Here is a 134,498-nt window from a genome sequence, read left to right on the forward strand (position 1 = left end):
AGGTCGTAGTATAGAAATTTATAATTGCTCTTACCTTACCATGACCTGGCCCGCGAATAATATCACCACTGGAACTAAAGTTTGGCTGATGTTTGGCAACTCCGTGCCAAGGTTCGCAGAAGACACTCACTTTTGCTATAGTTATGACACTTGGTATAGAGAACTCCGCGCAGAAAGATGTCTTACGAAGAATTTTCAGAAAACGCGTGTTCACGCGATGACACACGGACTATTGTCAGTCGTCGCGTAAAGCACGTACTGCGCTGACGACTGCCAGTTGTCACTCTCCGTTTGCCCGTGAAAACGTCGCGACACGAAGTGGCGTAGCGAATCACGGAGAAAGATGGAAAAAGAGAAAGACATAAATGCACACTAGGGGGCACCGTGATGGCGGCGGACGACCCGTGTTCCGTTGCGGACGGTGGCGCAAAGCGATTAAGCGATTTTGTTGTGGACCCCGATTCTTCCCTTCGTCGGCTCACTCTTCCCGGCTTTCCACTTCTCCCGCGTCGCCTTTCGCCTCTCCCGCCGGCTGCGCTACGCCGCCGTAAACGCGCCCCTGAACGGAAATCTGCCTTTCTCCCCACTACCTTCACGCAAACCCCTTCCACCACCACGAATTGCTATAATGTTCAACCGGCAAAAATCAGGATTGTATCAACTTTCTTCTTTACAACTTGTCAATTTCTTTATCCTAACTCTAATCATTATTTTTTGAAAATCGTTTATCTAATAGAAAATGATGATCACTGCGTCAAATCTCAACGCGTATCGTATATTGTAACGTTGCAAACGGTTGTTACTACAGGACTTCGCTGTTCCTATACGTTTGTATATCATATCTATGGAAAATTTCCGCATAGAGCATGTATTTTCAAATTTATTCTTCTATAAAAAAAGAATCAACAATTATTTGATCGATAAGCTTTTTCGCTTATATTTATCAATCTTTTTTTGTACGAAAGTGATCACAAGGTTCTAAGAGTCTTTCGACGGTCCTGTGTTAACCGGCCGTTCTCTTTACCCCACTATTCGTAGCTTGATGCGCACAACACTGAGTTGAATTCTCTGCGCCGCGTCTCCCCATAAGAAGCACACTGTTTCCGAGCATCCCGGCTATCCCCTCGCAGAGCGGGTCGATCGTTACGCGTAGAAGTACGGCCATTGTGTAAAAAGAAGCCACGGCGCTCGGATAGTGTACGCTGAGGACAAGACGTGTAGTTTTTTTCCAAGTTTTCCTCTTGTGATATTTAGATTGTGCCAATATAGGTGAGTAATTTGTATACATATCCGTTGATTTATGTTTCAATTGTATATTCAATTTCGGGCAAGTTTATCGTCCTAAAAAGTTGATAAAAAATCAGGTCGCGCTGTTAAACCGATGGGCAGTACCTAAGTATCTTCTTCATACACGCGTGATCTTGGAAGAGTGTGTGTGTGGTGTTTGGAATATCATGATGGGAATATTTCGTTTGCGATTTATATGAACTATCTGCTAATTCGAATGCAATCGCTATCATTTTTCATGTATTTTTGTACGGTTTTCGCCATTTTGCCTCGGTCAAGTGTATAAAGTCGGCCATTACGTTACGCGTGCTAGGTTGTGGTCCAGGGCCGGATGACGTACATACAAAATACTTTATGATTTTTATCATTCATTCATGAATTTTAATTACGCGTCATTCCTATCGTTCTAATGACGAATAAATCATTATACATGAATATATTAAGCAAATTTTCTAATTCAAACATCTCGTTCACGTCTCGTTTTCTATCGATCAGTCATTCGCAACTGACATATATTTCTTTCTTGCTGCTTTATATCAAATGATATAACTACATAATGTCATACATAAATTATGCATTGCAGATTTAAACAGTGTGTGTGATTTCCGTGATGTTTGTTTTAATATAAAACAATTTTGTTGTATTATTGTGTCAAACATTTTTCCATTGACTTTTCAAATAAAAAGGAACATGTCTGTCAGAACAGAATTGTAATCTGTGATATTTTTTCCTGGTAGCTTGAACATTATGTCAAACGTTTAATGTTTGTGTAAACTGTTAAGTGAAAATAAAAAAAGCAAGTATTTTGTCGGTTAGCGTCCTCTGGCTGTAGTTTCCAATCACGGCAAAGATCGTGATAGGTTGTAAGAGTAGAGCGCATGCTCGTTAGTTTCGTTCGCGTTTTTTCTTCTCTTGTTCCCTCTTCCGGAGAAGCCTGCGCTCTCTGACGGCCGGCATAGAGGCAACCAAGTAGGCAGTCGGCTACGCCATTGTTGTAAAGGGCAGCGCTTGAGGCGCACGCCGAGTTCGGACGCTTACGCAGTTTATTTTCACTTATCACCCATCCCGTTGCTGTGATATTAGATTGTTTTATATTCCATATTAGGTGAGTGTTATAACAAGTAGTCAATTATTTATTTTCGATTTCGGTGAAAATCTTTAGAAAATTTCGGGAAATCTTCTTGTGGGGTGACATGGCGCGGGCGGATCCTCTCCGTACTTTTAAGAAAACATCGTTTTTGCTTAGTTACCGGTCAAAACAAATTTCCCAGTGGAGCAAGTGTTTGCGATTTTGATGTTTTCGTCCAGACGATGCTTTAACGGGAAATTCGAATAGCGGATATCGATCTGAAATCTTGTTTCTTCTTGTGAACTTTTCCTCTATCGCCATTTTGTCCGGGCGCGACCTCGCGGGCGGCCATATTGCGAACCACGTTTTCTCTCCTCTCCTCTTCTAGTTTCTGGTGGCGGTATGAGGAAAGTGTATGGTTCATTTTCGCCGGTTGGTAGTCGATTCGCGATTGAAAAATTATCTGTCGCCAATTTGTTTTTGTTTCGCACATGTTGCTCGACGTCATCTGACGTAACATTCAATACGAGATAACAATATAAATAGATTACGCAATCGGACGTAAGCCGTGGTGAATGCACTTCCCTTTATTTCGTATTAATCTTTACGCGCAAGTATCTGTATACTTATGTTATGCATTATGTTATCCCCTCCATTGAGAGATTTACGCGTTGCGCATGTGAAGAGAGCAATCGATTTTCCATTTTATTGCGCGTTAGTGATGTAAACCTCGGGGATGTATATAAATTGTGTTACCCTTTTTACCTGAGAGATAAACTTTATCGTGGTTCTTTAGTGGTCCTATCAAACTTTGTGTGCTTTACTGTTCCAAGTGATGTTTATATATTTATATGGTATGCAATTTTGATACGCTGTCGCATGACGAATAAAGATAGAAAAATTACAAACCAGCGCCGCTCGCAAAATATTTTGATACTAATACTAGGGCATTTATGTATTTATATTGGGGATAATATAGCCTTTTTTATTTTCCAAGTTTTATTCTAACAGTATCTTCTGATATACAGTTTGTTATGTCGATCATCGTATCATTAGTTATTTTCATTACAACTGGCTTAATGCGGAGTTTTTTCGAAATTTGATATTATCGTTAGGGTACTGAATATCCAGCAGACGTCCCTGAATTCCAGGGGCCTCGAACTAGTGCGCAAGTTAAATGCGCAGGTCGGGCGCAGCTGCGCATGCGTAGTGCTTGCGCGTCCTTCTGCATCATCCCCACCAAATCGTCCATTACCGTTATGAGAACACGCACAAAGGAAAAGGCCAGAAGACCAATTCGACCGACGCGCTTGCACCGTACGGCCATTTTGGAAGCTTTGCTGCTTCCTCGCGGAGCTTTTATCGTGGTTACACATATCAACCGGAGTAATAGATATCATTGGTCTCGCCTTTTATTTCCAAATCATCGGCCTCGATGTTCGTGTTAATTCAACACAACATAATTAGATAGCATTAGCACGGTCGATCATCTTGAACGGACAAACGGATTTATTTGGTTCATCATTATCCTGAATATTTCCTTCCTTGTTCAGTAACGAGGGAACGAAGCCAGAAAGAATGGAAGACGACCAGCAGTTCTGCCTTAGATGGAATAATCATCAGAGTACATTGATCCAGAACTTCGACACGCTTCTCGAAAGCGGGACGCTTGTCGACTGCACATTGGCAGCTGAGGGGAAATACCTGAAAGCCCATAAGGTAGTTCTGTCTGCGTGCAGTCCTTATTTTGAGGTGAGTGAATCTTGCGAATATTTTACTTTCAATATCGTTTTTATCTCATTATTATTGCCATTACGCGATTAATTTTATTATTATTATTTAAATTGTTATTATTGTTTGTATTTTGTCAATTACATTGTATTACATCCAATACTCGTACTTGGTTAATAATAGGCTTGGTTGAATTGAAATTTAAGATTGTTTCATGGTCTTGAATTTTTTCTTGTTAAGAGATTGAACACCTTATGTATTGATTCTCATATACGAAGTATAACTGTTATTTAGTTCGCTGATAAATAGGAAAAAAATTCGATCGAGATCAGATCGAGAGTATCAAAGACATTGGTTATTTAAAATTTAGGCCTTTTTTTGGTATTGATGTATCTTTTTCATTTATTCATCGTACTTCGAATTGTAAAAAAATTTTGGAATTCAAGCTAAAAGGGGGGAACCTCAAATTGAAACAAGATGGCTGCTCTTGTTGAATGTGGCCTGGGCAGAAGCCAGAGAGGCAGGGAGACTGAAAGCCCAAACCCCCTCCTGGTTCCTCCTGGTAATCAATACAGAGAAAGCAAGATGGCTGATTTCCAGGGCACTTGCCCTGGGATTTTACCCTGATGTGGGAGGAGGGGTGTATAAAGGAGCAATACATCTTTGAATTAGGAAATTGAATTCTATTATTTAGTATTATTTGACTTTTCTACATTAATTTCGACTGTTAATTTCCTAATGTGACATCTACTTGTTTATTATTATTATCTATTAATATTTAAGTCAAAGTATTTGATAAAATTTGTGCAATTCAGAGGTTTAATGGAAATATTTCCGTTGTAGGGGCTCCTCAGTGAACATTATGACAAGCATCCTGTCTTTATACTCAAAGATGTTAAGTTTAAAGAATTAAAAGCAATGATGGACTATATGTACAGGGGAGAAGTAAATATCTCCCAAGACCAATTGGCAGCACTCCTTAAAGCTGCCGAGTCTCTGCAAATTAAAGGTCTATCGGAAAGTAAAACAAGTGGTAGCAGTAAGACGGATTCTAGGCAACAAAAGGTCGTTCCGCAAACATCACAGCCCGACATTCCAATTTCGTCTTCCGGTCTTACGATAGAAAAGAACAAAGTTCCTAGGCAGGGTGTGTCGCAAGGTCCCCTGGGGGATTTACCTGAAGACTCTGCCAGTCCTCAAATACCGAAGGGTTTGTCCTCTAGGTAAGAATTTGGAATTTTTCATTCGTCATTCGTTGAGAATATAAAATTATTATTCTCGTTATTTTTACAGGGAAGGTTCCCAAAGTCCCACATCAAGGAAAAGAAAAAGATTTAGACGAAAAAGTATAGGTGATGATAATTCAGTAGAAAATCACGAAGCTTCGAATTCAAGTGACATGCCTCAACAAATGGGCGTCCCTGCGCTTGGAATTGCACCCGTAGCAGATGAAAAATCACATGCAGACCCCACAGATTCCATTGGCAGGTCAGCCTTAATGACGCAGCTGACGAAACCTGCCGATGAAATGTTACAGGTGAGCCTTGTGAAATTCGACGTTGAATTTTTATCGTATGAGATCGTATATTAATTGTTCACCAACGTCTAATGGAAGCTGTTGTCTACTGATACTGTTTCTTTCGCTTGTTGGTAGAGCAAATGATATCGTACTTAATCCTACTATTTGATGTCATATCTACTTGATCTTATAGAGTGGAAACGGTGCGATACATGATTCTAATAATTCACATAATGTTTTATATATTTTGACAATACTTAAATAGATAAATGATACAAAGAGAAATACTGTTTCTTATAAAATGATTTTTTCCCTTAGTTGCCGCTAGAAAAGCCCGAACCAAGTGATAATCTCATTGAACCAAAGTCTGAATATCTCGAAGATCCAGAAGAAAGCGTCGAAGATCTGACGCTGGATGACGACATGAATGATTTGAACGAGATGGAACAAGATAACAATAGAGCCGGCCCATCCCACGACCCCTCCCAGCATCCTGGTAAGTTGAACAATCGTATTATTTTTATATTTTATTTATTCTTCTTTCGTTATAACGTAGTAGCGAAATACAGGGTATTTTGACGAATTTACGCGATATGCGAGTCGATTTCAAATTTTGTGCGCATACGTTTCGAATTCTCGTTTGTTGTCCAGATATATACTTACATAGTTTCACGTACGGCGAGTTCCCCATACGAAATTATGCGAGAAATGATACCATGTTGTGCAGACGTTATGCATGTATGTAGTCCAGCAGCAAAACTTCGATTCAAAGAAACTTTGAATCGAAGCATAGCTGCTCTCTCCATCTGAGTGAAATAAGCTTGATAAAAGGATAGGATTTATTTATATATATATATATATATATGTCGGAGATGAAAGGACACCGGAACCTTCGGATAGCCCCGCAACATTGCAATCTAAAGTCTACTATAACTGTAACTAAACTATTGTAGTTATTCAATCCAATTGTAATTGTTCGAGAGTCGTGATAATGAGCTTGGGCTCGAGGCGACAGTCAGTCGCCGAACGTAGCCGCGGTCAAGGGATGGACGCCTTGTCTAACAAAGGCATGGAGTAATTCTATAGCTCTCCTTAAAAAGGAAATAGTTGTAACACTCGACAGTAAACATTCCAACGGTCTCTGTCCCGTAGCTCGCCACACGCAGACCCTATTCTTCGAGTAAGATGATTGCCAGATGTCGATGCGTCTCCGCAGTACACGTTCAGCTAGCCCGAGGACCCCTTATAAATCTTAAGATTTAGCTAGCTAAAGTCCTTCAAATAGACAAACAGTCTTTGTCCCAACTACGGGAAAATAAGGGAGATCCATTTTCAACGAGCGGCGTCTCCCACTAGCAACTTTCCCTCGAGGGCGGTTAGCATCTTTTTCTAACCACCGATATGGAGATTGACCAATTAGCAGCAACGCCAATTTCCCTTACTTTCTAAACGAAAGCTTTTCTTGACGAATCCGACGATCTCGTGTCCTTAGACACACCCCATTATAGTTTTCCTCTGTGGCATCATCGGGACGGGAAATTCATTCTCGCTCGCGATCTCATCGATGAAAAGAGTAACCCCTTACGACCGGTGAATATTACGCGTCCGACTTAGATTTTGTGAGTACGTTCATCTATCATCCCGTCGACCGCGGATTCGTTATCGAACCTGAGACCATTGTCACTAGTGTCGCGGACGTCTAACCGCCGTGGTAGATTGTCGAACGTGTGTTATCCATACTTGTGTCAATAAATCGTATCTTCGTCACACCGCAACGATGGCTACTTTCAATGAAGACTCATCAAACACCGACAACCCTATCCTCAACGCCATTCCGACATATATATATGTAAATGTATCACACTAACATGGGTTTAAGAATTTAAAATATAAAATTAAATTAGAGGAAGGGACTCGTTCATTAATGACTTGAAATTCAGTTATGCGAACGTTTCGTTTTTTGTTTGTTAAATGTTAAACGGGTCGTGTAATGATCGGCCGACACTAGCTTGGGTTTCCTCGTTGCAGGTGGGGGGGCGGGAGCGCGGTCTCGGTCGAGAGGGAATTTGATGGGTGGTGATGGCGGTGCCCTCTGGGCGTCTCATTTCCTCGAATGTAAAAAAGGGCCGAATATGAGGCGGCCGCGCACAGATGTTGACGTAGGCGCGTTGCTTAAATCGCTGGAAAAAAAACAGGGCAGAAAGTATAGTTTAGACTCGGTTAAAATGTCCCTGGATGCAATATTACAACAGGGAGTTAGCACCACTCAGGCATCAGAGATGTACGGCATTAATCGTTCAACCCTGCAATTCTATTTGAAAAAGTTGAACGTCGTCAGAAGGAGATGGAGACAACAACCTAGTAACCTGATCCAGCCTAGACAGCCTTAGTGTGGTGTATGCTTTTACGTGTGTAGTTTATATAATGTCCGATAGCATCGAGATTTGTCAGTGAATAATAATATGCCATTGATCGACAGTGAACCGTTCGATTCTATTCTGCTCTGTTTTCTTGTATTTTCATTTCCGTGTCTGATTATAAATATATATATATATATATATTTATTTTAGATTATATATACACATATAAACACATACACACACATTATATTAAAAATTGGATAAGTGCCCGAAACGAACTACAAGTGCTCGCTAGTCATCCTTACCATTCGGGGGAGGGTTCCCTTCGATATACTGCGAAGCTCGATAGTGGAGTGGCGTAACCTTTGATCCGATTGTAAATGTCAATGAGGCAATTACTAATTCAATGGTAACACATTTTTATTTTTTTACTTCTTTTCAATTAAACTTCTATCGCATTTTTGAAATTATTTTGATTAACACGTTGACGCTATCGCCGATATGCATTGTTTTCTCTGTGAGCCGGAGCCCGAATGCACGGTTTGCTTCGTTGGGCGGCGCAGGATCGCATTAGACACGACTGCAATTTTTCAACTTTGACCTCAATTTATAGCAAAATTACAAAAGCTATACGATTCCGTGGACTTCAACTAATGCACTGATATACGATAGTTTGGCAATATCTGTTTGCATATATCTATAAATGTTAACACGTTGACGCCGGCGCCGATATTCATGGTTTTCATTCATTCAGAATTCAATGTCTGCTTCGTGGGGCGGCGCCCGAATTCACTGTCTGCTTCGTGGGGCAGCGCTGGGTCACTATCTATTTTGTGAAATACATGTGTGACCCATCGGCCGCCCCTCTGGACAGACACGTGTGACCTGCCAATGGGGCACGCCGCCTCACGGAACAGACACGCGTGACCCGCCGATGGATCGCGCCGGCGTCAACGTGTTAAGTAAGGCTGACGAGACCAGCTTTGACCCTAATTTTGTACTCCTTTCAATTTTTCTGAAAAAGTAGAGGTCTGACGCGAATTCTGACCATCGCACGCAATTCTGTGAACATTTTTCTATAAGAAACGTTCATAGCGCGAATCAAAAAATTTTTCAATTCTGCACAGGAAAAAGGAATAGTCATGCATGTTCGTTGGAGAACAACGGCGCGCGTAAGGAACATGCACGACGAAAATAGTGTTAGGTTACGTTAAATGTTTAAAATGGACTGACAAAAGGCCAGTATGTGTGGTAGCTACTTCCAAAAATTACAGGTGCGTTATTGTTCAGGGGAAAAATAGTAAATTAAAGCCAGCCACTTTTTTTATAATGATGCTAAAAAGGGGGTTGATCTATTCGATCAGATGCCATCCTATTATAGTTGTTTGCGCAGAACCGTAAAATAGTATAAAAAAATTGTAATAGAATTAATATGCTGGGCTTACCTCGTAAATGCGTGGTGTGTACATAGAAAATGGGGCACTAAAAGTATTAAAATCTTAAAATTTCGCGAAGAAATTATTGATCACCTTTTAGGTACAGTGAATCTCAACAGAGAAGAAATGCCAAGTGAAAATGAAGTACTGTCCAAAAAACAGTTACATTTTCTGCAGTCGTACCAAGGGCCCGCGAGCAAAACGAGACGGCGGTGTAAACAATGTTATAAACGCATTTCTAAAATAAAAGGTAGTGCGTATGCCGCGAAAAGAGCCAAAAAAGTAACAACATATTGTGATCTTTGTAAGGGCCAGCCGACACTCTGTCTAACATGTTTTAAAAAATTGCATGAAAGAAGGAAATGATTATGTTAAGTTTATAATATTGAATTGTTATGTTTTTACTATTGTATGCTGCTTATAATGTTGAGATAAAATAATATAAACCTATTTTGTACTATATATTTTGTGAAATACATGTGTGACTCATCGCGATGCACGCCGCCCCACGGGACAGATACGTGTGACCCGCCGATGGTGCACGTCGGCGTCAACGTGTTAAAATAAGGTCAAATACGATATACTTTAATTTACATTTACCTATTTAACGTATTTGTTATTCTTTTAATCAAAGGAACTTCAGAATTACATTGGTGAAAGTTTCACCGAACAAAATTGAAAAATGAAGTTCAATCGTTGCATTAGTATCGTCTCATCGATGTCTTCTTTCATTCGCACTGTTCTTTTCTTCGTTTGGCAAAATCTTGAATCGTATTTATTATTTTGTTTAATAACTTGACTGAATAAGTGTGCGGCTTGTATTCAGATTTTTGGGCACTTATTCAATGTTCTTTCATTTTTCTATAAAGACTGTTCATTTTTATTCTAATACACCACCATAAATGATTTTTTATTTTCTTATGTTTTTCATTGATAGTACTTATGCGTGTTTTCTTGCAATTTCTTGGAATTATCAGAGAGAGCGAGAGAGAGAGAGAGAGACAGGCAGAATTATTGTTAGAAAACGTCCTTACACATATCGCAGGTTTTTTCAAAATAACACAAATGTATGGGATGCTTCATGTCGCGTGAGCAAAAATGTTTAATTTTTTCAAATTATTGTCTCTTTGGTATTTAATCAATTTTGTGAGATAAGAAAATATGGCCTTTACATTTCATTTATTTGACTCTGGATTTTCTATTACTGCCTTCTTAAAAATATCGTCATGTACTGAAAGAATCACGTGCTTAGTTCTTTCATTATTGTTGTATATTATGCATATTAGAATGGCATATGTATGTACGTTTAGACGTAATTCCTTTTCTTTATCGGTACATTTAAACAATTTTCAAAAACTGAGCTTCGTTGTGAGGATATCAAGGGTACCGATAATATCTAAGCAGTATATTGAAATCTCGTTAATTGTTCATTACATTTTGTAGTCGTGTTATCTTTGTTATAGAGTAGTCATTAAAATTTATATTAATCACTATTACTGTGGGAACTGAAGTACGATAAGGAGTGTACAAAATGCCAGACTGTGAAATAGCTTAAAAACGATCAGTATTACTTTGTCCTAAGTGTTATCGTAGTCGTTTAACCCTTTAACCTACGATTTACGTTGGAGAATTTTGGGCCGAAAAAGTAAACAAGTTCGCGCAGCCTTCCAGCCATTCGCACGTCTTGTGTAGTACGATGGTCGGGCCAATCGTAAATATTATGGGCATCGCTCGTGGTATGACGGTCGCGGTTTGTAATTTGCCCCACCATAAATAGCACAGACAAGGCTCGTGATATATTCTTATTATCTCTTCGTATCGTGATCAGTTTCAAGTTATTTTTGGTCACATCGAAATTTATTTTCATAAATTCTAGAGGAGCATCCCTACAAGATGTTTTCAAGAGAAAGATTTTGTGATGAGATCATGCCAGAGAGACTGCACGCGAGGCATTGGGCTCATTTTCCAAAACACATTGACCCAACATCATCAAAATTAAGACCGTCAAAACCTTGTAGAGTTTGCCAAAAATATAAAAAACGTAGAGAGACAACGTGGGAGTGTAAGAAGTGCAAAGTTCCCTTACATATACTAGAATGTTTCGAAGTGTATCACACCATTGCAGATTATTAATTTTGTATTACTTGTATAAATAAACTTTTTGTAGTATTTGTATCTACCATAATTATTGCATCAGTTTGTAATTATTTATCAAATATTTCACAAATATTTATACCTTTATGAGGGCGCCGCCGCTATTATTTATATTTGACCCGATCATCTACATGTTATGCCCGTAATATTTACGTTTGGTCCGATCATCTACATGTTATGCCCGTAATATTTACGTTTGGTCCGATCATCTACATGTTATGCCCGTAATATTTACGTTTGGTCCGATCATCTACTACAGGCTATGCCCATAATATTTACGTTTAACCCGATCATCGTACTACGGGCTATGCTCGTGGTTGTGGGTTAAGGGGTTAATTATGGAAGAAGTATTTGAGATATATCAAGAATTCGTCGTACATTCTCGTATGTATGTATGCACGCGTGTGTGCGTGCGTGCGTGCGTGTGTGTGTGTGTGAGTGTGCGTGCATGAGCACAACGACCGCAATGAGTTTAACACGTTGGTCGTCCAGCGTAATTTGTTTAAGTTTCCCGCGGGGCTCAAATCCGACCGTCGGTATGCAGAACGTAAATACGAATTCATTGCTTATCGCCTTCGATCCATTGTAAAGAAAAGATTTAGTTCCGAAATGGAGAAAACGATAAGCTTTCCGGCTAGAGTATTCCGAGGGATCTTATGGCAGATTTCCCAGATTTTTCATTTAGTCGAGAAGCATACTTCTTGTGAGACGCACATCAGTGATTTTTTCATCCTCAAAATGTTCAGTAGACAACGTGAAAATATATTTGAAAGTGAGGAGAATAGTGTACAATAATGAAAAAACTGGTATCGACAGAAGTGACCTGATGGTCTTATATGCCACTACGGTACGGAAAAGCATCGAGTGGTAGCGGAAATTAGCACTAAATTTACTCTTAGGAACAACTATAGTAAATGCTCGTATTGTGTACCAAACAGCTACAAACAAAAAAAATAAAGATAAGAAAATTTCGGGAAATTCTCGTTTCCCAATGGTCCGATGTGTCCTCAGAAAATACTGTGCCAGACAACCATCAACAACAACCATGGAACAAGGTGTTCCACCATTTGGAGATTCGTAAAAATCAGCAGGGCAAGCCTATAAGAAGGATGTGCGCCCTATGTTACGAGAAGAAGAGGCAAACTGTCGGACGCCAAGAAGCGAGAAAAAACGTAAAAAAAACTACAACATATTGTTCGAAGTGTTCAAAATCGCCCCAAATGTGTTTGGAATGTTTTAACGAATATCATGCGACATAGCATAATATATTTTATCAAGAATATAAATTAATGAAGAATATGGTATAATATGTTTTTAATATTTTTATGTTGTATATGCTATACATAATATTATATATTTAATTAACCCGAACAAGAAGAGCGTCACCCAGATATGGGTGATGTGGCGACCAACGTGTTAATACGAATGTAAAATGTTATTTGCGCAACATCATTCTCGCAACAATAGAGGGAAACTGGGAGTGTTAGGGGGTTTGTTGTGCTACTTTACACTATATGTGACACTGCCGAGTGTACTTATTCTATAAGAGGATGTGTATGAGATTTCTGATATCACTGATACCCTGTATTTCACTACTTCGGATAATTCCAGAAGTATTTTCAATGTTCTTGTTTGAATATGAGAAAAAGCTAAGAATAATAAAGTTATCCTTTGTTCCTAGTATTTTGTTGATTTTTCGATGTGATAACGCACAATCCATAGCGATTATATAGTTATCCTTTTTGTCTCCGTACTTAATTTCATCTCGTGTTTTATATATAAAAAGTATTTGGTGTGTACTATTGACATGATGAAAAAAGATTTTATGAGTACGGTTGTTTTGTTTCGTTAGCAGGTATAGGTGCGTGGCACGTTACCGGTGACCGAAGTAACGCGGGAGGAGTTGTGGGCTCGGTGGCAGGAGCTCCCGGAACGACAGATGAAGTCTTTCTAGCAGCACAGGAGGCCGCGCAGGCCCATCGCGACTCTCAAGGTAGGCTCACCCATATCATTTTTTTTAGATCCTGCCCGCTGTAACAATAGGCACTCGCGTTTGACGCAACTTTCTCTTACTTACGCGTTGATATTGATGGAAAACTAAACCTTTGCATTTGTAAAATATAATGGAAATCATATGTAGGAACAAATGAGTAAATGGATATTTTGTCAATGTATTTACGAATTATTCGTAATTTGCTTGTACAGTTTCGTTGATTATTGGACAAACCATGAATCGAAAATGGTTTCGTATAAAAACATATTTTGGATTTGGATAGATTTTTCTATAGAATAAAAATGATACGAGTTATGTTAGGCGTTCAATTGCAAAAAGTGCCTATTGCGCAGGTATGACAGGACTTACATTTTTTTTCACTGTCGAATAACGTGGTTCAACCTAGCAGCCGGGGTCCGTTCAAGAGTAGCACGGTCTCTGAAAGAGCTTTTTCATTTCCTATACAGGGCATGTAGCTCCTTGTTAATTTCAAAGTTCCTTGTATCTTTTTCAACCTTTTTTATTTTTATCGCGATACCACGTTACGAGGTTAACATAGGATTCGCCACCATCGTTTTACTTCTATTGCATCTTCTGTCGTTTCGAACTATCTTATGGTTTGGTCGGTGGTGCAAGATATGCTGGCACACATTCATGTTTATAACAGTTTCCGTTACATCTTTTCCTTGTTCCCCTCATTTTATTCTGCGGCTAGTCTTTATCGTTGGCCTCGCAACGCGATATTGCACGACCTCTCTCTCCTCTGCGAGGAAAACTTGGAACGTACGGAGGAACTCTCCTCCGCGACCACCGACCAAAGGAAATACGAAACTCCTCGCTTCTTTCAAACCGCGCGCGTAACGAACGGGTAGTTGCTATTTATATACATACAGGTATGTATGTATATATACCCTCTCTAATATGATCGGTACTGTGCCTTACTTTCTCGTTAGTAAATTATCGTGGTTACGTATATTCTATACGAGAAAATAATACTATCAAAGGAATAGGTTAGGAAAAGGGTACGTGTGTGCGCGTGTATGTGTGTGTGCGCGCGCGCGCGCGTATGTGTGAGATAACAATAGGTAAAAGATCCGCGTAATAAAGGTGTTTGCGTGCCCTAGTTCAGAAAGTAATAAAAGTGATATTTATATTCAGAAGTTAGGTGTGTTCTCGTTTTTAAGTATCTATCTATTGAAAATCGTATAGAATTACGCGCGGAATTCGATGCGTATAGGCAGTCTCTCCAAAGTATCTCTTCAAAGTCTTAAATTTGGTGTACCTTTTCCGTACCGGTTAAGTATGAGAATATAAATGTATCCTTTGCACTTTGCATAAAAGTATTATTTCTACATTTGATCGTATTTATTTTAAGATGGGCATTATATAACTATATATGGTCTTAACCATTTTATTGTTCGATTAGATCAGCTCTTTTCATATCGTTGCATCTTTGGTTCGGACACATGTGAATATTCGTATAACGCAATCAAGTTAGACGTCAACCAACCTCTTCTGTATTAAGTACTAAGAAACGTGTTGTGCGGATCAACCACAAGGGGTTTCCATGAATTTGAAGCAGCATCGTCTTCAAAAAAATTCAAAGTTCAGGGACAAAAAGATTCCACCAGAGATATCATGCAGATTTCATAAAGTATGTAGAAAACGCAAGAGTACTATACACTTTGCCGAATCGAGCGTTCTAAATGCTATCATACCAAGGGACAATACTAAATTTTTGTTGTGCGGTTTTCTATCTATTTTTTATTTAAAGCTCCATTGTTAAAACTCGTAACTTGTGGATGGTGTTCTAGGATCAAAAATTGACTTGTAATTTCATTCAGTTGAAACGAAGTTCGTATAATATGACAATTCTATTATATCTCAGTTGATGTAAGATGATGAAATTATAAATTTTGAGCGCAATAACTAGAATTTTTGTAGCTAATCAAACTGTCTAATTAAAGAAGAATTTATTATATCGCGACAATTCATCTTAAAACTTTAGAGCACATGTACTGGTCGAAATGGCTACTGAAGTGGTCACATCGAAACCGAGTGGTGTAGGGCGATAACGATGCTGGAACTTCAAAGTATTGGCTTGATGTTAATCATTATTACGTATAACATACGTTCCCTTTTACAATATATTCAGAAAAACTATGTTCCATATACATAGATAACTTGGCGAGGTTCTTCTAGCAAAGATCAATTTAAACACAATCTCGTATAAATTGTTCATAATTAATATCCTAAGTGAAAGGATTAATTTGAATTTCATATTGTTATAACTTAGGAGATTTTTAGTACACTTATTCGCGAATACGTATCGTATGTGCAGTTTCATATATTCATTATAATGGTTGGAATTACATATTACTCCGATAAATACGAACCTTTCACGACTGTCTAAGCTTGTATTGCGGTCAGAGTATACGTGAGAACTTGTGGAGTAAGCCTTTGATACAGCGAGTGGAAAAAATACTCTTACATTTCTTACGAACGACGCCCAATATGTATATATGTGTATTTAGTGCACTTTTTTTGTTTTAAGAATTAGTACATAATAAGATACGTCAAAAGTGTACACCATATTTTCGTGAATAGAATTTGAGTATCATATATAAATTATTTAACAAGTCTTAAAATAAATAAAATAAATACGTATTTTCTGAAAGTATCAATTGCAAGTTCGTATCGTTTCTGTATAATATAGCATAACATTGTAATAATAGAACAGGCAATAGACCTGATTCTTAGAATGGTCGAAGTATGTTAGGTCGATTGTCTGCGCGGTATAACGTTTATTATGTTGCCGTAGCTTCTTCGTGGAAGTAAAATATGTACTCGGATTCTCACGATGATAGGTTACTTCGGAGCTCAATAAATCTACAGGAGTATATAGTCGTGATGTTAAGAATTTATACAATCCCGATTTATTAGAAGATTTAGATTTATTAGAAGCTGTACGAATTACAGACATATGACGATAACTTCTATTGTTTGAGATCGACAAAGCACAGCTCGTTAGATAATTTTCGAATATGTATACGAGAGTAGGAAAGAGAAAGGGACAGGAGGGAAAAAAGTTGAGTAGAAAAAGAGGGAAAGGGAAAGAAAAAGATACGTGCAGCTGTTATTTCCTCCGGCTGGTGCATCTGCTGTAGTAACTATGCAGCTGCTGGTGGCAGATGCAGCGCAAAGCTGCTTCGTATATAAAGATGGGCGCATAGTATGATGACATTGAGAAATGAGAAAATTAAACTGGCGGACCCTTTGGTGCGAAAACTTCTTTCGCCATTTCTTGTTGAACAAATTTTTCGGGATACGAGCCGTAGTTTCAGTATGAAAGAAACTTTTTTTAGAACAGAATGAAACGAAAAAGGAGAGATATTTTTGGAGAGATCATTGAGGATTTCGATTAGTGGTAACAAATTTCGATATACGTAGCAGAAAAAGAACAGAAAGGGCAACGTTTTTCACGCGAACACGGTAAGGATTTCCTCTTGCCGCTTTTTTTTTTTATTATTATTATCGTCGAAGGAGGCGTTAGGTGAGAAGCGTACATGGTCGCCTAGAAAGGTGATCCTACGCGGGAAGCAAGGTAACTTCGGAGAGAGAGGAGCGGCCTCTCTGTCAATGCTAGTTCTTGATTTCGAAAAAACTTGGCATTCGTTTTCTATTAGTTTGAAATCAATCGTTCTTACGACATGACAGGATTGTTTGTCAAATGGAATACGACTCGCACATTCTTTATATGTTCTCGCGTACGGAAAGTTAATTGGTGAAAAAAGATTTGAGAAGTACTCGCATTGATGGGGAAGGTCGTTGGTTTTGTCGTCAGAGACTTGTTACCTTGAATCGATTGTTCGCGTCGAATCGTATTAAAATTTTGAAGGAGCTTTTAGTTGAATATAAGTTTCACATTTTCTACTGTGTTTTAACACGTTCCGTGATTGACTCATGCTGTTTTACAATTTCTGTTTGCGCCGTTCAATATTTCCTTTATCTGGAAAAGTATAAACAATATCGTACAAGAGGTTTTAACGAAATATTAGTTAACGCAGTAGCTGTTGCCTTAAAGGTTGCCGGTGACTTATAAGATTCATCGTATTTAACATATTCTTGAAACAACACTGGCCTTACACGAATAGAAATTTTTTACAGTTACAAGATATAAAAAGTCATATTGTAAGGTCGGAAATAAATTAAAGTGAAAGGTAGGAAGTACTCAAAGTAAGACATTGTTTTTTTTTTGGAAGATTTTATCACAAAAATGTGAAGGCTTTCGGTGGTCAGAATGTATAAAATTCTTCTAGTTCTCTTTAATGATATTCTCTTTTTCTTACAAATATTCTCTTCGCAAACCTCCTATCTATTTTTTTTTAATAAAATTATTTCCTTTTAAAGATCGTATTTTGTACATGAGGGATCTGCTATTATCAACCAATTTTAACAGTAGTTTAGCACAATATATATTTATGGGGATATATATTTATACAGAAGAGCAAGGATAAAAGCTAAGAATAGGTATGAGTGAATAGAATGAGTGAGTGAGTGGATAATAGGGATAATGATGGTGGGTGGAAGGTTCTTGGGAGCAGATGCAAACGGCGCAAACAGATATGTTATTCATAATAATTATATATAAATATATATTGATGTAAATTGCGCATAGCATGGAACGTGTTTTTTGCACCCGATATTGCGTTCGATTCTACCCTAACCAAATAGCACGCCATTATATTTAATTTGACCTAGATGGTTCAACCATCTGTCGCAACACGTACCTTTGTGTACTTGGACTGCCGGTATTTTTTGGGAAATACGAAACGAGCTATCACAGTTTGATCGTTTCAAGCTGCTATCTTGGCTCAATGATATATTCCATTCTCCACGTTAACGCGTGCGTAGGTAAAGCGAAAAGTAGAGCCGGCGTTGCGCCACGTTATTTGCAGTGCGTAGAGTATCTTTTCTGTAAATGTTGTGGAAACAAATATATATATATATTTCGGTAGAGAGGGTAAAGGTAAACACGCAATGTTGACTGGCCCAGTGACACTAGCTTCGTTTCTATTTTGCTTTATTTTGTAATATAGGACGCAAACGTACGAAAGCTATCGAGAGGCGTTTTTTCGCACAAGAGATATCGCGTGTTTACCTCTGCTGTCGAAACCGAAATCAAACCCTCGTATCCTAAAGGAAAAGAAAATACCCATTTGTAGTTGTTTACGTGTTTTTTTTGTTGGCCGTAAGATAAAAAAAAGTCCACGGAGATATGTGGTAGTATAATGTGTAAGGAAAAACAATCGGACGAAAGAAGGAATTGATGCGTATTCGTGTATCCACCGCGCGTAATAATGATGCACACGAGATGAAGTCAAATTGCGTTTCTCTCGTGTACATTTCTTCACTGCGACGTAAAGTCAATCGTTGTGCGCGTGTGTATTAAAATTTCTTTAATTTTGCGGTTAACCGGATACGTCGGGAGAAATGAGTACGTAATTAGCAGTATCGAAGAATCTCAACATTATTTTTCTTTTTTTTTTTCACTTGCATGAACGGAAGGACCCGATATATGCACATCTCACTCATTTTTTACTATCATTGTCGTGTTTTTTTTGTCGCGTTATTATACACACACGGTTGCTTCTACATCGTATTTTTAACGGCACAATGAGCGCACCGGTTGGCAGTGCGTCGTCGATTGGCGGACGTGTTCTCCGGTTGCACGATCCTCGCATTGGAAGCGCACGGCGTATGTTTGGAAGGTTATCGAATATAAAGTTACTCGTTCTCGTGACGAAGATAAACGTCTCGTGAATACGGCGATGGGATATGTTTTTCCTTCTATTGGAACACGATATACGTGTGTTCTTTCCGCATATTCAAATCTGTAGGTCACTGTAACATCAACGATCTAAAAATCAAAACAAAAAAAGCACGTGTTCTTTTGGTAGCCGTGGCACGCGTGATACGCGCTGCGCACGTATTCGCATAAAAGCATGTGATACACATGCAGCGTTGAAGTCACGTGTCGTGTGAACGCGCGTTTCACGCGTGTCCAATCTTTTCCACGCGTATCGATAGTGTGTGCGTATTTGTATGTGTCTGCTGTATGCATTTGTATGCTGCGTGCGTATACATGTGTATATGTATATGTATACACGTAGCGTACATAAAACATGCATGCATACACAGGTATACGTACAATACATATAATACGATGTGTGACTCAACGTACTTTTTCTTTATCCATCCGTGTATGCGTACACTCGATAGTTCTCAATCCATTGCGTTGTGCCATTTTTTGCGTAATTCGTCTTGCATGCTACGCTTCCTTCGGTAGTGTAATTACGACTCTTTAACTTTACGGAGGTGAGCGAGCGCGATGCGTACTCGTTGCGTGAAAAATCTTGTGATTTGCCTGCAGATCAACGTATTTTTCTCGTGGGTAGTTATGTATATATACACACACGTATAAACGGTGGTGGTGCTCATTTTGCGAACATATGTCTTCCTTTCTTGCATTTCTACGATAATATGCGAGGTATACTATAGTACGAGGCGTACGCGCTTGCACACGTTCCATTACATTTTGATTTTTTTTTAAACTAACCCATGTGTACATAACTTGCTTCTTTGTTCGTAACGCATATAAACATCAAGTATTTAATTAACCTGATTTAAAATGCATATTTTACATGTGCGCATGTATGTTGTGTATGTACATGATACGAACGTATATCGTGTATTTACTTGCGTGCGTTATATGTATATACAGATGTGAGTTTATATATACATATAAATACGTAGCAGGTACATACGCGTGTATGTCTGCATGTACGTGCATACGTACATTCACACATACCTACATGTATACGTAACATTTAAACATACATCTATTACACAATGTTTTCCACTCGATATATGTACTATTATCATATATCTATACTGCGTATGGGAACATTTATTTGTATACAATTGTTAATACTTTTTATGATGTTATATTTTATGGCATTCGAATTTCGTTGTACTATGCCATGTGATTTTACGATGTACGTTGTTGCTATCGTTTTACCTTCCAAGTGTTTAGGCCATTTTGCGAAGAGAATAAATAAATTAAAAGGAAGATCGAAGCAGCGAGAGACGAGAAGTTTTTTTGGTCACGATCGAGCGATTTCTCGATCGAGACGGTAAACGCTCGTTCAAATTCTGATAGTGCTAATGCTACGGAAGAAGAGGAAAGAAAAACCAATGTACTCTTCTTGTGCATTGGTCGGCTTCATGAAATGTATTTTCGTTTGGCCTTTTGCTACGAAAATGCTTCGGTTCTTAAAATTTCGACGAAATTGACGGTATTGCTTCATTGCATTTTATAATGAGCGATACTTCGCGGAAATACGCGTGAAAAACGAATTTAGTGCATGGTAAAATTTGGCTCGTAACAAGTCGGCTTTATTTTCCCGATTTGTGCGTTGACCATTGCCGCCATGCCGTGTGTTGTGTTTCCACAAACGAATCTAACGAAGACGAATAAAGAAACACCAGAGGAAAATATTGTATAGGTTGAACAGGTAATGTTATGGTAAAGGTATTAATGTCTAGTCATATGATAGCACGATAATATAAAGAAGGTAATATTTCATTGATATTAGTACGTATATTTCTATGTCATGTGACAATTACTGTTTCTGTATTTATATCTTCGTGCATACCGCTCATACATTTCAATTGTTTATGATATAAAATTTCTACATACGTATAATTTTTATACGTAACAAGGTTTTCATTTTGCTGTTGCTCGATTCAATTTAATTTGTGGTAAGAAGACTAAAGCCTATATCTCAGTACCATCATGAGTTGGTATAATCTACTATTGTACTATATCGTAATGATGCGAGATAAAAATTTACGTTTCTGATGTGATGTACACATAGTTACAGCATTTTGTAGCGATGTGTTAGTTATTTTATGACAGTTCCTTTGATGGGTATGCTTATTTGATATATTCAAAAGATATACCCGCAATTCAATTTTTCACATAATATTATTTTGTTGTCTCTGATATATTGAATAACTGTATCTGTCTTAATGAATCAATTTAATCATTCCTTTTAATTATTCCTATACATGTGATCAGAAATTTGTATGAGATCATTTTTCTGACTCTTTTTATTTATTCAGCTGTGATATGTGTTGGTGCTGTGCTCATGTTTTTCGACTCAAGAAGAGGAGGCGAGGTCAAGGAGTAGTTTAATGAAAGGTTTATTCGATGTAAGAAGACGAAAAAACGTTTTGCTGTTTGCTTTTATTTCCGAAAATTTTCCATTTGAAATTTTTTGGAAATAGAAACAGCTAAGCAAGTAGAATTAATTTTACTTGCGAAACTTGATATTGTAGAAGTTTTGGGTTTAGAAGTAATTTTTCTTTTTTAATTAACCGAGTTGCAATTTCAGTTGCGCGGTGTTCAATTCAGCTGTGCGCTGTTTTAAAAAGCAGTTACAGTTTCATGATCATTGAAAGATATCGAATTTGATATCTTTCTCGGCGAGAGAAAAGCGAATGAGACAAACGTGTCATCGAGTTTTCCAGTGTTCACGTTAAAGCATATCGGATGTTGAAATCACCGGAAAGATTTCTCAACTTCTTCGTGGGAAAATTGCTATGTGCATTGACAAAAAGGTGGTATGATAATTTTAATAATGTTTCCCTTTCCTCATTAAATTAAGTCTAACTGCAGTTAGATTCATATTTGTTATTTCATACTATATATTTATACATCGTGTTTCTTCCTTCCCCTATATATGGCTATATTTTTGCAATCAAGCTTTTATGTGATTCTTTTACTGCTCACATTATGTAAATGTCTTGTTCATAGCATTTTAGGTTATTTGATTATGTTCATTATTGTTCATGATATGACGATTTCATTCGCATTATTTTCGTTCAGAACACTAATGATCGTTGGCTTTGTATATCTTCTATTGTTTATGTATTCTCGATTGATGGCGATTTCTATTTATGCTAATTGATATTCATTACCACCGAGTTTAAGGTATTGAATATTTATAAGTACATTAATGTTGCTCTTTCAACTCTGAATAATTTGAAGTGTTGACGCAACGTATGTACCTTGTATAACGTGTGTGTGTGTGTGTAACTCGATCTATGCTTATCACTACAATAATTTTCTGTAGTGATTTCATCCCGTGATCTTGTTGCACCTTGTCGGTACAAACGCACTACACAGCCTTGATCTTATTCTTTATGACTGTAAATTTTCAGACTTTCGTTTGTCTGCTTGGTAATTTGGTATTCGAAGACGAAGTAAAAATTTGTAACAAGCACTTGACGGATTTGGAGCTGTGGAAAATTCGTGTCGTGTGAAAACAAGTGCAAGAGAAGAAATTAAGATGTGCAGTGTACGGTAAACGCGCGTGTGATGTGTTCAGAAGCGATCGATGAAAGTTCACACAGGTTAAGTATTTAATCTTGCGTGTTGTATCGTCACGCAAGATGCCTTACGTTTCAGTATGCTTTAATATAGTAGTACTTTTCGTAAAAATGATTGCTTGAATACTTATTACTTGAATTGTTAATTCCTGATCCGTTGTAAACAAGTGTATTCAAACAATCATTTTTATTGTAGTACTATTTATATATATATATATATATATATATATATATATATATATATATATATATATATACTTGCGATTATTATAACACTTGGTTACGTTATAAATTTATATTATCTTTTTTTGCAATTAATTATTATTCCGAGGATTACAATCAATATTTACGTCTTCGCTGGAGAAATTACATCTCGTTATCTGTTTTTAGTCCAGATAAAATTAGGATTTAGTAGGCTTTTAATTTGTCTTCTTTTATTTGTCATACCGTAATCGATCCTTCATTCTTTCATATATTGGTATGTTGCTTGCGACACATATGTAAGTGTGACGAATACTGTCTTTTCCTCGATACAAGAATAATATTGGTAAAGCTAAAGCGATAAGAAAAGGTGTTGGGGCAATACAAGTCGTTTCTCGTGGTCGCATTCGTATTCGCTTGTGGTGCAAGATGTTATCGTTTTTGCTCGTTCGATTTTCTGTGTGGTTGGAGTTATGGATGTGTTGTTTTGTGCGTCTGAGAAAACGTAAGAAAATTTAATAGGTATCGAAGCACTTAATCGTACGAAGAGAAATTTAGAAGAAAAATCACAAGATGGATGTGCGTTCAATCCTTTACCTTTTGTACTCTAAGGCGCCAGATGACGAAAGGCCGATCGATTGTACTTTCATCCATCCGTGATTCTTTTCTTTCATTCATCCGTGATATAAAACGTTGCACATTAATTCAACATATTCAGCGACATAGTTATGAACGAATTATTTATCGACTCTCGAACGATTTTGGTAGCCAGCTGTGTGGCTATATTAAAGAGCATGTTTTGTCCCGTAATGTACGTTATCTGTCAAGTATAATCATGAAATACGTAGGGATTTCCGACAAATTTAACGGAAAATAATCATTTACTAAGTTTTCTACTTGAGATACTTGAAGGAAACATTGTTGTTCAATTTGATTCGAATTTCTCGTTGCGGGTACCGCAGAGATATTGTTGTCATTTTGAACTTTAAATGTTAACAAGTATCTATCGGAAAAATTGCAAGTCAAAAAACGATATTCTATTTAAGATTTATCCGGAAATTTATTAGTCACGTACTACGACGTAAGCATTTGCGATTAAGGATTGAATACATTATTCGCACTGGTAAAAAAAGGAAGGGAAAGAGGGAGAGGATGGGAGACACGTTTGTTATAAATTATCGTTAATAGTGTAAGATTTGCTAGAATGTTGCAAATGTAAAAGTTCTATTAGATGATTAGTAGCAGGATAGTAAATTGTGTTTGCTGTTTTGCGCTCGTCTTTGATAAGACGACCTAATTTTTTTAGTCTAATTTTGGAATTAATCGTTTTTGTTCGTGATAGATTAATTATTGAAGAAGCGAGCGTTTCTTGATACGTCGGAATCGCATTTTAGAGTAGACAGTACCAGACTGCACGGAACAAAATGCGAGAAGCCGAGACGAAGCAGGGAAACGTCAATGTGTATCATGTTCATACTGTACAATCATTGTTCCTCTGATAATGTTTGCTGCGCAGTGATCATTATTGGAGTAGCGATGTATTGTAGAATGAAATGTAGAACGTGTCGTTTTATCGTTATGGACCTAGGACTTACGTATACAAGATGAGTTAGCTAAATGGGATCATCTCAATACCTGTTCATTGTACGAAAAAACTTGAGAATAAAATTACATTATTTCAAGGCACACGTGCAACGGTGGGAAGAATTCTTTTTAAGGTCATTTTGTTGCCTTTAGAAGATATCAAGGTCGTCGACATGTTTTTAAATAATACTGTCTTCATCTATCAATTGTCGCGGTTTTCTATTCCATGTACAAAAGTATTAAAGTATCTATTTACGTGGGAAAATGCATAATCTATAAGATTTTCATTTTAATTTCATCAAATTTAGTGTACGACAGATAAGGAAAACACGTATCAATATTACGTTGTTTTCTTGTTTTTCGTATGCGCAATTTTGCAAAATTAAGGATTAAATATCTTCTAAACTATGCATTTTTTCAGGTATAGCACCTTTGTATAGGAGATAAAAACGCATCAATTAGTGGATAAAAGTACAAGGTTTCATTGAAAAATGTACCGATGACCTTGAATTTCCGTAAGCAAAGAAAGAAACGAACTTGAGAGAAAAATTATTCCAGCGTTACATTTTACCCTTTGAAATAGTGCAACTTTATCTTGAGAATATTTTTCATACGATAAATAGAGCAGGTGATTTTTAGCTGAACCATTCTGTATGTGTTTTGACGGGACAGGACATCCAGACAGATGAGAGGGATAGTAGAGTGGTACGAGTGTTGGCGTGATTGTGGTAAGGACCACGGTGTTTCAGAGTCGATTCTTGGGTATTGTTGCTCGCGATGTGGTCGACGTTACGCCGTCCATTACTCTTTGGTCAGGCACCGGAAATATGAGTGTGGAGTAGAGAAGCAGTTTGCCTGCAGAACTTGCTGTCGTCGTTTCACTCGGCTGGACTCCATGCGGGTACATCAGAAGCGGACTGGTCATCATATGGTACCTTACTGCAGAAGAAGGTTTCCCATCTCGAATCAACAGTTCTCCGTTGTAATTTTCCGGGACTCTCAAGGAGAGACTAAGTGAAGGAGAATTGTTCCACAATACATTTCCCTTCTCTTGTTTCTTACTTATCTCGTTATGCACGTTTTATCAGAAACCAGAGAAATCAACTATGTTGCGATGCAGAATATGTTTTACGTTGCTCGTTCTCTCAATCACGCGGATCCGCGATTGTTTTAGAGATGATTATTTAATTCAATTCGAATACGTATACGTTATTGTTATATTTGTCGTAAATATAAATACGTCTATTTCCTGAGAAATAAACTTAATCGACGTGTCTGTTATCGAGTTTCTTGTACTTCCGATGTCGTGAAAGGTTATTTTGTATTTTTTTCAAGCTTTTTTGTTATGTTCTTTTCGTTGTAATATTTGCCGAGTTGATCACGTCGGTCAAGTTAGATAAAGTTCAAGCCATTTTGGCTCGTGACATGTTAAACGATGATTTGTAAGTCTCGATAACGTTACTTGAAAGACAGCAAGTAGGTCGCAGATAACAGGACGATGGCTATAAAGCAATGATTTAAACTTTAATTGCGGGATAAAATGTAATTTTATCTGATATTTCTAACCAATTAGAAATCATAAGACTAACTTTCTTTGTTACATTTGTGTATGAGGAAAAGGAGAACGATTCTAACCACTGTTATTGTAAATGAGACTAAAAACTGACAGCGCGTGTCATTTTCTTTTGGAAAGTAAATCGTGATTCTTGTCCCGCGAGCAATCGACGTAATAATTGTTAAGTAATTCTGTACGAAAGTAATTGCAGTAAGATATTGTACCAATTAATGTGTTCCGACAACACGTTTATCTGGTAGAATAAACTGTGTACTCGTTTGACAGTTCATGACTGTATAAAATACATTTAAATTTCAATGTTCGTGTTTGCTACTATAAATCGATATATTGATCGCGTGAAAAACGGAACTATATTGACGAAATACCAGCAGACAGGGATTGTATCGTTAAAATGGTTTTGAATAACGCATATCCGCGACGAGAACTCTTAATCGAAATGCGTCTACGATATAAATTACGATTACGATAAAAATATTGAAATACGAATATTCTAATGGATTCGTTCAATACTGTCGAGCTTTTCGAATTAACATTTAACGAAAAGGTGGTCGATTCGATTTTTCAAATTCTGTTTATTCAAACGTGTGTTCATAAGTGGTCAGAATATACGGCGTTTAGGAGGAATATTCTGCACAGTTCGCATTCTTCGATTGCACGTATTCCAGCTGTGTCGTCCAGTGAAGTGGAGCATAAGAAGATATGCAATAAATTATTTGTCATAAAGAATAATTGTTTTTCATCGCTTCTTTTCATTATCCTTCTCCTATCCTCTATTCTCTTTTTAACTTTAAAGTTATTTTACACTTTAAGCGTGATATTAAAAAGAGTTTCTAATCGGAAAACGTGGTTAAATTATCTTTCTTTCGAACTCGCGGGCCATTTTGTAAATATGTCATTATTTAACGATGATTTCGTTCAAAATTTTACGTAATGTTTTTCCATGTTTCTCTTTCTAATACATCACTCGTAACATTATTCAAAGTTTTCGTAAAGAATTAAGTATGGGATGCCTTCGTTTATCACCTCGCGTATATGTACAATTAGATTTTATTGAATAGCGTTACAAGTTTTTTTTTTTTTAATGTAACACACGAACGAGTATGACGAACGAGTTCAGACAAAATCTATTAGGGTTCCATCACGCAGTATATGATCACGAGATGTAACCAATTGATCTCTTCTGCAAGAGAGAGCTATCTTGGATGATTTATTGCCACGGTATTATATTCAAAGGTTGCCACGTAAGTTGTAACGTATCGATGCAGACACTGGACTACGTCGTCACATATTTTTCGCAAATGAAAAAAGAAGAGAAGGAAGGAGGAAGGATAAAATAGGAATCGAAGCTCTTCTACTATTCAAATGGAGTTGCAGATATCTACAAAACTCTGTATTGTACAACGAAATTTGCGAACTGTTATTTTTCGTCGTTAAGGCTGTACCAGGTGGGTTTCCTTCTGTTCGCAACAACGGTCTCTTCATTTGGATCTATGACTTAGATTTGAAAGCCGATGTTTCATTTCCTTAATTTTCTACTTCGTTAGTTTTGAAGTAATGATTAACTACATGTGTGTGCGTGTGTGTATACGTATGTATGTACATGTATGTACGTATGTATGGATGTGTATGTATGTACGCGTGTCGTGCGTGCGCGTGCGTACAGCTTAAATGCCAAGAAGAAAACTATCACCAGTTCATAGGAGTTTCTTATAGTGAGTTACCTGAGAATAGTTTTAAAGTAATTTGCACAGTGGTAGGAATAACAATACGGTCTTTTTTCACCAATATATTTGAAAATATTAATCTATATAATAGTCGTTCCAATGACTTAACTAACGAAAGAAACTTGAATTACTTAAGAGATTGTTACATTTATCGAAACGAATCGATTATTCTTTTGTATATTAACTGTTACAGAAATGTGTGTTGCTCGCACAAGTGTGTAATAAAAAATATGTTTTATAAAAGATCGATGTTACGCTTAATTGATAGAATTATGGAAGAAAACGTGTGTTCATTTACGATGATATCTGAAAATGTATACTGCATGCTGATTCATGGTCTGCCGCGAATTTAAGCTTTCATAATCATTATTGTGATGCGGAATAATACATCAATCGAATTGAGAAAAAGAACCGACCTGGCGAAATGCAATTACGATAGATTGTTTTAGGTTTAGGCATATACGTGTGTTGTTATGGGCATACGTTGGGTGAAACTATACAAGGAGGCATTTTTTACGTTGGGTTTAATTAATGAAGTATTACGGTTGTAAAAATGGAAACACACTAATAAATGCGATTCATTTTGGAGCAGCATGTAAATAACAACGGCTCAAAGTAAAGAAGACTGCATATAAACAGCAATTAAGCGCTTTGCGAGACCGTGGTTGCCTTTCTTTTTTTGTTTTTGCTTGATCTCGGTACTTCTCCAAATTTCTGAAGCAAAATTCCAGCAAACTTCTAATACCACGTTATCTAACTTCATATTATGCGTCGTTATTCTCCAAACAAACGTTCATTAATGTTTTGTTTCTCTTTGATTTGTTTCTTTTCGTTTATTGGTTACAATCATGAACCGACGCGGTAAATGCAGCTACTGCGTTGAGATACGATTACTATATTTCGCCAGTTGCGAATGATCGCAACTTCGGTATTTTACATCGTACTTCGAGTATCGAGTCACGTTACAGTGTGGTGATTTAACGTTCGATCAAAGTGGTAAGAAAGATTTTTGTAATAGAGCGCGCAGTCTTCTTTTTAGAGCGAGCTTCTTAAACCTTGGTCGTATATCGTCCACATGCTTAGCTCGAGCTTTCATTTTCCCCATTGTTCGTTGTCGAGAGACGAAACCCGCTTCGAAATAGCCATTGTCGTTCACTTTTTTGCACTACCATGCAGAGGGAAATCGGGAGAAACAAGACGAATGATTAAAGAGGGACGAAGGGTGAAAGTCCGAGAGAGCGAGAAGACGCGCGGGAGAGAGAGAGAGAGAGGAAGGAAGGGAGTGCAAAACGAGGTGTAATTCGTCAGGGATGAACGTGAATTTCGACTCCCCGTTAAAGATAGAGGAGGATAACCCATATGTAAAAAGCCTCCGTGTATGCTTACAGCAAGCCCTATGATGGAGGGTGTCTCTGCCAGCGAGCTGAGATTTCGGTGTGTCATGTGTGGACGTGAATATAGGTCACGATCCTCTCTGACGCGACACTCCAGGTACGAGTGCGGAAGACTCGGATCCAGGTATACTTTCACGTGCACTCTCTGCGGAAAATACTTCTGTCGACCGGATCACCTGAAGCAGCACATCCTCAATATTCATGGTGGATCGGTCACTAAGTAGCTTCCACTTTTCACCGACAATCTTACTTCAAAGATGCTCGATCGCACGGATTTACGCATCTATCGTAGTTCCAGTTATTCGACTTTCATCGTTTTCTTCGAGCAATCGATTCTCCGTATGTCGGTGTTTTTTTTTTTTTTTTTTTTAATTTATTCGTCTTTTACGATGCGAGTTCACGTTGCTAGACCACGTAAATATGTATTAAAGTTGGCGAACGGCGTCTACATTATTCTTACTCTTTTTTTCTAGTTTCTAGCTCCTGCTTTTCCATGTTTACCTCCGTTTTCAATCTATAGATTATTTGCTCTTAGTTCTTTGATTTAAAGCATAATGTATCAATTATCGTACGTTTTCTTTTTGTAATTATTATTTTGGAAATATCCTATTGTCCAAAGGCGAACCAAAGGTAACTTTTGTGATAAAGTTTAAATCGTATGTACAAAAATGTCAATTGTTAATAGCGAGAAGAGTTTTTACTAGTTTCGAGTGTATAATATTTATTGATGACAAAATTTCTCGTTGATCGATTAACGCAAGGAGATTGCGTCTCGCGTAATGTTATTAATACGCGAGATTAAATAAAATAACTGGTAATTATACTGTAATTAAGTATACATAAATATCAAGCCATTCGAATCCTAGGTCACGTCACCTTCTAATCTGCATCTATCGAAATAAATTTCGAATCGTTTGATTTCACTGAAAAAGTAAATTGGAGATGCACATAGTGCGTCTTAATTTTGTTGCTAGTTGATATTTCTGTTAATCTTAGTTAAGAACGTATAAGCTGGTGTACTTAGGTCAAACTGAATTTCATTCGAGAGAAATTTATGAAATTAACACATTCGCATCGTTTCATTTGCAGTCGAATGGGATGCAAGTGCCGGGGAAAAACTCGTAGAATTTTGCAAAATTAAATTATATCTAAAAGATGCTATAAATTTTTCGTCAATGGATGCTTTACAAAAAAACATTGTAAGCAGAGTCGTAAATTATTTCGCAGTGACCAAGCGTGTATTGAAATTTTAAACCCTCGTTCGACTAATACAGGGACATTTCGACTCATCGATTATCACGGCCCTATTCTAATGCTATTAATAAACGCAACACATCGAAGTGACATCGAACAATCAAACGATGTTGTTTTTCTTCAACGACATAGCCAGAATTATCTGCTGCCTGCAATTGCATTATGGAGCAAAGCCCAAGCATCGAATTCGGATCTTATCGCTATAACACAATGTACTTTTCTTAAAAGAACTTGTAAACATATTAAATATACATATAGCTTTTTTTTTTTATAATTCATCGAATTATTGTCTTGACACTTCTGGGGAGAATTTGAAGTGTTTATTACCTTTTATAACTCACACGTGCGTCATTCGGGTGCTAGTAAGAGAACCCAATTCAAATATGAGGCATCCGGTGCGAATGTGTTAACGAAGAATCGTTATTTAAACTGTACAAATTGATAAATTTATATAGCATGGGTGCGCGCATGTTATAAACTGCCAAATAATTTGATTACAAATAATGCCAAATAAATAATATTCCTATCTTTTGTTTGTTATTTTTTCTTTTTTTTTTTTTAGATATTTATCAGAACAATACATGTGTAAGTTACAAGTGCATGCAAGTGTGTACGTACGTAACCCACTTAAGTGGACGTTTCATATTTGTTGAATATCAGATCAAACGTATATCCAATAGTTGAAGAAGAAGTTATTAATTGCTGGCAATTTTACCGAACGTACTTCATACGGTATTGAATACATCTTGTGTGCACTGTTACTCTTGGATGTGACATACATATACATATAAGAATGTGGTACACGAACAATTCGACTAGAAAAATCAATCTCTTGTAGTGAGGTTAGTACAATACGTATTCAATTGATCGAAGATATACATATTTATGAAATGTTATATTTTCACTACTGGCATGGTGCACATTAGAAAGATATTTTTCATCGTGTACAAAGATTGTTTGAATAATACATAATTTTATTAGATATATATATATATATAATTATATATATATTAATGAAATATATAATTTTGAACATGGATTTATACAACGAGAGAATGAACAATATATTGTTATCGTTATCATTATTGCCAGCGTTATCATTACCATTAATGTTATCATTATCGTTACCGTTATCGTCATCATCGATGTCGCTGTCGTTGAGCATTAAATATAAATACATATTATTGCTCTGCGAATTTTACAAATTGTTATGAAATTTAAATAAAAAGAAATCTCTGAAAAAGTTTCCTTTGGATCTATATCCTTATGTATTTATTATATGTAACATATATATAATACTACGTAATATAAATGGAATAAAAGAGAGTAAAACGAAAAGAAAAGCGAGATATTTCCACGTAAATAATAAGATGAATTTAATTGTGCAAGTATGAAAATTGTTTAAACTTCGTGTAACGTTCATAGGCTTAACGGCCGTCGCTGTTTCCGCCTACTACTGCGCTTAATTTCACCTGGATTTTAATTGTCATCGAGAGCAAGAAATACTTATCTGCGAAAGGATATTTGGAGGGTTGGCTTCGCGAGCGTAATATTCTATTCCACAAGGGCACTGATATTAAAATCAACTGTGATCGTGATACAAACTGATCATGATCTTTAGACAGCAGAATTTCACTGTCCATATAGTAGCTTCAGGAAGAGATGTCCATCCACATAATATTGAGACAAAATGAAATCTAAGGCTATGCAAAGAGAATGCGAGACAGACTATACTGTATACCTGCCTCGTCTCTAAATTTTTGTAATGGTGAGGTTGCCTCGTGAGATATATACCGTATATCTGCCTCGTCCCTAAGCTTACATGAGGGCGAGGCTGCCTCGTTCCCAAACTTACCTGAGAGTGAGGCTACCTCGGGGTGAGCCATCGATTTTCGAATTCTTGGCGAGATAAAGGATGTCTCGCAAATCCCCATTTGCTTCGCCTGGACGCTTTGAATGACTTTCTTGAATGATTTCTTTCGAGAATGTAACTGAAGCTCACCCTACCTCGTGCATTCTATGTAACGGCGGGAAGCAACTTGAGCGAAGCAGCTATTGGATAAAGCAGTGTCATGGATCTGCCTCACACTGTCTATACATAGTTTTAGGCATAAAGACGAGGATTTAGGTATTCTTAATCAATTGTCAATCAAAATCAAATGCTAAATATTAGGTCTGTTTGTATATTATTTCATGGCTCTTCACCGGTTTTCATAATTTCTTATCAATATCGTTATATTTATTATTGTTTAGTCCGTCCCTTTCGGCTTTGGACGAACTTTCGGTTTTACATCTCTTACATCTAATTCTCTTCTTATATGTCTACCTCCCCTCTTTTCCACTCTATTCTATTGCACTACCTTGCTTATTCTACCCCTAAAAACTAAACATTAGGAACTATAAATTATCAACTAATGCCTAAAAAACTATTGCAACTTTGATCTCTGGCCTCTTTGCTATGCCTCCTTCTTGTCGTTTGCCCTTCCCGCCTCTATTATTGCTTTAAGTTCTGCTAAACCTTCTCCAGTCTCGTTTAACGTTTTTCCTATGTCCTTTGGTCCTCTCGTTATTTCACATTCTTCTATTACATGTCTTAGGTCTTCTTCTTTCCTTCTGCATAGTCTGCATCTTTTTCCCCCTCTTATTTCCATTATTCCCTTGCTTTGGTCTCGTTTCCGCATCTGAATCTTGCCCGTATTCTTCTGTCCTTCCACTTCATCCTCCCTTCTAAGTACTTTGGTAATTTCTCTTTGGCTATGTTTCTGTAGTGTATATTATACTTGGATTCCCTTATCCTTTCCCCCCTCTCTTCTGTTTCTCTCTTCCTTCTTTCTTCTATAATTTGTCATCCTTTCTTGCTCCTTTCCTGTTTCTATCTGCGTCCCTCCTTTTCTCACCTCTTCTAATCCCTTCTTTCTCTTTCTTGCTCTTTTCCCTTCCTGACCACTCCCCCATTCTCTCTCTCTCTTTCCTTTATGCACTCCTTTACTAATTCCTTTTTTGATTCTAGGGCTTTCTCTTCGTACCTTGCTGCTCTTTTTAATGCTTTCTCTTTCATTTCTATTAATTTCCATTCCTCTACCAGTATATAATTTAGTGTTGTCATATCTAAGCCTAATATCCATTTCACATATCCCCTTTGAACTCTGTCCAGTCTTTCTTCCATGTTCCAGCTCCATACCTCTGCTCCAAATAGCGCCACGCTCTCTACCAGTGCCCCAAACATCTTCATTCTCCTTTTGTAGTCCTGTTTGAATATTCTTTCTCCCACGTTCCATGTTTTCTTCATTGCAATTGTTGCTCTCTTTTTCCTATTTTGTATGTGCTTCTTATCACTTCCGTTTTTCTGCAGTATATACCCTAGGTATCTTGCTCTCCCCACTTCCATTTTCTTTGCCTCCTTTTGTTCCTTCTTTTTTTAAAGACTACTATTTTGGTCTTTTCCGTGGTCAGCTCCAATCGGCTTCCTTCAAAAATTTTTTGAGTCTCTTCAACATCTCCTTTAGCTCCTCTTCTCTATCCGCCACCAGCACAATATCGTCTGCATATGTCAATGACTTTCATTCATTCCCTCCACTTATTTTTCAAATGTCCCTTTTATTTCACTTATCATCGCCTCAAATCCTCTTTCCATCCTCTCTATTTTTTCCATTATTATCTCCATTCCTCTCTTCCTGGTTGGTGTCTCCTTTCCTGACAAGCTGTACCTATCCAATGTGTTTTTGAAGTCATCCTCATCTCCCACCTTACCCGCGTTCCTTGGTCTTCCTCTGTTTAACGTCATCTTTTGTTTCCTTGCCTTACTTTATTTGCCGCGCTTTTGCCTTCCTAAACTCTTCTCCTCTAGTTTCCTAATTCGTACCTCTCTCTCGTTCCAGACTTCTTTTCGCTTTTCTTTCACTTTCTCCTCGTATTCTCACCCTTTATTTTCCCTTCTTCGCGTCACTTTATATTTCCTTCTCCTTTTTCCCCAGAGCTCTCCGTCCGCGTGTTACCTTCGCCCCGAACCAAACCAAAAGTCCCCAATATCGTTATATAATTTGTCAGATATTTTGCAACATATTTAGACTTTCTGCCGGTATATATCATCTATTTTACAATTAACGCGTGTATACAGGGATTATAAGGTCGTATTTATCCCGAGACATTCCACGTATGATAAAGTCACACGATCAAGTTTTTCAAAAGGATTTATTGCAACGTATAGAGAATTTCTATGTTTGTGTTCCCATGTGAATATCAAAATGGATACCTATATTTGTGGCAACCGATCAATTTCATTCTCCTTATGCGATACTTTTTCTTCTTTGATGTAGTTGCTGCTACACCTGTAATTTTAAGCTATATTATCTACAATTATTCGTTTTATAGGCGTTCTTCTCGAATTAATTATAACGAAGACTTTTTAAAAACGACTTTATACAACATTGTTTTATGTTAGATAGCAAGCTGTGACGGTGCTCGCGATTTATTATTTTCAAAACGATTATTTTCGAAGCAGAAATTGTCACGGCGACGCTAAGGGTCGACCTGCTCACAATCAGTCGAAATATCGGATTATGCTTTCGATCGAGCGATACTGATCATAGATATCGCTATGATCGAAAGGCATGGAGAGGGGGAATTTCCCTACGCGTTAACCAGCTCGTCACTCGATTGAAGCCGGCAAGCGAGCAACGCACTTCTCTACGAGTGCGAACACGTACAACACGCGCTTCGTGATACCGAGATTTTGAATAGCTTCCTTTGTTCGTCATCTTGGTTCGTTCGATACACCCGTAGCTTCATTTATCCGTTTGAGCTTCAAGCAGTGCGATTGCACTGTTTAGATTGTGTGTCGGGAAGTCCCAGTACGTTTGAACGCTACGAATGATTGACGGTATTTTATATTTCATTGTTATCTTCTCAATAATTTGTATTGAACAAAATTTGAAATATTTATAAACTAATAGTACGCATATATAATAATATAGATGTGTTTTCAAAGATCCCTGGGACTCAAATGGTTATATTTTTATGTTCATATTTTCCGGTTAAGTGTGCGTTTTAGAGCGATCAGGAATGTGATGAAAATAATTACTACATCATGGAATTACTTGTTTGCAACGAGTTTTCTTAACCAAGGGTTTCTCTTGTGTTTTTGAGCAGCGGCCGAAGAGAACTTGTGGGAGAATTTTGACTTTCAACAAAGAGTAAAGAAAAAGTAGGGTATTTTATTTTCGATGACAAAGGGTCATTTTCCATGTTCCTCGCGTTCTTGTTTTCACTTCGCGCTTAGCTACAACTTTATATGTAGTGCGATATTCGTTGGATTATTCTTCCGGTAACGCGGTAGAATTATCCAGGACCTTTAAAAGTTGACGAATTATTATTGCTGTTTCGGTTAGATGAGGTCCGAATGAATTAAAAATCTTCTTTGACGTTCAATCCTTGTTACAAATTGGAAAGATAGTTTCTGTTCGTGTCGTCTTAGTCGACCATTTTCTTCTCGATGACACTTTTGACGCTTTACCGGACACTTGCTCGAGTATCATAACACATATCGTTATTTATTATTTTACCTATTAATTATCTATCGTTCGATGTTTGTCAAGTATATAGAGTCCACTTGTCGTTAATCCCTTGTCCTCCGAAATTCTCTCGTCGGATGTTTGACTATTATGTACTATTACGAACGTTGACAGCAGGTTTCGTTTTGCTTTCAACTGCCTCCGTACACAATGTTTACCTCGTTGTTCGAAATTTGATCACAGTGGTTAAAGGTAATCCATCCGGTTACTCTCTATCGTAATAATAGAGGAAATTTAGAATAATTCAAAGATTTCTAGACAATTCTGGTAACAGAAAAAAAAGCGGCACAAGAATACGAAAAATGAAGTTGTAGTGAAAGAAAGGAACGCGGTCGAACATTTCTAGGATAAAGTAGAAACGAGAGCTTTAGGAGAGGAGGGATTCTAATAAGGAAAGCGAAAAAATCACGAAGATCTGTGGCTAATAGAGACATCCGTGGCTTCCAGAAATGTCTTCCAAGGAGGCAGATATATCTGCGTGCGCGGATTTTATTCGAAACAAGGAATAATATCATCGCAGCCAAAGACAAAGCCACGTGTACTTCTACCGACACCGTAAACATTAGATGATTCCATAAATTCGTTCCGCTGTTATCGTGGTATTTAGAGAAAAGTTTGTCGTAATCATACTCTAGTTCTATAATTTCTTCCCATGTACTTGACAAAGTCATTTTTGAAGTTATTTTCACCACGTATCATTGCGATAATGCCAGGTTGTATGTGGCAGGGAACGTGAGAAAAATGACGAGAATAATTTGGTTGGGAAACTTTACCACACCCTTCGCATTCTCCGGATATAACCCCCTCAAATTAGCGCTTATTTCGTTCGTTACAACATATCTTGGCTTGTAAAAGATTTGACAGTTCTAACGTAAAAAATTACCTCGAGAAATATTTTAGCGAGAAGCTACAAAAGTTTTACGGCAACGGCGTAATAATGTGTTTAGCAAAAAGGTGGAGAGAAGGTACTTTATAGAAGATATTTTCACAGTATATTTACAGGTATGTTTCAAATTTTGTTCTAAATACCATAATAAAAAGACGGAAGGAATTTATGGGATGATCACATCCTCGAATCAGAACAGAAGTTTGAACGATAGACTGTCTTCATCGTTCGCTCCGCTATTAGCAAACACGATAGCTGCGACTACCGTAGCTTTTAAGTGTCATAGTTATAGTACTTAGATTAAGTTTTATTCAAATCTTACTAAGAGTCGCGTTTCTTTACTTTTACGTAATACACCCATCTAGGAGCATCTGAAATCTTTTGCGATTAAAAAACAGCAACGATATAACACACGTCGTGTGTTTCTATTGTTTTCTTTTTTATTTCATTTCCTATGCGTGCCTGATTCAGCAAGAATCGATGATTTTTCCTTTGATCTTGTGATTGTCGTAAACATCGAAATTGCAAGTTTCGTTTCATTCCTTTTCGTTTCATTACATTCGATCGTGATTTTAGTCAGGACATATTTTAATCTCGCACGTCCCTTCGAGTTTCATCTTCTTTCAGTTCGTCGATTTATTCGTCCGTGGGCCGATCATACGTGTAATCGCTATTTGTTAAGTATTTGTTAAGAATTTTATCGAATATTCGCTTGTACATGTAAACAAATAAAACAGTATTGGATGCGTCTTCTCTAATTCTTATCCTTGTTTAACAAGTTTCACAGATTCTTATCCTCTTAACACACATAGACACGTATACACGCACACCCTACTCTATCTCTCTTTCCCATCTCTCGCTACTATATTCTTTTTGATTCTTGAATGTATAAAAAAAAAAAAAAAAGAAAAAGAATATTGACAAATAAAAAGAATAAAAAAAGCAGCGGGTCGTTCCGGGATGTTTTTAGTTTTGTACTATCGATCGTTCATGACAGCAACGGGTGATGTTTGGGGCGGGAAATTTGATCGTTCGTAAAAAAATCCTTTATTGGAGAGTTGTTCTTTATTAGCGTTGACGGTTCTAGTTAAGAACGGTGCGCATTCGCTAGGAATTTCTGCAGTTTGAACTGCAGTTAATGAGAAAATACAACTGATTGATTATTAATAATGTTGCAGAGCTTTTCGCGGACTCGATATGTGGAGACGACTCGAAAAGAAAATACAATTGCAAATACTGCGGCAAGGGTTTCACTTTTTCCGGTCATTTGAGGAGTCATCAGAAGAGTTTCTGCTATTGGAATCCTATATCAACGTGTCATCAGTTGCAAAAGAGCCGGCCATTTTCCTGCGGCCAATGCGGTGCCTGTTACGCAAAACAATCTCATCTGATTTTCCACGTTAGGCACGACTGTGGTAGAACGCAGAAATGTCCCGTCTGCGGGAAAACCTTTCTTCATAGTAGCAGCTTGCGAAAACATCGTCAACGGCCTCCTTGCAATTTCCAAACCCGTTAATCGGCGTACGTAAAGCAAACATTGCCATCGCAGAAAAATTACGATTATATTGTATACTGTCTAGAAGCTGTTTGCCCGTATTCTCTCTTTGCGTACAGTGTAAACGATGCGAAATGTCGCGAACCTGTTCGTCTATAAATATTCGTTAAGAAGGGAAATACTATAAGAAAAAAGGAGACGAATCTGTATTAATCCATTAACACGACTCGTCTACATCTTCGTTACTTCGTTTCTTTTATTTGGATTATCTCTGCTCTGTCATGAGTTAGTGCGCGTCAGCTGATGCGCTGCTCGATATTTCAGGTGTTGTTCGAGATTTGGAGGGGTCGCCTGGTAATTACCGCTACGGTATGACCACCGGACGCGAGCCTCGGGCAGGACGACCGTCAAGGGTACCGTAATGCGGACCCATCATAAACAGTGGGCCTATTGTACAGTCCAGGTACTTTAGGACCTACCGTAAAATACCTATATTTTTATGCGATATCTCAGGAAGACGGGACACGCGGGTTTCCCCAAGTGTAAGGTCACCCGCGCGAACCGTCACTAAGGCAGCCAGCCCATTCAGAAACATACCCAAGGACCAGGTAGGAACAGACCTGGGACGCCCCCACGACGAACCTTCCGCTACAACAGCAACAGCCCCAAGACTCACTCTTGCAGCAGGATTCGAAGAGTCAGCACGTACCAGTGAACAGTATATTTAACAGTATATTCCGTAACTTACGGACAGGACAGACTCTTGCATCAGTATTCTAAGAGTCAACACTTACCAGTACTCACTCAATGAACAGTATATTTAACAGGATAATCAGTACACTTACGGACAGTGGATTCAGAGTAGAACGTGGAATATAGTAACTTAACCAGTGTAATCAGAGTATCGAGCGTAATAAATAAGGTGAACTAAACCTCGCTCTTTACCTTTATTGTACTCCTCCATCTTGGACGCTAACAACGTTCAAGGTTCGCGATAAACAACCGATCAGTTGCCATCCGACTGGTTGTTAGTAAGTTGTGCGTCGCAACAGATGTGTTCGTGTCGGAGTGCTTGGACAACGAGTTTCTACCATTCACCGAATCGCATCACCCTTGCTCCGAACATTGGAATTTCCTAGAAAGAAACGAAATACTCTACGAAGAAACGAAAGAAAAGAGGAAAAGATCGGAAGATTTTCGAGAATATTCACACGCGACTCGAAGGTCGTTTTTCTAGGTGTTCGAGTTTACTTTATGTTAATAAAGGGAAGTCGATAGAAAATGTAAAAGCGATCGTAACTTTTACTTTAGAAGCTTTCGCTAATTTTTGGAAATTGTATTATGCTAATAAAAAGAGAAACTTAAGTGATCGGTGGGACAGCGAACAGTCTGGCCAGTTTACTTCTTTCTCGTTTCTTTTCCCTTCCTGTTTTTTTCCTTTTCATTTACTTAACAACGTACACGACTACAATGGGTTTTTTCTGTTTTAGTTATCCTTTAGTTACCCCTTTAGTTGTCCTTTAGTTACCATTTAGTTACTTCGTTGTTTGATTTTCGTAGAAGCTTTAGTCGTTTTCAGGATCCAACGGGATAGAGATACTTATTTGATCGATTGTGTTACAGGGTGTGTCGAGAAGCGAGGAATTACCAGCAGTTTAACACGCCGGAAAGAGCAGCAACCTAGTGGAGTCATCGTAAAGTCTGAACGTAACGATAGTTGGGGCTCAGAGGACGACTTGATGCAAGTAGATCTGGATAAATGGGGCAATGATGGCGATAGTAGTACTGGCAGCGGACACGAAAGAAATGACGGTAACGATGGAAATGAAAATACTAGTAAAAGGAGTAAAACAGTCCCGTGCAATAAGGAAAACGACAGGAATCGTAATGACGAAAACTGTGAAGGAGATTCTAGCGAAACGAGTGGTTCGATTAATGATTTAAGTACTAATGAAGGATGGATGCAACCTTTAAATCAATTATCGTCGATACCGATAAATTGCAGGTATTGCGACAAGAAATTTATTCGCCCAGCAAATTTGGCAAGACACGAGAAAAATAATTGTCTTAAAAATAAGATTGCCAAGTGTCACACGGAAAGAGACGCGAATCCGTTTGTCTGTATGAAATGCGGTGCTCGTTTTAAACACAAAAAAGCTTTGAATTACCATGAGCGTCACATGTGCCAGAGAAGTGTTCAGTGTAGTATGTGCCATAAAAAATTAACAGGTACGGTTGTGCCGGCAAGACACCTAAGAACGTGTGCACAGAAACACGCGAAAAAAATTGTATGTGCCAACGATAATGAAGATCAAGAGGATTTGTTAAATTCTGAAATAGTTAGTGAAATTTCTGACAACGATTAATTTATTCTTTAGTATATACTTGTTTTATTTTCTTATTCTTACTTATTTATTTCTTGTTTATACAAAAGTGTCATGTAGTATACTTCATTTATATGACCGAACATTTCGAGAACAATAAAGCAACCGTTAAAAGTGCTAGATATCAAATTGCTACTCATACATTGTAGACACGACGTACCTTTTTACAATATTATTATAAAACTCTTATTTATTTGTTATTGTTGTTATTGCTACTAATTCCACTACAATTATTATAAATGTTATTATTATTATTATTTTATTATAAAATATTGAAGATTATTCCACGATTATATTAAATGAGATATAACAGTTTCATCGAATGTTTTTCTTATTATTATTGTTACTTTATAACAATATATGTTTCTTATCTTTGCGAAAATTTGAATATTTATTTGCATAAAATATTTGAATAAAATATAAAATATTTGAATATATTTGAATAAAATATTTTCGTTCGTATATTGTCTTAATCTCTTGATCTATTGTCGTATTTTATCATAATGTCGTTATTTATTAACTATCAATATAATTTGGTCGGTAGGTTACGGCTTGTCTCTTTGACGTTCGTGGAACGAATAACGTGGAATTTGTGCTCGAACGCGTGATTCTGTGTAAATTGATTTTAATAAATAAATCAAGTAACCGAACTCCTGCGATCCATCGTCGTAGAATAGCCCTCGTAACTTTAATGCAAAAGAATAGCTAGTCTAATAGAATACATATGCTTGATTTCTAGTTCTCGTTTTTCTTTCCATCGTCCTTTCCTATATATATTTCCTTCTGTTTCTGTAATTCACCGTTAACGATACATACGATACGAGGAGGGAAATAAAATACAAATTGCTCAGAATGTGTACAAAATTGACTGGTTCGATTAGAAAGGAAGTAGCTTGAAGGCGCACGCGTGCGCTTAGATGCTCAGAGCATGGATGAAAATGTGTTTCTCTGCGATGTCGTCAGTTCGTTGGTTCCGTTTTGTTTCTATTAACTTGCAACAAAAATTCGATTCTTTTTCTAGATCCGATGTACGGCCAGTTACACTCGTCGTTTATGCGGGCTGAAATGATAGCAAGGGGATCGATGCGGACCGAAGGTTATCAGCCAAGAAGAAATCTTGCCAACGACCCGAAGGATGAGTCGTTTCTCTACATGGAAAGTGGCTGTCGTCAAGAGCTGGTATCTTCGGTTTCCAGGACACACTGGCCTGACAGTGTCTCCGTTCAAAGTTCCTTACCAAGGAAAAAATTTTATTGTCCACGATGTAACAGTGGCTACACTAGACTTTCGGACATGAAAACACACTGTCACTTCCAATGTGGTAAGGAGCCGCGATATCAGTGTCCATATTGCACGAAGAAGGCGAAATTCTCTTCAAATATGTATGTTCACGTGCGACGAATGCATAAGGACGAAAAGCTACAAATTATCGACTTGTATAAGCAATTGTCGAGAGTCCGTTATTAACAACCGAATCGGGACGATTATAACTCAAGTAAAAAGAACGAAAACAAGAGACGGAGAAGAAAATTAAAAGAATAAGGAGTCGAAGCAAGGACACTACTAAACAGTTGATACATATCTCTGCAATTTATTTAGAAATGTTACTCTATCTCTACTCTAGTTACAGTTATTCCAAGTATTATTAACGCATTTTCCTCCGAACGCATAATTTTCTTCGAACGATAAGGGCGAGAATAAAGCTAACGCGATCATTTTTTCGTAGAGTCGTCTGAAACTGTTGGTTAAGATTAGAACGACGACGCCGCCGCCGCCGCCGCTGCCGAGGCCGAAAATGGCATTCATATTTTGATCTTTCATTGAAAGTCCCTGACGTGTTAACGCAGAATGCTTTTCAATGATTTTCACTATTGTTCAAAGACGGATCGCTGTTGTCGATTCAGCTTGTTTAATGTTTGTTACCGACTTACTCTGAATAAAGTACCTTTTCAAAATAACTGTCGCATCCCAACGAGTCTCATGTTATTTACGTTTTGTGGGATTTTTATTTGTTCGTTATTTTTCGTTAGCATGATTGTCGTTCAGAAATAGCAATGTCTTCGATTCTTTTTCCGCCGTTTGCGAAAACTCGAACGCGATACGCGCGGCGACGTATCGTTACTCGTCGCAATCCTCATTTTCCATTTACGAGAAAATATAAGGTACGCGCTTTCTTCCTCCAATTATCGAAAGTTTCGGCCCTCTAATTTTTAAACAGCAAAAACGCTTTTCGTGCTTTATCCATTGCCACATTGTACTGATACCGATCACTGAATTTTTCCAGGTTTCAGACAATTTGCCGCGTCAAGAATGTTATTGAGCGCAGGACAGCGCGGCAGACTTTACAGGAGTTTCGTACCGAACAGTAACCAGAGGTACCCTTGCGGCAATTGCACGAGCGTTTTCGGCCAGAAACGAAGTCTCCTTACACACTTGAGATACGAGTGCGGCCAACCACCGCGCTTCAAATGTCCGTACTGTGATTTGATCTCGAAGAAGACATCCAACGTACAGAAGCATATACGACGGAAGCACGAGGGCAACGCGGTCTATGTTCAGGATATTTATCGACTACCAAACCTGGCCGTTTGAGCGATTATCCAGCGATATAGTCTTTTTTTATTTACCAGCTTCGTTCGTACTCTTCTCAGCTATATCTTTCATTTCACGATCTTCTCCTCTGGTTACACTGCGATAGAACAATGTTACTAATATGTGCTGAAAGCTTTCGGTAAAAGTGACAACGTCGAGATTTTTCTACCGGTCGTTACATGGCCAAAACTTGGAAAGAATTCTTCATTCTTTCGTGGAAATATGGATCGTAACGATGCAACATAAGATATACGTTGAACCGAATACTTTTTATACAATATTACTTCTAATACTCTTCAGATTTCGTCCCTATTTCTTTTTACCTTTCTTCCTTTACCTCTCTTCTTCCCTCATTCTCGTTCTTTTTATTCTCGTTCTCCCATCTAGATATAGCAACTATAACAGTGAGAGAGAGAGAGAGAGAGAGAGAGAAAGAGAGAAAGGGAGAGAGAAAGGGAGAGAGAAAGGGAGAGAGAAAGGAAGAGAGAAAGGAAGAGAGAAAGGAAGTGTCGACGTAATCGCGGGGGAAATGCAAGTTTGATTAGTTTTGCGAACAAAGCAACAATTCAGCATTTTCGTTCGCCATGCGTGTGTCGTACTCGACGTCTACGTCGAGCGTTGAGAATGTATCGTCTACCACAGCGATTTTCAACTAGTTCGCCGCGAGTATTTTTAAAAGCTTCGATGCTCAACTACTTTCTTTTTATTTATTATTCATTCAGGGCTACTGACCTCTTATCCCTTACATCGTCAAACGAAGATATTATAACAGCCGAAAGAACAATAGCCACCCGATGCGAATTCCCTATCTTGAACCACATCTATCACATTTTTCGACACGTCGCAGAATTTTAGCAATTGCTTTACGTGTGCCGTGAGATGAAAAAGGTTGAAAATCGCTGGTCTACCGTGATCCACGTGCACGTTTCATCAATAAAGAAATTATTTGAACATTGAAAAATGTCACTTCTGTCGCCCGCTCGAAACTTGATATTAACCTGAAACGACGATCGCTTTAGGCATAGTGTTAATCTTAAACGAGAGACGTTTATTCGGCATAACGAGCATTTGTGCTTTCAGCTACCAAGCTGCCAAGGTATGGAAGCGAAAAGGTTCGGCTGCAGAATCGTACGAGTAACTTTCTCAGATGCAAAGCGTCCGGAATTGATTACGTTTCGCGTATGTGGTCGTTAAGATTCTATGAATAACCTGCCGTGTATAGTCATCGATCATAATGACGATCTCGATCACGTATAGAAACACGTGAACACATATGGTGGAAGTATCATGGCCAATCGATGTCGGCGTGCATCGATTTGAAAGCTCATTCGAAGAATCCGACTCTACGTTATTTCCTCGTTTAATGTTTCGTTTCGTTAAATCCGACGTTTCTCGATCGATTGACAAATCCACGGTACATTCGTTCGTGAATCGTTCAAGGTACATCAACCTACTTCTTTGCAATTTGTTTCTTCTGTTCGCAGACGAGCCGCTTACCTTTGAAGCTCTAATGGATGAACGAGATGCTTCCACGTCCTTCGCTGTGCAACACGTTCGCAACGTCAGGTTTCCCTGTCCAAATTGCAGCAGCGTTTTCAACCGGAAGAACAACTTGCAGAAGCATCTCAAGTACGAGTGCGGTCAGTTGCCGAGGTTCAAGTGTCCTCATTGCGAGTATCGTTCGAAGAAAACGTCCAACGTCCGCGCGCACATCCGGTCCATTCATTTTGGTTCTATCATTTACGTGATCGATCTTAAATCAAGTTGTGTGTAGTTGTTTGTAAGTTGCACTTGCAAGCTCGAGTTTTGAATATCGACACTCGTTAAGAGACGACAAGAGATCTGAGAAAATTAGAAAATAAGGATGAGAAAGGGACAGGGGGAGAGTTACAATATCCTTTCTACGTTTGAGTTCAATTTTTATATATTTTTGTATATAGTCGCAATAAAGTTGTCATTTACTGGAACATAACGCACGCGCGTAAAGAGAGAAGCTCGGAAACGATCGAGTAACATCGTTCAATTCCTGTATCGTACGATGCTTATTGGTGTTTTATTTTCAATCTATCCTTTCCTTGGTATCCTATCCATCGATATGAAATCAGGCGTCCATAAATGGAACGTGTTCGTTGCTCTAGAGCGGACTCTGACGAGTTCCAAACATTTTCTTGCAGATCTGGAACATCTGGGTGGCTTCAAGATACCGTGCAACGTGATGTCAAGACCAGCGGAATTTCAGGACCGCAAGAAAGACCGATTTCCTTGTCCAAAGTGTGGGAGCACTTTCAACCGGAAGAACAATTTATATTCACACTTAAAGTTCGAGTGTGGCCAATTACCAAGATTCGGTTGTCCGTATTGCGATTACGCGTCAAAGAAATCTTCGAATATACGTGCGCATGTACGTCGAAAGCATCAAGGATGCAAAGTCAACGTTATCAATTTGTCGCGTAACGCGACCCGTGGCACTGCAACGGAAGATGAAAACTCTGAAAAAATCGAGTAAACCATTTAACAAACGCGTTTTGAATTTGACTATTGCAAGACGTGCCATCTCTCGTCACGTTATTCTGCTACCATAATAGTCGAACCTGTCTTATAAGTCGTTGTACATACGTGCAAAAGTAGGTATATTAGGTGTTCTTTTGTGTAGCATTTTCGCGTCATTTCGCGATTATCGTCTACTATGTACCGTCAACTTTCCGCCCTTCTTCTTCTGCTATACACCACTTTCGAATAGCGCTGTTTCTGCGAGGGCGTAATAATTTCATTGTGTAAAAAATAAAATATCAAGCTGTTACGTAATTATGATCATATAGGAGCGGTCCTTTTTTTATTATTTCATCCTTTTCTTCATGGAAGATGTTGCATCGCGGAAATCGAACATCTCGCATCCTGGCGTGTCATTGACACCCTGGAGATCGACGACCGAAGAAGGTTTGACATCAGCTCCGATTCTTATTTTCCTCTAGTTCCTCTTTGTGTACGCAGAGCTCCTGATAGTATGAACTACTCTGACACGGGTGTCGCGTTCTTGTTTCTGTTCCAGGTATAAATTACTGTGTGTTCACGGACGCGGCAGTACACTCGCAAAACCTTCTTCTTCAACGACCAACCCACGGCTTCTCGAGGAACGCTACGATCGTTTCGCCCTCCGATTCCTCGAGAATGATCGCACGGAAGTTCCCTTGTGGCAATTGCACCAGCGTCTTCAGTAGAAAAGGCGGGCTGACCTATCATCAAAAATTCGAGTGCGGTCAGAAGCCACGATTCAATTGTCCGTATTGCAACTATTGCGCCAGGCACATCTCGAATGCTCGACGACACGTTCGCAAATGTCATCCAGGAAGAGAAGTGTACACCGTAGATCTTTGCCAGTTGCAACAGCACGTTGCTTGAGATTACGCTCGCCTAAGGTTCGAAAATTCGTGTGCGGAAGGATACGGAGAAAGGAAGAAGAAACTTGGCAAGAAGCCGGGAATCGTAAAATCTGAATCGATTAGACGCGATGAACGCGACGAACGAATGCATTCTCAAATGAAATTTTTTTTATGGTTTTATAACATCCTCGTTTTGGATATTGTCGTCGTCATCATCGGCATCGTCGTCGTTGTCTCGTAGAACGGTACTGATCCATGCTCCTTTAAAAGAAAAGTGTTCAAATCGTACGCCATAAATAAACTAGTATCGAATCGATTCGTTTCAACAGGCATTGCGTCAGCCTGTTCGGATTAATACCGAAAACAATTACGTTATTCACGATGGTTCCGAAAGAATTCGATTTACTTCTGACAAGGGGAAAAAAGGAAAGACGTGGGAACGCGTAAAGATGTCGCGTTTAGGAGTACGATTGGAACAGTCTTTTCCTATTTTAACGTCGCACTTTTGCTACGTTAGACTTGCGACGTTTCAGAATTGATCGCGATTTTCTTTCCTTTTTTTTTCTAGGAGTTCCAAGCACCTCGTCGCGCGTTACGCTTTGTCGGTAGAAGCTACCTTCTGGAAAGAAGAATCTTGGAAAGCAGATGATTGGAGCCGGATACGTACACGTACGCGAGAGTAGCCAGTATCGAATGAGAAATTTCGTCTTCGACAAAATATGAAAATTTGTCTCGATGAGTAATCGACCAAGAAGCGTACAGTATCGACCGATTCCATGAATGGAACGTTTAACTTATCGTGATACGGTTTAGAGGAACAGAAAGTGCCATGTACGTTCGACACATCGTATTTGCAACACACTTGCAAACACCGAGCAAGTTTTTCATAAATATATGAAATGGTATCTTATTTGTTACTTACGTTTATTGGCAGAGATATATGTATATTCACATATATTTGTAATAATATATATATCTCCAATTCCCATCTTTTCCTTTCGTGATTATCAACCGTACCTAGTTGATGACTGGTTTGGCGACGAACAAAACGTTCCCCGAGGTATGTCCCTGCAAGCAAACTTGAAATTACTTATCGAACCGCATTGAAAAACCGACCGTTGATCAGACGAACGCAATATTTGACGAGATTCTTGTGTTGTTTCTGTTTCAGAGTATCTCCAATCAGCAGATTTTACGTATGTTTTGCCTGACCGGAGAAGACGTCGACCTTATCAGAGAACCAGAATTTCGGTAAACCGATATGTGGAGAAGAAAAAGTTTCCTTGTCCGACTTGCCCAAGTGTTTTCAGCCATAAGAATAATCTCTACTATCATTCCAAATTCGAGTGCGGCCAGTTACCGCGATTTAACTGCCCTTATTGTGTATATAGAACGAAACACGTGTCTAATGTGCGTGCTCACGTGCGTAGAAAGCATCCTGGTCGTAACGTTTACGCTATCGACGTCTGTAAAATTTTGGGAGCATAAATATACTTACGCGGCACCAGTTTCAACATGCTTGCCTGTGTTCTCAGAGCATAAATACAATAGTGATGATTATGATGACCCAGACGACGATAACGACGATAATGACGACAATGACATGACGAGAATGGCAGCTTTTCGATAGTTGTCGGCAATGGATGCTTGGAAAACTCGTAGAATTCCTTACGTGTCCTTAGACGCATCTTACTATTATCGTTATCTGATTGTATAATCTAATACATTGCTTGTTCTTGCATCGTATTACGACATATACGAAACAGGTTGGTTTAATTTCCGAACATTTGCAAATTAAATGTTCAAATTGTTGAACTTGATTAAAGTATACACGAGTGCAAACTTGTACCATACCGATAGGATTACTTTTAATCCTATCGTATTAGATTTATATGTATTTATATCTATAAAAGTATTTTTAAATGTGCAATGTATTTCCAAATGAAACATGTACCACCAATGGAGTTACGAAGACGAATTTTATAAAGATCGGTTTTCAATTCTATCATCTTTAATAGAGATTCCGTTTGATCCGCACAATTTTGTACTTTTTCTTTGCCCGGAGCATTAACAGTCGTGTTCTGTTGTCCCTTTCTTCTTTCCCTTCTCATTTTATTGTTTTGCCTTCAGCTTGTGCCGTCATATCGAAAGGATGGATATTTTTGGATCTGGAGACGGTAGCGAAACGAAGTAAAGTCGTCTCGTCGATCCATGGATCTAAACTTATGCGCAGAATGTCATTCCAACATGTACGAAATGCCCTGTAATGAATGTGAAAGATAATAGTATGAAGCAGAAAATCGCAACCACTCGACTCATTCATACGTTGCATTTTTTTTCCAAATCTCCAACAAATTGCGTTCATTTAGTTGTTATATATTGTGATCTGTAGTAGTGCTTCGGTGAAGCAAGTATGTTCGTGAAACGGGAGCGATTCTCCGAGCGGCAAGCGTCGCGAGCGGCTTAGTTGTTAGATGTTTGGAATTGAAAAACGTTGAGCGTTTACGAGAATTAACCGTAAGAACGTCTGCATTTTCCAGAAGAGGTACCAAGTCCGATCGAGAATTATGGGTGGAATCGAGCGGTGGCAAATTGTAAGGCGACTACTCATCCTCGGGCTCGACACAAAGTGCTGCACATTTGCCCAAAATGTGGCAGGCCTTTCAACTGGCGATACAATCTGCAGCACCATTTGAAGTACGCGTGTGGACAATTACCGCGATTCAACTGTCCATATTGTGCTTACAGGACTAAACACACATCGAACGTTAGAGCTCATGTGCGTAGAAAGCATCCGGATAAAGAAGTCTACGTTGTCGATCTAATGAACGCGCAACATTAAACGATAGCGATAGCCGGACGAATCTTGAATAAAACAGCTCTCAGCCGAACACTCGTCCTTTGAAAACTCCTTATGTGCATGCTCCCTCGTCTGCCTATCGTGTATTATAATTAAACGTAATTGATGTGTATGTACATCGAAATTTATTGTTAGAGAAACGATGATCGAACCCGTCATTTTATACGAAAAGTGACTCGATACGACGAATATCGTTCCTGCTAATGTTTCATGCAGTTACGTGAACGTGATATCATAAACCGAGAATGAAAGAACGATATTTATGCTTTTTTCAGAGGCAAACTACTTAGTACCGCACCAGAGGCAGAAGAACGTTTCTTGGTCGTACTCGCCGACCAGAGGAGGCACGTTTTCGCGAACGAACGACCAGCACGGGCAAAAGTTTCCTTGCGGAAATTGTCACAGCGTATTCAGCAGAAAGCATAATCTTCAATATCATTTGAAGTTCGAGTGCGGACAATTGCCGCGTTTTAATTGCCCTTATTGCGTGTATAGAACGAAACATCCTTCGAATGTGCGAGCCCACGTGCGCAGAATTCACCCTGGCAACGAAGTTTACGTTGTAGATATAAGCAAAACTGGTCAACTTCTATGATTTTCGTAGCGCATACCCGTTCTCCTTATTTTCAGGGGTAAATATATTTATCTATCTGTATCTTTCGCTTCTTAACGATGCGAGTTCCTTAGCTTCAGAGGAATTACTCTTATGCGAATCAACTTGCCATTGATTCACATTTGACAAACATTTACGAACTAAGTTTTTACCATTTACAATGCTTGTTCCACTGTATTTTTGTGCTTGAGAAAAGCTAATATTTGCTGGAACCCCTTCTCTCTCTTTTTCTCTCTCTGTCTCTTTCTCCCTCTCTCTGTCTATCTGTCTGTCTGCCTCTCTCTCTTTCTCTCTCTCTCTCTCTCTTTCTCTCTTTCTTCTGTCATTTGTTTCGCTATGTTACGATTTAATTTGTCTTTTGTATATAATGATTTTTGTTAAAAGTAGTCAACTGTTTACAGTGATATTATTAATGTTACGGAATCGCGAAGCGAAAAGAATACATAGGTCGCGTCGATTGGAAAGTATGAAATTTTTTCTCGTTTAAGATGGAGACAAAAAGTCGACATAGTCGAAAGTCATTTGGTTGACCTTTTCTGTTCACAGGTGTTCAATGTCCGGTATCGAATTGTACGTGTTACCGTGATGGACCTCGTTGCATCTACGATCACTATCGAAACGAACGAAGCGAAAATTATCCTTGCCATAAGTGCGGTAACGTTTTCACGCGAAAAAATAATTTGTATAATCACCTAAAATTTCAGTGCGGCCAGTTGCCGAGATTCAATTGCCCTTATTGTCCGTATCGTACGAGGCATTCTTCGAACGTCAGGTCTCACATACGTAGAATGCATCCTGATCAGGCGGTGTACGTTCTGGATATTCGCGGTGACCAACAGAATAACGAAGCTAGTAACAACTGAATTTTCGAACGATCAACGAAACGAAGCTTGACAAACTGTCATCAGATTGACTCCGATGATCCAGTCGAATTCTTTCTACTCTTATTGTCAGCTCCTACTTCGTTTTCTTTTCTTTCTGTTTCTCTTCCCTGCGAAAACTGAAGAGACACAGTCCCGTAGAAAATAAATCGACTGCGTTGAGATTGCCCGTTGCGCAATGTGGCATAAACTTTTGTATTTTTCGATAGCATTTAAAGTAGCGCAAGTTGATCCGCTATGCGATCAAACGACAGCCAATTTTTCTGTATCGTACGACAAACTGAACGTTTGTTTTGGATGGTGGATCGCGCGTGGCAGCTTCTACCGGTTTGTAAGTTCGTTACACCAGACCTATTGTCATTTTCATCGTCTTCACGGATGATACATATGTTACTTACGATCTCTGTACTAGTCAATGATCGTCGATTGTCTAATTTTTGCAAATCTCCTGATTTTATCGTTCGGTTTTCGCGAAGAGATGGATTCTCTCAATGCGCACTCGTAGATCGTTTCCACGAACGAAACGCACGTATAAACTCGCAATCAGCCAGACCCGTTTCGTTCCAGATACTACGGGCCCGTTCAGCGTGTTCGGGATCAACGTTGGTATCGAAGACGACCAAGGCCAAAGTATCGGCAAACTCTGGTCCCGATCGTCGAACCAAACCGATTTAGACAATAACTTTAAGACGAAGAGGTTTCCCTGTCCGAACTGTACCTGTGCCTACAGCCAGAAATACTCGTTGAATCGGCACCTGACCTACGAGTGTGGCCAAGAACCCCGGTTTAAATGTCCCCACTGCGAATATCGATGCAAGAAATCGGCCAACATTTATGAGCACGTGAGAAGAAGACACAAAAACTGTCAGGTATACGCGATCGACGTTCTAAAGATCGCTCGTAAGGAAGAGACTTAACCACATTCGTTCCTCGTATATTCAACGACGCTTCACCGAAGTAGCAGCTGCCATTTTCTACTTTGCTCCTTATGCGCTACACTTGATTAGGGGAATTTCTAAATTCCCTTTTTATAACGCCACTCTATTTTTTTTTTTACCATTTACGAATTATACCAGTAACTATAAATAAAGACATACGTTGATCGAAAAACGGTTGGTCGTTTGTCGTCGTTTATTTCATCTCCTATCCTTTCCACGCGATATCGAGACGCAACGTGATTCTTTGCTCTTCCTCTTTGCTCTACTTTGCTTCGCCTCTGCTCTACGCTGCTTCTCTCCGCCCTGTTTCGCTTTACGCTCATTGTCAGTTCTGCCCTGCCCTGTCCTGCCCTTTTCTCTTCTCTGTCCCGCTCTGCTCTGCGGTCTTCGCGTTCTTTATATCCTTCATGGTTGTTATCTACGTTAGAGCGAGTTAACGAAAACACGCTTTACAAACGATAGCTGTTTACGTTCAGTGGTGAATCTTCTTTTCCAGGCGTCGTCTCGCGTTTGGTTTGCGCAACTTGGAGACAGCGCAAATCGACCGCCCAACGACTCTCCGCTGCTAATAAAAGGTTCTTCTGCTCTAACGCTTGCGGCAGTTCTTTCACTCACCGCGGCTCCCTAACCAGACATCTGCGTTACGAGTGCCGACAAAATCCACGTTTCAAATGTCCGTCTTGCGACTTTCGTTCTAGATGGACATCGGACGTCTATAGGCACGTACGTAGAAAACACGAAGGTAGCGTCGTACGTTGCATCGACATCGGTAGAAACTAACATTGCGCAAGATGCAAATAATTGTTTTCTTGTACTCGAAGAGTAAAAATGTCTCACAATAAAACTTTGTTCATTTATCATTGTCGCGTTATGCTGTCGACTTGGGAGGCGTGCGAGTTGCGACGCGGTGAGTCGCCTCATTCTTACAGCGTCGAACGAAGAACAGGCTGTTGTTGTAAACCTGTGGTGTATTCGATAGGAATCGAGGCTCGTCATCATGTTCGTTGAAGCGTCGTCAACCGTTCGAAGCATGCCGATCGGACGCGTTCGGGCACAGGCGCAAAAGAATCGAATCGGACAGAAACGCGTATTCACGAGGGGAAAGAGGCTATCTTCCACTAAGAGGACTAAGAGTATCTCAGCGAGTATAACGTTTGGAATTTCGTCTCACAATGTATGCGAATAGAGTAAAGGTGCAACGACGTGTGCGAAATTCACGCGACCTGTTTTCGCGCGTTGTTCCTCGCGCCTCGTAAAGAAGAAGGAGCGCGCGAGGATCGTCGAATACGCAGCGTGGACGTTGATCGACCGGACGTTTCGATCCAACTTAAACGAGTAAACGCGCAGCTCCTTCGCGTCGCTTCTCGGACTTTTAGCGATCCGGATAATTGACCGCGAGTATTTTGTTCTGCTTTCAGATTCTCGATATCACGCGAACGCTTGCTACAAGAAGCGACGAGTACGGTTCAACGACGCGACTTACAAGCAATTTCCCTGTCCTAATTGTCCGAGCGTTTTCGTTTGGAAATGCACGCTGAAGAGACATTTGCGTAACGAGTGTGGACAAGAACCGCGCTTCAAGTGTCCTTACTGCGTGTACCGTGGTAAATGGAAGGCCAACATATGCAGGCACATCAAGAGAGTTCACAAGGATTGCAGCATCTACGTTCTCAGCGCCTAGAATTTTTTTATTCGATCGATTCATTGCGATTCTATCGGTCGAACCGTGTTTTGTCATCTCGCATTAATTCTTCTTAATAAACTGAGTATATGACGAACCGAAAAGTTGCGTTCTTTCTGCGCACACTCCAAGTATCGAAACGATACTGACGATGAATCGAGGTAGCGAACGAGCCAACAACCGATTTATCGCAATGAGAAAATTTCGTCTGTTCGTTTGTTTCAGATTCCGAGCAAAGTTGGTGGCCGTACAGGGAAGTTGGTAGATCGACGAAATGCAGATCGACGAAACTGCGCAACGCGATTTACATTTGTCCGAGTCCTAATTGCGCCAAATCGTTTAATTGGAAGGGAAACTTGAACAGACATCTGAGATACGAGTGCGGCGTGCAGCCACGATTCAAGTGTCCGTATTGCGAGTATCGTTGCAAAGTTAAAGGAGACGTGAGCAAGCACATACCAAGAAGACATCACGGTTTGGTCGTCTACGTGGTCGACTTGCTCACCGCCTCGTCTTCCAACTAGTCGACCTCCACGCAAACCCGAAACCTGTATTTTCATTCGAATAAAGCATAATTCGCCTTTTCCAAGTTGCGTGCTAGTTTTTACGACTAAAACACGTTACGTAAATCGCACGGTTCCATCACGAGTATACGTTACTTTCCTATCGCTGTTTTCCCGCTGTCTCTCCCTTCTTTCATTGCAGGTAATAGCAGGTAATTATAGGCGCACACAACGATTATGCACATGCTTTTTTTCGCTCTTTCACGGACCATGAAATACGATCGCGATCCGATGGATGGTATCGGAACGGATTTATAGGGCCACGTTTTCATTGATTTTTCTCGCACGTTTATTACACATACTCGATGCCATCTTCCAAGAAGCGTTTGATCGCGGACGATTCGTTCTTTTTCAGGGCACAATGGATCTACGTCATTGAGGGGTGAGCAACGCACGAATTGCCTGGTGAAAGCCAGCAAGTACGCCTGCCCGAATCCCAACTGTCGAAGTGTGTTCGCTTGGAAGAGAAACTTGACCAGTCATTTGCGCTATCAATGCGGCCGACAACCGAGATTCAAATGTCCTTATTGCGACTACGTGTGCAAAGTTAAGGCTGATATACGCAAGCACATCAGGATCAAGCACAAGAACAACGACGTTTATGTGATCGATATTTGTCAAGCGTGGGAAATTGTTAGATGAATCGTTTTGCGACGAGCAGCGAACGTCAATGAGAGAAGCTAGGGCCGAGCTTGAGATTCGACGAGAAAAGAATGCGCGGCCGTGTTGTCGAACGATCCGATCCGATACCTTTTGTCGACTCGCGATTCCGACGAAACATCGTAAAATCATCCATGACGAGAATCGAGGTTCGCTCCTTGCCGACGCTTTGCATGCAATCGTGGCCTTTTCCCCTTGTTGCTTCAGGGTTTCGGCATTTATATCGGCTACACGCAGACACTAACAACGAATCGAAGTTTTTCATACGGTTCGGAATCATGTCCTTCCATGTTTATTTCTCGTTTTCCACCTGTTGTGGTTCCACGCCGAACCTTCCGCTATCGCGATACTTTCGGATCGCAACGGAGCCGACGAATTTGGGTTCAAACTGAAATTCAATTGTCTGTTTGAAATGGTTTGTCATAAAGTTAACGTATTTTGATAACTATGCGACTGAACGTTTTATCTCACTATCATCTGTCTCAAGGGTAGTTTCGCTCAGGTGCCTAGTACACGGTTTTCTCGAGAACCACAAGCGCTACACATGAGCGCAGATCGAAGTTACGTTCAATAAAGTAAATCAAAATTCAAAGTACTCGCGAGTCTTTATTTCAAGCAAAGTTCACCGTTCACTCCTTTATCCGAGCCAAAGGGCTCAAAACAAACTCAGATCGCTAATTCGCGAGATCGTGTGAAACACGTCCTCTCCTTCTTTTTTTTCTTTGTCTTCCCCTCCTTTTTCTTTCTTTCATCGTCTCTCGATGTTCAGGACATTTATATTCGTTCCCTTATTTTTCGATTCCTTTTCTCTTTCTATTATTGTGCTGGCATCCTTTATGCATTGTGTACGCTATTTATACTCTGATGGGAATTAGCCTTGCGTATACGCCATAAATAAATGGAATTAAATTAATGTGAAATTTTCCTCCTTCTAGGTATCCATGCTCGCGTCGTCGTTCAGACGAGAATGACAAGATCGGATCCGTTTACCAAGACAAAGAGGTTTCCATGTCCAAATTGCACGAGTGCCTTCACCCAGAAACCGAGTCTGACCAGACATTTGCGTTACGAATGTAGACAAGAGCCACGATTTCAGTGTCCCTACTGTCAACAGAGAAGTAAAAAGACGTCGGATATATACACGCACATCAGAAGAAAACATGCGAATTTGAAAGTTTTCGTCATCGATCTTCACGAATTGATGGCACACAACTCATACAACTCGTACAAAATGAGTCGGCTATGAAGCAAGTTGTAGCAGCTGCTTCGTTGGTTGCTTCGTTTCGCCAACATTTTTTCAAGACCGAGTTTCCCATTCTCTGATTTCTCCCCAATTATCTTCTTCTAACTTAAATACTATACACAGACTGACATACGTGTGAGCGAGCATGCGCTTGCCTTTGTGCATGCATAAGTACGTGATTACGAACATACTGGGAATGAAATTATCTTTGAAAATATCAAGCAGAAATTGATTTGAACAAATTTTATTCGTTTCCATCGTATCGCATATATATAGCGTTTATTTGAACCACGCGTTCCGACCCTTTGTCAGCGTCGTTTCGTGTTTCTACGATGCAAAGCGATTCGTTTCAGGTCACTTTGCCCAGCGATACGGCCAATGGAAATCGCAACGCGCGGTTAAAATCGTTCGCTGATTTTTCTGTGACGCGCGATTCGAACGTTTCCAGTATTCGATCGGTTATCGATCTTTCGGTACGTCGGCGTCGTTGTTTTCGTCGTTGTCGACCGTCTCTTCCTTCATCTGCCGCAGTTGTTGCATACGCGAATTCTGTCGTTGACGATCTATGCGACTCGAATTAGCTCGTAGACTGTGCGCGAGTATTTTGCTGCGTTTTTTGTTTCAGTCAGTCGTGATTTCGGCATCTGGCGGAACAAGTCGAAGAGATTCTGCTGTCCTAACTGTCCAAGCGGATTCACTAGGGAAACGAACCTCCGAAGACACGTGCGGTACGGATGTGGCCAAGGACCGAGGTTCAAGTGTCCCTACTGTGACATGCGTTCGAAAGAGGTCTCGAACGTGTATAGACACATTAGGACCAAACATCGAGGAATGTGCGTCTTTCTCATCGACATCGCTACCAATAGACAGTTTTACGCACGAAAAAATTAATCCATATGGAAATGTTCTTTCTGCATGCAAACGAACTGCCATCGAACGTACGCGATACAGAAAAGGAGACGTATTTTGCAAATCGCGCGATAAATAACGTTATTTCGAGCAATCCGATCGCAAAAAGAATTCGTCATCTCGTTTAGCGAGCCCGTCCATGCGCATTCTCGAAATTCCCACCAATTTCCGTGGAATATTGGAAACGAAGAATCTGTAAGCTCAAGTAGCATGTATACAATAAACGTTCATCCGTTGGAGAAATCGGGAGTTTTTCGATTTTCTAAAATTCCAATTGTGCCAACAGAAACAAAAGAAATATTGCTGTGAGTTTTCTGTCAATTATTTTTTTTCTGTCCGTCTCCTCCTCCTCTTCTTTCTCCTCCACCTTCTCCTCCTCCGTCTCTCCTCTTCTCATCGTCTCTCCGCCTTTCCCTCGTTCCTCTTTATATCCTTCACAATCGACGACAATGTTACGGCAACAAGAATAAACGCGTTACATCAGAATCCACTCTGCTTGTGATTTCAGGTGCGATGTATTTACCGGATCCATCGATCTTCCAGTATCACGTGGATCACTGTGTGCAGTTGGAACCGCAACAACAGCGTTGTCGTCGACTGGGAAAGAAGCACGGAAGCAATGATAGCAATAGGTTAGTCTGATTGCTTGTTTGGTCGCGATATCGCGTACATTTGCCGCGTTTCGATGACGATTCCCGGCATTCGAGTCGCGTGCAAACGCGATAATTCGCGATTTTTCTGTAACGTTACGATGATGCATCAGGTATAATTGTCCAAAGTGCGAGAGGACTTACCGGCACTTGCATCACATGTTGCGCCACTATAAGTTCGAGTGTGGCAGCCCACCGAGGTTTCAGTGTCCCTATTGCGAAATGAGGAGCAAGCAGTCCAACAACGTTTATAAACACATACGCCTGAAGCATCCAGGATCGAAGCTCGAAGTCGTTGTACTTCAATATGACCAGCAATAAACTTATTTCTTCCTCTTTCTTTAACTTTAAGACAATTTGCTAACAATAAAGAATTTGATTGTGATAAAGAAATAACTAGTGTTTTGCGTAGACCAACCATTATCCTTCGATTCCCACGTGAAAAATATATCTCATGCAGCGTGGACGAGGTGTAACGATTAAACACGCGTTCAATTACTTTACTTACGCTTTACAGGTTGGAAATCGACGAAATCGGTTAAGCACGTGGAAGAGAACGGCAAGGACAGTGTTTTGGCGGCTGTCGAATCGTCGACCGCGTGTTTTGCCAACTCCTCGATGAATTTTGTTCTCGTACATACAGCTTGAAGATGCCTGCAATCGCTTTATTTGTTGTGTGTCTATAACTCGACGAGATAGTTGAACGTTATCGTGAGGCGCGCGTGTATGTGTGTGAGCCTGCAAGCACAATTTCCGAGTTTTCCCCACATAGAAACCATTCAGTTTCATTCATCTTTACCTGTAAATCTTCTTGTTCACCGACGATCCTTCGCACACGCGGTTCTTCCGTAGCGGCTCGATCGTTCGATCGAACGACTACCATCGCGTGAAACGATTCGCGAGTTTTCACGAGAAATCGGACGCACGATCATACATCATTCGTCCGCGGACAAAAAGCGTGGAAAAGAAAAGCAAGCCTTGTTCGAATCGACGAGGAGCGTCTCGAGCGAGATTTTCACAAATCACAACTAACCGATCTATTCCGTTTTTGTTTTCAGCATTCCTACAAATGTTGCCGCTACCTTGGATCGAGGACAAGTACCCGGAACGAAGCTCGAGAAAAAGTAAAACCCGATTCCCTTGTCCACGTTGTCGAAAGAGTTACACGACCAAGAGCGCGGTGACGGCCCACTTCAAGTACGATTGCGGCAAACCGCCGCGCTTCGAGTGTCCTTATTGTGGCAAGTTGAGCAAGAAAAAGTTCAACATCCAGGATCACATACGGCACAAGCACCCATCCAAGCCGGTCATCTGTAACACGTTGTTTTAGGACCATTCTTCTACCGACGCGATGTATGACGCGTGTCGATGTGTTGGCCGCCGTTTCTCGAAACGATACCGATACGAACGTCGTTGATCAACGGTTACCTCTGTGCGTTACTTCTTCGTAAACGAAACGGTTCGCCTTCGAATCGTCCGAATGGAATCGCAACTTTCAAATCGCCAAATCGACCAGGATCGGTTCGCGACGTCGAAACGACGCGTAGTGATCCGGTTTCGTTCGTGGAATCGTTGATCGATAAAACCGTTAAATAAAAGAGCCCGTTAATCGAAAGACATCTGAAAGCTTGGAAGAATAAAGAAACTTTTGTGGGAAAAGCGAGAATAAACGTGTTCGGTTCTATATTCTGTATTCAGTTTGAAAGAGCGACATCGGCTTTGATATTGTTCGTATTGGTCGATGTGTACTCTACTCCTATATGCTATATCCTACTTTGCATGATCCCCTGTGTTTCCCTCTCGTTTGCGTGCCAATTGTAAGGCGATGTTGGAGAAAGCTGTTCGCGGGAATTAGGGCTAGCTTACGAACTTGACCGTGATACGATGTTTTGTAGGTGACCGACTCGACGATCTCCTCCGTGTCGCGCATTCGAGGAAGTACGCGAGGAAACGGGACAAGCTGTACAACGCGTTCACCGGGAAATTTCACTGTCCCAACTGTAACAACGGCTATGGCAGGCGAGACACTATGTTGGGTCACTTTAGGTACGAGTGTGGCAAGGCGCCGAGGTATAAGTGTCCTTACTGCACCATGTGCAGCAAGAAGACATCCAACGTTTATCAACATATCAGGTGTATGCATCCCGAAGAACCTGTCACCCTCGTTAAACTCTATTGAACCGTTGCTCGCGGCTTACCAAGCCAACCAACATCGGATACAGCAAAATGTATCCAAGCGTTAAAACCTCCTCTTCCTCTATATTTCTTTCGGACACGTGCTATCAAATGCACGATCCAGATCGTGTTGTTCGATTACGCGTCATAGACGGCCAATATTTTCCAATTGTCGTTCGAACGAATAAAATTGCTGAAGAAGAACAGACTCGTTTCTCCTACTTTGATCTCGTACAATGTTTCCTCTCGAATTTTTAGCAACGACGATCCAACAACAGCAACAACGTCCAACTTTTCGTTTCGTCTCGTCTCCTTTGGTTTTCTTTGCTTTCGCCGGTTACTCCAAGTTCCACGAACGTTCGTTCGATTAACGAGCCTTTCGGTTTGTTTCGTTTCAGATATAGCAGAATGGCGACCGAACGAGAGGTTCGTTCGTCAGGTTTGCGACAACGGACTCGATCACGAGAAATTCTTATCACGGAAAACGGAGCGAACGCTGATTTATCGACGCGCGAGAAGAATTCATCGTATCGGCTTCGAGGCCATGGCGAATCATCTGCATCGAATGGTTTCCAAAAAATCAACCACGCCGTACCAGGGATCGCGTTGTTCGTTCCAACGGAAGCAAACCTCGATTTTAAACAGTTCTTTTTTCATTTGGATGCCCTCGTCGATTATTGGACGCGTGCCCTGTCTCGCGCGAGTGGCAAACGATCGAACATATTCTCACTGCGATCGCACGAAGAAGATTGCAATCGGAACGCACGACTGCTAGCGTATGGGGCGAGTGCCAATGCTTCAAACGATGGACTCTATGTATTCCTGTCAATAAATGAAAACACGTAGGACACAACAAACACACAACCAAGCTTGTCTCTCCTTTGGAAAAATACGTGTGCGAGAACGTACGCAACGTATCATCCTTCCGATCCCTTTAAAGATCGCGAGACGAACGACGGCTCGTCGTGAAATTGAATTTTCGCTGGCCCGCAGTTATATTTAATTTTCGTCACCCGTTCCCAATTGGTCGAACGAGTCAGAGGAAATACGACTTGCTGCTTTCACTTCTCTCTAACGGTCCATTCTCGTCTCTTTTTCTGCTTACAGACTTCAGGCCAATTGTCTTGGGAAAGTTCCACGGTGTCGTTCGAAATTCTCGGCACATGCTGAGGCTACAGACGTCCCTTAACCGGCGCGGCTTTCCATGTCCAAGATGCGCCCGTACATTTCACACTTCCGGCGGCATGAGTCGTCACTACAGACTCGAATGCGTCGATCTGCCGCGTTTCAAGTGCCCGCACTGCGATATGCGCAGCAAGTATACTCAGGCTGTGTATAGGCACATTAGGGCCAAGCATCACAACATGGAGCTAAGATTCGTCAAGCTTTACTGAATCGTCCTGGCGACGCTGCGACCTATTGCTTCGATTTCCAATCGTCGATTCAACCTAATCACCTCCTATTTATACCGAATATATCGATTGCCGCAAACCGACCGTATACCATGTCCATTTCGTGTTGCACGCGCGTGCGCGCTTTTCCGGTTACGACGGCGGAACACGGTTCGAGCAGGCTGCAACGCGCGCATAATTCGATCGACCGAACCGGCCGAGTTGTTCGGCAAGAAGAGACGGAAGAAGAGGCATGGAAACGATCGGAGCGAGAGATGAGAACGAAACGTAGGAACCTGTTCGATTTTAACGAGCCCCGAACCACGTAGAATGCATGTACCGAGGTTTATTGAAATTCCGATCGAGCACAGATAATAAACCGCCGACGCGGTGAATAAAAACCAACGATGTATGCTTGCGAATTGCGAACAGAATCATATTGTTATTAATATTATTGCTATTGTTATTATCATCATCATCATCATCGTCGTTATCATCGTTGCTATTATAACAGCAAGATTTCGATGTCGGTACCAAACCGTGGCAATGTACCGTCGTTGTAATGTCCGACTAGATCTTGTATTGTACATTTGCGTGGCTGCACTTCGACGTAAAGCCTGTTTTTTGATAGTCTTTGTACAATTGCCCATAGTTTATTCTCAAGGAGCCTAGGAACGTTTTTACTTACTAAAGGACTGGCGCGAATAAGTTAGCGTAGGAATTGCGAATAATTACAGTGAGGAAGATTAGACGAAAAAAGGAAGAAGAGAAAAGATAAGAAAAGAAAGGGAAATGTCGCAAAGACAACTGTCGTTTTTTTTTTTATGTTTTATGTATGTCTTTTTCTTTTTTTGCATCTCTGTTTTCGTCCGTTTTCAATACTTTCTAAGCTCTTGTTCCGATTCCATCTTCACAGTATTCATTCTCCTTCCCTACGTAGTAGCACGGGTGCTCACGAACAAGTACAGTCTAATTGGAAATTTTGCCACTCGCTACATCTTGCAAGCTCGACCGAGTCACCGGCTTGCGATTTTCTGCGCTTGTGCTTTATTCGTTCGATTTTAACTGTGTACACACGGCTGGGTAGATCACGATACAGTCGATTTTCTGTTGTTAATAATCGAGTGATATTGAATTTTTTGGTGCTGAAATAAAACAAATGGCGCGCGAGCAAGGGTGAGGAAGAGAGAGAGAGAGAGAGAGAGAGAGAGAGAGCGAAAGGAGGGGAGAAATTTTGATATCCTTCGAATCGTTGATCGTGTGGCGAAATATTTGAATGTTGATATGAAATCCGTGCTTGCAGGTAGACAGCCGGCAAATCATCATGCTTGGTTCCACTGCCCTCGTTGCACACACAGTTTCCTGTCGAAAGACCGTATGATGCGTCACTACCGGTCCCATTGCAACCTCCACGAGACTCGTTTTCGGTGTACGTACTGCGATTACGGGTCAAAATATAGCTCGAACGTCTACAAACACGTACGAAGGGTCCACAAACAAATGCCTTTGTTTAAGCCACACCGGCTGCTTTTGCGTTGATCAACGAAGAGCAGATGTTGTTGTTTTCGAAGGACGACGATGATAAAAAGGGAAGAGGAAACGCGGAGACGTGGACGACAACGACTTTGCGCTGCGTCGTTTCAACGTGGAGATACGGACGCGCGGCACAGCACGTGCGTGCGTTGTTTTCAACGACTTGTGCTGCGACTTTTCACCAAAGATTGCTATCCTTCTCTGTCACCATAAGATCTCTGTAATCGATCAACTTTTTTCTTTCTTTAACCACCATCCGCCAATAAAATTCGTTTATTTCGTTCGATCACCGGAAGCGTGTTAATTATTTGACAGAATTTAACGATTGCGTCTACGTAGAAACACGCGTTCACCCGACAACGAAGAGACCTTTGAAAACGGTTGAAAGCGTCTCGCTGTCGCAGTTTCAGATCGAAATCGTATTCTCTGAAATTCGTCGCACGAACCGTAGACAAGCCTACTGACTCGGCCTGTGATTTGCTTGTCTTTTGCAGGGTACGTTGAGGAGTCGCGGCCGGGGCAAACCGATCAAGTTCAGAGATACTTTTGCCCGAGATGCTGCAGTTCGTTCAGTAAGAAGGCGAACATGCTGACACATTTTAGATACGAATGCGGCAAGGAACCACGCTTTCAGTGCCCGTACTGTGGCAAAAGGGACAGAAAATCCTCGAATACCTACAGGCATATCAGGACCTACCACAAGGGTAGTAGAATTCAAGCGTACAAGCTCTACTGAATCGATGTATCGATCCTTGGAAGAAAGCAGGAAGGAAGGAAGGAAGGAAGGAAGGAAGGAAGGAAGGAAGGAAGGAAGGACAGGAAAGAAAGGACAAAAGCATGGAAGCGTTCTTTCGTAGGCGTGTGATTCGGGATGAATTGGAATCGAGCGAAAAGCGCGAGCAGTTGTGTGTACAAGATTACGAAAATAGATGTGTTCCTTGTCCCGTGAGAATCACTGTTCTCGTTCTATCCCGTCTTTCAGCTATCTCATTTTACTCGATGCTACTCGTTTCAGCGACTGCTCGACATTTAACAACAGGATTAGACATTGGTTCGCGTATTGCAGCAAATCTTAGGGGTTTGTTTCTGTCGACCTACTAAGCGTATCGGTTAATTCGTTTCTCTGTTGTATTTATTTCCTTGTTCCTTTCCGTTCGGTACCGACACCGGTTTCGCTGCTTGCTAACCGTTGGCTCTGTTTTCTTGTTCGTAGGACGGCCCCTACCATCTTACGATAACACCGCCGTTCTGGATAATTTGAGAGCGGACATGGAGTACAGGGGGAGACGAGCTGCCATCAAGCACGAAGACGGTGTATTCTGGGACTCTGGCAAAATGTCCTATCATTGTCCTATATGTAACGCAGGTTACACCTATAAGAAAACATTGAAGACGCACATGAAATACGACTGCGGAAAGGAACCGAGATTCAAGTGTCCTTATTGTAACAAGAGGGACAAGTGTTCGTCGAATATTTACAAACACATCAGAATGCGACACGACGGAATGCCTGTGATCGTTCATCGAAATTAAAAACGATCTTTCCTTTTTCGTCAAATTTACGTTCGAGTTTATCTCGTCGATCTCGCGATTTCCATTTAATCCGCAGATTAAATTCGCGGTTGCCTTAGCTCGACAAAGGCGCTGATTCCCAGTCGTAATATAGCGATCTGTTCCGATCCAATCGGTGTCATTTGACCGCGTCAAGTTTGTCGATCTATCGGTCTATGCCGCGTTTGAAAACACAAGGATAACGGCGTAACGTCCGGCGCGATTCGCATCGAAGTAAACAACAAGTTTCCCTCGTGTCGCGTACAACTCTCCGCAGTTTCGGAGACTAGGCTACTGGCAACGCGTGCACGCGTATTCCGGTATTTTCGTAGGTGGCAAGTTTCTATGAACTTTCTATGATAGAAGAAGATGAAAAGGACGGAAGGAAGAGGGAGAGGGAACAGAGAAGAGAAAGAAGAAGGTGGAGAATAGGAAGGAGAGAAAGCAAGCGAAGCGGAAAATAAGAGAAAAGAGAGAAAAGAACAAAGATAGTAGAGATTTAGGATTATCGAGATCGATTAAAATTGCAAGTATTCAGATGGACGAACAGATCGAGTGTTTGCGTAGTAGATACGCGCGAGAGAATGATACACGATGTATCGTTTACCTCAATAAAATCGTCATATCTTTAACCCGTGGTATATGATATATACATTTGCGAGTATAATGTTAATTTCAATCATTCCAGACAGTCGTTGGTGTTCCGATCGCTGTCCCTCTTCCCTTTTCACAGATTCAAGTACATACAGAAACACACATACACACACATAAACAGCAGACGCGTGTTTGAACGCGTGATAAGGTTGGACGAGGTTCGCAACGCGATGGGTGTAAACTGTTGGTAAATCAAGGACGCGTGTTAAACGACGTCGAGACGACAGAAAGCCGAGAGAGGAGAGCAGTTTCGTTACAGCGCAGCGGCTCGACTTTTTCTTTCTTGTCCGTGTTACTTTGTTACGTTTATTCTAATCGCCATAGCGATTAGACACGCTTGTCGATAGCCACGTTAGATCTGTTCGCAGGGCCTATTCGAGACGATATTGCATATAGTTTTGGCAAACGGTAGCGAGTGACATGACGCAGGACTAATTGTCCTGATTCTTTTCAGATGTACGGATATTGGAGTGGCCAAACGCGAGGACGCAGGCCGCGGTCTCCAGTTACATCTGTTCAAAGTGCAACGCAGGATTCCGAAGGATGTGGGACCTGATTAGACACAAGTGTGGCCAGATTCCTAGATATGCGTGTCCTTATTGCCATAAGAAGGACAATTCATCCTCGAATGTTTACAGGCACATCAGACGATGGCATCCTAAATTGCCAGTCGGTGTGAATAAAATGTTTTGAACGGTGTGAAATGCTGCCGGTGAAGTATCATAGTTTAGAATCATTGGAATAGCAGATCAAATCGACACGAATCCAACTCCACTGCCAGATTTTTTTTTTGTCTCCACTACACGTATTTTATTCGAGATAGCGATACTATGCGTGATCAAGTCACACGGATGACGGTAGCAAGGCTCCATACGCGTATTCGAAGAGAGATGATTTCCGTCGATCTGATATTTCGTGTGCCTGTGTGCGCGTGTACGTGTGCGTGTGTGCGTGCGTGCGCGTATCGCGTATTCGCGTATTTGTGGTACGTGCGAGCGTCTATGGTACGTGCGTCGTGCTTATGCGGATGTGCATACGCGTGCATGTGCACTTGCGCGAGAAAGCAACTCGACGAAACTGTCGTTGGTATACGTTCGAGTCACGAAACGATTGGTCCCTATGATCAGGATCTATAGTCAGAATCTACGAGCATTATAATGTTTCCTTGATGCCCTACTTTCATTTACGCGTAACTATGTAACGCTTTGTAGATATGTATCTATCTACGCTTCCATGGAATGAATTTGAATTGCTGATTTTCTTAACGCGTACACGTCTACGTGGACGTGCACGTGTACGTATTTCGGCATAGAAATCGTGGATCTCCCTGCGCGCGGATGCGTTATAGCTCGAACTTGGCTATATATCGTATTTGTGTTTTAATTTTCAGAGTGGAACGACACGTCGTCCCGTTCGAAGACGAACGCGACAAAGTGTTCGCAGTGCGGCAAGATGTTTCCCAAGCAAAGGGACTTGGTCTTCCACTTGAAGCACGCGTGCGATCAGAAACGCAAGATTCGTAGCGTGAAAAGCGTCGCAGCTTTTCTCTATGGCACCAATTTGGACTGCAATCAATGTGGGAAGACGTTTAAAAGGCGGAAAGATCTGAATTACCACGTTCGTCATTTGTGCGGTATTCGAGGGATACAGTGTCCTTATTGCAACAAGTGTTACACGTATACATCTAACGTCAAATATCACATAAGTCGTTACCACGAAGGAAAGGAAGTTTATTACAATAAACTGTTTTGAGCGATTGATTGCCGCGAATATCAGTTGCCACGGTACATCGATTTCTAATCGGTATTTCCAAAATCGTACTTAATCCACGCGATACCTCACTTCGCACTATCGTATAGTTCGTCTTGTCTCGTCTCGTCTCGTCCCGTCTCGCCGCGTCGCGTCGCGTCGCGTCGTGGCGATGCCGTTTCTGAACGTCTTTTCAGAAAGAAATACTTTGTCCCTTTGCCCGAATAGGACATGGCACAAAAATTGGAGCCGTCATCCTCCTCTCTCTAGTCGTTCGAGCATTCGTTTCAAAGCTGAATGACATCGTCGGTGATAATTGTAAAGGATCTCGTAACCATCATGTATAAACGTGTTTGAAACGATTAAAAGCTCGATGAATTTTCAGTTTCCGTTGTTTTTCTCTTCTCCTACGTTTCCACCGTGCTACGCGTAATCGGTTATCTCGTAAGTTGCCCTTACCTTCGTCTCCTTTTTTTCGCCTTTTATATTCGTAACAATTACTTGGTATCCTCTGGAACCAAATTTCCACAAATTTCCACTTTCTCATCGTTCCAAACTCTCTTTCCTCTTTTTTTCCTTCTCTCTCTCTCTCTCTCTCCCTTGTTCTCCCCCTTCGTTCTCTGTCTCGCGCGCGCATTTCTTCAGGAACGTTGCCCATTGCACGGTATAAAGCTCATGGCTGCGTGGCTTTGACGTGGATTAACCATCGTGTATCTTGGTGTTTCCAGGTGACTATCAAAGGGAGCAGTTTTTCAAATGGAACAGCATGGACTTTGTTAACTATTCGTCGGGGATGAAAAGCTTCTTGGATAGGTATAAATATCATCCGAACGAGCGTAAAAGATTCGAATGTCTCAACTGTGGATGTCGTTTCACCCAGAAGACCACCATAACCAGACACCTGCGGTACTTTTGTGGCCAAGGACATCGCTATCAGTGTCCTTATTGTGAAATGAAAGCCTCGTGCTCGTCCAACATTTATAGACACGTCAGATCGAGACACGTCGGATACAAAGCTCACGCCATCAAACTCTTCTCTTCGATGAATCCTCGTAGAAACATGTAAAACCGATATTTCTTGTATTGGCTAAGGAACGAAGTGCATTCCAAAAAGCGATTGAAAACGTATGTTTCAAGGTAGATACGATAGACAATACTAAGACGGGACGAGACCAGACAAGACGAAATTTAAACCAATTAAAATAGAGGCACAAACAGAAACGAATCGAGGCTATATTAGTGACGTAAAATCGTGTACAATTTTTCACATGTTCTCCAATGTAAAAAAAAATATATATATATATATATGTCTTTCTGCATCAGTCTCTGGTCGCATTGTTCCTTCGGTACATCGTCCCATACTAGCCAGCTTTGCTTGATCGACGTTTCAACGAGGATTTTCCCCTATCTTTTTTTCTTTTTTCCAATCTCGACCATGAAGATCCTCGTTGAACGTCCTCTCTTGCCGATCCAGACGTAAAAATGGATTTTCCTTCGAGCCTTGATTTTCTTTTACTTTCTCTATGTCACGACGACACGGAACGATGCACTCGCACATGCTCCTGGACCGGAAAGTGCTTCGAAAACGGCTCGTACATCGTGCTGTTTCCTGCTAACACGTTTCTTCGATATTTCAGGTGTTTGGCAGCATATTCGTCCACGTCCGAGGAGGCGGCCGAAAGTGTACTCCGTGCACAAGAATCACTATTGTCCACGTTGCAATCGTGGTTTCACCCTAAAGAAAAACATGTCGCGGCATCTGCGTCACGAGTGTGGTATGGCGCCGAAATATCAGTGTCCCTACTGCGACAAGCTTTCCAAGTTTACCCAGAACATTTACGCCCACATCAGGAAATATCACCCTGACCAAGCGCTGTGCTTTAAACGGCTCTACTGAACTCACGATTGAGAGATTTCTTCTAATACGCGGCTCCGCTCCATCGATGTGTCACACCAAGCGAAATAAAGTTGTCAAGCCCAGTCTCTCGAGTCTTTTTATTTACATTCGAGAGTGTTAGACACAGCGAAGGGAGGAAAAGAGAAAACAGAGACATGAAATGCGCTCATGCGTCTGGCTAACCGTGTTGCTAAATTTGATTTCAGGTGTATCGCCGATCGCAGACGGAACCAGATCCTTTGTCGTCGAATCGTTTGCTTCTGGCGACGTCGAACGGTCATCCCGCAACGGTGGCAAACTTCGAGCAACCCCTTTTTCCACGCTGAATCGTTTCTTTTTTTAGCGAGAAAGATCTTTTTATCCAAACATCTTGCTTCTTTTTTTATACATTTGTCAAGAAGAATAAAGCGGAAAGCAACACTTCCGACCGTTTTTCCTACTTATCTTCTTCCAAAGAGCGGCAGACATGGGAAAGTGTGCGCGATATACAGTCAACTCGCCTGTAACACACGGTTAATACGTTCCGTGTTGCATCAAAATCGTGTTACAGGAGAGTTGTCGCAATTTTTGCACCGTGTTATATCGACACTGTATTTCCTACATCGATCCGCAACGGTTGCTTTTAAACGCCTAAGTTTTGCGTCTACTTTCTTATCGCAGACTAGAGTTGCCGCGATCGACATTTTTCGATGAACGGCCAACTCTTTGTCGCAGCATGAGAGAAAAGCGGGGGTGGGGTGGGAGGGGAGAAAATACTGCTGTTATATGTGTCGTCGAGCTAACGTTTGCCTGTTAATATCACTTACCGAGAAAACTACCGTGTAATTTCCAGTGATGTTCAACCTGTCGACATTGCCTTACGTGACCGTTCTGGCTCCGGATCGGAGACGAAGATGCTACAACACCGGTATGCTTCCAGCAGTGGACACCACATCCCGAGGTAACTTTGACTGTCCCAAGTGTCAGAAGACCTACAAATGGTATCGAGGACTTCACAGACATTTGAAATACGAATGTGGTAAGGCGCCGCGCTTCCAATGTCCGCATTGCATGTACACTGGCAAACACAGGTCGCACGTGTACTCGCATATTAAGAGCAATCACAGCGATCGGCCGATTTACGCTCTGGATACTCAGCAGGGCTGAAAGCCGTCCGATATTTGCCCGCGAAAATTCTCCTGATTATCGAAATGGGAAGGGCATCTCCTTCCTACGCTTTAGTAACCGAACATTGCCGATACGCTTCAAATCGTAGCGATACGCGACGGATGCGAATATAGCGAAGAATGCGCAACATCGATTCCGTAGCTGGAACCGATTTTCTCCATCATATTCTGTACATTTCTACTCGTAGTCACTCTGTATAGAAAATAAAGGATTCCATAGCGATAGCAACGGCTCGCTTTATCCACCTTCGATCGTCACGTTTCTGCGTTTCTGTATTGTACATTTCACTCGTTGATCGCACGACCATCATGTACGACGATGAAGGACGAAGAAGCGTAAAGGAAAGTGAAGTGAAGAGCGACATCTGCTGCTGCGGTCCACTCTTTCGTTTCCTTTCATATTAGCGTTAGAGTAACAGAACTTTTCATGTTATCCATTTCGCTCGACGTACGAACGTTCGAACCGTCGGAGAACTTCTCGTCGTTCTGCCCTTCCGTGTCTCTTTCACTGAGCAGAATTTCGATTTCGTCTTGTCTCGATGCTGAGTCCACCGTCAGCGGTATATCGAGCGTTGAACGTTATCGTTCGTCGATCTTTCGCAACTAACCGTTGGAAAATTTGTCCTCTTTTGCAGATTCCGGCAGACGTACGTGGAACATGAGACCTCGGACTTCTACTCAGCTCTACGAACGAAATCGACATCCGTGCCCGAATTGTTCTCGTACCTACAAACATCGGAGTCACATGATACGACATTATAAGTACGAATGCGGGACATCTCGGAGATTCGAGTGTCCTTACTGCAAGAATCATCTTCGTCAACGTACCAACGTGTGGACGCATATACGCACACTTCATCCGAAATACAAACTTTATTGCATCGATATCGCCACAAATGCAAGACTCTACCACCAGGAGCATCGAACCGATTAGCTCGCAGATCCTTCTTTCGTCGTTCCAACCAATCGTTCGATCAATTTCTCTCTCGTTTTCTTTAGCTTTCGATGTTATCTCGTCTCGTGTCGTCCTATCTCGCCTCGACACGTCTCGTTTCGTCTCGTCTTATCTCGTTTCGTCTCATCTCATCTAGTCTCATTTCGTCTCGTCCAATCCCATCCGTTTCCTCTTCATTTCCGATCATCCCTCCGAGATTGCGTTTTCCAATGTCTAGGTGCATGCGTGAACGTTAACTTGCTGTATTTTCTCGATATCGACTGTTTCTCCTCGCACGTGTGTGTGTCCGATGGTAAGAATTTTCACATTCTACTTCGGAGAGCTGCAATATGCGTTAAAACAGTTTTAACGTGAATAAATAATTGATGCCAATTTTGAACTTTGCTATTTTTCTATCGACTGCCATCGACTATGACGTACTTGTTATACCGTTCCATAGTCGTATGTAAGCGCGTTAACTTTCGTTCTCGCAAACTTGATTTGACTAGAAAACGTCGACAAGCAGCGGCCGACTGGACGGAGCCGGTATGAAACACAGGTTTGTGGAAAATGGTAGTAGAGTTTACGAGGATTGCGCTAGAAAGAAAAAGAAAGAAGAAAAGCCTAGAGAAGATTTAGATTCGGCAGTCGAATTGCACGAGATGTGCGGACTTTTCACTTGGGATTTCTTTCTACGCTGTTTCTATACAAAAAAAGTACGTTCAGGTAACGAATCGAAATAACGGTACACCGATAATAACGTTCTTTTTGTTTGCGTGCTTGTTTCAGAAAGAGAAAAAGGGAGCACGGAAATCGAGCGGTTCCACGGTCGTTCTGGCAGAGAATTTACGATCATCAGACGAGACGGAATGTACGAGTGTCCCAGTTGTCGCAATCTCTACAAATGGAAGAAATCGATGCTGTCGCACTTGCGGAACCAGTGCAGACAGCCTCCGCGCTTCGAATGTCCTCACTGCTCCATGAAAAACTACCAAAAGTCTCACATGATCCGTCACTTACGCGTACATCATCCTCAACTCGCGCAAACGTTCTGGGACCGAAAGTTCAGTGCTTTCTTTCGATTTTAACTTTAATATTTCCACTTCAATTGTCGTTCTTTCGATTGTTGCTCGCAATAAAGCATCGTGGTGAATCGAAGGAAGAAAAAAAAAGAGTGAAGAAAGAAAAGAAAAGAAAAGAAAAACAATATTTATTCCTCCCCTTGTACACGAGATCCATTGGTTCGATCGCCGTGCATCTTGGCGCGTGACAAACACCTACCGAGCTCCAATATTTCAATCGTCTGCTCGATATTCTTCAACTAACGAGCGATCTTTCTATGGCTGGTTGTAAAGTATGATGGATGCTTGGTGGGAAGATGGTTCCACGGGATCCATGTGCTAGCAGCGACCACGTGCACGCGAGGAGTCTCATTTGTTGTTGCATCGTGCGAACACCGATTTTGTCCGAACCTATCGAGAAAAGCGTATCTGTAAATTGTTACTTTGAATTGCGAGCGCGCTTCGCTAGGCGTTTCGAAGAGAGAATCGAGAAGAAGTGCGCGTGATGAAACGTAGGTTCCGTGGAATGCGTACCTTTCCCCCAATTGCGTGGCTGCTCGATGGCTGCTCATTCCGAGCAGAGTTCCGACGCAGCTCTGTGCTCGCGACGACAAAGTGGTCGATTTGCTGGTGGTGAAGAGGGTATATTATTTCTCGCGGCGAACACGGAGCTACCCGGAGCTAAATAGTATAAGGGTCGGTAGGGAGTTTGCCGTCGAGCGGAGCCCTTGAAGAGCGACGCATTCGAACGGAACGTCCGTTCGACGGGGTGGCCAAACTCCGTAAGCTGTACAGCCTCTTCTGTACAGCGGTCGAGAGTATGCTGTTCAGTATTTATGTCTCCGTGTTTCAGGATTCGCCCATATTCTACCGCCTGCGCTCGGACAAAACCTAGACTTGAAGAGCCGATTGGAAACTATCGGGAAACGTTGTTTGGAATCGAGCAAAACCGCGAAACGGAGGAGCGCAAAGATAAACGTTTCCGACAAGACGAAGCCGTTTCAGTGTCAAAAGTGCGGTCGCGGTTTCACCTTGAAGAGAAACAAAGATCGACACGTGAATTACGAGTGCGGCCACGAACCAAGATTTCAGTGTCCGTACTGTGGTCTTCGCAGTAAGCAAACATCGCCGGTCTACGCTCACATCAGAAAAAAGCATCCGGAAGAGGAAGTGTTTATCTTCGACATGAAGCTTTGAACTCGACGTTGAAGATTCGACGAAACCACTACTACCGACGATCCATCCATTTTGCGCCCGATCTCGTTCGATGTAATCGACACGTGTAGTCTTTCCACTTTATACTCGCTTTCTATGGAAACGTATTTCCTTACCGCGCGAAGGTATTCGCGGAGCAAAAATATTTCTCAAGCTATTGACGCGAAACATCGATTTGAAATATAGTCTTCGAACGACACTTGCGTGTAAATATTTCGGTTAAAATGCATGCAGATTTGCACACAAATGACAGATACGCACGAACGATCCTTTGTAGTTTAATATTTTTTTTTATGGTATATGCAAATTTATACGACAACGTACACGATTATCAAATGGCAACCCGTCGTCTGCATACTTTCGTGCACGAGAATGGCTAACCGAACCATCGGGGACGTGGCCATCGGCCGAAGATGGAATGGTACACAACGATTTCTATTCGATAGATTTAATTACCGTTAACCTAGCCTAAGATGCAATTTTCCCTAGTACGTATTAAATTAAACGATTGAAAATAATTAGAAATAATGTTCGTTAAAATCGTGTGATTTCCATTCGTCTGCTTTGATATTCGCAAAGAAAGACAAAAAAAAAAAAAAAAAAAAAGAACGAAAGAAAAGACTGAAAGAAAGAAAGAAAGGGGTGGGAGATAGAGAGAGGGGCGGGGGGTCTGGAAAATGCTCGAGACTGGCTCGACGTTTTCATCTAGAAGATCATCCGCAACTTTTTAAGGTATCCTTCTTTTATTTTTCCATTTCCAATGCTCAACGTCGTCGATACGAAGCATGTCGCAATTTAAATGAAAGCCAACCGAACCAAACCGATCCGATCCAACTACCCCCGGACCGATTTAGTTCGACCCGATCCAATACGATCGCTACATCTCTAAAGGAGAGTACGGCTCTAACCGACGGCGATCGATTCTCGGATCCAGCGATCCCGCTGTCTTCCCAAATCGTTCGTCCGATATTTCGCCGATTCCACTAACCAGCCGATCTTGAAGTTTCAGGTTTCTATGCCGCGGTCCCACAGTTGGATTTAAACTTCGTTTTACAATCTTGCAAAGCATTTGAGAACGAGGAAAGCAACAGGGAGATTGGTCAGACTGATTCCTGTGGTGCGACTGCGCCGAGATCATTGCCGAATTACTATTCTCAAGGGAGGGAGAAGAACACGTACACAAAGGGATCGCTGGCGGAATGCTTCACAAAGCCATTCGGCTGCCCCAAGTGCGGAAGATCCTTTACCATCAAAGGCAACATGACCAGGCATCTCAAGTTCGAGTGCGGCCAACCGCCGAGATTCCAGTGTCCTTACTGCGAATTCCGTAGCAAACAAACGTCCAACGTGATGTCCCACATTAGAACCAGGCACGTAGGTCAGCCCGTTTACGTGGTGCACCTGGAGAAATGAAGGATCAGCTGTGAAAAGGATCGTCCGAGGCTGTCGAGAAGACACGAATCGGGAGGTTTAGTACGTGTTCCTGTTGCTCGTTCGTTAACGAACGATGTCGTATAAAGTGAAGGCCGAGAGAAGGCGACGCGAGGTGCGAGTGTTCGATCCTAAGATAATCGACCGCTTTTCGCGTAATAGTTTCCCGTGTTTACGGCAGATCCGATCTCCGTCCCTTTCGAGATGTTTCTGTCGTCGGCGGACTGTCTCGAAAGCTTGCTGTTCGCATCGGAAACGTAGAAGGTAGTTCCGCGCGAACGCCGCCTTTTGCGATTGTCGCCTCTTATAATTAGAGAAATAACATACACGCATTTGCGTATACGTTACATGCATGTAATACATGTAATATACGCGTATATACCTACACATACACGTTGACACACAGCCACGTTCATTGATATACATCACGCGTATATGAATATTATACAGTACATACATTTAACATATGATACATATATTTTCCGTTGTTATCAAATTTTTAAATGTTTTATAAAATTAGGGAACGATCGTTTACGAGATTTAGTCGTGAAACGAGACGATGCTCAAACGAATCTCGAATTTTAGGATATCGAACGCGACCGTCGGTTAATTTGCCGCACGTTGAAATTGCTCGTGTTTTCTACGAATGGTTCACGTCGTTGACGACGTAATCATTAGCCGGTAACCGGTTTGCCCGAGAAGTCGAACGTAAACATGTTTCAAGTACAATTGCATTTAAAGTTCCACGATGCACACGAGCTGTCACACGAAAAGTTCTTCGATTTCTAGACGTCCTACTAGATAAAATTGTATGTTTTCTATGGAAAGAAGATTGAGAAAGAGTGTGTGTGTGTGTGTGTGTGTGAGAGTGAGTGAGAGAGAGGGAGAGAGAGAGAGAGAGAGAGCGAATGAGAAAGTGTGCGTGTGCGCGAGAAGAAAGGAGGAATGAGTCGATGGAAAAGATAGTAAGAATAACGATAATAACGGCATCCTTAACGTTCATAGCAGGAAAAAAATGGACTTTAACGTAACAGTTTCATCCGTTGGTGAAATCGAGCCAGCTATAAGGTGAAGAAATAACGAGGAAAAGCGAAAAAGAAAAGCAAAGAAACCGGAGCAACAGAAAACGCGCGTTCGTCAAATAACGTTTAAAAGTTGTTTCGGGTAATTGTGCGTCCGGCGTATCGTTGGATGTTCGAAGGGTGAAAAGGGGAGGAACAGAGGAAAGTGTACCTTTCGATTTGCCGGTACGCTTTCCGCTTTAAGACTGAATGGTACAGGGTGAAGCGGTCGGGGCAAACGTTGTGTTCTTTCACTTTTGTTTCTCGTTTATCGAACCGAATGAGAATCACGATGAAAGATAATGCCGAGCTTTTAAGCTTTTGAAATCGATGCGCGGAGACAGCAGGATACGAACGTTTGGTGCAACCACGTGCTTACGGCGAAAGCGTAGCCGTTCGCACCGCGACCGAAATGTTTTCTTTGATTCTCGTTTTCTTCTACCTACACCTAGACGTTAGTGGCCGACTGTTTTTGTTGCTGTGATATAATTAACGATGTTGTAGCGTTAAGTGCGTTTATTAATAACTATACACGCCCGATCAGAGCCGGGCTAGACGCGTTTCTCCATTCATCGTACGAACAAGTTGTCCTTTCCCCGTTTGATCGGTTTCGTACGACCGATCGTTTCCTTCGGGACTTGACTACGAATAAATGTTCGCGAATTACGTTCGATGTCGAAACAATTACTATTCCCCATTTTCCACGATGTTTTGTGATCATATATCGTCGTCACTGTGGAATTGTAAGATACGAATAATAAATCGATGTTCAAACACTCCAGCGATTCTGTCTGCGCTCGATTACCGAGCGTGCACTGTGTGATGTAATTCTTTGATCGTTTACCACCCGTGTTTGTTTGTCTCTCTCTTTTTTCATCTTTCGGTTTTTCTCTTCTCTGTTTTCTTTACTTCTTCCTTACTGTTTCTCTTTTTTTTTATGTTTGTCTTTCTTTCTCGTTTCTATCTCGCGTCGCTTTGCTAGATCAGGAGAATCCTTTGGTTCGGTGCTACGTATTTTGCTTTTTTTTTTTTCACGCGATACATATGTACTAACGAACTCATCGTAGGTCATGGATGCGTCTGTACATATTCCAGACCAGCTCCGAAAACGTCGTCGATCGTGTTCCCTCGTTCGGTCGACAGATCGATTCTTTCGATCGACGAACGCGAGGAGAAGAACGCGAATTGGCGCGCGAGTTGTATTATAGTCGCATGTCCACAGACTTTGAACGGACGTTCACCGTACTTTGTTTCTTCTTTGCAGATCTGAGCGTGTTGGACTCGCTGATGAGCATGGTAAAGCCGGGCAACAACGTGGGCAAAGATCGCTTGCTCTATTACTGTCCCAAGTGTTTGCACAGCTTCACGTTGAAAAGTAACCGTAATCGGCATTACAAGTACGAGTGCGGACACGAACCTAGATTCAAGTGCCCTTACTGCAAACTGAGGAGCAAACAAACGTCACAGATCTATAGTCACATCCGCAAGAAACATCCGGAGGAAAGGGTTTGCGTGATCGACCTTAAATTTTAATCGTCATGAGATATATTGTATTCATAAGTAAAGTAATAAACACTTTATTCAATTACAACTTTCCTTCCACGTCCTTCCGCACCATCCTTATCGTATATTTCTCTGGAAGAGAGAAACAGAGCATTTACGAGAATGGCGAATATTTAAATGGTAGCGGAGTGGTTCCCGAAGGAGGAGTGCACGGGATTAGCGGATTATGAGTTTCCGGTTCTCTTCTAATTGTCGCATCGCGATCGGTAGTCGCGACGATCGTTACGATCGTCGTGGGCGTCGCACCATCGATTCTCGTATAATTCTAATCGTAGCGCTTTTTTGCTTTCAGTGGATCGTTCGTTTCGACTATTGTACGGAAATTACGGAGCCGGTTCGTATGAGGAAGCGAGCAAGTTCCACGCGTCGGACGATGCCTACGGATCTCCTCGACGCAGAGGCAGCAAGAAAAAGAACTACGTGTGCCCAAAATGCGGGAATGGTTACACCGTGGTGAAAAGTCTGAATCGTCACCTTCGTTACGAGTGCGGCGTCGCGCCCAGATTCAAATGTCCGTACTGCGGTACTCGCAGCAAGCAAAGGGCACACGTGAACGAGCACATACGTAGAAAACACTCGGGTCAACGCATCTACATTATCGATTCGCCTTGATGACCAGCTCTTCGTAACAGCTGTTCCCCGTCCAGTCCATCATCGTCGTCGACGTTCTTCCGTTTCTCGTTCTCCCGAATGCCCACGTTTTCTTTTCGCATTCTAACCGACAACGAACGTCTTGTAACGAAGGTATAGCGTCGTCGTTGTCGCCTCGTCGTCACGATCTGCGTCATCGTTATATATACACACATATAACATCGAAGGACGGGAATACTGGCCGTCGTAACGTGTGTGTGTGTGTGTGTGTGCGGTTTTTCACGAATGTACATGTGAAATGCGAATAAAGCATTGTTACGGTGCTACTGGACTCGAACAAGTACCACCTGTTGGCGATCGTTCGCGAGAGAGTTTTTCCTTTCGCTTGGACGCGCGACGACCAACGTTCGCTTCTCTTTGCCGTGGAAATCGAATTCGCTAAAACGACGCAGCCACTTGCGGTCGCTTTGGTCGTTCTTTCAACTTTCCTCCGCTTCGCCGGTTAACGAGTTAATCGACGGTTAATCGACGGTTATTCTCGTCCCTGGGCCGAGAAGCTCCGAACACGGAAGCTCTGCCTTTGCGTGTTTGCTCGCTCAAAGACACTGATAAAAGGTCAGCTTGCGGTCTTCTCGGGGACAAGGTGGCGGGAAAAATAACTCGCGGTAACCCGATCCTCTTCGTAACGATAACCGCTTCCATCATTTTTGTTTTCTTCGTGTATCTGACCGGTCATGCGAACACGTCCCGAGACTGCGACTAATTGCGTTTCCTTTTTACTTTTCTTTTTTTAGACATCAAGAGGATCAAGATAGAAACCGATCTGGAGAATCTTTGCTCGGTGGTGATGGAAGAAGCGAAGGATTTCGATTACGAGGAAGAGAAGCCGCTCGGCTCGAGGAGGCGTAGGGCCACCGCTATTCGAGACATTGAGAGGCACACGTGCTCTAGATGCTCCAAGAGCTACATACACGCATGGCATTTAAAAAGGCACACCAAGTTCGAGTGCGGACAAGAGCCGAGAGTTCAGTGCCCTTACTGTGCAGCGCGAATGAAACAACGCGGTCACGTTTATAGACACATTCGTCAGTGTCATCGTGGTCAAAACGTATACGTGATCGATCTGAATTGAGATCGAACTCTGCCCCGATCAATTCCGATTTGCCAATCACGGGCAACAAGTTCCTTTTTCCGCGACTTTTGTACTCGTATTACTCGCCGGGCGAACGACGAGAAACAAACGAGACGACGAAACGATCGTCGAATATCGTTCCTCCTCTAACGCTAGTTCTTTCTGCCTTTTAGTCGCCAGCAGAAGAGAAATCGGTTCGAGTTTCGCGCGTAACGTTTCTAAGATAAGATTTCGCGCGACAAATGCAATTGTTCGCTTCTGCAGAGAATGCCGCAGGACCGTGCTCGCTCAACAAGCACGCGTCTAACCGAAGTTGCGTAGCGAATGTTTAGAACGTGTTTGAAAAGTAAGAGAAAGTGGACGGAGAGAGAATAGCGAGACAACGACGAGAAAGGATACACCTGGACCGTCGTCGATCGGTTTTCTAGCGAACGTGTTCTCTGTTGTCCCTTCGTTTCTGTCCACCCTCGACTATCGACTATCGACTAACCTTATTGTATCGTAAGAGCATAGAATCGAGGAAGAGTGTTAGAAACAATAAATCACACAGTACAATGTTTCAAGTTATTGCGTAAATAACGTACAAGATAACAGACAAACATTTGAATTAACGCTTTCGCGTTCCCGATACTTCGATTTCCCTCTAAATCGCCTTGATAGTAAGACGATAATCGTTGGACGATCGATCGTAGGTCGTTGACGAGACGATCGAAAGATACGAAAGAAGGAAAACACGGAAGGAAATTTCTAATTGGCACACGTTCGATTTCAGGTTCGCGTCGAAGCGCGTTGTTTAACATTGGGAAGGACGTGACGCGTCGACGCGGAAGGATCCACGCCGGACCGATGGAAAATCTCTACTCGAGAGTAAACGATCGTTCGTCATCGTTCCGGGACTCGAATTTCTGTCCAAAGTGTACCGTAAAGTTCGATCGTTTGACCGATCTTCGTACGCATATGATACGAGTATGTGGATTCGAGTCGAAGAAGATGTGTCCCTATTGCGATACCGTGGGCGATACCATCGACCAGATCCACCGGCACATCGAACATCGTCACCCGAGGCTCCGCCATGCGGTGCTCGAAGTGTATAACACGAGCGGAAATTGAATAGCCATTTTTCCTTTTCAAACTTCTACCGGCAATATTTTCGTACTTTTGTCTGTGTACTTGTCGATAGATAAAGGTCCCTTTCGTTGCTAGCTAATAAAACGGAAAATAAAGAACAATAACAAACACGTATTTCTCGTGCAATCTTAAACGTTTTGACTCGATGTAGTTTTGATGTTGATTGAAAACTATTGTGCCGTAATTAAACGAAACGCAATTAAACGAAATGTTCTTGATCGTAGTTGGATTTCTTATCTGACAAAGTATTTCCCAATTCGAAGAGTCGCTCGTTTATGCTCGCCAACTAACGCCCCTCGTTTTCTTCTTCCTGTGACTTGCAGACATACCGATCCCGTGCATGACTATGCCGAAGAACTTTCAAAGGAATTGCAACTACCCGATGATGCCTCTGATCAAGGACCTGGCGACCCTTTGGATGGCGAAGCGGGTCGAGTTTCCGTATCGGTGCGAGACGTGCGGCAAAGGGTATCAGCATCGCGCCACACTGGTCAGACACACCAGGCACGAGTGTGGCAAGGAGCCGCAATTCAAATGTCCCTATTGCGCCCACAGAACCAAACAGCGTGGCAATCTCTATCAACATATTCGAACCAATCATCCTGGCAAGAACGTGTTCTCGAGTAGCATCTAGGAGGCTTTCCTCTCTCCCTCCTTCCTCCACCTGTTTCTTGCACCCTCGTTTCTCGTTTCGTAAGCCTCGTACGCTTCGTACGCGTTTATATTTTCTCGTACGTTACCATTCCGTTCGGTGAACGCCAATGCATATAGGATAAAGAACGACGATCGTCCGTTCTCGCATAGAGTCGCGTGAATCGAATCTTGTAACGCGATAGAATAGAGAGCAGCTAGAGAGATGTTTCACATTGCGGAACCTTCGTTTGCAGATAGAATTACTCCTCTGCTATCGAGTGAAAATGAGACTTTACCCATCCTACGTACCATATTGTACGCCTAAGTGTCGTGATCCTGTATAAAGCCATGTGCCAAACGAATATAACGAAGAATAAAAAGCGACGTTTCTAAAATACTTGAACACGTTCTGTTCTAACAGCGATTTATCGCCACTGTCTTCTTCTTTTTAGTATTATTATCGACATACGAAAATACGCGGCCAGACGAGAATTCTTTCTAATAATAAAATACACCCGTTCTTTTTCCAGAGCCGTCCTGGTCCGGATACCGTTACCAAAGCAGAACTGTCGGCCATCACAAGCTGGTGCTATACTCGAATAACCCGAGCTTGAAGCTACCTCAGGAATCGAGCAGTTGCCTGGACAAGAAGCCAGGTTGCTTCAGGTGCCCAAACTGCAACAAAGGTTATCGTTGGCTGAGAAACATGAAGAATCACTTGAGAAAGGAGTGTGGCAAAGATCCAAAGGAATGTTGCCCGTATTGTCCGCACAGGACCAAGTATAAGGGCAGCTTACGAAAGCACATACTTCGAATACACTTTGGAGAACGATGAAATCACCGATTCGCCAACCACGATCGTCGTATTTATTCGCAATCGCTCCTGCAACCCGGCAAATTTGCATTTACCTGGTCAAAAAAATCTGCTGTATGAACAATAAATTGTTGGCAGATGGAGAAAGTGTTTCGTACGTTCGTTTCACGTGTATTCGATTCCAGTGTCTACGTTGATGAAACCGGGTGTGTCGCGACGTACTATCGTATCGCGTGGTGCTTTTGCAACGTGGATTTTCTACGTTGAAAAAGCTAGATTAGCGGACATCGAGGAAGAGGAGAAGAATGGAAAGTCGGTTGCGAACGGTCTTTGGGAAGCCCACGCCTTTGCCAATGCGCTGACTAAGATTTTTGTTTCAGGTAACATGATGCACACGTGCGAGTGGTGCGGTCGACCATTCTCTTGGCCCTCCAGCTTGAGACTGCATCAAAGAATGGCTTGCGGCAAGCCACCAAACTTCTGCTGCACTATCTGCGATTACAAGTCCAACTTTAAGGGAAATTTGAAGAGGCATTTACTTTGTAAACATCGGATACACATGCATTAGCGAATGGATTACTGTGCGACCGATCTGCTGGCCGATAATAAAGTGTACTTTTACTCCATGCGAAAACCTAACCCTTGACGCTAACATTCTCTCGATCGTTTTACAAATATTTTCAGGCAATGGCAGCCGAACGAAACGATCCGGCCCACGAAAACAGAACGTAAGTATATGCGCGTGCACGAGTACGAAAGTACAGGTGTGTTAGCATCGTCGTTTTTTAGCTGCTCGAAACCGGAAACATGCCCTTTTCGAGGAAATCCCGAAGCGACTATTCGTGCCGATCGCCGTCGAATAGAATCAGCTTCGCAGGTTTCTGCTCGAAGAGCGCGTACGATTATCGGCGACTAGACGGGACTGTCGTCGTATTCCGTTGTGTTCTATTAACCTGGCAAGGCATGCGCTTCGATGTCTAGAAGCTAGCCACTGCGATCCCCCATCTTTTCTTTCTTTTCTTTCTTCTGGAACCTGCCCTCCTAAATAATCCTTTTCGGTTTGCGCCACGTCGCATCGCATCGCATCGTATCGCATCGCGTCACGCCGTTCGCTCGTCGTTCTTTAATAACCGAGATTTCTTTCCAGATGCTCCTTTATTCCCGATCGTGAGGCCGCGGCTGCACGTTTGTCCGCGTTGCGGACAAATGTACTCCTGGGCGTCGAATCTACGGAAACATCTGAAGATGGGCTGCGGAATGGTTACGTTTGAGACTCACTTCTCCTGCCAGTATTGCCCTTACAGATCGAGGATCGAGGCCTCGTTTCTCAAGCACCTGCTCTCGGTGCACAACATCAAGTAGACAGCTGTTTCGCTGAACGTCATTTATCGTCTACGACTCTTTTCGTTCAGCGATATTTGTACGAAGCCAAAGTCTTTGGATTTTGCGATGGAACTCGTTTTCCACGCGGGAAACCATGCTGATCGGAACGATGTTTCTTTCGTACGGTTTCATTGGTGTTTGTAAATCCGTCACTACGCATACGTATTGGTTTGTCCTTGTCGAGTCGATATTTCAACACTCGAACGTTTGAACAACAATTTTCCTTTAACTCGTTGCATAACGTACACATTGTGGATCGGCCGAATTTTATGCGAAGCCAAAACATCTTCGAAATGTTATTGTCACCGACGATCAAATATTTGTAATCGTTAGAGAGTGTTGAAAGTTAGTGTCGTGTGTCGATTTGCGAAAAAGGATTATCCGTATATCGGTATGCAGTAGCGCGACTCACGAAATAACCGTAGCCGCTCTTTGATAAATCCAATCTAGTCTACAGGCTGTTTTTTTTCTTTTTTTTTTCTTTTTCTTCCACTTTGTCGTTTCTTTCATTACCTATTTTTCTCTCTCTCTTTTTTTCTACCTTCGTCGGTCGAATCTAGCGACATAGATTCGTCGGATCGTGCAATCTACAACTTTTCGTACGTATTGTCACGATTTTTACCATATCGAGAAAAGTAATGATAGCGCAGTAAATTCTAGCAACCGATTTCCTACCTATTTGATATCGAAGCGATCGTAGTATGGACAAGCATGCATTGGCAGCCGTCTTTTCCTATAAAAACCGTTCGAAACTTTGCGAGTATCGCGTTTCAAGTGGTAGAATTGTAATTACGACGTTGTACGCTCAATTTCCTCTCTCTGTGGCGTGTCTCGAACAAGAATTCACGGCTGCAACGATACGATGTTTGAACGTCGCGATTCCTTGTTCGAACGAACATGCTTCTACATCTCGAGAAATTAACTTTGACGCGTGTCGTACGAGAAATGCGCGGACGCGTTCGACGAATTCATCGTCTACGTAACATTTGCTCTGGAAGAGGGATGAAAGACGAAACACAGTACGATAATTTCTTTCTCTTTCTTATCCGTTTTTATTGAAATCCGAGTATTAAAGAGAGACAAAAGAGGGGGGAAGGTGAAGAACGAGAAGAAGAAAGAAGAGGAAGAAGAAGGAGGAGGAGGAGGAGGAGGAGGAGGAGGAGGAGGAGCAGGAAGAAACCGTTCGCTCTCGTGTGTGACAAGCTACGATCGATCGAGATCGTGTCGACGTAACGGATTCAATTCCATATAAGTATTCACGCTAATCAAGTAGTGAACGTCAGTCACCTTTCATCTCATTCTTTGTGTAATCGTATGAACGCGGAAGATGAATCGTACTTGTTATCGATAGTTTAGAAGGAATAATGTACGCGAATCGTTCGTTTACGATGCATGAACATCTAGCCTATCTTATCCATTCGATTCGATAGATCCGTAAATCTATTAGATCGAGCAAGAATGCTGCGCAGTGATGGTTAAGTGTTCCTGTGTAACGATGTCCGGCAGTCGATTGCTTTTTAAATAAATACCTGTGTACAGATCCAACCATCTGAAAAAATTCTTCGAAGATTCGTCCCGTTTCGTTATCTTTCACTTGTTATTTTTCTTTTCTTCTTTTCTTTTCTTTTCGTTTTAACGACGATTCAACTTTGACGATCGTTGAAAAAATGCTGGTGCCACAATCCGACCGAAATCAACCGACGTCGATGATTTGCTCGCAGTCGATCAACACTGGACAAACGATCGTAGAATCCTCGTTTGCTTTTTACCGAGTAACCAGTTTCTAACGATGTTTACATGTGTTTAAGGGATGAACGTTGATCGGTCGTTGAAGTAGACTCGTTTGTAACGAAAGTGCAAACGCAAATACCAACGGAAATTTCTGTAATACGACTGTTGATATAATATGCTTCTTTGATATATCCCTGTGTAGATTCTCATGTTGCGGAACGTACGGTTTCTTGTGTAAACGCAGTCCTGTGTAAACGCGCGTGATATTTTGTTTCAGATTCCGTGGCCGTTTTCGAGATCAGAGAAGGAATTGGCGAACGCATGGAGTTACTCGACGTGACCGACGTTTACGTCGCAACTGCACGGATTAATCTTGAAAACGAGAGTGTCAAGGGATATACAGACGATTGCGTGATAACGGAAGAAACCTGCGAGGACGAAGACGACGATGAGATAGAAAGTATGGAATACGCGACAGGCGGTTTGAAAGAAGATAGGCAAGAGTATAAATACTCTTGCTTCAAATGCTTGAAAAGCTACAAGAGGAAGGGTCATTTGGTGGAACATCAAAAAATATTTTGCGGCAAGGACAAACAGCAGTGTTGTCCATATTGCAGTTTTCGTACATACAAGAAATCTAACTTGAAAAAGCACGTCAATCGTATGCATTGCAACGACACCGACGCAGTCGTCTGAGTCGATCGTTCGAACGAAACACCGTCGAAAATCAAACGGAACGAAACGAAATGTTGCACGACGATTATGTTTTAGTTGTTCGATATCGATGTTAAATAGACGACAAATAAAGTGAATTGAGGAACAGATCTGCAAACTGATCGACGCAAAACGCTTTGTGTGTAAGCTTCTGTCATATTGTGATTTGTAAATGTCGTACTTGAACAGTAGAGGGAAAGAAAAGGAAAAGGAAGAGAGAAAATAAAGTTGATTCCGCTTGATATATTTATCCAATGTTTCCAGAGGAATTGTAATCTTAACCCTCTCATGTTTTTCATATTTGTCGCTTGGTCTCCTTATCCATTGACCGTCACTGTTTCCCCATTGAGCGAACGATTATTCGGCTACTCTTAGATTTTCGTTAGACGATCGTCGACGGTGCAAAGGCGGTAGAACCTGTCAGTGTCGAACGCTGTCAATGACAAATTGAATATTGTGTTTCAGGTGAACTGGTCCTTTGGGAGGAGTATCAGGTATTCGAGCCTACTACGGTAACCGAAGCGAGCGAATTACGATCGGAAAGGTGCTCTTACGAGGCTAATTATTTCGGGTCTGATCGCAAGCCTACCCGAATATGCAGGAACAAAAGCACGGATCCCCTCGGAGGCAGATACAAGTGCTCGAAATGTTCTAAATCGTATCGTTGGAAGCATCATTTGGTGGAACACGTAAAGGCGTCCTGCGGCCAGAAAAAGGCCGAGTGTTGCCCTTACTGTAGTTACAGGAGCAATCGAAAATGGAATCTCAAGTCTCACATGAAGAGAATACACGCGGATATATAGATGTTCGATTCGTTCGCGTGGTTCGTGGCTGTTTCACCATCTTTTCCTGTATACAATAAAACTAAGCTTATGGACGTTTTCTTTGTATCGGATCGTCTTGAAATCGCAATTTCCAACGTTTGTTTTCATCCTTGCCGCCGTAACAAGCACCGCCGATAGATCGAAATTTTACCAAAGGTACGTTACAGCCGATCGCGTTTTTCGGTATTGCGTTCTCCACGCGTCTTTCGATCGCTGCCATCGGTACGTTTATCACCGTTTTTCCTTCCTGCGTCTTCTCTTCTCCGATCCCTTCTATGGGAATCGAACGGCACAAGGACAAGCCAGATAATTCTCCGTGGATAAGATAATCACGGTGGAACGCGCTTTTGCGTTTCTGTTACAACTGCGATTAATTCGTGTTACAGGACGAGGCTATTACAGTGACAGAGGGACGAGATCTTTCGGAGGAAGATACACGAAATGCAAGTTTGAACTCGAACGAATCAGATCAGCTGTCGAAGCAGTGGCCAGTGGGTTGTCTCTCAGGAAGGCAGCTGACATGTACTGCATATCCAAGTCTGTTCTTCATCGTTACAGTAAACTGGGAATTCCAGTTTTAATGCAGAAATACACGCGAAACGATTCGAAATCCTGGAATTACCATACGCCTTGCAGCGACTAATTTTTTCACAACTCGTTCTCACATTGATTTCCTATATATATATATATATTAATTTATTTATTTGTACAAAAATAATAATAACAATAACAACACAACACTAATATAACAGATACAATGAAAAATATGTCTAATAGCAGTGAGTAACGTAATAAAGTATGACTGATTTATCACGTATCGATCATGTACCTGTAATTGACCTGCGTTGTAACTGTGGTAACTGAAAGTTAACCGTCTGCGTAAAATCCGATCGGTTTACGAAGGAATCGTGTCGTGGAACGCCAGAAGAAGAGAAACAGGAGAGAAAAAAGAGTTGGACCCAGTTACCATAGAAGTAACGTGATCGTATTGTTTCTTTTTAGGAAACGACTTGACAAAGACTGCATGAGACCCTGCCTCGTAGTCCCTCGCGGTACTTTAACCTGTCGTGCCTCTGCCAACGAATTCTCGAAAGCCAGTGTATAGTTTTTCCAGCAAAACGATCAAAGAGGCACGTGGCTCAAAATAGTCGTAGCTATTTTGCGCTACGTATTTTCCCGGATGAATTCTCGAACAACGATCGAAACCATTCGAACGAAACCACTCGCTCGCGAAATCTACGGATACGAGCTTCGATACTTGCAACGAAGCTCGCTACGACATGAATGGCACGGCTGCCGTATGAATATCGCGAAAGTGCCATCCTCACGAACGAATTCCTCGGTATTTTCGTCGACCGTTTCTAATATCCGTCTCTTCTGTCTTTCGAATTTTTCAGAGTCGCGTTCTGTGGGCTACCTGAACTGCCAGAAAGTCACCTATCCGTGCAAGAACTGTGGCAAGGTATACAATTACTACTCCAGCCTGGCGAGGCATTTGAAGCACGAATGTGGCGTGGAACCCAAGTTCCACTGTCCCCTCTGTCCTTACAGAACGAAGCACAAGTCCAGCCTGAACACCCACTTGAACGGCAGGCATATGAAACTTTTGAGCGAATTCTACGCGATGCCGAATGGGAATAAGCTGTCATCCTCCATGGACGCTGGAAACTAATCTACTTCGTCAACGACTATTTTGCTTTCTACTCGAGACACGTCGATCGACATCTCTTCAAGACTACGGTCGACGACGGTCGATCTTTTCCCGGTCTGCGCGATAGTCCCCTTTCCCCTCGAAACTCGTGTCTTTTAACTTTGCTGGTGAACTGCAGTGATCAAACTGAGAACGAGTTTTGCGTTAATTACCGGCCGAAGTGTAACGAGGATCGAAAAACCTTGCACGACCTTAAACGCGATTAGCGGCGAGACTTTTTTACTTTTCATAGTAGCTCTATTTTCATACCGTGTAACGACATGCGCACTATTACGCACTATTACGTATTTACAGTGTGTCGTTACTCGTAAGAATTTGTTCGTCGAGCGATTATGAGAAAGAAAAGAAGACGGTCGATTGAGTAGATCGCGTGCTCTTTGTGCGTCCATTTCTACAATGTACAGACAAATTCGTGCATCGGTGTAACGCGACGGAGGACATAATTTGATAAAATGTACGCGTACCTTTGAAACTCTACGGTTTATTCGCAACTTGCGGATGCAAGTTTGTGGATTTTGTGCAAACCGCGGAGAAAGTTGGCTGAGACGTCGATTGCCACGCGCAATGTATAAAATCTATATCGGTTTGTAAACGAAATTAGACAAGGATCAAGTAGGTTAACGGGCGCTGGTAAATCTTTTGTTGAGAAACGAACGATCGCTTACGTTTAATTCACTTACGCTTACTATACATATACGCGATCGACAATAAACGAACGAAATAGAGAAAATTCCACCGGTGTTATAGCTATGTACATTGCGTTCACGTTCTTTGAAAGTTCATCAACCCAATTAGACTGCAATTAGATATCGACTGTACCACTTACGCGCTCTACGTGCATACATAAATATTTCTTACCAATAAAAGAGAAAACTTTAAAATTCGGGTATTTCTTCGAAATTTCTTATTTTTCACCAAAGTCGATGTTCATCGTTAAAACAGGATGTTCCGTTCTTCGGTAAGGTGACGACGTTTCGTTCTTCCCGTTCTTATCGATCGACATACTCTCGAATCTGAATCGAAGGAATCTTTCCGTTGAAATTTCCATCAAATTTACGGATGAAAATCGAATCGTAGGAAATTCCGGCGCGAGGTAACTCGACATGACAGATACCTAATTTCTCTTGGCGAATCTTTGAATTCGTTTCCCTTCTGTCCTCTCGTTTCTTCCTTTTTAACTTTGCAAAATTTCTCAGCTGTTTTTCCCCCTTTTCTCTTCCTCTTTCGCCCATTTGCCTCGTATCTCGGTTACCCAATGCACGATTCTCCTTTAATTTGACGATCGACGATTCCAGAGTGCAGTTTCGTGTCGCGGAAAGGCGAGCGAAGCGAAAAGCGACGGCGAATCGGACGAGAAACCGTCAGGTTCAAAGATCCTCGAGACGTCGCTTCATGACCGAGCGTGGAAACCTGTGAAAATCAGAAGATACAAATGCCTATACCGACAACGTCGCAGCAAGTATAGGAGCAGTATATCGAAGCATATGATGCGTATTCGTTCGAGTCTCCTCTACTCGTGATCGAACGATGCGATGGTCGCGTTAGAAAAGACCTAGAAAAGTGTAACCCATACAAATACAAATATCAAGTTTACCGTACAAATATCGGCTCCGACAATAGCGATCGTTGTATCATTCGCCGCCACGGTCGTAGGTGAAATGTAATTTGAATTTTTCGAAAATATACTTCGCCTGACATACTTAACCTGATGGCTATTCGCAGTTGTTATGGATCGATTCGGGGATGCATCGTCGCAACGTTGCTCGATGCTCGCCGCTCGACACTCGAAAAATTGATTTCGAGGCTGTCGACGTGGCAGCACGTTCTCGTCCTCCTTTTTTTCTTTTTTTTTTGTTGTCAAGGATCTGCGATACAAAACTACGACGATTCGTCCAATCGTGTTCGATACCATCTGCATGTAACGAAAACGTATCCCGTTTCTCTTACATTTCGGACAAATTACAACGTTTAATTCTTTTCCTTAGCCCCTAGTCTCCTTTTCGTTTTGCTCGTAAGTACAGCTAGTGCGTACGCTTAGAGGCATATGTAACGTACGTACGTCATACTCGCGTTGATCGATGAAAGGACGTTCGTTCCATTCGCGCAAATAATCCGTTCAACGACGATCGAAGGAACGACGATCGCGATCTGTAACTTGGAATTTTAACCGAATGATTTCTTCCTGGTTGCAGATTACGCGAAAATGAGGTTCTACGTGAGTCGATTGCCCAAGGATCGAAGGAGGTCGCGCGGACAAGGGCGATTCGCCTGCGACAATTGCGATCGCCGTTATCACCAAATGAAGAACCTGCGCAGACACGTGATAAACGAATGCGGTAAACAACCAATGCATCAATGCACCTTCTGTCCCTATCGAGCTACCTACAGGTCGTATCTACAGGTGCACATGATGAAGCACGCCAGGTCTGGGTTTACGCCGCGAACAGCGAATATCAGGCAGCAGAGAAATCCCTGAACAACGACTAGCAGCGATTTCGCGATTACCCGTCGATCGATCAAACGTACGAATGGAACATCGCGTAAACAGCGCTGCATAATTCGCTGATAATTTCGTTAGAAACGAAAATGCTGGCGTATCTGTTCTTTCTTATATACATGCAGACACACGAGACAAGCAGTCACGCACGCACACAAATACAAACATATATGTGTATAATACATTCGATAATGTCCGAAAGCGATCGGTCCGTTCTCGATTCGTATGCTTCTCGATGTTGAGCGTGAATTAATAAAACGAGATGGAGAAAGAGGAAAGAATAAATAAACGGAGGAACGAGGAACAAATGACGAGGATACGAATTTTCACGCTACCGAACGTCGCAAGGTTTTCCGTTTAGCTGGACCAGCTTTGCGTGACTTTCGTCGTCGACCGTCGAGAGAAAAAGTGGCACGAATCAAATAAAAATCTGTCACGTTCTATACCAAAACGATTGTTGTCTGTGTTTGGTGCGTTAATCATCCCCTCCGAGAGACGCTATCTCCTATTCACGTTCCTTGTTTTCTTGTTTGTCGGATCGTTCGAGCAACAAGCCGTTTCAGATCGTCCGACGACTTAAGTTGGCCAACTGTTTCGCTCGGGAACCATCGATTTCGACTAATCGATGAAATTTCGTGTCTGTTTCAGTGGAGTCCCAGTATCCTGCGATTTCGGTATTCAAGCATACCTGTGCCACCTGCGGCAAAACGTACAAGCATAAGCATCATCTGAAGAGGCATCACGATTTCGAATGCGGCATCGACCCAAAGTTCAAATGCGCTTTCTGCCCACATAGAACACGATACAAGGATAGCCTGATGAAGCACATACTGGCCAGACATCAGCATTTTCTCGATCAGAATCCTCGTTATAGATTGCAACAGGTGGACGCCCTTGCCGATGTCGAGGGTAACGTGCACATTCAGGGAACCATGTTCGCCTCCTATCACGAGTTTCCACAAAATTTATAAGATCGTTTGTGTAGCGCGCGGCCAAATTTTCCTTCGCGTTCAACCGTATTTTAAATACGTGTGAAATTTATCGTTTATTTACATCATTGTAGACACCACATTGCACGATATCCTGTAAATAAAGATCCTCTGTATTTTACATTTGCAGAAGTTTCTGTCTTTTGAACGGAGCAACATATACTACGACATATACTAGGAAATTGTATTTGCCGATCTGAGATCTCAGATCGATAACGATAAAACGTGTGCGGATCTACGATCGCACGCCGCTCTCCGCTTATGCGTATCAACGAGAATGCTAAAAGTCTTTTATTTCGTTTTTTCGTTTCCAGACACACAGAAATACAGCTCCTCCAATTGGACGGTACTGGCGTTGCCGACATTGACACCGGTTAATACCGCCCTGTACACCAGGCACCTGCGGTCCATGACATTTAAGGGCGATCAAGACAAGATGCGCCGATATGGCCCGAGGAAATACCTGTGCACCGATTGCAATCGAAAGTTTGCGTTGATGGCCTCGTTGAAACGTCACAGAACCTTCGAGTGTAACAAACGAACGGCAATGAGCGAAAAGATCGTTAGGGAGAGATTGAACGAACAGGAGAGAAGAAGGAAGAAAAAGCACACTTGCCCCAACTGCAATCGTAGCTACAAGTTGTTCACGTCGCTCTGGAGGCATCAAAACTACGAGTGCGGTGTCGAACCCAAGTTTAGTTGTCCCATTTGCAAGAATAGATTTTCTCAAAAGGCCAACCTCGAACGACACGTTAGAACGAAGCATTGAACGTCGTCGTCCAACCTCGTTTCCTTTTCTTTTGTCGATAGATGAACGCTCGTACGAAAAACTCTGCTTTTCAAATAGGTGACCAGCTATCAAAGAAATATAGCGAAACGCTTGGTATCCATCAGTTTTCTTATTTAACATTAAAATTACAAATTCAAATTCGCGGTACGAAAAACGTAGCAATTTCGATTAATTCCGCAAGTTCACCTGCGCCGTTGAATCGCCTGTTTTCCGATTAGGGCCTGTATAAGTAAAATGTACTAGAAGCATACACGATCCTCTCACGAGAACCGATTCGTTGTTGATTAAGCCGTAGCTTCGTTAAAAGGTGTGCAACGCGTCCAAAGATGAAGTGTAATTATACGAATGGAATAAACGTGTACGATTTCTGAGTCGATGCGTTCCTCTACATTCAACGAAAACCAGTTTCTTTTATTTATGTTTATCGAACTGCTGCCGTCCAATCGACATTTCTCGATCGGTGTACACCGATTTTTCCTTACGATAACACGAGAGCCTTTCTTCGAAGGGAGTTTCTAAATGTGACAGTGAAATCATTCTTCTGTTTTGGTGTCCAATCCACGTAAATTGTGTACTCCGCGAAATATCGATTATTTCTCTCTAATAGGATCTCCCGTTTATTTCTAGGATTCAGACGGAGACTCGTGTTCCAGAGTAACGTCACACGCACGAGGTCCGTAAACGCGGCAGAGGCGCCTGTCAATTGTCCACGATGCGGAAGAACGTATAAGATGAAGAGAAATTTAACCACACACATGAAATTCGAATGCGGCGGACAGAGAAACTTCACGTGTCACGTTTGTCCGGCGAGGTACACGCAGAATATCGGGCTGCGTCGACACCTTTTGCAAAGACACAACATCTATCTTCCGCCAAAGTTTTCCGTTCCTAAACGAATATTTGCTCAGTGATAGAAATGGAATCGAATAGGCGCGAATCGATCATTGTCGAATAATATAACTAACGCGATTCTTTGCACGTCTATTCGTCGTTTCTAGAGGTTTCAACGAATGTCCGCGGGGGTATATATACAAAATTATAACGATAAGACGAGGTAAACAACCAAAGACAGATATACTGTAAGGTCCTTATTATACGAACGATATTAAAATAAACGTTGCGCACGAGACAGCTTGATTTTCTTTAATCGTCCAAGTAAGAGAGCCGTTTCTGGCGAGAGCAGCGACCGAGAGACAGGAGACTGCTAGCTACTTTGTAGAGAGAGAGAGAGAGAGAGAGGGCACCTTACGTTGACTGTTTTTTTTTAAAGTTCAAGGACTTCAAAAGCACCCCGATAGATCCTACTTGACGCTTTCTTTTCATTATTTTACAGAGACGCAAATCACCGCTTGGGGATCCAGAAACGGATGCTTGAGGAACGTGGAAGCGTTCACCTGTCACCAATGCGGCAGGTCGTATCAAATGAGGCACAATCTGGTGAAACATTTGAGATTCGAATGCGGTGGGCAGAAGCATTTTGCCTGTAACCTATGCCCGGCGAGATACACGCAGAATGGAAAGCTAAGACAACATATGCTAAACGCGCACAACATCTTTGTCCCGCCGCGCAAGACGTGGATGAGATCCGCGTACGGTTAAATGCCGTATATTTCTCAACGTCTTCGTTCGTTACCGTTACTTTCACAGTAAGATACCTTTTTGATACAAGCAATGCGATTCTTGTCAAGAATCTTAGTTCATGTAACGTTTGTCTGATTAAACGGCAAAAGAAAAACAATAAATCGGTTGAAAACAAGCGAACGTTCGCGAGAAGCTTCGTCTTTATCTACCATTGCTTCCCACGTATCGTGCACATTCGTCAACGACGTCACTCGTTCACGTGATTCGGCAACCACAGCCAGGCCGCATTCTTTCGTTCGGCTTCGAAGCAAAATTCATCGGACTTTGTGGGCCATGTAATAAAGTTCGAGCGTTTTCATAAAATTTCGAACGTTTTCTTTTTTTCAGGTCTCCACAATTAGGTCATTGTCACTGATACTTCATCGATTGGAAGATATCGTTTGCCGGTCATCAGTGAAGAACGCAGATCCTCGTTTCACTTCCCGAAGAAGAACTACTTTCAAGCTGCACAAATAAAACAGACGATAAACACGATCCACGAAGATTCACTCGAAGACGCGTTTCGCGCTCTCCTAACGTTTTCAGTGGCTCTCTCCATGTAGAATTAAATAAACGATTATCCACCAGTCGTGTTCGTTTGGTCGTTGATTCATTTGACACGTAGGAAAAGTGAAAACCGTAATCGTAACTATTCGTTTGAACTTAAACGCACGCGCGTCCCAACTAAAAAACCGTTTTACAATAACCGTTTCCCGGTTTCTGTATAGTTCACATTTCACGGACACAACGCGCCAACGAAAATTAATGCCAGTTTCACGATACAGATTTCTCTTGGTCTTCGAAGAACAGATGTAAACGATCGAATCGCGGTCGGCAAACTTTTTCCTCACCCTTTCTCTCCGTCTGTCTATCTTTTGACAGAGACTGGCAATTAATTTGGACGTTTCGTTGTAGTAATCGACGAACAAATGCTCCGCTTCTATCGATGGCTGGGAATTCACTCGAAGACGGAGCACTCGTGACACGTTTACTGGTCGATTAGAAACTTCCATCCATGTCAGAAAATCGATAGCTTCTCGATATACGAATTGTCCGGTTGCCCGCCTGTTCGATGAAACTTTCTGACGGTAGTATTTTTCTTTGCATTTGACAGATTTCGTGAGGTCTCCGTTCATCTGTCAGCAATGCGGTCGAGCATACACGATGCTGTGCAACTTGAGGAGGCACATGAAATGGGAATGCGGAGGAAAACGGCAGTTTCCCTGTTACTACTGCAGCTACAGTTTCACTCAGAAGACGAGCCTGCAACGACACGTGACCGCGATTCATAAGATCGACGTTGTCAAGGAGGCGAAACCTAAAAATTACATTATTCAAACCCTCGAACAGAGCACGTCGAAATTCAATCGCTAAATTGTACTTGCACGCTATCATGCAGTTCACTTTCAATGTCGCGAACCGCTAAATATTCGCGACGCAACAATCTGTACATGCTATAATACTAAAGATTCATTGTTTTCTGTTGTAGAGCAGCTACAACATTCGATTCTAGTTTTAAATGGCAGCCAATCTTACAATTTACGGGAGTGCCGTTCAAATCACTTAGAAAATTCTCGTCTCTTCCTTTCCATAGCAACAATCCCGCGTATCCACAAGATCCACCTCCATTCGAATCCTTCGGAACGTAGGTTGTTCCTTGTGTTTGCCTTTGCCCACGTTCCAAGAACGTCCGTTTCCTTCCATATCCTTTTGCTATAACTGCTAGAATTTTTTCGCGACAGCGGCATCAACGAGCAGGGAGTGAGAAACATTGTCCTTGGGAGGATCGATGGATCGATGAATCGATTCTTCCAAGTTAGCAATGAAACTCTGGTCCCCGATGGTGCTACGTTGATTGTTCCGATATTTCTGTTTCGCGATTAACACAACTTTACTCTTTATGTTCCTCTAGGTCTTGCGAAGCTAATCCATCCGTCGATTGTTCGCGTTCAACCATTCGGTTTCAGTCAGTCAGACAGAGGAAGAGAGAGAGAGAGAGGGAGAGAGAGAAAGAGAGAATGAGAGTGAGAGAGTGAGCAGCGAGTGAATTTGTTCGTCGATAGCAAAGTCGTCCTGCATTCGGAAGATGCCTTAATCCGTCAGTGAAGAAACCGTATTCACGCGAAGAAGATGGCATTATCGTGAATCTGGCTCAACATTACAATCGAAGATTGGCTCAAAGACCGACCTGGTGACGTTACATCATCGAAGAGACAACCATGACAAGTGGCCACCGAACTGCATCCTCGAATTCGAAGATATTGCGCTAAGGATTATCGAAATACGCATAAACGCCTGCAAATTGCACCGTGTTTGATGGTTCGAGTCTCTTAACAGATTTTGGCTGAACGCATTTAACGTAGTCGGTGTTGTTTGTTTTTAATGGTATATTATCAAAGTCCGTTTTAACTTGTCTCCTAGAACGTCGATAATAGTTTGATGTGACATCAAGTGTCTAACAGAGATAATAAATATAATAATACAATTTTCCGACAATTTTCAAGCATTTTTCGTAACAACCGCTCGTCTCCCACTCGAAGATTGCACGTGTAAACCACACGTACACGCACACAATAATTTAAAAAGAAAAAGTTCCCGTTTGCAAATTTAGCGTTCGCCTTCTATGTTTGTAGAATACCCTCGAGTTTATATTCTCCGATAATTTATTTTCTTTATGTAACACGGAAGAAATAGAAATCGATCACAATATGTTCTTGCTCGTCCTAATCGATGCCGACACCTATCGAGGATATTCGTCCTGCGTCTCATTTCGATGTACAAGTATGTATACAATAATTATTACCGATCAATCTCGTCTTGAAGATCTTTAATTGACCATTCGATCGTTACCGTTTCTCACCGTTGTTTGAAATGTACGTGCGAAAAGAATAAGCAAAATCGTTACTGGTCTCTTCTTTGTCTCTTCTTCCCTTCTCGTAGTTGCAGTGAAAGTGGGAGTGAGAGCGCGAGTGAAAGCAAGAGCGAGGGTGAAAATGAGCATAAGAAAGTCAAGGAAGAAACGCCATTCCCTAATTAATCTTCTTTTATTTTCCATAACACCTTTCATATCTGTAATTTTTGTATTCGGGACACGTACCTCTCTAATCGCGAAAAATGCTTAAACTTGTTTTCTTTCGGTACATTATTCTCTCACTGTCGACTACTCTTCGGTTCGATAAACTTTCTTCTCTCCTTCAAACTTTCACGTTTCCTCTCGCCTTAACGTGTGAAATTTATTTGTTTTTTTTTTTGTCAGAAGTACTGGGTGACGAAATGTATCTAAAGTGTCCGGCGCCGGTCGATGTCCACAACGATGCCGCCGATCCATTAAGCCTGAATTCGAAGGATATCTTCGAGGAGATTGGATACCGGGCTTCTCAACATTGGGTACCAGAAACGGACAAACCTTACATATGCTCGAACTGCGGCAAAGGATACACTCACATATTCACCCTTAATCGTCATCGTAGAACAGTTTGCGGTAAAAGAAGGAATAACGGGGGCAAATGGAAGTGCACGCGCTGCAAAAGATCCTACGCCACCAAAGGGAATCTCGATCGTCACATTCAATACGCGTGCGGCGTGAAAAGGAAATTTTGCTGTTTCGTTTGCCACAGCATGTTCACACAACGTTGCAGTCTGATCAGACATTTAAAAACCTTCCACGACAGTAACAACGATGATTAATTTCCCTAAGAGTGTCAACCGATGAACATGTGCCGTGCGGAAGCAAAAAAAGTCCGAAGATTCGGGAGTATGAAGACACCCGTTTCGGAAACAAGCATTAAATTATCGATTACGTTTAGGAGTATCAAATAGTCGGTAGATCATCGTTTTTCTGACAGAATATTTTGCCAACTGATTTTTTCAGACCGATGATCAGGTTCCTGAATGTGATATTTTCACGACAAGGCAACCCTAAGAAATCGCCTAAGAAAACATAAAACGTTTCGATCGGAAAGAAACTTTTTTTTTTGTTTTTTTTTCTTTTTTCTTTTTTTTTTGTCCAAGAAGAATGTTCTCTAAGAACTTGCTGGTTTTCAAGATCGCTTACGAATTACGATTTTTCATTGTGTTACGTAATTTAGTCTATAAAGTAGAATTTAAGTGAAAACAACATGTAGTCGTTGCTGTGATTTCAGTATTTGAAATTGTTCTGTGTACGTACATAAAAGAAAGAGAGAAACTCAGAAAATCTTCGTAGAAACTGTTCAACACGTCGCATGTCCGTTGTTTATGAATATAAGTATCTGTCCACGGCTTAAATAGTATACATCCTTTTGATAAACTATCGACTATTAAAAAAAAAATATATATATATACATGTATAATATATAAATGAGACGCAAAAAAAGATTTTTTCTAAAGGTTTGAGATCATAAGCATGCTATTATCACGATGTTCGCGATGGTTATGTACCTTTTCTTTGACAAATGTTTTATAGTTAGATCAATGATGTATCAAGGTACAAAACAGTGATACGCTTCGTTGTAATTTGGAAATGTTTTACGGGTACGAAAGCACAACTTGACACGAACACGATGTCTTCTCTTCATTGATTTTGATTTTCTTATAGTTATCAGTGTGTCATATGTAGCCTCGTTCAAAAGATTATCGAACTACCGGTTCGGTATTCGTACACTTGAGCTAGGGGAACGCCATGTATTCATTCTACGTACTTAGGTTCGTCAAGTGATACACGGACGAATATTGTGTATCTTTCTAAAGTGTAACTTTGGATTAGATACACTTTGATGGTGTTGAATTATTTTATTCTTTTTTACTATGATTATTTCTTTTATTATTATTATTATTATTATTATTATTATTATTGTTATTATTACTATTATCACTATTACTTCTACTATTGCTATAATTACTGCTACTGGTACTATTACTACGAATATTGCTTACAACACGATTATTATCATTATTATTATTATTATATTATCATATTATTATGTTAATACTAAATTTTTAAGACTGTGCTTCAAAAAAAAAGTTAGGGTATATATTCGAAATATATATTGAGGGAATTTTATAACGATATATAGCAGAATTGGAAGTTGAAACAGGAAATGGTGGTTTACACTAGGTTGTATCGTAATTGTCAAATTGTGTTAAATTAAAGCAGCTAAAAATTGTTAATTATTTCCGTTAACTCGTGTTTGGTAATGATTGGGCTGTGAGAATTGTTTGTCCCACGTTTGCTATTATTTTTCTCAGTAATGACGTTAAAGACGAGTAATAGTAAGTGGCAAAACGCTCATGTATCTAAAGTGATGTATCCAATGAGGTCCAAGTCTGCATCGACTTTTACTTTATCTCGACACCATGATATCGACAAACACAATCCGAAAAAGAAAAATTTGTTGTTGTATAAGGCGTTGCATGAGAATAATAAATATACACGGTTTACATATCTCGTATGACGCTTTCCTTTCACACTGGCGCATCAAAGTGTAACGCTCCTTTACGAGAAATTCGGAACACATGCTTCTAAACGTCTTTTCCTGTAATCATCGAGCAGTACAAAGAAAGGGAAAAGGAAGGAAATAAGAGAAAGGAACTATGTGAAATCATTGCCGGGTACTTTTTCATTCGCGTCTTTCTTCATTCCACTTATTTACAATATACAATTTGAAAATCCGCATCTGTGTCGTCCCTGACATCGAAAGATGTCGATGTCGCATACCTTCTGACGACCCTCGTTTTCTTTTTCTTTTCCTTTCTTTCTTTTCAAGCGAAAGGTCACTTCACTGATGCAACTTTCCGATGCTGTTTCAGCCAAAGGTCCGTTTTTTTGCGATCAGCTGCCACTCGATATTTGGAAGCGTTGCAAGGACGAACTTCTCTGTTTGAAGTGTGCAAAGAAGTACAGCGACTGGAGGAGTTTGCGGAAACATATGAATTTTTTCTGCCAAATGGAACCACTTTATCCTTGCCCTTATTGCACGCACAGAGCTAGAATACCCACTCTACTTAAGTACCATGTGCTGCGCGAACACACAGCTTGCGAGTCAATGCAGGAGATCTATTAGCGTTCCACGATGTCCATGTTACTTTTTGTTACGAATTCGAGATCGGTGTGTATCTCATTTGTGAGAGAAAATTCAAACGATGTGATTTGAAATCGAACGAATTTTATGAATAAATTGTTGTTGTTGTTGTTGACGCTGTCATGATCTGTAATAAACGTATCGTTTATGAACATTTTCGTACTTTCACGTAATGGTTAGTACGGACTCGATGTCCTCCCTTAGCGAATGCGATTAGTTGTCGTCACGTTTCACTGGTATTCGGCGTCCACCGTTCGCCATCCATTTCCTTTTCTCTGCCATTCGGTGAATTTGAAATCGGTGAGACGCCGTGCATAGATCGAAGCTTACGTGATCGTATCGCATTTTTTTTTCAGACGGGCGCGCTCTCATTTCGAAGCGTTGCAACCACTTCGATGTTGATTGGATTTGATGAGAAAACGAGGAAGGGGCATCATTTCTAACCCGAACGCTTTTGGTTTTTAGGGGGTGGCTTGTCGGGCCAACAGTTGGACGACTCGCTGACGCCGGACCAGTCCGGCAAACCTGTCTTTGTCTGTCCGAAATGCGGCAAAGGTTACACCTGGAAGGCAAGCCTTCAGCGTCACTTGAGCACTGGTTGCGGATTACCACCGATGTTCTGCTGCAAATTGTGCGACTACAGAACCAGCAGGAAGGACATACTCTTCAGGCACATGAGACACGTGCATTCGCGACTTCCGGCTTAGCGTAATTTTACCTTTGTTCGTCGTCTTTTCCGTCGCTTCTCCGACCGATCGCGCGCTTCCAGAAGAATTCCGAAGGATCTTCTTTTCGCCAAGGCGGACGTTGAGAATTGAGAAACGTTCGAATTCGAACGACCGTAAGATCATTGAGGTGGAATGACTGCGTCAACAATGGTACATCGATACGAAACTCTTTCCTTTTCACTCTTCTCTTTCAATTATTTAACAAGTATATTATTTTTCAATTATTTAATAAACATGCGCACGTCCAACGATCCTACATTTTAACGTGTTTCTCTCTGTAAGCTTCGCTGCGAGTATCGTTGCAAGATTAAACGAACGTTACAGCGGTCCGCAATCTTCTTCTCTTTCATAACGTTAGTGCACGTATGCTGAATTCTGGTTATTCCTTGGCCCTTGGTTAAGCGTAAGCTTTACATCACAAGCAGGAATTACGGTGTACGACACTTCGTTGAGAGTTTGAGAGGCGATCGAAGGATGCTCGTGGAGCGTTTTATTCGTTGAACGAGATTTCGATGCGGCGTCGTACGAGTTCGCTCGATCCGAAGAGAACAACGACGTCCTCGAGGCATATTCACGAACTCTGCTTCATCCTTGTTCTTTTGCTTTGTTTCAGGCGTTTGGAACGTACAAGGTTACGTGACTGACTACGGCTCCGTCGATGGCCTCCAACTTCCTCCGGAATTCGATAAGTTTAAGATTTCCGCTGTGACACAGTCCCTGTTGAACAATCACAAGAGGCACATGTGCGGTTTCTGCAAGAAGGTCTTTCCCTTGAAGAACTTGTTGAGGAGGCACGTGCAATTTGGATGCAAGATGAATCCCAGAAATTCGCAATTCGCTTGTTCCTTCTGCCCGTACAAGAGCACATATAAGGCGAACATGGAGAGACACGTGCGAAATGTTCACGATACCGGCGTGTTAAAGTTTCGTTGCGACCTATGCAACTTTCGTAGCAATTATTCATTCTGCGTGAGAAGGCATATGAAGACTTTCCATCGTACGAGTGACTCGAACGAACCGAAGCAATAGTCGTAGACCGTTCGCGGCTACTTGTTTATTTTTTCCATCGTGGAATTCGAAAGGCCTATCAAAGTCGATTTACCAATCATAGACTATGTCGTAGCACGAAAGAAAATAAAAATTTCCGGCGGTTACGTGATTCGTACGCAAGATGTACTTTGCATGTACATCGTCGTATCGGTGACTATACACGTATCGTAATATTATTCATAAGCAAAAGTATTTGTAACTATAACGAAAATCAGTATAGTCTCACACTCTCGTATGTTATAGAGAGTTTCAGAGAGATTCACAGAGTTTCACAGAGTTTTAGATAGTTTTAGAGAGTTTTAGAATGATTTTGTAAGGAATCAGTATTACGCCCGAAGCAAACGTTTATCGTCGTTTGATTTCTTCGTTTATAGAGACCGTCGATTATGCTGTCGCGATCGTTGTCGTATCGTATCAAGAGCGAATAATATGATAAGCGCGCATTATTAATTAACGCGTGCCGTTAAACCTTCGTTTTTCGCTTTACGGTTTCCGTTTGTGTTCGCTATTTGTATTCGTTGTTCGAGAAGAAGAATTCGAGTTAAACGCGATCGACAAAATTCTCGCGTGAATTGATTTTTATCAACGTCATAAATATTATAACATCGTTTATCGAAATAAGTAACAAATGTTCTTTGTTAACTCGTCCGTGGACACAATAAACGATTCTATAGGTTTTACCAGCGTACCATAAACATGGTCGTCCCCTTGAACGTATCAGCGTTTGCTGAAAAGCAACTACGTATGTGTAGTATGTACGTATGTACATCGATCCCAACAATGTTTGTTTTGTTTCTCGCGTTTCCTTTAATAGTGAGTTAAAAAATGCGCGATCGAATTCAAGTATATGGCGAAGGTTATTTTCAGGCTTCTTCGTATGGAATGAAGTCGTGTCAACGTAACAGTGAGAAAGGAAATTCCTCGAATGTCAACGATGCGTGTTATCTGTGTGTTCGATGAGAAATTCTTACGTATCATTTCGCGAGGTTCGTGATCGATCGATCGCATTAACCAATATCTGCTGTTGTTGTTTCAGCGTTATTATGGCCTTACAAAACCATCTTTGCGTTCGAGCCAGAAAACCAACTCGCTCGAAGGAACGATTGGCAACAACAGCAGCAGCAACAACAACAACAACAACAACAACAACAACAACATCGTCAAGCTGGCAATTCGGATATTCGAGAGAGAAATTTCGTTTGCGTGGAGTGCGGCAAGGCGTACGCGGTTCACAGGTCGCTCTGGAGACACCTAAAGTTCGAATGCGTCAATGCCAAACCGAAATTGGCGTGCGATGCCTGCCCCTATGAAAGTCCTCACAAATGGTGTATGGAGAATCACAAAAAGAGACATCACAGCAACGTTTGCAATTGATAGTTTGTTCGTTCGCCTGTCTACGAAGATCGATGCACGAATTGAACAACATACCCGATGCTTGCTCGTTACGAAGGATATTTTTAAGAAAATTCTTATCGCCTCGACCGCACGAATGTAACCAACCCCGACAGTTTATCTCTTCGAGTTATGGATTTTTCGTCCTATTACACGAAATAAATTTTCTTCCATGTTAGACGTCGACAACGACGTCCGATTTGTGCGTGATTACACGTTAAGACCGCTAATGTTTCAAGGCAGCCCGAATACCTGCGATAAGCCACTGTGTATCATAGTATTTACAAACATAGTTCTTTTTTTACTTTTTGCACGCGTAAATATTTATGTACAAAAATATTTCCATACGTAAGAAAGCAACTTGTAAGTATTGTTATTCAATTTTTCTCGACCCTACGGATAGATCGAGCACGAATAACTGCGATAGATGCAACGAAGCATCTACTCGTTCTGCAACAAGTACTACGTATAACGGTTTTTTTTATTAAGTCGAAGCTTCCGATGGGTGGTCTCGAGTTTGTACGTGACGACGAGGCGATAACAGGCGACCTAGAGCGAGATAACAACGATCGAGTAACAAGATGAAAGGAACAGCAATCCTTGATTTTGATAATTGGTTGCACATAGTGACTTAAGCTTCGCAGTGATTGATTTATCCGAATTTTGCAATCACGCTTGCGTTCGAGCCACGATTACTTGATTTCTGTAATAAACCGATTCCGCAGAAATGCGTTCTATGTTGACGATTTCTAACCTTCGGTTTCCTATCTATGCCCACAGATTCATTCTGCCGATCGAATCGAGTCATTCGCGAAGAATAATTTGCGCGACGATCGACGCAACGACGCCCGTTACCGTCACCATTACCGTGACGAACCGCGGATTACCATCTTTCAGATTTGATAGGGGACGCGATTCGATCGAAGAAGCCGGCCCTCTTTCTTTCCTCCGTACGTCTCCGTAACTCGGCTATTACTAACTTGGTCCCTCTGCTTTCAGCCTACCGGAAGATGTACATGGGCGACCAGGTTCTCGGCTATACGTGCACAATGTGCAGCAAGTTCTACAAGATGTGGAGCAACTATTTGAAGCACAAGTGCGAACCACCTCAGTTCAAGTGTCCCTTGTGTCCATTCGCTGCGTTCAAGGCCTTCATTCTACACGCCCATCAGGCCGAACAACACTTCAAGGTCACGTCACCGAACACCTGAACCTTCCGCTTCGAGCGTTTTCCGATCCGCGTCTCCCCTACGCGGTATCCGATTGCCTTAATTCGCGTCGAAGCATCCTGGTGCCTACCTGCTCCTCTAGCGGAAACGGTTTTCGAATCGACGACGAAACAACCGGTGTATAGCGGAACGCGCATACTTTCATTCTTATTGTTTGTTCTCGCTTCGCATCACCGATTCGTATCAGAGTCACGTCCGTAATTTGCTTTTCGAGTCTTCCGTGCTTTCCACATTTTTCGCGCTTTCCCGACTACCAACAACACCTCAATCTCCACGATTCGTTTTCTTCGGACCTCTCGAACAACGCTACGTATAACCATCTATAATCGTTTCTTCGCGTTGCAACTTACGATCTACGATTAATCGATCGAAATCGATCGGCGGCAAGAAGTAAATAGCGGACGTGGTTACGATTCGATCAGCGCACGCACTTCGTTTTCAACGAAGAAGAACACGGACTATCTCATCGGGAATGCTAGGAACGTCTGGCAGGTTTTTACATTTGATCCTGATTCAAAGATTGCATGCGTTCGTCGGCCGATCGTAATCGCCGTTCATTTTGTTCTTTCTTCGAAAAATGATGAAAAATGCGCAGTTTGCGTGGTGTTTCCTGTTGTACGGAAATCGTCCCCCCGTTGATCGACCTTACGTACTAAACTTTATCGAGAGGATTAAATCTTCTTCTTGTACATCATCGCTAGTCTCGACTGTGTTCCAAATACGAAAACCTTATTTTCCATCTAATGTTGCTTCGATCGTTATATATAATATTTACATCGTTTCACTCGTTCCTCCAATACGTCTCGTATTTATTCTCGGAAACGGTACAAGCCACGTTCCGAGGACAACCAAACACACATACACACACACAGCACACACACACACAATACACACTGTAATTTTCGCCAGCTGTTCGTTATGCAAACGCGTGACTGATTTTACACCGCTTAGACTTAAGAAAAATTAAAATTATATAATTAAGGATAAAGCATCGGCTCGAACTGCGTTGCTCCGCGTCGAGCACTGGATCGCACGAATGACGCCGTCGTCGCCAACTTGACACCTAATCCCCGCTACTCGTAAATGCATGTATTTTCGTAATACCAAAAATAAAGAAACAGAAGAGTATCGTAAACGATCGGAGAAACTGTATTTTTTAGGCAACCGATGCGACGACGAGAGCTTTTCTCCTTGTATCGACCTTTCTCTTTTCTTTTTCTCTTTCTCTCTCTCTCTTTTCCCCCCTTTTTCCTCGACGGTTATATTAAGGGAATAGATTATGAATAGAGAGACTGGAGAGATCGTTTGACGACAGAAGCAAAGGACGACACGATTTCTGCCAGGATCCGTAATAACGAGTAATTCGTTTTACGTGTTTCAGCTATCGTCTATCCTTGTGGTTCCTGCGACAAGGCGTTCAAGTGGAAGAAAAGCTTGGTGCGCCACGAGCGAGAGGAGTGTGGGAAGAAGCCTTACCGCTGTCCTCACTGTCCTTGCGTGATGAATCTTAGGAACAGTCTTGTTCGTCATTTGCAAGTAAAACACGGGCAAGATTGTCGCGTTAAAAGGCGACGAGTGCACCGATCGAGTCTCCTGAGGGCTCAGGGTCGAAAGTTACATTGACACCGCGCCGGATGACGAGGTTGTTCGATTTCCGAGATAATTTATCCGTACGATGTTGATGGATCAATGTTTTTGACCAAACAACGATCTTACTTCCGAGTTCTCGTTGGTCGGAGCGAACTTTGCTTTTCGATGATCTGCAAATATTTCTCCACGAATAAAAGTGCGACGGAGCGTGCATACCCTGCTATATTCATTCGTAACGATCGTTATTTATTACTCGTTCAACGAATAGAATATGTATGTTCCTTAATAAATGCAACATCTATATATATAACTACAATTATATATATATAAAGATGATAAAAACGCAGAAATCTATGTGAACGTTGATATTTAGATACGCTGTGTCATCTATGTATGTATACGTTGAGTGTCGATCGTGAATGTCGATTCGTGGGATGTAGGAGAACATATCGGAATCCTACCGTTGAAAACTTGGTTGTTGTTGAGAACTTGGTTCGACGATATCGTCGAAATTAACAAAAAAGAGTTCGAATCGAACCGAAAGAAGAAAGTGCACGAAAACGAAACGGCTCGACGAAAGAGGAAGCTAAAGCGAAGGGAGAAAGAAAGGAAGTAGTACGCTTTGCTGATGCTTTTGTGGAGCGACAGCTTATTCGTGAAAAGTGGCATTGAACGAAACGTGTTATACTCAAAGATATCTCTCTTCCTTCCTTTCAGGTTTCCACACGTGCTGCGAATGCAAGAAAACGTACAGATCGAGAATGGCTCTAAATCGGCACGTCCGAGAGGAATGCGGCCGAGTTTTGTACACGTGTCCCTTTTGCCACAGCATCATGCCTATGAAGTTCAATCTGGTCAACCATCTGAAGAAGGAACACGGCTGTATGGCTAGAATTTGAAGCGACCTAATCTCCGAACGGACTGGATCGTCCCTCGAGAATAAATATTTTTTCTTCCATACCGTATCTTCTTTCGTCTACAACGACAAAGCTACAACGAACTGAACGAACGTCATTCGCGATGATCGCTACTCGGTCGGATCAGCACAGCGACTGTAATGCATATATGACGTCATATATATATATATATATATGAAAAACGTTACGCGTTCGTTGATCGAATCACTAAATCCGACAACAAGGAAGAAACGTGACATCGGTTTGACTCAATCGTTTCAATTAAAACGTTTCCGATCAAAGTATAACGTAGTTAACCCCTTAACCTACAGCTACAGGCATAGCCCGTAACGCGATGATCGAGCCAAATATAATATATAATATAATGTATAATAGCTTGTTTACCTTTTCGGACCAAAATTCTCGAACGAAAGTCGTAGGTTAAGGGGTTAACGTATATATTGTGTTGGCAAATAAGTGATTGGGGATTTTATTATTACGTGGTATTGGCAAAATTCGCAATCACTTAGTTGCCAACCCAATACTTGTATCGCGCAGACGTACATTTCGAGGTAAAGAGCAGTCAATAAAGTGTCATCGAAACAACCACTCGTTTCTCGTTTGATCTCGCCGACGAGGTGCAGTACAATTAATGTGAAATTATCGAGATGTGCGTAGGACCTGAACCGAATTATACGCAACCGAATTACACTGCGCTTTCCTCTTTGCCGCGGCGCCATCGTGGTCGTTATTTTTCGTCGATATGGGGTTGATCCGGTCAAAGATGCCGTCAGTTGTTAGACAGCTGCACGCACACAACACATACGCGCGCGATAATGCTCTCTTTGACCCATCGATGAACAGCAGGACAGTCGTAGATGTATTTGTCGATAATGATTACGGTAACAGGTATTTACTCCGAGCGTTTGCCGAAAACGATCGTTAAACGATCGTTTAACTGGTTCTTCGACTTGGACTAACCGAAGTTTGTGATTTCTTTCTTTTTTCTTGCAGATTATCTAAGTCTAACCGGGAATCGATCACACGCGTGCAAGAATTTTGGGTACGTGTACATTATAGGTGCATACGCAGTGTCTCTATTGTCCGAAAAGGACCAGATTCCTAGTGTGTAGTTCGTCGGAACATGCGCAAAAAACACGATTGAAACGGAAAGTTGTTCGAGAGATGAGATCGCGATGGGACGCGCGAGTTCGGCAAATACAAATGTATTCGATCACTGAAACTGCTAGATGTGAAACCGCGCAGCTACTGCAACGCGACTGGACACTTTCGCTGATTCAAAGAAACGTCGCCAGTTTAATTCGATACTATTGTACCGATAAACTTTGTCATCAGATTGGATATTCGCGTTGCTGGTAATCGTTCCTCTGTAAGAGGTAATCCTTTTCGCGTGCATATCTCTCATTGCGCGTCTTTCTCTTTTTCTTGACGAGAGAGAGAGAGAGAGAGAGAGAGAGAGAGAGAGAGAAAGGGAGATCGTTTGTAATATAATGTAAATTTTTCTCGATAGCATGCACACACATCTTTGTAAATAAATAGCAGAAATTAGCTGCCGAGCGAAGACGAAAAGAGAATTTTTGAATCGATCGATTAAGGACAAATACAAATTGCCGGTACACGTTCGAGCAAGAGGCTGACATATCGTCCGAAGGATTGCGACGTTGGACACGATAACGTCGTTGTTTATAACGGAAAAACGATCGGTGTTTGTAACGAACTCGCTCGAATCTCTTGGCTCTTGGCTCTAATTCTGCCTGCATCGAGCCACTCTGCACACGAAACACACCTAATAGAACGTAATCGCAATCGCGCGATTGGTTTGGTTTCTGTAAAGGAACGATCGACCTCAGCACCAGCCGCGAGATTTTAGAGCACGTCCATGCGTATTTTGCGGTGAAATCTGTTCGAGCGTATCACTGACGAAACGAACGCGTTTCTTTTTCAGAATGGAACACCTGTTTGGCCTGCTCGAAATCGTACAAATGGAGGAAGTCCTTGCATCGGCACGTGCGAGAGAGCCCGGAATGTTGGCCTGTTCTCCTAACATCCGGAAACGGCGAATTCATCCGACAGATTCACTACAAAATGCTTTACAATGTTAACAATTGATTCGCCTCGTATCCCAAGACCCGTTGATATTTGCGACACTTGTAAAATAACTAAATGGACGCAGCCGCGCGCACCGTTCCTGCGTGTCCATTTCTCTTGTTACTTCGGATATCTTTTTATAGAAATAAATGTTGCATTATATTCTGATACAAAAGGCTACTGCGTTACGATTACATCGATACTAAGCTCTCTTTACGGACGAACAACAAGTACGCTGTGCCGCGTAGTGGCAGTTGTCAAGATGATTTTCCATTCTTTTTTCAGATCACTTCTCACGGGGATGTCTCGCTCTTTCGTATCTCTTTCCTTTTGATTATTTATGTGGATTGGAGCCAATCAATTTATTTAGCTTATCGTAGTAGGTGTGACATTTGATATTCTTTTTCGCGTTGAACGCGTCTCACATTCTTTTAACCTTCATCTCTAATCTTTATTTTTCTGTTTTAGCTGTCTCGTTATTCGCAAATTTACTCGATCACCTCTCGTAAAAAATCGAAAATCGCGAAAGTGTTTTTCTTTTTTTAAATCTAAATGTCACCTCTCTTTCACAGCGGATATATAATCTGGCTGACGCAATGGTTTTTCACAGATTTCTGGCTACACTGTTCGACTAGGACAACGAATAAGCCGCGAAGGAAGTACCCTTGTGGAAAGTGCCAGAAGGTCTATTCGAACGCCTCTTCTCTGTACCGGCACTTGAAACTCGAATGCGGCATGCTTCCACAATTCCACTGTCCCTACTGTCGCTTCAGCTCAAAGCGGAAATTCAATTTGGACTCTCACGTGGCACACAAGCATAGGAAATTGCTCAACAGCTATGTAAATAAATAAGTTAGAATCGCGTGATGTCTATTTTCTCTGTCCAGGATGTATCACGAAAAACGCGCCAATACTCCGGTAGAAGATAAAAAGAATTCTCGCGCGTACAAAAATGTTATATGATCGATGCGAATAAAAAATATTCGTATCGCTTCCTGACTATAATCGACCCTTATAATTCCAATATTATAAGAATAAAGCGCATGGATAATTACGTGTGCGTTCTTTACAACTGTCTAATTATTTATTTTGTATATTCGTTATCCTTGCCATTAGTTTTATATCACGTGTGACAACACCGTAACGTTTAAAGAAATTGTTAATCGTTCGTTTGATTTTACAGGTAAATTGCATCGATAAGATTTTTGCATTTGGAACAACGATAAGTATCGTTCCTTCTGAGATATATTCATTGAACACGGATTTATCACAGCTGCCGTTAAACTTGTCGATGCATGTTTTTGTTTCAGGAAATCGCGTAGCACATTTTGTGTAAGCGTCGCTTAGCGGTTGTAACGTCACCGAATCGTCCCAGTGGTCGAAAAAAGGTTACTTTCCAAGCGTAGACTACGTAAATGTGTAGCGATTGCTTGCATTTCAAAATTAAAACGATTCGCCTGTCTTTGTCTTCTCTCCCAAGAATACTCGTACGTGTTTCAAAAGGAGATACACGTACATATACGTATACAATGTATAAACTCATTGATTACAACAAAGTACATATTTCATATTGTACATTAACAGATATAGTTTCCAATATATATGTACGAAAGCAGATTATTTCACGATGAGCGAAGCATTCTGTTTGATTATTTTATTGTGGAGGGTTGGAAATTGGCATCTTTTCATCAATGAACGAGGTTGAGGAAGAGATGGAGAGACACGATCGAGCGCGGATCGTTACGATCGTTACGTTAACGATCTATATTAAGTAAATATCGGGCAAACGTAAGCTCACCGTCATTCTATATAGATTTGCTACGTAGTTGTGGCGAGCAAACCTGTCTCTCCGTCTTTTTTCTCTCCCTCGAAAACCTCACGCCTATTCACGTAAACACGACAAAATTTTACCACTGGGCGCACTTATTTCTCGGGGCTATTGGCTGATACGTTATGTGTTGGGTTGGTTACGGGTTTAATCTCACTGATCTCTCTTGCCGCATAACTATTCGTGCATCGAACGAGAAGAAACTCGACATCCTTGATATCCATTTTACCACACTATCCTTCTCGTCACCTACGACCGTCCGTCATAATTTGCGTTTTTGTTTCTCGTTGATTTTCTTTTAACTTAGTCGAATAACCTTTTACCACGATCTCGCGTCTCGCTTGGCGTCGGGACCTGTTGCAGGAATGGTTGCATTGCTGTCGTTATTACGATCGGATTGCAAGCAGCAGCAGCAGCAGCACCAGCACCACCAGCAACAACCACAGCAACAGCAAACCAGTAAGAGAGGTCGTCCTTCGACATCAACCACTGCAACCACGACGAGAGGCGGTGTAGTTTTGGCGAGCAGACGCGCCAGCAACACTTGGGACAGTAACAGCTACGATAGCGGAAACGACAATGGTGATGGCACGCGTACGTCTACCCGTGAGGTGGTATTTCCTGACTCGTTCGAGGTATTGCCGCAGCCTTGTGATCTTAGTGTTGTATATATGGGCGTTCCGCACGAGCAACAACGAAAGTTTCGGTGCCAATTTTGCGGAAAGGGTTATAGATGGAAAAGCACGATGCGTCGTCATGAAATGGTCGAATGCGGAGGCAAGCCGCCGGGTTTTCAGTGCCCTATATGCCCTTACAAGGCCAGGCAACGTGGCAATTTGACGGTACACTACAAGCGTCACCATCAAAAAATCGACTACGACGAAAGCGCCTAGAATCTAAATCGAAGTTACGAATTTTGTTGGATTTACACGATCGTCCTAGAAATCGGAACACGTACACGTGCACTTTTCTGCTTCACTTGTTTCGATTCGACCTATCTTCCTTCTCGTACCTTATCGGGTTAATTTTGCACTATTTCCCTTTTTTCCTTCGTTTTGTTTCTCATCTAGAGTTAATTGCATTCAGGCGTTGTAAATAGCTGACGACGTAAATAGTAAAAGGAATCGTTCGATTTTCTTTATCCCGAGTTTGTTACCTCAATACAAGGATTTATTATATTTTGATTCTATACCTGTACATAATTTCAATTTATCTATCGTTATTTAAAGTTTCTTTTTACTTTTATCCTGTAAAAACCGTTTCTTAGAATTACCGATTGTGCCTTTCGTTTCTTTCTTCTTTCTTTCTTTCTTTTTTTTTTTTTTTCGTTTCCCCGCATTTTCCATTGCCAAACGAAGGTCGAACTGGTGTTTACTTTATCGTTTAAATCTCCTTTCAACTTGTTTATTGTATGTATATCGAGTACTTACAAAGATCGTACTACAATCGGCGCAAACTTTAATACGTTATCTACGAAATGTCAAGTAATAATTTATTTTAAAAAGGTACGACTACTCGTGGTACTTTCGGCTCTTACGATATCGTAAAGTGAAAATAACATTGTCAAACGACATTTATCTCGCACGTAAAAGATTAGGATAGCCGCTTTCTCTCATCGACCGATCAACGTCGAAATTACATTGACGATCGTGTTACCACTATTGGAATTTGTTATCTTAGAGTCGTGTACGTACATTTTCTTGTACTTTCATATATATTTTAGACATTTTTGTGTTTAGATACTAAGTTAAATACTTTCATGTTAAAACATTACAAGGTACGTAAGGTAAATGGAACTGAAGAGATAGTACACATGAAATTATATATCACTTCGATGTAATAGGGATAAGCGATGATAGTGCCTTTGACAAAACTGAAAAAGGAAAATATATATATAGATATATGTATGTATACACGTACATGTATAAGCGCGTGTGCGCTCGATATGTATAAAAGTAATCTTAGGCGTAAAGCGATCGTGTATTTATCGCGAGCATTTATCTCCGGAAAATCGGTTACCTGAAAACACTTAGATTTACGATAGACGATAATAAAAGTACCAAATCTTTCAACTTTGCCCTTCGTTCGAATACGACACGCGATAGCTTTGATACCTTTGTGCAATGTATACTTTGACTATAGCGCGTGCAACAAACGAAATGAAATCTAGTGGCAAAGTGAAAGATATAGATGACGATGAGTCGTAGGAATCATAACGTCATACCATATATTTTTTTTTTCTTTTCAGATCGCTACGAATCTCTGTGAATCGTAATCGCATTTAGAATGCCTGGTTTGACAAGCAATCGTAATCGCTCAGTATCAGCGAAATACTTAAATAACAATATAATAACGATAATCGTTATCATTAACGGACGTCCAATTTGATACTGCGTAAACTCGTTAGGATTAAACACGTTACGAAAAATCGCAGACGGGACAATCGACATTATAATCTTTAGGAATTATTATACTTTTTAGACGAATTTACCAATGCGGAGAAACTTGCTCCTCTTAATCTTAATTCAGCGGAAGGATCGACTAAATTTGCTCAAGCGAACAAAAGGGTCGATCTCTGCGCTATTCTTTCTATGAATTACCCACGCGGTTTGTGACTTTTATTCAGGCGGAAAAAACGCTTTCGTCGGAAGATGTAAACTACTCGAACATTCCCTCACTTGAACATTCCTTCGTTTTATCGAGATCGACTCGTTTGTCCTTCTACGTACAAGTATATATTCCTAGCCTTATAAGTAGTAACGTTTTCCCAATTTTTATATAAACATTCGTACATGCGTATGGTAGAAAGTGGCAGAGGTGGAGAAGTATACATACATTTGCAAAGAATGGGAAAAAGAAAAGGATTCGTTGGGAGAACTTTTCTAAACGAAGTCCAGTATTTTTGATATCAGTATTTACGGATGCTCGCATCGACCTGCTTGGCGAATTAACCTAGGATATACTCGTTCTACCCAATTTCCCCTTGTACTTTCCGTTGTTAAGTTCGAGATGACTTTGCGTTTGGCGTGCTTTATACGGGGACCAATCGACCAACCAATCGCGACTAATTCCGCAATGTATCCGACTTTTATAACCGCTGGACATTTCAAGGAGACGGGTACCTCTCGCATGTTACTCGTGTCTTTGATGTTCCTTGTTTCAGTTCTGTTACAGATGAACAATGCATTAACGAGGAAAGAATGCAAGTCGTCTCTCTCGAATACTCGTTCCGATATTTAGCACTTTAAACTCTCTTTTTGGAAAGATTTATCTGTCGGATTACGAATATCTATTACGATTATCTCCAGTTAATTTTATTATTAACATTATTATTATTATTATTATTATTATTATTATTATTATTATTATTATTATTATTAATTATTATTATTATTAATAAAAAAATAATCTTTGTTGCGGGTTATTTTCTAAAGAGCGTAAGTGTTATTCTACTCTCCTATACCTCCATGTTTTAGCGTTTTTTTTATGTTAACGATTAGCAAGCGAAACGAAAATTCAACCGTCCTCCGGTCTATGACGGAAGAAAATATTTCGGTGACGAAGCACCGAATCTGCCGCTGTCGAGAAGATAATTTTCCAACAGACATTCGGCTAACCAAGGATTTCTGTTTTCAGCGTGTTGGTACCGGCTACCCATCGGTTTCGAGACGTATCCTTGCGACACCTGCGGCAGACAGTACAGGAGGGTGATATCGTTGCAGCGGCACAAGAGACTCGAGTGCGGAAAGGAGGCTCAGTTCGAGTGTGTAATATGCCACGCGAAATTCAAGCACAAACACAGTTTATTGAGACACTATAACGTTCACGTGGCGGACGTGAAGAAATCGAGCAACTTTGAACGCGAAGAGAGGTCGGCTTGACAGGCGAAACTGGAGAACCGGATGCGTGAAAAGAGAAGTTACGGCCGTTAACGGTTTCCACGCCTATTCTTTCATTCGTTACCACCGATCACGAGTTTACGTTTTAAGACGTATTAACTGCTCTCGAATTGCCAATTCGAGATTTCACATTTACGATTTTTGTTCGTTTTATTGGTTTCCATTTTAGTCAAAACTGTATGAACATCGAATATCGTTACTAGTATTTGAAGAATATCGAATAATATATGGTTGCAATTACTTTCTATCAAAGGTTACAATTCAACGCTATAACAAAGACGAAGAAAGAATATGACGATGAATGTGTTTGCATGATTCATAATTGACAAGGAAGCGGAAAGTTTCGTTTGTATTATATTATTGTCGTTAACGACATCAGCGATAAGTGTTATGAGATAGAGCTTATTTTATGTTTGTTCTTTCATAGATATGAACTTTAAGACGCATTGAAATTTGCAAGAATTTGCTCTGTTTCGGTTATTCATTTGCGGAATTTGATCATTTCCTTAAAATGAATAAAAATTACATTTTCCAACGTGCTTCTTATTTTTTACACGACACGTTATATATTTTGTTTGTTTTTATTTCTAACTCGCCAGCCAACAACTTCCAATCAACACCGTTTCTGTCGCAACTTCCTTGTGTAAGTTTCATTTGGTTGTTTCCTAGGCGAAGGTGTTATTCTGTATTTTGTGTCGAAAGTTCGTGATATCAACGATCAGCCGGAACATTATCTACATCGTTCCTTTCCGTTTCAGGTTATTGGCTGCAACTTTATCCAAAGAATGAAAATACGATCGAGGTACAGCAACCGGTACTAGCAACCAATTCAAGAAACCGAAGCATCTTCCAATCCAGTCGAATGACACGTGGACAGTTGACGTACAAATGTACAAATTGCAATCGTTCCTATATGAGAATGTCTTGCTTGAAGCGGCATTTACGAGTTGAGTGTGGACAAGCACCGAAATATCAGTGTAAAATATGTCATGGTTGGTTCAAATATAAGCATAACTTGACGGCACATTGGAAAATGCACGTCGAGGAGCCGAAATATAATTGCGACCTATGCCCAAAAAAGTTTTACAGACGAGACAGATTGCTGGAACATCAAAAGAGGTTGCATAATATTCTTCCAATGTTATGAGATTCTCATTGGATTTACAGACGTTAGCAAAACAATCTTGCAAACTTTCAACTCTATATGCTGCCTTTCGAAAGATGCCAACAACGCTCTTACATTTTGTTTCACGTTGTATCCCAGTTTAATCGATCGTCGTGTTTGATCTATCATTGAGAAACGGTATGTAATAATTCGACCAGGAGACAGAAAAAGAAGCGGAAAGAAAGAAAAGGGCAAGAAAGCACGCAGGAACAATATCCACGTGCTTCGTAATCGGTACAAATCGGTTATTACGAATGCCATCCAGTTTGAACAGAAAATTCCGACGAATCGCTGATCGTTAATTGGCCATTTTCTTCTATTAGATATTTGCGCTGCCTTATTCTTATGAGATTATGTATGTATGTATTTACATATGTAGCTCTTGGGTATGCCCATTAATCTCACCAAAGAATCGAATATAAGTTTGCAAGCCCGTGAGTTAAGTTTATGCAGTGATTTCTTCTCTTATAGTACTTGCGTGCGGATAAAGCTTGTAGAAACGTATGCTGCAAAACGCAAGATACAAAATCGTTCCAGATTTAATTTTGTTACGAATCAGTATATCGTTGTTGTTGTTGTTGTTGTTACTCTTAAAGTATTGTAGGAAAGGCGATAAAATTGAAGCGTTATAGTTGCTCTTTCCTACAACAGTGCAATGTACGCCTCGAATAAATGACAATATATACGAATCATGCTTTCTTTGATAATTTAAGTTTTCATCATGTTCTCTCGATGTATCATTTGTTCCTCCTTTCTTCGTCGTGTAGGTGTGGATATATTTTGTAATGAAATAATATATAGATATGTACGTATTGTCTTCGTTCAGGAATAAACATTGAACAGTGGTTCGATCGTGTGCGGTACAGTATATATCGTTTTGATGAACGAGTCAATCGTGTAGATCACTAGTAGCTAATACGAGCCGAGAGAGGAATAGTAGTATATCCATATTTGATTTTTCAGGTGGCGCGGTTCGCTGGAAACTCGCAGTGGTCCAAGTGACGCCATACCAGTGTCCAAAATGCTTCAAATATTTTAAATCGTCGAAATCTTGCTGCAATCATCGAAGCACGTGCGGCACAGACAAGAAATTTCGTTGCGCCTTTTGTGATTATCGGTCTCATCAAAAGGGAAACGTTCTTCGACATCTTGCCACGCAACATCCTGAAGCTGGTCAGAAGAAACGAGTCAACTGCGTTCTAAAAACCAATGATAGTGAGAAGATTGCTTTATCGTCGAATATAAAGTACAAGTAAACGTCTGGAAGTAGCGGAAAGAGTGTGTGTATCGAAAATTGCAACGTAATTCCACGATCTCTTCGATCTCGTCTTCGTCATCGAATTCGTGTAAACTATTGTATCGTATGCTTGGCATGCCCTTCAAACGATGTAAAGTTGAAGAGTGATGAAAAAGTGTGGACAAAAGTAGTGTTGTATTTATTGTAACTAATCCTAAGAAGGTCATTTCTCCGTCTGTTTCGTGCTGTATTCGTACGTCCGTTGTGCGATTTATTCCTCCATTAGACGTAGATAATCGAAAATTGGATTGTTTACCGACTCTCCAGAGAAGTACGTTCTCCTATTCTATTTGTTTGCGAACGATCGTTTGCTAAAAAATAATCCGACGTGGTACAACGTGACATCGATTGTGTGCATTCGATCGGTGGCAACGCAAGCTAACGCGCGTAAAGTTACGCAAAGGGAATAAAAGTTTCCCTCGTATTCGATGAACATTGCACGTTATATGCGCATATTACGCAAGGAAGGCTACGTTTCGCCAGGTTACAAGCTGGCTTGTTGAGACTAAGCCGATCGAAACGCAGCGATTATCAGGTTGCTTCGAACACAGTATGTATTGTACTAAATGTGTGCTCGGTTACAGTGGTGCAGAGACGTGGCGCGAAACACAGGATAGATCTAAAGTTCTTTTTTTCTTTTCCCGATTTCAGATGACACGACCGGGAACAAAGCTATCGAGGAGAACGCCGATCTGCCCGTTCAAGCATGGAAGATCCAGGAACAGGGGCTACCATTCGCCGAGTTGAAGATACCAAAGGCCTACAACTACGTTGGCAAGAAGCCACCAGGACAATTTGGCTGTAGTAGATGCGGAAGATCGTACATGAGGAAGGATTCGTTACAGCGGCACGTTCATTGGGAATGCGGCAAGGAACCTCAGTTTCAATGTCCGTTCTGTCCTCAGCGATGTAAACGGAAGGCTCACTGGTTGCGACATATTCGCCGACAACACCTGGACAAAATTGGAGACATGGAGGCCTATTTGCTAGCTTACTCGCCGAAGCTCGAAATCGACTAAATGGGCAAACGTTTCGATTTCCATTTGCCGAGAACTCGAACGATCAACATTCGAATTTTGCTCTATGCTATAATTGTCCAAAATTCGTTGCGATCGATCTCTCACGTCTGCCATTTACTTTTTTCCCTCCTACTTGGTGCCAGCTTTCGGAAAAATTATTATCGATTTAAAATATAAATTTCTCCCGTAAAGCTTGGTAACATTCGCGTATTGTGCGTATTTGCTTTTCTTTTTCTTTTTTTTTTTTTTATTGTACCAAAATATTACGAGCAACGAAACGAAAACGAATCGCGAAAGCAGCTTCTAGGGGTGTTCGATAAAATTCAAGAATTGATTTTAGTGGAGTTTAGTTTGCTTCTCGAAAATTGAAATTAAGACAAAAAAGTATCGACATTTTGACCTGTGTTTTAACGATAAATTTTATCGATGAATCTTTTTTTATCTTTTTTTTTACACTATCCTCATGCATATATATGTACTATTTACATATATTTATTTATTTAGCGAGAAAGGTTGTACTAATGAAATATGCGTCTCAGGTTGTTAAAATAAGCAAAATTAGCTTTACTCTTGAAAGAAAAGTGAAGCAAAGAAAAAAAGAAATGTCGTACTTTATTCTTAAAAGCGTGCATCGAGCAATCGTAATCGTGAGTTTTGTATTTCGAGCTTAAGACACCGACTGATATTTATTAGAGATATGTACATCGGATTTATGTGTGGTTAACATTTTTATATTTTTAATACGTTTTGCGATATTCTTTTCCTCTCTTTCTGTTCTTTTTCTTTCCCCTTTTCATTATTTTTTTTTTTTTTTTTTTTTTTTTTGTAAAACCGAGATATTTATGCTTTTCATAGAAATAGTTTGTCGATCGCATCATGTACTCGATCTCCAGTGCCTTATCGATGCGCGTAGATGTAATCGTAATGGCTCACCACGACAATAACTACGAGTTTCTAAATCTCACGAGCAGAAAGAAAGTACACGAAAAAGAATTAGTCTTAAATATTAGATCTTAAAAACAATACGAGTAAGAGTATTTTCTATGGACGTGGTAGGAACATAAATGGGTTCGTAAGCGAACTTTTGTTAAGACTGATATTTAAGCGCGACAATCACGAGTCGCAGTGTTGCTTTATGATCTTGCGACCTAGTATTAACGTTTTAAGCAAGCCCTATCGTATTTCGTACGTTTGATTAAATAAATGTGTTAGAAGACGAAAAGTACCAGAACGTTCTCCAAACATCTACCTTGTCATTACACGCGCTGATTTTACATTTTTTTTTTCCTCCGTACTTCTCACGATCGAATGCAGCTACAAAATTTTTCTTTTCGTACAACAATTAACCGTTCGTACCTGTTTCAGCTTGACAGATCAACGATTTTACCGCTCCGATCCATTGCGATATATACCTGATCTTCCATAATTTTTTTTTTTTTTTTCCCAGCGAAAGGAGTATTTCTCACCCATGTTTGCCAGACTCTACTTTCCTTTTCGCATTGTGCTCATTTTTCTTTCTCTCTCTATTTTCCTATCTCTTGCCCTCTCTTTTTTTCTGTCCCCCCTCTCTCTCTTCTCTCTCTCTCTCTGTCTCTCTCTCTCTATCTCGCTGTTTCTATATCTCAATTTTTCACCGGTTCTCCTTGTATCTCTCTGAACCCTGTTTTAAATACAGAAATACTTGTACATTGTTGTAGAAAGCGACGATCGCATCGATGTACCGACGTATCCAATTGTGGGAAATAGAGTCGGAAATCGTTAGAAACGCGGAAGAAAGAGAAAGAAAGAAAGGGAAAAATACGAAAGCGTGTTTCGACTGTATTTGGCCCACAGTTCGTCGTACGACCACCACATCGTTGCGATCCTTCCCGTCATAATCAGACGCGTTTCTCGCAATTGCATTTCTCTCTTGAATTTTTGATTTCTTTTTCTTCTTGTCGATATTAGGGGAGTAGCATGTGCACTAACTCTTCTCGAAACTTGTACATAGAAACACGTCTTTTATCGCTTGTGCGTCGAAAGGAACAGACTATTGGACTCGGAAAGGCACGGATCACTCGCTTCGTTATACCTCTTTTTGGTTGAAATTGTATGTACGTTCTGTTTCTTTCGTTACGCACAAATACCGCTCCTTCTTCGTATGCGAAATTTATAGCTAGCTGCTTGGGGCTCGAACGTAGGGATACGACAAACGTGCATTACTCTCTTCTCCCTTGTCATAATAATTTACGCATTTCGATCGCGTGGAGATGATCATGCTCGAGAACGAATCGCACGGATCAGACATACACGATCGCGATCTTCCTCTAGTCACGACGATTCGGACGATTCCTTCTCGAAGCTATCGAACAAAACGCGATCGTTTTTCAGGATACTCGCGAAATCGATCTTCTGCTTGGAATGGCGATAGTATGCGAGTAGAACACGGGTGGGAACGCAAAGAGGATCGAAAAACGAAAGGTAGGAAGAAAGGGAAATGAAAAGGTGTCCTCGTGGTATCGCTGTTCTAGGTTGAAGATGATTTTCGCAGCGCCTAGGCGTCTATTACCCTAACAAAATTAGCGTGGAACGATCGCGAGTCGTGTCGGGTTGTGTCGATTCAAGTTGGCTTAGCGTCTAAGCTTGATACACGTAAGTTCGCATTTGCGACGCAACAAAGAACGAAGAGATCGGGCTTCGGTACTGGTCGATACCCGTATCTCCAAAAAGATGAACAAGCGAACGAACGAACGAATGATCGCGTTCCAGGATTTAATGACCGTCCGATTCTCGTGCGGTCGTACGAACAGCATACTAATAAAGTCGTGAATCCTGTGTTCCAGCCGAAGACCTGAGCATCACTGGACTAAAGTGGGCGGCTGCTTGGCACAGATGGAGCGTGCCTTCGATCATGTGGCGGTCCGGCGGAGGATTGGGCAAAGGGCTTGGTTCTAGCTCCTCGAATCCCGAAGGCTTCAATTGCCCGGCCTGTGGCAGGGTATACAAGCTGAAGAGTAGCCTGAGAAATCATCAGAAGTGGGAGTGTGGCAAAGAGCCTCAATTCCAGTGTCCTCACTGTGTGTACAGAGCGAAGCAAAAGATGCACATCGCGCGGCATATGGAACGAATGCACAAAGAGAAAATTTACAAGCAGGAGCTCGTCTAACGAGGGTGGTGAACACGGAAACCGTCGACGTCGTCGTCCGAGCGCGAAAGAGGCTACAGAAACGACTATATATTCGGTCGAGTGGCACACATCGCGGGCAACGTTGAGAACGATGTTAGGAAAAACGATCATCGCCGTCTTCTTTCGCGCTTGGTTCACGTTCCAATAACGATCGCAACGAGAACGTACGTATACAGAGGCGCGCGTGGAGAGAAAGAGGCGACAAAGAGAGAGAGGGAGAGAGAGAGAGAGAGAGAGAGAGAAGAACGGAACGAGGCTAATTCAGCAAGGATCGCGGTCGAAACCGATCGAGAGCGGTGAGACGCGAAGACGACGCGGCTGGTTCAGCTATCCGCGGGCAACCGCGGTAGCCTCCGAAAACGGCAAACTGTGCCTAGCCTCCTTATCTCGATTCTTCATTCTATTTTTTTTAACGTTTTTCTAAGGTTTATTATTATTAATTATTAATTATTATTACGTATATTGATTAATTAATTAATCGATTGAATAATATTATTTTCGCGTAGCGAGATGTACCGCGCATTAACGAGAGACCGCGTCAATCTCCCACTCGGGGCGATGTCTTCGGAGACAACTGCGTTCGCTCCAATTACGATATACATACATACATACATACATACATACATACTTACATACGTTTCTCCAATCGACAAGAAATGTTTGTCGATATCGCGTCGCGCTATTCCTCCATCCGGAATCGACACGCGTTTTCTTAAAACACGATCGACGCGTTTTTTTCAAAACACGATCGACGCGTTTTTTCGAAACACGATCGACACGATCAGCGATCGAGTTTTCGAACGATCGATCGCCCGACACGCGTCAAGTACGTTCGTACGACGTGTTCGACGGATTCTAGAGGAGCTAGCCAAAACGACTTAGAGCAAACATAGAGGAGGACCGAGTCGAATGAGAATCATTAAGCAGAATCGTCCCGGTAGAGAACAGCCCGCCCCGAGTCGGATTAGGACCGCCCGGTAAACCGGAGCTCTTCCAATAGCAACCATTCTGGTCACACTGGTTCCATATTTTTAAACGAGCTAAGCCGTGCGCGCGTGGCTCACCAGGGACACCAAAATCGCGAGGGAAAGCATTTTCCAAATTTCACTGAATAATTGCTTCATCGTATCGCGGGATCGTTCTTCGATCTGGTTCTCGTGCTTCGTGTCAAAGTTAGATTCGACACACGCCACGTACACCAAACTTTTTTAAGCGCTAAGTTTACACGATCCGACATACGTATCGAGCGTCGCATCAGCGAGCTCGAATCGAAAACACATACACGATAACCCTTCAAAGCAGAACCTGTCCGATACGATGTGAGGAGACACGGATCTGTCATTCCGACTCGCGTTTATCTTTTCGGCCTTTTCGACGAAGGCAGCCATTTTATTACATCCCTCGCTACCGCTTTGAAGTGGTAAACTACAGAGGGTACAGTATTAAGCACCGATTCGATCTTTTCTATACGATCGAATCGCGCGTCTTTTGCTTCTCACTAATGCTTCCTTCCATACACGGGACTTTAAAAGCGTATATGCGTGCAATCATGTACGCGTACGCAATACGCACGTAGACACACACACACACACACACACACACACACACACACACACACACACACACACACACACAGACGTTAGCGCGCTTCCCGCGTGCCTGTATACTTATATGCAGATACACGTACACACAAGGTTACATATATTTTAAGTTCAGCGGGGTATTCCTATAGCATTGTGATCATCAGACTGCCAGATACACGAACCTAGTAGATTCCTATACGATGCATTTAAGTATATACATATATTTATATTATATAACGCGTATAATATTATTGCTTTTTAATTAAGTGATTCTCGAGGTTAAGATCATTCGCGTTTCTTCGTACGATATTTTGTTATGCACTGCCGACAAACCTAGAAGCACGTTAACCGGTTCGATGGAACGACGCATCGCGTTTGCCGAGCGCGGGCCCGTCGCGACGCAACCGTCGTTCACCTTCTATCCCCCCATCGTGCAATCTTTTCTACAACGTTCTTCCACTTGACGAATAACCGTAAGCAACGTTCCCGATCGTTCTTCATCGATCGGTCGTATCTTTTCGCATCTATCGTTATCGGTCCCGGGTAACGCTTGATCGTGACAAGTGTACCGTCGCAAATGTTCCTCGAGCAGTTGGTTTGTTCGACTATCCTCGGCCCACACACACACACACGGTAACGGTGGGGCGGACCAGAAAACGTGCCCGTGTTCTCGGCGATTACCTGGCATCGAGTCCCGTATTCCTACGCCAAATACGCGCGCCACGGCTGCCCGACTTTCCATACTGTAGACAATATTTATGAGACAAGCTAAACTAAACTAAACTATACTATGCTATACTTTATTATATTACTATACTATACTATACTCGTAACTCATATTACATACAGTGTAAGTAAGCGCAACGTCTGACGCGAACGAAGCGGTAGATTTAATTCTATTTTTTTCTCGTTGAGCGTATTCGCTTCGCGGTTTCCTCGAACGAGTTTTCGATCGGTCTTTCGCGCACAGCATCCCCGTGTCACGAATCGATCCTCGTACCGTGAGGTCCGTTCGATGCAGAACAGCCGCACGGATTCCTCGTCGAAAATAATCCCGAGTCTCGACAACAGCGATCGCGGTTTAAACACAAACGGAGAGACGTTCGCGCCAATCCCTTATACGCTTTCGAATCAAGCGACACGTAGCAGGCCAGGATCGACTCTCCTCCGTACGAGTGCAATAACTAAGCCATTCCTTATTTTCAACCCGTATTTTTTTTCTTCCGATATCGTACCAGTCATAGCATTTCTCTTCGCCAACCTATATTCTATTTGATCGATCGACAACTCGTTCGTCAATGCGTGTACTGTATGCTAAGCGAACAAACAGCTATTGTTTCGAAAGTGTGTGCGCGTGTGTGTATGTGTGTGTGTGTGTGTAGTGTGTATGTGAGAGAAAGAGAGAGAGAGAAAGAGAGCTTACGTTCGAGGAACGGGAGCAGATGAGCGCTTCGTCGCGAAAAAAAATCCGAAAAGAGGATTAGAAACAAGAGTAGGCTTGAGTAGAAGTAGTAGGAGCGACGACGACGAAAAGACGGTAAGAGAAGACGATAGATACGTTTATGGATCGACTTGATGCATAGTTACTGAATAATTATTAATCGATAATATTACTGCCTCGCGAGGCCTTGATGCGTGACGGCGGTCGAAACGAACGAGAGCGGAGCTGGTATCAAACGTTCGCGGGAATATATGCAGTCGGGAGAAATGGTAGAAATCATAGAGGTCGGAAATTTCTATACCGACGAGCCAACCGACGCGACCGCCGTCATTGACGGAGATTACTAGATTATTAGACATGTAAGACGTACTATTAGGTAGATCGTAGAATTTAATGACTACTTTCTTTTTTTTGTATCTAAGCAGAAGAAGAAAAAAAAAAACGAAGAGACGCCTTAGCGTTCTCCGTGCGAGAATCTGTGGTCGGCCAAGCCGGACGAATATTAACAAATAATAGAGCGAAGTTTCTGGTAAGAAGCTGGTAAACTGTGAGCAAGACGAATGGAAATAAAGAGTGAAAGAGTGAGTGTGCGTCTGCGTGAAAGGGTAAAGATCGCGTGGAGGATTTTCGATCTGGATAAAAGTGGTACTAACGATCGCGATAAAGAAGAAGAAAAAAAGAGAAATGAAAAGAAACAAACGCTAGAGACCGTTTGACGCGAAGAATAAGAGCAACGGGCATAGAACAAAATATTGAGCGGATGATACGCGCCGTTTTTCACCATTTCCCCTGCAAAACCTAAAAACGAATCCGTCTATATGCAAGTATACGTCACGTTTTCTACCTTTTTTTAGGGGGGGGGTACTTATTCGTATCATCGTGACAAAATTTGCGGATAATCGATTTATTCGTTCGTTTCCAATGTCAGCTTGAACACGACCACGCTAGTAATCTTTCTAGATTCTAAAACATAGAATCTTGCGTTCGATTATCTCTATCGTGTGTTCTTATCGATTATATACCTGTATACCTGGACTTGCTCCTATTTCATTTGTTTCATCTTCTCTCTCGAAACGTTTTGCACTCGGCTTTTCTCGTTTTTCGCTCGATGGTGAAACGCGCGTATCGAAAGCTCTTGCTGAACACTTTCCGTAAGTTAATCGATCGATCAAGCTGAAAAACGACAGCGGGATGATTGGGATAACAGCATACGTAAATCCGTTCATTTACATGTGCCTTTCAAGCGATTGTCAAGAAGGAAACGCAAATATTATAAATGGTTTATTAGCATGGCATTTTCCACGGCTGAAATTTCCTGGAATCGTTTTGCTCAACTATTGCAAGCGTCGATCGTGATTGACGAAAAAGCAAAGTAATATGGGAAAAGACGATGAAGAGGGCAAAAGTGAAACGTTTGCAATCCTAAGAACAATGAATGTCGCGAGAACCATGTAATTCGGGATCGCCGTCAGTTTCAAAGCATTTAAAAAAAAGCTGAAAAAAACGTATATATAGTAATATAAAGATATCGCGATTAAAAAGTGGGAAAGGAAGGGTAGATAGAAAAGAGGGGATAAAATTTTTGAAATAAATAGACAGAAGCATTGTGTGTGCTCATGTACGTAAACAATACATACACATACACTTACATACGCATCGTCACACAGGGAAGAAAGAGAGAAAGAGAGATACACGCACATATACACGAACACATCATATGGATACACAAGGGAGTCGTCGTAGTAAATGATTAGCTTCTTTACAAGTTATCCTTCGTGCTAATTATTACTGCTTTTAATCAGGTCTATCTAACTCGTGTCTTACGCATTATAATTGGGTTTATTATAATTGTTTACTTATTTTTTCTTTTTTGTTTTTTATAATTAAGTTTTCATTACGCAGGTAAGCAAAGTTAGAATACCTTGAATTTTCTTTATTTTGGGTGTCGGTTTGGGATTGGGAACACTCTAACCAAAAGCAATTGAAAAATATGATCCTATTGTAAAAGTCGATGATTTTCGACATTTGAGATATCGAGATAGTATTTATACAAGGGACGGTGAAATGAAACGCGACGTTGATAATTTTTAACAATTTTTATTTGGTCCTTTTACCACCAGAGAGTTTGAAATCGTTAAAGTTTCGAAAGGCGTAGAAGAGTAGAAAAACCGTACTTGGACGGGGTACGATCGTTTAAAAAATATGGGCTCCATTTATTAGTAACTGTTGAAATCGGAAGTATTTTTATATGGTATCGAATGAATGGAATTTAATAACGTCCAGCTTAAAAGAAAAAAATATTTTGATATTTTTATGTTATAGTTCGGCATTAAAATGTATTTAAAACAAGAGAATGTTTTTAATGGTTCGAATTACCAGTGGTAATCGTCGTTCGCCTCTTCCACAGAGTTTTGATTATATGTATTTACCTCGCGATGGATCGCGTCTATTATCGAAAATTTCACGGAAATTCCGTACGATCGATGTTGCAAAATTTATCAAGATTTTGTTTGCCGATAGGAATTCTGTTAAGAAATTGCTTAACGCTTTGATGCGAAGGAATTCCTCGATCATACGACATTTATATTATTAAAGATAAACCGGTGAATAAAAAGATAAGACAAAGAAAAGTGAAGAAAATATTTACGTTATATAGTTTTTATTATATGTTAGGCGTAATTGGTATTCGTATGATGTTTCGAGAGCAGAAACTTTTCTTTTTTTCGCGGCACTTATTGCGAGAAAATAAACTAATCGTAAGAAGAAGAACAGTTTCGGCAAACATAGATCGAAAAAATTCATACAGTTAGGTATATGGGATAGGGCAATTTAGGAAGAGCGCGACCAACCATATTATCCAGAAATTTATGATGTATAGTGCTTTATTTTTTGTATAACTTATTGTATTTCTATTATTATACCTCGGACAACAGAATTTCAGAGATAAGATTCGATTGCAAAGCATTCGCTTTTTAAAGAGAAACGAAGTGGTTAGAGAGAAAGTTTGTAGAAAAGAAAATAAGAGCCAAAAAGTTGCCTGTTCAATCTGGCGACGCCCCATCGAAAACTTTATTATTCGTTTCCATTTGGGCGAAATATCTGTCTAAATTCGTGAACATTCTTCAGCCGTACTAGCTCCGACGAATCGGTTGCTCTTGTTACGCGTGACGCGTACGAATGTGGTGTGCACGAACATGAAACAATGCCAATGAAAGAGAGGCAGAGAGAGAAAGAGAGAGAGAGAGAGAGAGAGAGACGAAAGGTATTAGCGAGGTAAACGTATGGCGTTCTATCGTACAGACGTGCATGGTAGGAAAGAGGAGAGAAAATAATTGTTAATTTTCCGCAATGAAAAATTTCAGGGAAAGATAGGTAAAAAGGGAAGGCCTGTGAACCCGCGAGAAACAGTTGAAACATCTATTTGGCGCATCGCGTCCAAAATTGAAACGCGTTTAGATCTTAAGAAGATAGAGAAGAGAATTATATAAAAGATACTTATGGACAGGCAACGTCGAAAACTTGCGTAAACTCAGAACACGGGTTTAAAAAGAGACAAACGAAACGAATTACGAGACTGCGTGTTCTGTATAACAGAAAATTGCTCGCATATTCGTTTCGCGGGCTCTTTGTCTAAAAGAAAATTTTATATTTATCTTATGTTTAAAAATTTGCTCGCAACTCGACGATCCGTACTTTTATCGTTAATTACCCAGTGTTCTTCGAGTCTAATCGAATGCTTGAAAATATTTAATTCGGCTCTCCACTCGAAAGACAGTTACACGTGTGAATGTATTACATTATAGATAGCGGGGTGGAACGCGAACGCGAGATAAGAGGGGATGAAACGAAGCGTTTAGTGTAGAAAGTGAAGGAAGAAGGATATTGTCGATTATCCTTATACCAGGATCGTATTGACAACGTCCTGCTACCGATCACTTGTAAAGGAATCTATACCATAAGTAAAAGTTTATGAACAGCAGTCAGGCACTGCGATGTACTCGTTCGCGTTACACCTATCTTTCAAAAGACACGTTACGTTTGTCAAGTTTCTCCGAAAATCGCCACGATTATTTCTTGGCGGACCACGGTCTTGTGATTATTGACGAGAAAAAAAGAAAAAAAAAAAAGAAAATGTGAGAATAGAAACGATGTGAGTGATTGCGCGCTAATCGACTTAGCGGAATTAGTCGATACGTTTTCTTGGTATGTTTGCGCAACGTACGTTCGAGGACTGTGTAAAAGAAAAGAACAGGAAAGGAAAAGAAAGAATGGAAGGAGCGATAATGAAAGCAGGAATGGCGTAACGAGAGCGAAGCAAACGAAAAGCGTCACGAGACATGATAATACCGAGGGAAGTGTGTATAGCTTTTGAACCGAGAGAGCCTTGTGTTAAGTGCCTTCATGTAACACTTAGATTTTAGGATAGAAGAAGGAGGAAAAAAAAAGAAACGAAATCAAGAGGCGCTGGGCGCATCCAGCTGTGAACGAATTTCTACGGTATTATCGGCCGGGTGTCACGCACAGAGAAACCAGTTGACGCGTAATTTCGATGGATTCATCCCCTAACTTGCTGTTTTAAAAAAAGATGTATCTTTAGAAAATATAGTATCTCTAAAAAAAAGGTATATTTAAAGATGTGATTGAAGATGTGGGTCGGTAGAGAAGCATTGACTTCCTTTTGAGAGAAATGCTTTTAATTATGCAAATAAAGTTAGAAGGACGAATCTGTCGAAAAATACAGCGAGTTAATGTACCATTTACGAGTGACACTCGCCGACCCTTTTGAGACCAGTGATATTTTTTTAGAAATTATTTATTTACGCCGAAGGAAACAGAATTTAATCTCGATCACTCGCCTTTATACTGCCAATGTATCCGCTAAGACGTACTCATCTTCGTTGTCGATCCATATACATACATAGTGACTACCATCCTTTACGCGTTACACATTTGTTCCTTTTTTCCTCGATTCCTAACAACCGCAATGTGATTCCCATGTCTTTATTTTACTTCGGTTTCTATTTATTCTTATACGTTTCTCCTTGTTCTTTTGTTTTTCCTTTTTATCACTATATATTTGTTTTTGTTTTAGTAACGAGTATAGCGTTCTAGTAACGGTTATACTCGCGTTCCTTTACATTTCTTTCGTTCGTTCGCGTTTAATTACACAGTACAATTATTTGTAATAAATAATAGCGAATTTACCGCACGTGGAGCGAGGCCGCGTGGAAAATATCGAGATCGAGACATCCCTTGGTTCTGTACCGTTTCTCTTTCACATGAACGTACATCGAATCGAAACAATTCTCCAAACTATGACAAAAGTATTATACAGTGCCGCGAATGAAATTCATTGCGCCGCACCAAGGGAATCTCGCGCTCGACATCAACTACGATATTCTTATAATTAGTACAAGCACCGCTACCGGACTGTATGGTTAGTGACAGAGAGAGAGAGAGAGAGAGAGAGAGAGAGAAAGAGAGAAAGAGAGAATGAGAGAGAGAGAGAGAGAGAGAGAGAGAAAATGAGCGTGCGAGCGAAAGCAACCGTTAATATCAGAGAGACAGCACAGGGAGGAAATGAGAGCAAGAGAGCAAATTCACGTACGAGTGTATGTATGAGCGTGTATGCAAGAGAAAGAACAGAGAGCACGTAAAAATAAATAACGCAACTATAACTTCCGCTCAGCGCCTCGAACGCAAAACATATTTGTAATCGTAATTTCTTTGTCGCCATGTATTTGCCAACGAACGATGATTTATTATTACACATTTTTGTCTCCATTTTATATTAATATTATTTAGAGAGCAATAATTATTAACGAATACGCTATGATGATAACGAATATTCTTTCTAGATAATTTTTTTGCTTGTTCTCTCGCGACAAATCCGCATGCATGTAAACGCACGTACACCTACGGTGTACGGCACACGAACAATCGAACGTGCGCTGCACCGAGATTGAAATCGGTCGTGAAAAGCGGAAACGGACGTCGCAACGTAGCCACGATAAAGCGGAAGCCGGTAACGCATCGCCGTTTACCCGCTTCGTTTTACTATGCGAAAAAAATCGCTTGCTTGTGAAATTTATAGAACAATCGGTCGGTGGATCGGAAAATCGTGACTCTTCTTCGTTGCCCTTCCGTTTGCCACAAGATTCCAACGATGTATACGGATATGATGCGTATCTCTATGTCGTCGCCTATGTCGAATCGCGTGACTCCATTCACTGGCCGATCGTTCATTTCCTATTTTCTACACACTGTGCTTTTTTTTCATTTTGTTCTTTTTTGTACACGTATCGTTTCGATTTGTCGAACATTCCAAAATGCTTGTTTCCCTCCTTTTTTTTTTTTTGTCAATTTGTAGAGAGCCTTGTATTCGATTTAGAGCAAAATAAAGTCTAGAAAGGCAAATGCTTCGAGTTCCATGTTTCGCTCATTTCGTCGCTACCACGACGTATGACGCACGTGTTCGTGAGTTGGTTTGGCGGCAACGATTTCGATATCGCGGTGACGTGCTGTTCGACGTACCCAGGAAGAGCAGAACATGGTGAGAAACGCGTAATTTCCTCATACTGATTGCTTTCGTTTTCCACAGGTGACCGGGCCGGTTGTTCCATCCGCCTAGGAGATGATCTTCCGAGAAGAAGGAACCACCGACAAAGAAATCATACGAGAAACTACGATTATCCCAAGGACAAGCTGCAACTTGTCGCTTGTTTCTCGAAGGCGTCAACATCAGCGAAAACCAACGAACCCGTATATACATACACGTGTTTATTAATCGATACGTTGCTTGAGTGTTTCAGGACAGTAATTGGATTGGAGCGAATACCAGAGGTCACGTGGAAACATAGACGATCCGTATACGAAACATGTGCGGTACATGAACGGAAGCACGGACAAGGTATGGGCAAAAAGAATGGAGCTAATGCGGAGTAAGCAGAAGAGAAATGCTGGAGGTACGAAAGAAGAGTAGTTTCATCGGAGACGGCTGAAAATCCTGTTCCTTTTTTCCTTTGCCGGGAAACACCTTGGCGCAATTTGCCCTGGAAGCGTATCGTATCATCGAAGACCAGGATGCGTATATAGAGAGTAGCCCGTGCAAGAAGAACATCTACGAGAACGTAATCATTCCCCCCGTTGATCCTGTTCCCCTTGACATGCTCGTTGTTGCTAAGCTTGAAAACTTGAATGTTTTTCTTTTTATCGCATGGCCCTCGCCGTTGTAAACAGCAATCGTGCAACGAACATACCGACGACAGTCTATACGATAGGGCAGCCACTAATGGACCGTTCGAAACGTTTGTTTCGATTGATTTCAGGTTTCTTCGCGAGTCTTGGTTGGAGTTCTGAGGGGACGAGACGCGTTTCGCGATCCTCCGCGAACGAGGTACCGGCCCCGTTGACGCCTCAACGACGCGCAAGGCTTCATTGCCCCTCTCGTCATCCTGGGAGAAACAACAACCGGCCGATCGGTACAGTCTCCGTGTCCGGGATCGATCGTCGACATAATTGTTCACGTTGTGGCAAGAGCTACAAAAATGCTTACATACTCAAGAGGCACTTACTCTACGAATGTGGCATGGCGCCTTCCTTTAATTGCCCCCATTGCGCCTTTAGTTCCAAGTATGAGAGGAATTTGAAGGCGCATATCAACCACCGCCACGTGGCCTCCCAATCTGCCGGCACAGCCGTTAATCAAAGGGCCTGAAGGAAAATTCTTACAACCTCCGGATCTAATCCTAAAGCTAATCCGCGAGGGCGAACGAGGAGTTTCGGTTCTCGAGGGAACCTCGAATTCGAAAAATCTTCGGGCTATCTGTCATCTTAGATCTTTGGTATTTTTATTTTTCACCGCTCTGTTCTTTCTTCACCGGCCACAATCTTGTCGTGTTTTTTTTTTCTCTATTTTTAGATATACTTTGGAAAATACGCGCTTAGAACGGTTTTAACAATTAGTCGTCTATGCTTTCTTTCTATACGTACGATACTCGTATCGTATCCTATCGTTTTTAATCTTTTCTTTATCGTTCCCTTGCATCGACGTAGTTTTACTACTACGTCCTGTTTCGATGCAACTACTGTTGTCTTTTGGTGTACTATCCGAATGGTAATAAGCATGTGTTCCTTATTCACGCAACCGGAAACAGCCGTAATACACAATAATGACAATACATTTCCGTCATATAAATCGGAAGAATTTCTTTTGTTTTTGCTTCGTATTCGGTAGATCGGGTAGAGCATATTAGAGCGAGAAGACGGTTTTAAATAGAGGAATTAACGATCCGTCTTTATCGTGGCATGAAGTCGTTGTTGGATCCCGTTTAACGATATATAAAATGAGGAAAAAAAGAAGAAAAAAACAGAAAAAAAAAGCCGTAAAGAACATTGTTGAATATTTTGGAAGGCTCGAGAAGAATGTGAGAAAAATTTGGAAAGAAACGCGTGATTCGTTTCGTGGTTTTGTCAGACGTTGGAGATTAAGTTTGAACGAGTATCGAGAGAAAAAGAAGCTTTTCCGGAATCTTTTCGAGCCTTCGATAAATTGCTAAATCGCCCAATTATTTTTGTACTAATTATAAGGAAAGCAAGAGTTTTTACACGAGCTATCGCGGATATAGAAGTGGATATTTCGCGACAAGGATTCCGTCGTCCATTGGTCGAATCGAAATACACAGATAGGGTTTGTTCGATGATCATAGTTGGAAACTGAGTTCATCGGTCGTTACCGATTTCCCGAGTTACATCTCGATTCTTGCAATTAGTCGGAAGGATTGAAATTCTCGATGCAACGAAATGTCTCCGACGCTAGTAATATCCCGCTAGTATTGTAGTATTCTAGTTCTTTAGCGTAGTCTAGTTGAAGTAACGTTCGGAAATTCTAGTCAAAAACAAACGGTGCATGTAGGCTCACCGAAAGAGACGAAATAATCGTGCCCTTAAGAGCCTTAAGGGAAGAACGATTATTCTTCCACACTATCCACCAATTCAATGTGAAATGGAAAGCGTGACTTCGCGTAACGTCGTTGCCCTTTTACTCGTTTAACGCGACAAAAGGGCGATGTAGAGCAAGCTTTACAACGTTCGTTGTTGTCGCATAAGATCGAAGTTATATTATTTTTGTCGATTGAATCGGAGATTGTAAGTAGTTTGAGAATCAGCGAAGCGATCGAACGAATCTGGTCAATTCGTTCGATAACTTACGTTGATTTCTTTTGTTTGAGTTAGTATCATCTAGTTTAAAATCGGGCCTAAGCAGGCCGTTACCTAACGTAGAATAATATCCAAGATAGAGAATCTATTTAAATCAAAAAAATATTATTATATACATAATATATTATACATATATACATATACATATACTATATATTATACATATTGAATAGTAACTTTATGGCGAGGACGTAAGTCGTACGTAGTACGATGGAAAAAAGAAACGTGTCTTTCCATGCGACTTGGCCGGAATGACGGATCCATCGAGTTCGACTTTTCATTGAACTCTGTGATAATATTAAAGATTACGTAGATGCACGATCAATGCATGAAAGGAACGGTTCGTGATCGTCCGACAGTTTTCACACAGCTGATCTATCGTCGATTTTATAATAGTTGGTATAAACTAACGAGAAGGTTATTTTCTGAATAAATTTAACCGTGTTTTTTCTTTCCTTTTTTTTTTTTTTTTTTTATTACCTTACGTTGACGAGGATTCTCGATCAAGGACCAAAGATTCGACAAAGAATTATTTCAAGTAAGATTCTAGTCAAATCGAAATTCGATGACGATTCGTTTACCGGTCAACCGCAACTCAGCGAAGAAGCGTATGGATAATGTTCTATAGAGACGTTGAATCTCGTATTTATCTTGTTGTATGTACCTATTGGCATAAAGTTTTGCCAAACTTTTCACTTTCTCTATTTCCTCTTCTCTACCCGTCGTATGTTGTTCCTGCTCTGCGCTTTGCCCTGTTCGAAGTAGCGCGGCGAGATTCTCCAGCTTTTTGCCTGATCCTATCTATTAGGAAACGTCTATCTTGAATTTGACAAATTGTTCGATTACA

General features: G+C 41.3%; 13 protein-coding genes and 1 pseudogene across 25 annotated transcripts; 13 read left to right on the top strand and 1 right to left on the bottom strand.

Annotated features, from left to right (window-relative positions):
* The first annotated feature begins 1,078 nt into the window (after window positions 1-1,078).
* LOC117207795 (longitudinals lacking protein, isoforms N/O/W/X/Y-like) lies at window positions 1,079-92,386 on the top strand. Of its 11 annotated transcripts, none has more exons than XM_033448370.1 (9): window positions 1,079-1,269; window positions 3,910-4,108; window positions 4,931-5,310; window positions 5,381-5,624; window positions 5,925-6,102; window positions 13,409-13,549; window positions 90,278-90,421; window positions 91,231-91,491; window positions 91,886-92,386. In XM_033448370.1, the coding sequence occupies exons 2-9, from the start codon at window positions 3,935-3,937 to the stop codon at window positions 92,338-92,340; spliced, it is 1,977 nt and encodes a 658-aa protein (XP_033304261.1). In that variant the 5' UTR covers window positions 1,079-1,269; window positions 3,910-3,934; the 3' UTR covers window positions 92,341-92,386. The 11 variants fall into 11 exon arrangements, with proteins under 11 accessions (XP_033304261.1, XP_033304262.1, XP_033304257.1 ...); XM_033448371.1 differs by lacking the exon at window positions 1,079-1,269 and adding an exon at window positions 2,236-2,392; XM_033448366.1 differs by lacking the exon at window positions 1,079-1,269 and having other exon boundaries at window positions 13,412-13,549.
* Window positions 33,258-34,093, bottom strand: LOC117207801. Its single transcript, XM_033448386.1, has one exon. It carries the CDS (start codon window positions 34,025-34,027, stop codon window positions 33,641-33,643), a length of 387 nt encoding a protein of 128 aa, XP_033304277.1. The 5' UTR covers window positions 34,028-34,093; the 3' UTR covers window positions 33,258-33,640.
* Window positions 48,022-49,082, top strand: LOC117207803. The gene has a single exon (XM_033448388.1). The coding sequence runs from the start codon at window positions 48,307-48,309 to the stop codon at window positions 48,673-48,675; it is 369 nt and encodes a 122-aa protein (XP_033304279.1). The 5' UTR covers window positions 48,022-48,306; the 3' UTR covers window positions 48,676-49,082.
* Window positions 51,403-52,509, top strand: LOC117207799 (longitudinals lacking protein, isoforms A/B/D/L-like). Its single transcript, XM_033448384.1, has 2 exons — window positions 51,403-51,730; window positions 51,967-52,509. Exons 1-2 carry the CDS (start codon window positions 51,637-51,639, stop codon window positions 52,314-52,316), a joined length of 444 nt encoding a protein of 147 aa, XP_033304275.1. The 5' UTR covers window positions 51,403-51,636; the 3' UTR covers window positions 52,317-52,509.
* Window positions 54,155-54,607, top strand: LOC117207809 (longitudinals lacking protein, isoforms A/B/D/L-like). The gene is made up of 2 exons (XM_033448395.1): window positions 54,155-54,179; window positions 54,244-54,607. Exons 1-2 carry the CDS (start codon window positions 54,170-54,172, stop codon window positions 54,540-54,542), a joined length of 309 nt encoding a protein of 102 aa, XP_033304286.1. The 5' UTR covers window positions 54,155-54,169; the 3' UTR covers window positions 54,543-54,607.
* LOC117207808 (zinc finger protein 581-like) lies at window positions 57,400-58,425 on the top strand. Its single transcript, XM_033448394.1, has 3 exons — window positions 57,400-57,698; window positions 57,902-58,025; window positions 58,157-58,425. The coding sequence occupies exons 2-3, from the start codon at window positions 57,907-57,909 to the stop codon at window positions 58,362-58,364; spliced, it is 327 nt and encodes a 108-aa protein (XP_033304285.1). The 5' UTR covers window positions 57,400-57,698; window positions 57,902-57,906; the 3' UTR covers window positions 58,365-58,425.
* On the top strand, window positions 63,929-65,159 carry LOC117207796. Its single transcript, XM_033448378.1, has 2 exons — window positions 63,929-64,220; window positions 64,356-65,159. Exons 1-2 carry the CDS (start codon window positions 63,980-63,982, stop codon window positions 64,673-64,675), a joined length of 561 nt encoding a protein of 186 aa, XP_033304269.1. The 5' UTR covers window positions 63,929-63,979; the 3' UTR covers window positions 64,676-65,159.
* LOC117207811 (zinc finger X-chromosomal protein-like) lies at window positions 68,152-69,079 on the top strand. The gene is made up of 2 exons (XM_033448398.1): window positions 68,152-68,233; window positions 68,734-69,079. Exons 1-2 carry the CDS (start codon window positions 68,224-68,226, stop codon window positions 68,991-68,993), a joined length of 270 nt encoding a protein of 89 aa, XP_033304289.1. The 5' UTR covers window positions 68,152-68,223; the 3' UTR covers window positions 68,994-69,079.
* Window positions 81,741-82,361, top strand: LOC117207812 (longitudinals lacking protein, isoforms A/B/D/L-like). The gene is made up of 2 exons (XM_033448399.1): window positions 81,741-82,034; window positions 82,103-82,361. The coding sequence occupies exons 1-2, from the start codon at window positions 82,028-82,030 to the stop codon at window positions 82,288-82,290; spliced, it is 195 nt and encodes a 64-aa protein (XP_033304290.1). The 5' UTR covers window positions 81,741-82,027; the 3' UTR covers window positions 82,291-82,361.
* Window positions 92,387-95,358: 2,972 nt separating the features above from the next.
* On the top strand, window positions 95,359-99,403 carry LOC117207798 (oocyte zinc finger protein XlCOF6-like). 3 transcript variants are annotated; one of them, XM_033448383.1, is made up of 3 exons: window positions 95,359-96,762; window positions 97,238-97,368; window positions 97,452-97,593. In XM_033448383.1, the coding sequence occupies exons 1-3, from the start codon at window positions 96,690-96,692 to the stop codon at window positions 97,464-97,466; spliced, it is 219 nt and encodes a 72-aa protein (XP_033304274.1). In that variant the 5' UTR covers window positions 95,359-96,689; the 3' UTR covers window positions 97,467-97,593. The 3 variants fall into 3 exon arrangements, with proteins under 3 accessions (XP_033304274.1, XP_033304271.1, XP_033304273.1); XM_033448380.1 differs by having other exon boundaries at window positions 97,238-99,403; XM_033448382.1 differs by having other exon boundaries at window positions 97,241-99,403.
* A 2,444-nt stretch (window positions 99,404-101,847) lies between these two features.
* On the top strand, window positions 101,848-103,938 carry LOC117207804 (formin-homology and zinc finger domains protein 1-like). The gene is made up of 2 exons (XM_033448390.1): window positions 101,848-102,765; window positions 102,855-103,938. Exons 1-2 carry the CDS (start codon window positions 102,744-102,746, stop codon window positions 103,190-103,192), a joined length of 360 nt encoding a protein of 119 aa, XP_033304281.1. The 5' UTR covers window positions 101,848-102,743; the 3' UTR covers window positions 103,193-103,938.
* Window positions 103,939-104,280: 342 nt separating this feature from the next.
* Window positions 104,281-109,638, top strand: LOC117207834 (annotated as a pseudogene).
* A 706-nt stretch (window positions 109,639-110,344) lies between these two features.
* On the top strand, window positions 110,345-112,743 carry LOC117207797 (longitudinals lacking protein, isoforms F/I/K/T-like). Its single transcript, XM_033448379.1, has 2 exons — window positions 110,345-110,422; window positions 111,226-112,743. The coding sequence occupies exon 2, from the start codon at window positions 111,228-111,230 to the stop codon at window positions 111,753-111,755; it is 528 nt and encodes a 175-aa protein (XP_033304270.1). The 5' UTR covers window positions 110,345-110,422; window positions 111,226-111,227; the 3' UTR covers window positions 111,756-112,743.
* Window positions 112,744-114,621: 1,878 nt separating this feature from the next.
* LOC117207800 (zinc finger protein 568-like) lies at window positions 114,622-116,638 on the top strand. Its single transcript, XM_033448385.1, has 2 exons — window positions 114,622-114,780; window positions 115,520-116,638. Exons 1-2 carry the CDS (start codon window positions 114,765-114,767, stop codon window positions 115,906-115,908), a joined length of 405 nt encoding a protein of 134 aa, XP_033304276.1. The 5' UTR covers window positions 114,622-114,764; the 3' UTR covers window positions 115,909-116,638.
* The last annotated feature ends 17,860 nt before the right edge of the window (window positions 116,639-134,498 follow it).

This window comes from Bombus bifarius, unplaced genomic scaffold (assembly GCF_011952205.1).
Source record: "Bombus bifarius isolate JDL3187 unplaced genomic scaffold, Bbif_JDL3187 scf7180000008046, whole genome shotgun sequence".
NCBI classification, from domain to species: Eukaryota; Metazoa; Arthropoda; class Insecta; order Hymenoptera; family Apidae; genus Bombus; species Bombus bifarius.

What these genes read in the sequence shown, in the direction of transcription:
- LOC117207795 (XM_033448370.1), top strand. Translation starts at nt 3,935, where the DNA reads ATGGAAGACGACCAGCAGTTCTGCCTTAGATGGAATAATCATCAGAGT. An exon ending in CGTGCAGTCCTTATTTTGAG is followed by an intron (nt 4,109 to 4,930) that starts GTGAGTGAATCT and finishes TTTCCGTTGTAG; the next exon opens with GGGCTCCTCAGTGAACATTA. An exon ending in ACACGTGATAAACGAATGCG is followed by an intron (nt 90,422 to 91,230) that starts GTAAACAACCAA and finishes TGTCTGTTTCAG; the next exon opens with TGGAGTCCCAGTATCCTGCG.
- LOC117207801 (XM_033448386.1), bottom strand. Translation starts at nt 34,027, where the DNA reads ATGAAGAAAACATGGAACGTGGGAGAAAGAATATTCAAACAGGACTAC.
- LOC117207803 (XM_033448388.1), top strand. Translation starts at nt 48,307, where the DNA reads ATGTGGAGAAGAAAAAGTTTCCTTGTCCGACTTGCCCAAGTGTTTTCA.
- LOC117207799 (XM_033448384.1), top strand. Translation starts at nt 51,637, where the DNA reads ATGCGATCAAACGACAGCCAATTTTTCTGTATCGTACGACAAACTGAA. An exon ending in GTGGCAGCTTCTACCGGTTT is followed by an intron (nt 51,731 to 51,966) that starts GTAAGTTCGTTA and finishes GTTTCGTTCCAG; the next exon opens with ATACTACGGGCCCGTTCAGC.
- LOC117207808 (XM_033448394.1), top strand. Translation starts at nt 57,907, where the DNA reads ATGTATTTACCGGATCCATCGATCTTCCAGTATCACGTGGATCACTGT. An exon ending in GGAAGCAATGATAGCAATAG is followed by an intron (nt 58,026 to 58,156) that starts GTTAGTCTGATT and finishes ATGATGCATCAG; the next exon opens with GTATAATTGTCCAAAGTGCG.
- LOC117207796 (XM_033448378.1), top strand. Translation starts at nt 63,980, where the DNA reads ATGGAAGCGTTCTTTCGTAGGCGTGTGATTCGGGATGAATTGGAATCG. An exon ending in TATTGCAGCAAATCTTAGGG is followed by an intron (nt 64,221 to 64,355) that starts GTTTGTTTCTGT and finishes TCTTGTTCGTAG; the next exon opens with GACGGCCCCTACCATCTTAC.
- LOC117207798 (XM_033448380.1), top strand. Translation starts at nt 96,690, where the DNA reads ATGTTCTTGCTCGTCCTAATCGATGCCGACACCTATCGAGGATATTCG. An exon ending in CGTCTCATTTCGATGTACAA is followed by an intron (nt 96,763 to 97,237) that starts GTATGTATACAA and finishes TTTTTTTGTCAG; the next exon opens with AAGTACTGGGTGACGAAATG.
- LOC117207804 (XM_033448390.1), top strand. Translation starts at nt 102,744, where the DNA reads ATGTCAACGATGCGTGTTATCT. An exon ending in GTCAACGATGCGTGTTATCT is followed by an intron (nt 102,766 to 102,854) that starts GTGTGTTCGATG and finishes TTGTTGTTTCAG; the next exon opens with CGTTATTATGGCCTTACAAA.
- LOC117207797 (XM_033448379.1), top strand. Translation starts at nt 111,228, where the DNA reads ATGGTTGCATTGCTGTCGTTATTACGATCGGATTGCAAGCAGCAGCAG.